At 47.0% G+C, this 136,997-nt stretch overlaps 14 protein-coding genes, 1 long non-coding RNA gene, 1 other non-coding gene and 1 pseudogene across 28 annotated transcripts; 5 read left to right on the plus strand and 12 right to left on the minus strand.

Moving 5' to 3' along the window:
* Positions 1–718: 718 nt before the first annotated feature.
* LOC120676580 lies at positions 719–3,014 on the minus strand. Of its 2 annotated transcripts, none has more exons than XR_005675897.1 (2): positions 2,496–3,014; positions 719–1,021 (listed from the first exon to the last, which is right to left on the minus strand). It is a non-coding gene; the product is annotated as an uncharacterized LOC120676580 (long non-coding RNA). The 2 variants fall into 2 exon arrangements; XR_005675896.1 differs by having other exon boundaries at positions 1,458–3,014.
* A 363-nt stretch (positions 3,015–3,377) lies between these two features.
* Positions 3,378–5,631, minus strand: LOC120676514 (peroxidase 4-like). Its single transcript, XM_039957840.1, has 3 exons — positions 4,937–5,631; positions 4,680–4,845; positions 3,378–3,930 (listed from the first exon to the last, which is right to left on the minus strand). The coding sequence occupies exons 1-3, from the start codon at positions 5,363–5,365 to the stop codon at positions 3,539–3,541; spliced, it is 987 nt and encodes a 328-aa protein (XP_039813774.1). The 5' UTR covers positions 5,366–5,631; the 3' UTR covers positions 3,378–3,538.
* A 15,352-nt stretch (positions 5,632–20,983) lies between these two features.
* On the minus strand, positions 20,984–26,561 carry LOC120676507. Its single transcript, XM_039957833.1, has 14 exons — positions 26,378–26,561; positions 25,889–25,965; positions 25,703–25,780; positions 25,535–25,613; positions 25,218–25,285; positions 24,928–25,029; positions 23,697–23,786; positions 23,541–23,615; positions 23,429–23,461; positions 23,266–23,346; positions 23,011–23,064; positions 22,860–22,931; positions 22,716–22,787; positions 20,984–21,479 (listed from the first exon to the last, which is right to left on the minus strand). Exons 1-14 carry the CDS (start codon positions 26,412–26,414, stop codon positions 21,324–21,326), a joined length of 1,074 nt encoding a protein of 357 aa, XP_039813767.1. The 5' UTR covers positions 26,415–26,561; the 3' UTR covers positions 20,984–21,323.
* A 3,728-nt stretch (positions 26,562–30,289) lies between these two features.
* Positions 30,290–32,115, minus strand: LOC120676533 (40S ribosomal protein S5-like). The gene is made up of 4 exons (XM_039957861.1): positions 31,924–32,115; positions 31,553–31,824; positions 30,671–30,874; positions 30,290–30,567 (listed from the first exon to the last, which is right to left on the minus strand). Exons 1-4 carry the CDS (start codon positions 31,990–31,992, stop codon positions 30,513–30,515), a joined length of 600 nt encoding a protein of 199 aa, XP_039813795.1. The 5' UTR covers positions 31,993–32,115; the 3' UTR covers positions 30,290–30,512.
* A 582-nt stretch (positions 32,116–32,697) lies between these two features.
* LOC120676483 lies at positions 32,698–41,228 on the minus strand. Of its 4 annotated transcripts, XM_039957789.1 has the most exons (8): positions 40,306–41,225; positions 39,652–39,743; positions 38,857–39,557; positions 38,101–38,171; positions 33,769–33,858; positions 33,504–33,680; positions 33,219–33,302; positions 32,698–33,112 (listed from the first exon to the last, which is right to left on the minus strand). In XM_039957789.1, the coding sequence occupies exons 1-7, from the start codon at positions 40,720–40,722 to the stop codon at positions 33,249–33,251; spliced, it is 1,602 nt and encodes a 533-aa protein (XP_039813723.1). In that variant the 5' UTR covers positions 40,723–41,225; the 3' UTR covers positions 32,698–33,112; positions 33,219–33,248. The 4 variants fall into 4 exon arrangements, with proteins under 4 accessions (XP_039813723.1, XP_039813725.1, XP_039813724.1 ...); XM_039957791.1 differs by lacking the exon at positions 33,219–33,302 and having other exon boundaries at positions 40,306–41,224; XM_039957790.1 differs by lacking the exon at positions 33,219–33,302 and having other exon boundaries at positions 32,698–33,118; positions 40,306–41,222.
* A 10,214-nt stretch (positions 41,229–51,442) lies between these two features.
* LOC120676480 (cytochrome P450 72A14-like) lies at positions 51,443–53,936 on the plus strand. Its single transcript, XM_039957785.1, has 5 exons — positions 51,443–52,019; positions 52,229–52,449; positions 52,541–52,800; positions 52,893–53,289; positions 53,367–53,936. The coding sequence occupies exons 1-5, from the start codon at positions 51,710–51,712 to the stop codon at positions 53,793–53,795; spliced, it is 1,617 nt and encodes a 538-aa protein (XP_039813719.1). The 5' UTR covers positions 51,443–51,709; the 3' UTR covers positions 53,796–53,936.
* LOC120676515 (protein BFR2-like) lies at positions 53,906–58,111 on the minus strand. Its single transcript, XM_039957841.1, has 12 exons — positions 57,670–58,111; positions 57,450–57,539; positions 57,267–57,341; positions 57,035–57,145; positions 56,883–56,922; positions 56,730–56,793; positions 55,371–55,473; positions 55,173–55,268; positions 55,052–55,081; positions 54,719–54,818; positions 54,321–54,405; positions 53,906–54,212 (listed from the first exon to the last, which is right to left on the minus strand). The coding sequence occupies exons 2-12, from the start codon at positions 57,534–57,536 to the stop codon at positions 54,107–54,109; spliced, it is 897 nt and encodes a 298-aa protein (XP_039813775.1). The 5' UTR covers positions 57,537–57,539; positions 57,670–58,111; the 3' UTR covers positions 53,906–54,106.
* A 4,841-nt stretch (positions 58,112–62,952) lies between these two features.
* Positions 62,953–68,980, minus strand: LOC120676468 (small G protein signaling modulator 1-like). Of its 3 annotated transcripts, none has more exons than XM_039957764.1 (12): positions 68,714–68,980; positions 68,279–68,603; positions 67,129–67,227; positions 66,798–66,901; positions 65,290–66,101; positions 65,080–65,202; positions 64,905–64,993; positions 64,605–64,805; positions 63,883–64,290; positions 63,700–63,783; positions 63,410–63,576; positions 62,953–63,288 (listed from the first exon to the last, which is right to left on the minus strand). In XM_039957764.1, exons 2-11 carry the CDS (start codon positions 68,441–68,443, stop codon positions 63,538–63,540), a joined length of 2,124 nt encoding a protein of 707 aa, XP_039813698.1. In that variant the 5' UTR covers positions 68,444–68,603; positions 68,714–68,980; the 3' UTR covers positions 62,953–63,288; positions 63,410–63,537. The 3 variants fall into 3 exon arrangements, with proteins under 3 accessions (XP_039813698.1, XP_039813700.1, XP_039813697.1); XM_039957766.1 differs by having other exon boundaries at positions 68,285–68,603; positions 68,710–68,980; XM_039957763.1 differs by having other exon boundaries at positions 68,710–68,980.
* A 2,903-nt stretch (positions 68,981–71,883) lies between these two features.
* Positions 71,884–75,439, minus strand: LOC120676501 (cysteine synthase-like). The gene is made up of 10 exons (XM_039957820.1): positions 75,137–75,439; positions 74,776–74,885; positions 74,632–74,689; positions 74,133–74,396; positions 73,887–74,024; positions 73,757–73,808; positions 73,595–73,674; positions 73,256–73,315; positions 72,395–72,475; positions 71,884–72,302 (listed from the first exon to the last, which is right to left on the minus strand). The coding sequence occupies exons 1-10, from the start codon at positions 75,398–75,400 to the stop codon at positions 72,210–72,212; spliced, it is 1,200 nt and encodes a 399-aa protein (XP_039813754.1). The 5' UTR covers positions 75,401–75,439; the 3' UTR covers positions 71,884–72,209.
* Positions 75,440–77,198: 1,759 nt separating this feature from the next.
* LOC120676508 (2-alkenal reductase (NADP(+)-dependent)-like) lies at positions 77,199–78,762 on the plus strand. The gene has a single exon (XM_039957834.1). The coding sequence runs from the start codon at positions 77,285–77,287 to the stop codon at positions 78,356–78,358; it is 1,074 nt and encodes a 357-aa protein (XP_039813768.1). The 5' UTR covers positions 77,199–77,284; the 3' UTR covers positions 78,359–78,762.
* A 3,581-nt stretch (positions 78,763–82,343) lies between these two features.
* Positions 82,344–85,428, plus strand: LOC120676505 (probable uridine nucleosidase 2). 6 transcript variants are annotated; one of them, XM_039957828.1, is made up of 10 exons: positions 82,344–82,635; positions 82,697–82,774; positions 82,877–82,992; positions 83,123–83,182; positions 83,346–83,531; positions 83,658–83,762; positions 84,064–84,160; positions 84,675–84,782; positions 84,903–85,038; positions 85,111–85,428. In XM_039957828.1, exons 2-10 carry the CDS (start codon positions 82,717–82,719, stop codon positions 85,235–85,237), a joined length of 993 nt encoding a protein of 330 aa, XP_039813762.1. In that variant the 5' UTR covers positions 82,344–82,635; positions 82,697–82,716; the 3' UTR covers positions 85,238–85,428. The 6 variants fall into 6 exon arrangements, with proteins under 6 accessions (XP_039813762.1, XP_039813761.1, XP_039813759.1 ...); XM_039957827.1 differs by having other exon boundaries at positions 82,344–82,584; positions 82,656–82,774; positions 85,107–85,428; XM_039957825.1 differs by having other exon boundaries at positions 82,344–82,584; positions 82,656–82,774.
* Positions 85,429–90,322: 4,894 nt separating this feature from the next.
* LOC120674563 lies at positions 90,323–92,887 on the plus strand (annotated as a pseudogene).
* A 144-nt stretch (positions 92,888–93,031) lies between these two features.
* Positions 93,032–96,120, minus strand: LOC120676472 (RAP domain-containing protein, chloroplastic-like). Its single transcript, XM_039957774.1, has 3 exons — positions 94,197–96,120; positions 94,003–94,085; positions 93,032–93,506 (listed from the first exon to the last, which is right to left on the minus strand). Exons 1-3 carry the CDS (start codon positions 95,941–95,943, stop codon positions 93,435–93,437), a joined length of 1,902 nt encoding a protein of 633 aa, XP_039813708.1. The 5' UTR covers positions 95,944–96,120; the 3' UTR covers positions 93,032–93,434.
* A 29,493-nt stretch (positions 96,121–125,613) lies between these two features.
* Positions 125,614–127,480, minus strand: LOC120676496 (GDSL esterase/lipase At1g33811-like). The gene is made up of 2 exons (XM_039957814.1): positions 126,971–127,480; positions 125,614–126,852 (listed from the first exon to the last, which is right to left on the minus strand). Exons 1-2 carry the CDS (start codon positions 127,415–127,417, stop codon positions 125,956–125,958), a joined length of 1,344 nt encoding a protein of 447 aa, XP_039813748.1. The 5' UTR covers positions 127,418–127,480; the 3' UTR covers positions 125,614–125,955.
* Positions 127,481–127,856: 376 nt separating this feature from the next.
* On the plus strand, positions 127,857–127,930 carry TRNAI-UAU. Its single transcript has one exon. It is a non-coding gene; the product is annotated as a tRNA-Ile (tRNA).
* A 13-nt stretch (positions 127,931–127,943) lies between these two features.
* Positions 127,944–129,555, minus strand: LOC120676531. Its single transcript, XM_039957860.1, has 4 exons — positions 129,046–129,555; positions 128,868–128,955; positions 128,340–128,391; positions 127,944–128,246 (listed from the first exon to the last, which is right to left on the minus strand). Exons 1-4 carry the CDS (start codon positions 129,455–129,457, stop codon positions 128,184–128,186), a joined length of 615 nt encoding a protein of 204 aa, XP_039813794.1. The 5' UTR covers positions 129,458–129,555; the 3' UTR covers positions 127,944–128,183.
* Positions 129,556–129,778: 223 nt separating this feature from the next.
* Positions 129,779–132,935, minus strand: LOC120676497 (amidase 1-like). 2 transcript variants are annotated; one of them, XM_039957815.1, is made up of 9 exons: positions 132,761–132,933; positions 132,504–132,656; positions 132,251–132,375; positions 132,013–132,138; positions 131,600–131,785; positions 131,352–131,499; positions 130,721–130,889; positions 130,464–130,598; positions 129,779–130,362 (listed from the first exon to the last, which is right to left on the minus strand). In XM_039957815.1, exons 1-9 carry the CDS (start codon positions 132,877–132,879, stop codon positions 130,201–130,203), a joined length of 1,323 nt encoding a protein of 440 aa, XP_039813749.1. In that variant the 5' UTR covers positions 132,880–132,933; the 3' UTR covers positions 129,779–130,200. The 2 variants fall into 2 exon arrangements, with proteins under 2 accessions (XP_039813749.1, XP_039813750.1); XM_039957816.1 differs by having other exon boundaries at positions 130,269–130,407; positions 130,438–130,598; positions 132,761–132,935.
* Between the last annotated feature and the right edge of the window lie 4,062 nt (positions 132,936–136,997).

A 136,997-nucleotide genomic window follows, 5' to 3' on the forward strand; every position in this document is an offset into this window, starting at 1 on the left:
TGTTTCCTTTTACTTCCGTCTCTTTCTACTGATTTGGTGGGAAGAAAAAGTGGCGAGGCCTGAAATTAGTAAGAAAATTTCATGCCGATTTGGTCAGGTAGACACAATGTGCATATGTTTCCTCTTTCATTCTTTTGCATCATCTACTAGTTTATTCAATGGAAAAGTGCTGTATGTTCCTTCTCCTTCTGATGCTGCCCTGTTTCTACTCAATACCAAATGTAAAATTCATCTGTTTTTTTCAATCATAATATTGTTTTTTCTTTGACCAGTGCAGGGCTTGGGTACTTCTTTAAGTTGTCGTATTGAGAATCTATATCTTTAGAGTGAACAACTTTTCTAGGTGAGCTAAATGCTGATATGCAAGAAAGTTCAGCTGCCATTGCCCGCTCTCCTTGATCATCTTAATGATTGGCTTGCAGAGGGGATTTCAGTTTATGAAATACACGGAAAACAGCCCAAAGAATATCATTAATAAACTTTCCTGAAGTATAGCTCTTTCAAAAGTTGGAACCGGCACTTTCAATTTTTTGCTGTCCAGCTTGACCATGAAGGCATGGACCAGCATGTTCATACATTGGGAGCTCAAATCCTTTTTCGTTCTTTTTCAGCAGGTTCTCAACGTCGTGTGACGTACTGTCATCCGTTTTGAAGCTGGTTCATAGATTCATTCATTATTGGTGACATCGGGTATACGGGCGGTGACCATACAGTTATATATATAAACATTGCTTCTTTTTTTTTTTGGTTTGGCGTTGAGTACTCTTTTACAGAAGCAACCGTAACTAAGTGTTTGCTGCTGCATCTTTTTTTTTAAAAAAAAAATGCTGCTGCTGCTTGAGCTTTGAGATAGCTGAGGAGCGAGGCGGCAGCTCAGCTGAGGCTTCCATGGAGGCCGACCTTGATGAGGCTCTGCGATTGCCACCCAAGCCCAAGCCGACACTCCCAGTGAGGCCGCTTGCTTCTCCGACGGAAGTCACGGAACCCCTGATGGATTTGAATCTAAGATAAACCTTGTAACCTGGAGATCACCGTACAGTAATCACAAAAATATTATTTGAATCTAAAATATACCTCTGCTAGGAGTACGAACACTAGGTTTTCATCGGTTGGAAATACAAAATTCTATTTTCATCGAATGAGGACCAGGTTTTCATCAGTTGGAAATACGAAATCTATTTACATCGAATGAGGCGATGGAAATCTTTAACCTCATCAGTTGGAGCGACGAAAATGTGCCGGTAAACAGTACAAGGTAACAGTTTGGTTCACGAAATTCAATAACTTCATCGTTAGGTTTGACTTGGAGAAAACCTAAAAATAGCTATATTTCCCTAACTCGGAGAATACCTAAAAATAGCTCTATTCTAGAACGGATGTAGTACAATATACGAAAAAAATCAATCTAACTCCATTAGGCATGAAACAAACTTCTGGTAGGTTCGTAATAATATTACCTTCCTGTTAAAAATATGTGAAACATGTGAACATATCAAGAACCGAGCATGGTAGATATCCCAAGCACGAGGGCGGCCTCGGCGTGCGTCAGCTCAGCGTGCACAACGCATGTCTGCTCCTCAAGCTTCTGCATCGCCTGCACAACCCCGGCTTTTCCTCCTGGGCAAACGGCCGGGTGAACCTGCTCACCCTGCAGGGCCAGGTCGAGGGTTGCCATTGGGACGGCCTCCGCAAGCTTCTGCCGGCGTTCCGGCTCATCTCCAGCATTACCATCGGCGACGGGGCCTCTGCCGATCTCTGGGCTGACCGCTGGCAATGGAACGCTGTCATGGCCGACAAGTTCCCGGCCCTCTTCTCCCACTGCAAGTGTCAGGGCGTCTCTGTTCGCGCGGCTGTGGAGCACGGCATCAGGCGCCACCTCGTCCCTCGCCTCACTGCCGCCACTCAGGCTGAGCTTGCCCAACTTGAGCTCATCCTCCGTGACGTCGTGCTCACTGATCGCGGGGACGTCCGGGCTACCCTGCTCGATGGCTATCGACGTTCGACGGTCAAAAGTTTTAAAAGTTTGACCAAACTTTACTCAAAGCCTCCTTTATTTGTGACCGGAGCAAGTATGATAATAGAACCGCCCTTTTCTTCCTTGCTAATGGCAATAAATGGTAGGCGACTGGTCCCTGTAACCCAACCAAGTGATGTCTGGTCTGTAGCGTGCTAGTAAATAGTGACATTTTGACCGCTAATTATGATGTCAAATAAAGCCAGTTTACAAAATCAACTTCAGAACCCCCGCGCTAGTGACCTGAAGAATCTAATGAGGCCTCCGACCGCGCGCGATTAGAGGATTGTTACTGTAGCATCACTGTAGCCAATTATCGATTAATTACCATCATTAGATTCGTCGCGAAAAGTTACACCCATCACTGAAAAATTTTTGCAAATTGACTTCATTTACTTCTTTATGCATATAAGATTCTCTCGTAGAATGGAATAGAATAGCGTAAACCAAACGAGGCCAATGAATCTAGAGATAGGGAGACCTGCGGTTGCGGACGCCGGCGACGAGAGGCAGGGGTGGCGGCGTGGGTAGATGTGAAATACCGTGCGGACGGCAGCTGGATTGGAGAACTCTGCAATTGCGAACAGCCTCTGTTCCCCTCACCTCTCCTTCAACTGTGAGAAATAGAGGAATCAGTCAATCCAAATCCTAGTAGGAATCTCTGCTCCACTCAGTACAAATCCGAGGAGGATGTGGAATTGATTGGTCACAGCGCCGTCGACCCCGCGCCACCGGAGCCGCCACACGACGTCGACGGCAATCGCCGAACCCCACCGCCTGCGTCTTCCCCGTCGCGACGAGCCTCCTCGCGGCCGGACCAAGTCGCCGCCTCGGCCTCGGAGATCCCGCCGCCTCCGCAATGGCGGCGGCTGACCGCGTCCCCGCCCTTAGCCCGGACGCCGAGGCGTACGGGCCTGCGGCAGCTGCCGTAGCCGGCGGCCGTCCTCGTCGTGGACGGCGGCGTCGGCTGCGCACCGTCGGCTGCGGCGCACTACAACGCGGCGGCGGGGGCCCGCTTTAACCGGCGCGGGCTCGTCTGCTGGGCCGCCTGTAAGGCCGACCCGGCCTAGGCCCAGGTAGGCTGGCCCGGAGGTTCTATAGCGCCCCCCCCTCACGGGCCTACCAGCCCAGGTTTTCTTGGCCCATGCGGCCGGAAAAAAAAGAGACTTTCGGCTGTTTTTCTGAACGAAAAAGTCCGTCGGTGGTCCTTCAACTATCACTGAAGTCCACGTTTGGTCATGCCTAGTGTAAGCCATTTATGTGGCCTATGGTAGCTTTTTATGAAAGGACCTTTGATTTGGTGGATTGGGCCGGCCCATAGGATAGGCCATATATGTGCAAAATGAATCAGAGTCGTAGAGAATGCAAGATAGGCTAATAATTTATAAGCAAAGAAATATTTGAATAATTGCACGGTACAACAAGTTGATTTCACAATAACAAATTGCAAATAGAACAGAAAAGTTACAAACTTGCAAGATATAGTAACTCCAAGCCTCAAAAGATAGTTTGCTCAACCTGGTCTTAATTAATCCTTCTGCAGTTCTTCCTGATCTCGCCGTTGGAGCCTGTCAATGGTGTAATGTCACCCATATTGATCATTCCTGTCACGAAATCAGCGAAGAATGCGCTCTGGCTGCTAACGTATGATTGGACTAGTGCATCGGTGGCTCCACCATTGAAGAGCTCCTGGTCAGAGTGCAGCAGCCCCTTCTTGCAAACAAGGTTCTTGTAGTAGCTGTTCTCAAAGACGGTTGGGGCCTGAAGGTCCAGGGGCGCCAGATTGTTGTCCCCTGAACCTGAGGGCCTAGGACAAGCTGACTGCCTTGTTCTTGCAAAGGCACCATCAATGTTGGTGTCGTTGTACACGTGGGCTCTGAAGTTGGTGCAACGAGCTAGGCCTATGGTGTGAGCGCCTGGACAAAAGAGGCAAATTAAGCAACATATATAATTCAATAATTTATATTACTAGGATTTAGATTAATATTGTGAAACATGATCTAAAATAAGAAAGGTGGAAAAAATTAATATATGATTTGCCACTTTAATTTGAACAAATTAAATTGTTTATGAAAGAATAATCTTCTTCCCAAAAGTAAGAACGAAAGATTAAAATATATGATCGATCATTAATTCTAGATACGTAACTAATGTGTACTATGAAGTTTGGGTTTGCTTTAGTATTTTTTTTATGTTCAAGTTATATTGTGGAAGATTAATCTTTTATCCATTGACATGTCACGAAAAAAAGGGTTGTTTCAATTAGCGTTAGGTTTTAAAAATCTAAAGGTTAATTTGGAAAGAACAACCTTTTTCCTATGGTGGGTCGCTTTTATTCAACTTTGTGTCATTCCATGGATAACGGTTTTGTTCATGTGTCTAGTGTTAGGTGGAATTACTAATAACCGACAAAATTAGGTCTTCCATCAGTCAACTAAAGAGTAATTAATTAGATCCTTTCACGGCTGCTTGATGATGTGTGATGGTCCAAGAGAATGGTTAGTCTCCCAAGTCAAAACGTAGCTATCAGATCCGTTGGTCATGGTACCCTCCAGTAGTATATATATACATAATCATATTATAATGACTTGGTGTTGTTGACAAACAAGGATAGTTTGTTTGGAGAACATGGTGATTAGTCATTGATGATTGAGATAGTACGCACCAGAGAGGGCGACCATGTCCTTTTGGGAGAGTCCCTGCGCGGCGAAGAGGGAGGTGAGGTTGGCGAGACCCGACGTCGGCGGCGGGATGTTGTTGTTGGCGCCGCTGAGGCTCGCCGTCCGGGAGTCCCTCCGCCCGACCTTCACGTCCCAGTTGGGCCCACCCAGCTGCACAATTAAGTGTACATACATGCAGATATTATCAATCGTCGTTACAGTTTCATTTCCTATCATCATCAGTAAGTGTCTCGGGACTTACGATAACGACGCTGTCCCTTGCAGCGATGGCGAGGATGTCGGCACAGGAGACGACGCCGGGGCAGACCTTCTCGACGGCGGTCTTGATGGCGTCGATGACCTCGAACCCTCTCACGGATTGATTGTTGGGGTTGGCCATCTTCTCGCCCTGGAAGCTGGGCGTGTCGTCCAGCAGCAGCGAGGCGTCGCAGCCCTGGACGAAGCAGTCGTGGAAGAAGAGGCGCAGGATGGAGGCGCCCAGGCGCTTCTCCCGGGCGATGGCCGACTGCACCACCGACTTGACGGCGTCGTACAAGCCGGGGCAGGAGCTGGAGTAGAAGCCCGTGGACAGCTGCGCCGACGAGGTGCCGGCCATCAGCGCGAGGAGTAGGAGGGCAGCAATAATGCTGCCGCTCCACCTTGTTGCTGATGCACGAGCACGAGTAGGCATGATAGATGAATGGATGGGATTCCTATATATTCCTGTTAATTCTCTGATGTACTTGCTATTAGTGCTGCTGGCTTGCAGCAAGATTCAAAGGTGCTGTATGCATGCAGTGGAGGCTGCAGATAGAGCTATTAGTGCTACCTGCTGCCTGCCTAGCTCGAAGAGACACCGGTAGTATTTATAGCAGAAACCGATGATGGAATTGAAGCAGTCCATGCAAGCATCAAATAATAAAAAAACATATGATTGGATTACATCATCATGCATTGATGTATCATGCATGGCTAGCTTCACCTACTCCGTTGGACTTTGAGTTGAAAAGCAGGCAGGCAGGCAGGCAGCAATCGATCCGACAATCAAGGTTGCTTGGACTTGCCCTTGCCCAACACGCACATTTCACACCTGGAGGACTACTGTCTACTGTAGCGTGATTGTGCGTTGTGTACTGTATTCTGGACTTGGTAGCAACATGACTACACTGATCGAGTGAGGAGAGCCTGCCTGATTGCGCCGACCGGCCGGCGACTTTGTAAGAGCTCATTATTAAGCTAGCTAGGCAGAGCGCACGATCATCATTATTGCTAGGTGCGGGGCGGCCGGTTATGCTCAAATATAGTTTAGGGCAGCGCAATTTTGGTAAATGCATGGGAACGCTTGGACCTAAGTGTGTAAAGGAATCTTCTAATGATACAGATTCAATTTTTTATTTTGGGGAAAGGTATGGTACCCCTGCCCATGCCCGGCCGGCGGCCTTTTTCTTAGGGATGGCCTGCTAGCTAGATGCATGTCATCTTGAATTGTGCTCCTGTAAACATAACCAGGACTCAAAGCTTTCTTCTCATCTAACATTACAGACAGAAACAAGGAACATCAGACATGCCTGGCAGCCAGCCACTACATTTGTCTCTAAGGCTCCGTTTGGATGTTAGTATTGGAGAGCTTGGCATTGAATTGGATCCAATGCCAAATCAGTCTAGGCATTGAAATGGACACAAATGCCAAAACGATTGTTTGGATGTGGATGGAATTAATAGATAGAATTGAACTAGAGGCAAATGCCAATTCTTGTTTGGATGTGCATACCATAAATTTGGGACTTCACCCATCGTCCCATCCTCATCTCCTCTGCACTGCTCGTCCTCACACTGTCACTCTAGGCCTCCAAGGGAGCGGAGCAGCGGCGGTGCAGTGGAGCGGCAGCGGCGCGGGTGGAGCAGGGGAGCGGCGCGGTGGTTGAGCGGTGCAGAAGAGCAGTGGAGTGGCGCGGTGGCTGAGCGCGCAGAGGAGCATAGCGGTGGCGGAGGGAGTGGCGCGGTGGGCGAGGGACGAGGAGGCGCAGGAGGGGTGGGAGGGGAGAAGCGGCACAGGGGGTGGAGTAGAGCAGGGCGGAGGGCTTGAGGGAGCGGAACGGCGACGGTGGGCTCGGGGGAGCGGTGTAGCGGCCGATGGAGCAGGATGGACGTGGGGGAGCGGAGGGCCCAGCGGAGGGGCACGGCTGTCGGCGCAGCAGGAGGGCCGTGGGGAGTGGAGGCTCGGGGGAGCAGCGCGGCGGCCGGCGCAGCAGTAGGGCGTGGGGAGTGGAGGACTCGGGGGAGCAGGACGGCGGCTGGCGGAGCGGCACGGTAGCCGGCGGAGCCGAAGGGGCGTGGGGGAGTGGCGGCCGGTCGAGGGGCCGCCGGTGCCGAGGAAGATGAGGGACGGACCGGCACCGAGGAAGAAAAGGGGCCGTCGGCGCCGAGGAAGAAGAGAAGGCGGTGCTGAGTCGACGATGGGGAAGAAGGGGACGCCGAGCCGTCAAACATGGGGAAGGGGGCGCCGAGCTGCCGGACACGGGGAAGAGGGCGCTCGCGTCACGCGGTCGCCTGCCTCATCTCCAATTCCGCCCAATACGGAGGGTCACGGCTCTGTATTGAGCGCGAGGGGGCGCAGTGTTGCGAATACCGCTTCGGCATTGATGGTGAATTCCAATTCCAAAGTCTATGCCATCCAAACAGCAGCATTTGATGCTATCCAATGCCAATTCCAATTCTGGAGCCTCAATGCGAACATCCAAACACAGCCTAATAGAACACTATTCAAAACCGGCCACTACAATATTACATCTCACAAACCAGTCGCTGCAGTACCAGCCAGCCAGCCCAGCCGAACAAAATGAATATAACCAGTCGTATGTATGACAATTCAACTATACTATATGAGCAGGATCGAGTCAACAGGCAGTTCCAAGATGCATGAGGCTATATACACTGCCTTGCTTCAAAGCAAAGTTGTTGCGAACAGGCCAAGCAAGCCATGGGCAGGGGGTCAAAGCAGAGCAGTTGTACTTGTGCAGTCTCCGGTCTCCACTACCAACCTAGCTAGCATGTTACTGTAGGAGTATGGAGTAGCAAAAATAAAAATTTTCTACCACATAAACCAGGATTATTGTAGTTATAGATCACGGGATTACCACTAGACGCGCGGTTGCGGAACTTCTGTAGCGCGTCGGTGTAGTGCAGATGGAAGCCGGCAGTGCAGTTGCGTGAACCTCCTCACTAACGGCTCGTCCTTGTGCAACAAGCGCAGCACCTCCACGAAGTCCACACGTACGGGAAGAAGCTTCGCTCTCCGGATTGCTAGATCCGCAAGAATAAACTATGGCTTGATGCGCGGAAGGAGGAGCAGTAGAGAGAGGGAGGAGGGCGCCAATTGAGGGGCGGCTAGGGCTGCACCAGATGGGGCGCCCCCTCCCCTCCTCCCCTCCTTTTATAGCCCTGGTGGGCGCCTCTAGATGGGCCTTAGTAGGCCCCACCTTGGCGCCCCCTTCAGGTGGGCTGCTCTAAGCCCCCACCGCAAGTCCAACTCTATGGGCCTCTCTAGGCCCATTAGTGCATCAAAGTCCAGTCTAATTTGGCTCTAGGGTATATTTCCAACAGTCTCCCACTTGCACTAGAGTCAATCTAGAATGTATTTAATATCCATTGCTCTTGTGTGCCTATCATGCTTGACTGTGGAAGGGGTTTTGTCAACGGATCTTAAATGTTCAGATTCGTGTGTATTTTGCATATCTTGATCTCACCACGATCGATGAACTATCGAATGAGATGAAATCGCCGCATAACGTGTTTGCTCTTCTGGTGATTCCTTGGCTCCTTGGCTTGCGCAATAGCTCCACTGTTGTCACGGTAGAGATCCAGCGGGCTAGAGGCATTAGGGAACACACCAAGCTCAATAAGGAACTTACTTATCCAAACACCTTCCTTCGCAGCTTCCGAAACTGCGATGTACTCGACTTCTGTTGTAGAATCGGCCACCGTTTCCTGCTTGGAACTCTTCCAGCTAACTGCACCACCATTTACTTTGAACACGAAACCGGACTGAAACTTTGAATCGTCTTTGTCGGTTTGGAAGCTAGCATCAGTGTAACCAGTTACAACGAGCTCCTCCTCACCTCCATAGACTAGAAACACATCCTTAGTTCTTCTCAAATATTTGAGGATGTTTTTCACAGCTGTCCAGTGACTCTCACATGGATCTGACTGGTACTTGCTCATAACACTTGGAGCATAAGAAATATATGGGCGTGTACTTATCATTGCATACATGATAGATCCAATTGCTGAGGCATATAGAACTTTGCTCATGCGCTCTCGCTCATCAGTCGTCGTATGACACTGAGTCTTGCTAAGATGTATGCCATGTGACATAGGCAAGAACTCTTTCTTTGCCTCTTCCATGTTGAACCGCTTCAACACTTTGTCATTGTAAATATCTTGGCTTAATCCTATAAGCCTCTTTGATCTATCTCTATAGATCTTGATGCTCAGTATGTATGCTGCTTCTCCTAAATTCTTCATCGAAAAACTATGTTTCAGTGAAGTCTTCATGGACTCAAACATAGGAATATTATTTCCAATCAGCAGTATGTCATTTATATACAGGATTAGAAATGCAACAGAGTTTCCACTTTCCTTCTTGTAAACACAAGCTTCTTCTTCATTTTTAATGAAGCCAAATCCTTTGACTACTTCATCAAAACGAATATTCCAACTCCGAGATGCTTGCTTTAATTCATAAATAGATTTTTGAAGCTTGCATATCTTTCCAGCATTGGTCGGCTGCATCATATACACGTCCTCGGTCAGGTTTCCATTAAGAAAAGCTATTTTGACATCCATCTGCCATATTTCATAATCGAAATATGCAGCAATAGCTAGAATAATCCGAACAGATTTAAGCATCGCTACGGACGAGAAAGTCTCGTCGTAGTCAACTCCTTGAACTTGTCGAAAACCTTTTGCGACAAGTCGAGCTTTATAGATGTGAACATTTCCATCCATATCTTTCTTCTTCTTATAGATACATTTGCACTCTATGGTTCTCACACCATCAGGCGGGTCTATCAAGTTCCAAACTTGATTTTTCTTCATGGATTCTATTTCGGATTTCATGGCATCTTGTCATCTCTCAGAGTCAGGGTCTGCCATCGCCTCTGCATATGTCGCAGGCTCATTATTGTCTAACAATAATAATTCCCGCGCTGCGCGGAGCCTTGCTGACCTTCGTGGTTGCGGAGGTGCTTCTATTGCCATAGGCATCTCAACTTGTTCAGCTACATTAGCGTCACTTGTAGAGTCTTATTCTATTGGCTCATCTCGAACTTCTTCGAGTTGCACCGTTCTTCCACTTTTCTCTCTTTTGAGAAACTCTTTCACTAGGAAAACTCTGTTCCAAGTGACAAATACTTTGCCCTCAGATCGATTGTAGAAGTAATACCCTAAGGTCTTCTTTGCGTATCCCACGAATATGCACTTATCCGATTTGGGTGCAAGCTTGTCAGACTGGAGTCGTTTGACAAATACTTCACAACCCCAAATCTTTAGAAAAGACAAACTGGGAGTATTGCCAGTCCATATCTCATATGGTGTCTTGTCTACGGATTTTGACGGCACCCTGTTCAGTGTGAAAGCTGTTGTTTCTAGAGCGTAACCCCAAAATGACAATGGTAAGTCCGATTGGCTCATCATTGATCGAACCTTGTCCAACAGAGTTCGATTACGTCGCTCGGAAACCCCGTTCCTTTGAGGTGTTCCAGGCGGCGTAAGTTGTGGAATAATTCCGCAACTCTTCAAATGATCGCTAAATTCGTGACTCAGATATTCGTCCCCACGATCAGATCGCAAGGCTTTAATTTTCTTGGCACGCTGATTTTCAACTTCATTCTGAAATTCCTTGAACTTTTCAAAGGTTTCAGACTTATGCCTCATCAAGTAGACATAGCCATATCTACTTAAGTCATTAGTAAAAGTAACGAAGTATTGGAATCCTCCTCTAGCAGTCGAGCTCATTGGTCCACACACATCAGTATGTATGAGTTCCAGTAAATCCAATGCTCTCTTTGGAAAACCTATGAACGGCATCGTTGTCATCTTGCCCAGCAAATAAGCTTTGCATGTCTCGTATGATTCGAAATCAAACGAACTTAGAAGTCCATCCTCATGGAGCTTCTTCATGCGTTTCTCGTTTATATGACCGAGACGACAATGCCACATGTAGATAGGATTCAAATCATTTAGCCGAGGCCTTTTAGCACTTATATTACAAATAGGAGAATCATCAAGATTTAAAATAAATAGCCCATTCTTAATAGACGCCAAAGCCACAAGCATATTATTCTTAGAGATCACACAACAATGGTCTTCACTCGCAAAAGAATAACCATCCTTCATCAAACATGAAGGAGATACAATGTTTTGACTCAAACTAGGAACAAAATAACAATTATTAAGCTCCAAGACAAATCCTAACAGTAGGTGTAGTTGCATCGTTCCGACAGCCAAAGCAGCAACTCTTGCATTATTGCCGACGCGGAAGTCAACTTCTCCTCTTTTAACGCTTCTACTCTTTGTCATTCCCTGCATCAAATTGCATATATAAGCAACCGATCCGGTATCAAATACCCAAGAATTAACATAAGAGTCAGCGAGAAATATTTCTGTAATGTGAACAACAAGCGTACCTAAAGTAGAAGAACGATTCTTCAACGAGGCTAGGTACAGCTTGCAGTTCCTCTTCCAGTGTTCTGGCTGGTGACAATGAAAACACTCCTTGTCTGCAGCTGGTCCAGATTTAGTCTTGGGTGTAGGGTTTGGCTTGAGGTTCACAACCTTAGTCGTGCCCTTCTTCTTCTTCTTCTTCTTCTTCTTCTTCTTCTTCTTCTTCTTCTTCTTCTTCTTCCAAGAAGAACCTTTCTTCTTGAAAGTAGGCTTATTCTGGACAGTCATCACATGGCCGCCACCTGTGCTTTTCTTGATGTCACTCTCTGCCATTTTGAGCATGCCGCACAGCTCATTCAAGTCCTTCTTAGCCCCATGCATGTGGTAGTTCGAGATGAAGTTTCCATAGCTCGGAGGCAAAGAGGCAAAAATAAAGTTAGTGGCCAACTCTTGGCCAAGTGGGAAGCCCAGCTTCTCCAACCTCTGTGTGTAACCAACCATCTTGATTACATGCGGCCCTAATAGTGCTCCTTCTGCTAGCTTAGTTTCAGCAAAGACCTTAGACACATTGAACCTTTCAGTCCTGGCCTGAGTCTGGAACATGTCCTATAACATCACGATCATATCGTGTGCCGCATGGTTATTCTCAAACTGCATTTGCAGTTCGGGTTCCATGCAAGCTAGCATGAGATAGCTCACTTCACGGTCTTTATGAACCGCTCTCCTGTAAGCATTCCTCTCAGCAACAGGGGCATCTGCAGCAGTTCCTCTGGCAGTGGGTTATCTAGAACATCTTCCTTGTTAGCGGCCCTGAGAACAATTCTCAAGTTGCAGATCCAATCCGCGTAGTTTGTCTCATTCAATTTGTTGCTCTCAAGTACGGAACGTAAAGCAAATGATTGGCTTTGAGCTATTGATCTGCAACATAATAAATGCAAAATACTAAAACAAAAGTATTCATGATGGAGTAAATGACATTAAAGAATTTAATAGAATTTACTCCCACTAAAATCAATATCCCTCTGTTGATTCTTAGTGATTCAAGGCCCACAACTAACACATCCACTAGTGAGCTTTTGCATCACTGCTAAAAGACGAGGTAGATCGGTAAGCAACTCTTGCTAATCATATCTCATATGACTCTAGTTGTTGGGTGACATCTCCATGTCTCACTCCCAACCTTTATGCCCCAAGGTCCTTAACCGTTAAGATGATATTGTCAAGCTAACCAACCCTTTATGCGTGCATGTATTCGATACAGCTTGTCTAGTCAAGGAAAACTAGTGGCACCCTAATTTCATAGACCCACCACTAATCGTACAAGACATGGGATAGTGCAAGGTTTAGTTGGTAGGGCATTTTGCTCCAAATTAATGAGGGATCGTTCTACTTCTACTATGACGCTCGTAGTTGTAAAATGTTAAGAACAGCAAGCACATAATTGTGAATCAGTATGACCCTTGTTCTTATGGTGATCTCCATCTCCATAGAACTTGTTCGCCATGTAGATCTTCATCTCTATGTACATGTGCACCATCCTTTATGTGATGAAAACTTTAATAACTAGAACTTGCTATTACACCTAATAGCTAGTAAATAAAATTACATTCACAACTTGGATCATCACAGATTGGCACCCAGGCCATTACATCAAATGCAATAATTTATATGGCTCCGGCCGAATTGTCATAATCACGACACGCCGGTCATGAAACAATTACACACATGCATTACATACACATAGGGGCCATACCGATCACAAAATCTGCAAAACAGAGTTATGCGATTCCGATGTCCGAACTTAAATCGCCAAAAACTCTATCTTCTGGGCCAAATTTCGCAAATCTAAATTTCGCAAAAATAACAAAGCTGTTCTGAACCAATTCTAACTTTTTTTAGATACAAATCGATATAAAATTCGCCTCAATCCGAGTTTGCATACAAAAATTATGACTGTTTTACTGTAAAACACACTTTTGCAACAAATCGGAATTCGCAGTAGATCCAATCTACTACCCTATGCATCTCATGCATCTAACTTATGCCCTAAGTTTCGATTCGACCAATCACAATGATCTCCAACTGCAGCGATCGGGTTTATGTGCATCACTTAATTCCGATGACGGAAAACCGACCGGTAGGAGTATGTTGTTGCACAACCTTCGCAGCATGTTTACGAAATTAGGTCACAGATTGATCTGAAACTACACATATCTCCATATGCACATATCCGAATCTATAATGAGACAGCACTGGCTCTAATACCGCTGTAGGAATATGGGGTAGCAAAAACAAAAATTTTCTACCGCATAAACCAGGATTACTGCAGTTATAGATCACGGGACTACCACTAGACGCGCGGTTGCGGAACTTCTGTAGCGCGTCGGTGTAGTGCAGATGGAAGCCGGCAGTGCAGTTGCGTGAACCTCCTCACTAACGGCTCGTCCTTGTGCAACAAGCGCAGCACCTCCACGAAGTCCACACGTACGGGAAGAAGCTTCGCTCTCCGGATTGCTAGATCCGCAAGAACGAACTATGGCTTGATGCGCGGGAGGAGGAGCAGTAGAGAGAGGGAGAAGGGCGCCAATTGAGGGGCGGCTAGGGCTGCACCAGATGGGGCGCCCCCTCCCCTCCTCCCCTCCTTTTATAGCCCTGGTGGGCGCCCCTAGATGGGCCCTAGTGGGCCCCACCTTGGCGCCCTCTTCAGGTGGGCGGCTCTAAGCCCCCACCGCAAGTCCAACTCTATGGGCCTCTCTAGACCCATTAGTGCATCAAAATCCAGTCTAATTTGGATCTCATCCTCATTAGGCTTCTGGCCCTTAAGTGTGTGACCCTATGGGCTCACGCGTGAGTAGACATGGCCCAGTATTCCTATTGGCCAATAGTTGATAGCGGTCTCTAGCAAGACGTGTCAACTCCTAAGCACGCGCGATTCATATCTGTCGAGCCGTCACAATCTTATACATATTGTTCGCTTTGCCGCACGATATTTGGTGTATCTTGAAGCCGACCACTCTTTCTCGATCCTGTGATTTGGAATTCTTGGTTAACTCTTAATCCTAGCATGGCCATGCATTTCCTGATCCGAATTAATCGAGGGGCTCAGAGATATCTCTCTCTTGTAGAGAGCGGCAAATCCCATCTTGACCGACTATGTTTCACAGCATGCTTCTTGACAGACCCGAAAGCCACATTTATGACTACCCTATTACGGTGCAGCGTTTGATGGCTCCTAAGTAAGTCGGTTCACATCTTGAGTACATACGACGATATCAGGTCTTAGAACACAGCGTACATATTGTGTAATGAGAAGTCATCATCTCGTGTTGGGTCAGTTATGTCTCATGTCTCACATGAACCCACATTATTAGTTTGACATTCTCATGTCCATGACTTGTGAAATATAGCAAATCAACTAATATATGAGCTAGTCTAATATTCGTGTGTGTCCTCACATGAACTCCGACTAGGAACATTTTAGAATATCCATACAAGTAAAGAGTTTCACAAACACTTCACATAAACATCAATCAATACAAGTTGTCATCCATGGATATTTAAGAAACACTTTATTAATTATGAATATAAGGAAATATAATTGTCTCTAGGGTATATTTCCAACAGTTACCTGGACAACGATTTTGTTTTCTTATTTGAAAAGAACAGTGAAGCTTTTCTGAGTGTGTTTTATTTGGATAATTGATGCCAAACTACTAAACCATAAAGTGAGTCGTCAGTGCAAAGTGAAAACTCGTGCATATGCGCATTTGCTTTTTTATTTTTCTCATGGCGAAATTAATAAGCAGATGAGATGTCGGTGATCTGCAGTATAGTATCATTAGCAGGTGACCACCAGCTTAATTACTCATAGCACTTCTTTTGCAAAGCACATTCGAGCACAGCAAAAAATTAAAAGAGGACTAAATGTTACCAAAAATTTTCACCCAAAAATTTGGATGTACACGGCGAGACGAATCTTTTAAGCCTAATTAGTGCATGATTAGCCATAAGTGCTACAGTAACCCACATGTGCTAATTAGTGGTAAGGCTTGGGGCTTAAAGACAATCCTTCCCCAGACCCCCGCACAGTGCGGGAAGTCTACGGCACTAGGTACGTCTTTTTTTTTAGTGTTCGAAAAACCCTCCCAACATCTCGTCAAACTATTTACGTAACATGAAAAAAAATTTGTTTGCAACTAAACGGCTCCTAGCTAGCTTGCCGGTGAACATGCATAACAGTAGTGTTGCCTCGATCAGATCAATCAGGTACTCTTGCAATGTCATTGTCATTCACGACTTTGGTTCTTCATACAAGTACAGCTAACATATTTAAGAGGAGTGGTTGGGCAGCCACCAAACAACGCCTTGTAATTAGTGAAGAATATATATATAGTACATTATTTGTTGACAAGAGACGACTATTCAAAGCCCTAATAAGATGCATGAAAGGACGACACAAGGAAGCAAGTGCGAGCTCTCTTCTTGAGAGGTAGACTTGCTAGCTCTTGCTTGTTCCATTACAGAAATTAGTTCGACAACATTATATAAATGTACAGGCCGGGAAGACGAAACTTGACAACGAACGGTGATCCTATTACAAGGCCGGCGAAAAGTACTCTTTTTTTTGTTGAGTTACAGTAATTACTCCATCTAGTTATTAATGTGCCTGAACCTTGAACTTATTTCTTTTGGGTTTTATCTCTAACCTATTCCAGCTTGCTTAGAAAAAAAACTATGTTGTTGTTGTACAGTAACTACTCCATATTTATTTTATGGAACCGTACCTCTAGCTAGTGAAGAATTGCAACGAAGACAGAAGGTGCCTCTTGGGTACGCAAGTTCTAGCTCTCATCCGAATTAAAGAGCCCAGCCATTTGAAGGGAACCACACGAGGGGAGAGGATGCGTGGACATGGACTTCATGTAGTAGAGGTGCAGGACTGCCACTCCTGCTATGTTTCATGTTTCAGGCGACATATTTATTGTTGTAGTAGTTATTCATTGATATTGCATATGTTATTATCCGATGTGCAAACATTGCAACATAATAAATATTAATAATGTTGTGGTATGATTTTCTTTCCTCTAAGAACTAGACATGTTGCAGATATTGTTCTCTATAATACTGCAGATTGATTTCTAAAGTTGCAGCCGTTGACTGGAAATCATTAAAATTCAAGGCACCTAAAATATAGCATCAAATGCGAATACTGCAGAATACCAGTTCACGTCGGCCCAATCCGACATCCATCAACGGGACCAAAGTCTAAAAAATCCGACATGCATCTCGATCTATTAGTCCATGATTAATTCATAATTAGTGAATGATTACTGTAGCATCACTTTTACAAATCATGAACTAAATAGGCTCATTAGATTCGTCTCGCGATTGACAACCCATCCATGCAAAAAGTTTTGTAAATAAATTTTATTTAATACTCTATGCATTATCCAAATATTCGATGTGACATTTTTTTGTGTAAAATTTTGAAATCTAAACACATTGCAAGCAAGGCAGATACCCGAACCACGTGGACATGAATATCATCTGGAACGAGAAGTGCCCGGATCCAATCCTGCGCGTTTGAATGTGGGCAAGCTTGCAGCTATACTTCTGCCACCTCAATCCTCATACATGCCTTGCTTATACAGATACATATATAGTCAATTGACATAAGGACATCATCCATAACTCGGTGTCAACAAAGTAACAAACACAACATATAAATATCTGAATCATTTATTTTATTGGCTAATGCGCTAAAGCATATATATCATATATGCATGATGCTCTTGCATCCAGATATGGCTGAAGCTGCAAAGAGCAATGAGTACATTACGCGCGCCTTCGCACGCGCTCATATTTACTTTGTATCAATTTGGTTATTTAGAGTTTTGTAAACTATGAAATTTAGTTAAAAATATTAGTGCTTTGAATGGTAACAAATATTAGTGTTTCGTTGAAAAGTATATCTCTTCTGCGGGGAGTTTTACATGGGTCTGTTAAACCAATTGTCTGAAAGATCTTTCACATACGAATATGTCCACCATGAGTGAATTCTTGTAATCATTAACTCTAGATGCAGTTAGTTTTTTTTTGGAACAATGAGGATATAGGAACTCTTAATAATTTAATATGATAGGAGCTCTCGATGGAGCTCTCAGTAGTATGCAAACATATAGTTATATAAGCTCTCCCTATAAATATTTTATAGAGCTAAAGAACACTAAGCCTAGACCATCTTACATCAATATCACAAGCTATGTTGATGTGAATTGATATAAATGAACACAGCAATATTTTTTCAAAGGAAAAGGAAATAAGTAGTAGCAGTTAATGGTCTTAGCATAGATCATGCATGGAGTAAGCGAAACTTACCGAACTAAAGGTGCTGCGGATATACTCTAGTTAGCAGGGTTGAGCCAATATAAATGTTGTTTCTGCATATTCGGTAGAAGGCATTAATAATATTTCTTTTGAGTAATCTATGCAAGTCTTGACTATCCGTGTGCATTTAGTTAAGTATATAGACACTCAAGTTTAATACTAATAAGGACCTATGAATGTCAGTGGCTATACTTACATGGCAAATGCATACATTAAATTCAATTCAAAGCATAGAAGTAATTGTAAAAAAAATATAACCAAGAAAAGATATAGTTCTTAACTATCTCACATCTATAATTTCGTCTGCCTGTGCACCACCTCTGTTGTCAGCCTGCTGCCGGTGCCCCGATGCTGGTGAGGTAGGGCCTCACCAGAGCTCTGCATTGGCGTACTACAACCGAGACAGGATGTGTGCATTTATATCCAAAGAAGGAGCCGAATTGCTTAAAGAAACTTTCAATATGAAGTGTTTCACCTCAGGCCATATATGCCACATTCCACTTATTCTGGAAGAAATCTCTGCCATTTAACCTATAATCTGCAAATGTGATTGTGGCAGCTCAGAATTAGATTTCCGTATATTCATCTGGAAAAATACATGATGTGGTGTGGGAACAAATTAGTCAAAGTTCAAATATAAACAGGCCACGGGTAAAAAAACTACAGGTATCTCTAACCCATCTGTCAAGCTGGTGGAAGGGTCGTTCATATTAAATTGTGCTTAAATAAGCGGGTCACACTTAAGAGCACCATATGTGAAAGAAGCAATGACAAAAGGTAACAACAAACATAAGGCATAATTATTTTGTAAATATATTGTTGCACACTTCTTTTTTCTGTTTCGAAAATTTCATTGCACTTGCAACCTATGATGGGCAAGAAAATGATTTAGCACGCAAATGTAGTTTTTCCTTAGTACCTGCTTGGATAAGTGAAGCTGCATTCTCTGAAATCCCTGCATGGTGTAGGAAAATAAAATGAGGCCAAAGATTCAGGCAAATTTATCCACTAAACTAAGAAAGAGACTAAATTTGCCTTTTGAAGTTTGCCTTACCATTTGGATCATATTTTATCTCTAGTTCAAATTTTCTAACCATTTATCCACCTACAACTTTATTCGCCCATTTTCAGGTCATGGAGGAGCCAGGTGTTCTCCATCTTTTGTTGCCACTGTGTGTCTTTTTGGACTTCACTTCCAATAATATGTTGCCAAGGTTCAGGAGATCCTATTGCAGCAGTGGAAGTAGCGAGCATGAGTTGCAGGCACATTAAACGAAACATCTAATTGATGAAAAATAAAATGTCTTCCTCCAAAAGCCACGTAGCAAACACCAAGCAAAGAGAATGCTAGATGCAAATAAGAAACTGGATATGTGCGCAATGCCAATTTTGTAAACATATATTAGGGTGAGGGAATCTGACCTGGTAGAGAAGTAGGCATGCTCTCGATGTGGTTATTAGAGCACAACAGGGAGATCAGACAACCACTATCCTCATGTTGCTGTCCCTATTCTCCTCATGAGCATTCTGTCGAACACTTTGCAAGCTGTTTCCATGGTGTATGGCTGTATGCACTTGAATCGTGATGACTGCAGGAGGCACCACAGAACGACACAAATGTAGGATCACGGCAAAGCTGGCCTAGCATTCACTACTTAATGAAGGAGGCAGACGTGAGAGGTATCAAGATGGGCATAAGCAGGGAAGGAGAGAGCTCACCTTGGAATTCCCATGGCCAGGCATTGCTGCGGCTGCCCGCTGCTCCTTCCACGGTCTAGCTCTAGCACAGACCGATGCATGGCCTCATGACCATGGAGCTGCAACTGATCCTTCTCTGGGAGCTTGGGGTTGGGGGAGGGACGGACGGCAGCCGCGGCCGGCCGGCCGGCGAGGCTTGCTGCCCTTGGGAACGCAGGAGCAGAGGGGAGGGAGGTCAAGGAGGGGAGGGGCTGAATGAGGCGCGCCCGGCCGCCTTGCCCTGCGCGTTGCAACGTCGGTGGCGTCAAGGGACAGCAGCGTCGGCGGCGTCAGGGACAGCAGCGTCGGCGGCAGGCGGCCGGCGCGACTGCCGTGGGGATGCAGGCCGCGAGCCGCGGACGGAGGCGACGCGAGCGGTGGCAGGCGGGAGCGCGGAGGTGACGCGAGCCGCGAGCCTCGGACGGAGGCGAGGCTAGGCGACGCCGGCCGGGGAACTGCGGGTTGAGGTGGCGCGATTGGCGTGTGGCGGCTGGCGCAGGCGCGGTGGCGACGCGGGCTGCGAGCCGCGTACAGAGCTCCGGAGCCGCCGCGCGGGGAGCGCCGCTGTGCGCACGTGCGGAGCTACGCCGCCGCCGCATGAGGAGCGCCGCCGACCGTGCACGGCCGTGTGCCTTCGAGGGCGGCCACAGGCAGGGCGGCGAGGGAGGCAAGCAGGAGCAGGGAGGTGGAGGCGAGGCAGCGATTGCCGAGCGGGCGAGCTGCTCCGCGCCGCCACCGGCCGCTGGTCCTGCACGCAGCCGCTGACGCGCAGCCTCACTGGCCACGCCCGCGCCTACCGGCCTCCTGCTCGTGCGCCGCCCGCGCCTGCTGGTGCACGCCCGAGCCGCCGCCGCCGCCGCGACCATGGCCCCCCGCGTCGCGCGCAGCCGCGCTGCCCTACCTCCAGCCGCGTCGTGTCCCGGGCCTCGGCCTCGTGCCGTGCTCCGCGCTGCTCGCCTCCCGCGTGCTCGCACGCCCACCCAGCTCCAGCCGCGCCCGCGCTCACGCCTCCGCCCGCCGCCGCTCGATCCGCGCCTCCATCGGCCGATCTGCGGGCGCCGCCGCCGGATCCGGCAGCGGGGAGGGGTGGAGGAGCGGCGGCCGGCTAGATCTGGCCGGGGAGGGTTCACCGCCGGCGGAGTGGAGGCGAGCTCGAGCTAAAGCCATTGATTTACCATCCGGCGCCGAGCTTGGTTGCAGCGTCGGCGGCGGGGAGGGGGGAGGAGCAGCAGCAGCAGCCGGGGACGGGGATGGCGGGGAGGAGGAGAGGTGGGTCGGCGGCGGGGAGGAGAGCAGGGGAGGACAGGACGGCGGTGGGAAGGAGGAGGAGGCGGGGTTCGGCCGGCGGCGGAAGGGAGGAGAGTCGTGGGATGTGCATCGGACGGTGCAAAAATTTTCGGCCGACGTGGACGAATGGGAGACCGAGGAAGCGTGCATTTTAACATATAGAAATGCAGCTGGCGAGCATGCTACCCAAGTCCATGCAACAGCCACCAGGTAGCAAAGCCCCCAAAAAAAAACGTTTAGTTGCAAATGCTTCTAACCCAAAATGTATTCAGGTACTACTGTCACAGGTAATTACATCAAAATCCACTGCAATATACACAGCCCCTCCCATCCACAGGGCACGATGTTTCTCTTCCAACATCTAGATCAACAGTATAATTTAAAACTGCGTTGTAGTCCCTGGCATCGAGGCGTTGCTCTGCGAGGTACTAGTTCCTACAAAATTCGCAATTCCCAATAGGAAAATGGAGCTGTCCCTTTTGGCAACTGCCCTGTTTTCTACTACCTACATACATATACAGCATAAGCTGATGTCCTTTTTGGATAAGAAAGCTACCTAACTGAGCACATATGTCTCAGCTGGTGTAGCTCCTTAGAAAGCCAAACCCTCCAAACAGGGTTGAACTACCAGATCTCCTGGGGCTCGGTTCTGCCGTGCTTGGCGCGCCACTTGGTAACTCAGAGGACCCTTCCTTCATAGAACTTGCTCTACTAAAAACACCCTGGTGATCCTGCACATATAAAGAGTACATAACTTATGCTACAACTTTGGAGTATAGGCAAACATATTGTAACTAGTCTTTCTATCGATGCATGAATGCAAATTAGTACCATCAGATTGCACACAATATCTCTACAAGTAAACACTATGACCAGACGATACTTTGCCAACTACATGAAATGTGCACAGGGTCAAAGTTTGACAGAAGAAAACACAGTTACACAGTCAGAAAGTACATTCTTATAGCTATTATTGTGTCTAACAATTCCTTAAACCTAGTAGTTTCAGCATGTTATTTATTACGAAATTTGTCCATTGTGTGATTGAAATGTAACACCAAAGTGCAAATACACTACTACAGTATGTGGCAACACAGCAGAATCAGAGTAGGCTTATAGTTACTTCCTCTATTCTTAAAGCGTTAAGGCGAGGCACGGCGAGCGACCCCGTCTGCAAGGCGAGGCAACGCCTAGGCGAGCAAGGCGACGCCTTACCCATATGCCACAGGGAGGAAATGAAAAGAAATAGGAAATAAAAAGAGTAAAAAAGGCAAAGAAGAGGGCAGCCCAACAGTTAGGCCCAGCCCAACAATAGCATCTCCACCCTCCCTCTCCCACTCGATGCTCCCACCCTCCAGAACCCTCATCCGCGCCGCCGTTGCCCTCTGCCCTCTCAGCTCTCCCTCTCCCTTCGCGCCGCCGGCCCGCCGTCGCTCCTCCGCGCGACGCCGCCGCCGGCCCGCCCTTGCTGCTCCGCCAGACGCCGCCGCTGGCCCCGCGCGACACCACTACCGGACCTGCGCGCCGTCGACAGGCCCTCGCGCCGCCGAAGCTCGTCGGCGCTCCCTCTCCCACCTTCCTCACCATGCTCAGGTAGGCCGCCACCCCCTCCCTCTTGTTCACCTTCCCCCGCAGATCGTCGAAATCCTTCCCCTCATCCTCTCCCTCCTCCCTAGGCGACGCCTAGGCGACGCCTTAAGAACCATGGTTACTTCGCTAAAGAGTTAGGAAGATGACGACAAATACAGTGCACTTAGTTGAGCAGTGCTACAACCAAAACATATTATCACAATACATAACACGCAATTGTCTTTAATGTGCTCTCGAGTATACGCAACTGCGCTAAGCACCATTTGCATATAGACAACTAGTAATGCCTATCAATGTGCACAGTGATCATAAGACAGAACAGACCGTGAGCAGAATTAAATAGAATCACAAAGCGCCTTAGTTGATCATGGTCTTACTCTTTTAGGTGGCACTGTGGTTCCAACTAGCATATTAAGTCCTGATGCAGACATGGTTGTAGAGCGCACAACCTACAAAAGCAAATTATATCAGATGGAACAAGCCAGGTCAATTGTATTCTCAAACAAAAAACCAAAACTGACCTTAGGTGCCTGTGGTCTAGGTGACTGGGCTGGAGGAGACTCTGGTTCCAAAGTTGGGGGCAAAGAAACAGTCTATGGTAACAAAACAAAGGATCAATCAACGAGGATCCAAATTATAAAAAACTGAAAGAAGGTGCATCAGTAATTTTACCTTAGCAACTCTCTCTGAAGATTCAATAGCAGGACGAGGAGTTGATGATGTAACCTGAAAATCATATGAATATCAATCAATAAAGATGAAACAAGATAGTTGCCAAATTGATTAAACTGCATGGTATCACCCTGAATATGTGCGAAAATGGACACCTCCATACATGTTTATTTAAATGAAGTTGTATTTGTGCAGTATGGGATCGCAAGAGATATGAGGTCAGTAAGCAGTAAACCAGGTACACTGTTGACTTGCCTGACGAGTATCAGCTTTCGGGCTCTGCTCTAATCTTTTAGTGAATTCGCATAAGTCATATATCCCACGAGTTGTGCGATCCTAAGACATTTCAGTAAGAGATTAGAAATATATACGAGTCGCTGGGAGAAAAATAGGTCTGGTAGTGTAAAAATCTACTTACCTGAGTATAAGCTAGGCGTCCAAGTTTTGTCTCCTGCAACACAACAGGTAATCAGTTTGTAGATAGCAGGAGTGAATCAGTCATCTCGAACAAAAAGGTATAATGTACCTACCAGGCTTCGAACTACAAGATGAACTGTTTCCATTTCCTTCTGGAAGGCACTTAGATCCCCATGGATGATTGTAACCTATGAAATAATTTCATATCAGTCTCCATTGAATTACACCAAATCGTGATAAAAAGCATAATATAAAGGTAAGTTTCAAACCTCTTCCCTTGTGGCTTCTGTAATTTCTTGGCATTCATCTAAACTACAATCTACACGATCAATTCTTCCGGCAAGATGTCTCTTTGCAGCCTGATCAGAATATTTCACATAAGTTAGTTCTGGTTGCAACTTGCAACAGTAAGTCATAATATCTAGATGATGATTGTTAGAGGAGTCAAGGGCCTATTGGGCCTTAGCCCATTAGGGTTAATTAGTCGCTTGCTTAGGGGTCAAGTAAACCTCTCTATATAAGGAGAGGAGATGTATCAATCTAATCAAGCAAGAGATTAGAAGGAAATCCCTTCTCTCTTGCCGGCCGTGGGCGAAGCCCCGCGGCCGGCGTTCCCAGCGCCCCCCAACCCTAGCCGCCGCTCTCTCGCCCTCGCAGCCCTCCTCCTGTGAACAGTTCCCACGGTACTGTAGCGCGGCACCGCCGCTCCCTCACGATCTCAATCCCAACAACAGCCATAACAATGATGATACCACAAAAACAAAATTAATTTAATGACTGGAGGCATATCCTGTGAAACCCAGAAATCTTTCTTTTTCTTATTGGTTTTGTTTCCTTCTTTCCGTTAGACATAGAGCATAGGCACTTAGTGGAAGAATATAGAATTTGTATATATCAAAACTATGATGGAGATATGCACACATAGACAATTTAAAAAAACTGGACATAAGCATACTCCCGTACTCCGCACTTCTGAGTTCTGACCAAAACTTTTGTTTCTAAAAACTTGACTCTCATAGGCACACTTCCCGATTTTCTCATGTTAACCCAACCAATCATATTTTACTACCTTGTTTAATGCAGAGGGTGTGGTTGTCAACTTCCATTTGAAAAATGACTGCCTAGATAGTAGATGATGTGTGCTTTAGTGCACTGATCAAATGTGCCACGTATATGGACACATTGGGAATAGAAATATAAGGTATGGAATCATAAGAAAGCATTACAATATAGGAAACAATCATTGTACGAACGGTTTATAAGGACCTTGAAGGTGTACCGGCGTATTTGTTATCTGTATTTTGATTGAACAGACTTTAATGTAATGAGGTGTCTGTTTTTTACTCTAGGCGACCAAATAAATACAGATAACAAATTTCATAAATTTGTATGGGTATTTAGCTCAAGGGATATGAATAAGATATGCAGATCAGTACAATGCATTTCAGAACTTAAGGTCTAATAGTAACATTACTGTGAAATATGGAAGAAGAAACCTACATGAACACTTTCTGAAACCTGATCCACTTGTTTCCCCACTACATTGCAAACATCAGAAAAGCCACGCTTTGTCACAAACATCATATCAGAAAGTTTCCACCCCTGTAATCATAGAGTTAGCTCTGATGGAATTGACAATGGCCAAAATATCAAATGGCACAGTGGGAGTTGCATTGGCTTGAAATGATAAGAACGAAAATTGCAGCCTGCAGGACAATCTAATTCAGACTTATGTAAAAATCTTTGTTAGCAATAGTATCCTTTAGCCAAATAAAAAACAAAATGTGCACCTTCCATCTAATGAATAAATAGCCAATAGCTCCGACAACAACAGCTGTTATACCATATGCGCCAGGGCCTGCAAAAGAAAATTTTTGTTATAACTGGTACAAAAGTCAATGAAGTTACTTGAAAACTAAATGATGAATATTCAACTGTTCCTAAAATAAACTACCAAGCATTCTGTGTCAAAAAGAAAAATTCTAGGATGCTGCAATGGTTCCTGCTAAACTAAAAGGCCAGCAGGTAAAAGACCATAGCATGAAGAAGATAAATGCACAGTATGAATTAATTTGTCAGAGGATGGAAAATCACTGAAAGCACTAACCAGGTCTACCATCAACAGTGACTATAGCAACATGATTTGATTTTGACAGCATCTGCAGCTCTTCTCTGAGATAATTGACCTGAAGCATTTGTATTGATGAGTAGTTGCAGTGGATGCATGCAACTGGTGTTCAATCATAGAAAGAGCAGAAACTGTAATGCAAAAAACCTGAGTTAACAACTGGGCAGTATGCGGACTGCTGGTCGACGGCCCATCCTTGCCCTTCTTTGCGCCCTTGGTCATGAACTAAAGATGAGAGGAGAAAATAGGTGAGGTAAGCTGGCCGTAAGGAGGGGAGGAAGAAGCTCAATCATAATGAGGAACACGGAGGGATAGGGAGGAGGGTGACGAGACCTTGAAAGCACCGGAGATTACATCCCTGAAGTCCGGAAGGCTGGACTCACCGCCCGTCAGTACTGTTCCGACGATTCCTGCAAAAGGGAAGCGTCACAGTGTGTCAGTGTGTCACTGAAGCACTCAATCTAGCTGCAACAGTAACACAGCTAGCAACAATGTCCGACTGCATCCATCCACTGCGATGCAATCAGGAACTAAGCTCGCCTAGCACACAGGTACACCCACACACAAACTAATTGAAGAGCGCATGCCGACGGTACACCAGAGTGCTGCTCCATCCTAGCTTAACCTGAAGCGGGGAGCAACCCAATCGTTTCGATTGCAACGCGAGTCCCCCAAAAGGCACTCCCCGAGCCGCCGCGGGGCCGAAGCAAGAGCGAGCCGGAAGAACCCTAGGGCGCCCCCGAATCGAAAGATCAAGGGCAGGGCGGAAGGCGAAGGAAGCGGGGAACAGGAGATCCCCCACGCGGAGGGCAGGGCGCGTACCGGAGCCGATGACGATGGCGAGCTTGCCGAGCACCATGGCCCCTCACTGGCGGAGCGCTCGCTCGCCCAGCGCTGCCTCTGTGGCCGCCGCCGCCGCCGCCGCCGCCGTGCCGTGCGCCGGGACCCGCGAGGGAGGCGGAGAGAGGGTGGGGTGGGGTGGGGATCCAGCAGCTCCGGGGAATGGGTCGCAGGCGGGGACGGCTAGCTGGGGCTAGTGCCTTGTTCGGCTGGCTGATTTCGCGTGAGAGGAAAATACTGTTGGCTGGCTGGTTGGCTGGTGGCTAGGCTGATTTTGTGTGAGAGAAAAATACTGTTGTGGCTGGCTGAATCCGGCTGAATCCGCCAGCCGAACAAGGCGTAGGGTTCGTTCCCAGGGTAACTTTTCGGTCGAATTTCGCCGAAATTCGGTGTTTTTTTTCGTTTTCACTAGTTAAAAATTTCGATATTTTTCGCCATTTTTCGTTTTCAAATTTAAAAATTTAAAAATATTTATAAAAAAATCAAAAATATTTATAAAAAATTCAAAAAAATATGATAAAAAATTAGGTGTTCTTCTGAGCAAATAGGACTAGAACACACTCAAATCTAAAATCATTTGCTAGGCTAAAATTGCATTTTAGTTGAAAAACAAAGTTATTTGTAGTCTAATGAGGTAGAATTTATAGTTTTTTTAGTATCCGACACAGCTTGGCATTTCTCCAGACCCCTCCTCGCTCTATACAAATTACATTTTAGGAATTCTCTATACAAATTGAATCAAAAAAAAATTCAAACACTGTCACATGAATTGATAACCAATTCAAATCATGTTTGTCCTGGATTTAAAACAACTTTCAATTGGATCAACCAATGTCCCTGAAATTTAATAGACATATCCGCAATAACAAGAATAATAAAAGTCTAGTTGAGACCTAAGAGAGAAAATGGAAGTTGTCACATGAAATGACAAGACTTTTAATTGGTAGTTTTTGAAATAATTAAATAACTTTCAAACCATTGCTCAAATGAAAAAGTTCTTGAAACAAAAGTTGTAGATCTCGAAAAACTGAACAAAATTGGCATTCAAAAGTTTTTCATTTGACCTCCGAAACAGTACGAAAATCACAACGGACATCATTTTCCGATCGAAATCACCGAAATTTCGTTTTTTGATTTTGAATTCTCTTTCCGTTCGGAATTAGCGAAATTCGGCGAAATTTCGGCCGAAATTTCGTTTTCGGGAGTTGGCGGGATTCGGTAGAAAAACGAAAAGGTGAACCCTGTTCGTTCCTGCGCGGTCGGGTCAGCTTGCTGGCGGCTCCGGCTCGAGTCGGGCCGCTGGCGCCCTTGGTGCGCGGATGGACGGACACGATGCGACGCGGCTGCGGGGGCTGATCGAGACGGGGCGAGAGGCAGTCGTGGGCCCTTTGCGCACTAGAGGGAAGGGGAATGCTTCCACTGTTGCTGCTGGTGGCCACGGAGGCACAGACACATGAGCCGAAGAACACGACCGGCTGTCTTGGAAAAGAAAGAAAAGGCTTGGACTTCCCATTGTTAAAAAAAAACTAGTAGAGGTGCACGTGCCCGTGGCACGTGTTTAAAGAATAATTATATTAAAAGTAGCACAAGTTTAAAGAGTAATTATATTTAAAAATAACATGAGACTCAAAATTGATGATACAACAAAGTAAAGTTGTATTACATCGATCGATTACTAAAACAACTAAATTCTACTAAAAAAACTAATTACGGAATGCAAAGTGCATCAAGAAGCACGTACGCTATGTGGGTACACGTAGAAGGCTAGGTGAAAAAAAACATGAGTTTTGGAGAAAAGATTGGTATATATTTTTTTGATGCATCCGTTGGGGTGTATCTGATATGCATATATTTATATTTATGGATATAAAAGTTCCAACTTACATAAGTATCACTTATTCACTTATATAAAATGAAGTACTATCACACCATGCATGATTCCTTGCGTGCAAATAAATCTCAAAGCAAAGCATGCAGCATAGTAAATTATGCCTACCTTGAATCGAAGCAAAGCTCCCTTGTACTATACGAATCAAAATCATTCAAGTCTAAGGATCCAACGGAAGCCACAGCTGCACGTCCAAGGATCATTCAAGTTTATTTATAAAATTGTGACATCTTGTACATGAATTCGTGTATCTTCAATCAAAATGAATGGAAAGAGGTTCCTGCGGTGATTGCCAAGAAAAAGGAATAATCAATCCAAATGAATGGAAAGATGTGTCATTGCCAATCCAAAACAAATGGAAGAGAGGTGTCAGCCGTGATTGTCAATCAAAACTAATGGAAGGAGTCATCGTTGATTGCTAAAAGGGAGGAATTGCCAATCCAAACAATTGGAAAGCGTTATCGGATAGGGTGGGTGGGTATGGTAGAATTTTTAGTGTAAAAAGTATTAGCTTTTTGGTAGAACCATTTTCCCTCTATCAAAAAATGGGTCTCCACCCCCTTTCGTCAAACTTTTTGGCCTGACAAGTAGGACCTCCGTGAGGGGTACGGTGGGACTAATCTTGGTGAGAAAAGGTTTCAATTGTTTCAACTATTATAGTATAGACTAATACACTTTGATAATAAGCCACGGTATCAGCACAGTGGGTGTCCATGGAATGGTTTTTGTTTTATTTTATCAATTAAGAGGGGCTCTAATTTTCTAGTTCCATTGTGCTTGACCGCTTTCAGTTTTTGCCATTGCTTTTGCGATCTTTATTCTTCTTGCCACCGCCATGAGCCCATGAACTTCTATATAGCTATGAGGTATGCAATGCATCTGGTACTCAAAGTAGTATTTGTATCGAGCACCAATTCGAGTGTCATTGGATCATCGTGGCTATTCTTAGTTTTTGTTTAGTGATGAATCAATAGGTACTCTTAAGAGTGCCATGAGCACATAGTGAAGGCAAATACATGCTAGGAGGTAGGCTTCATGTCATTTTTGTGTCAAATTAGGGGGAAAATGATATTACCATCATGCAGTATCACTGTCACCTGATGAGCAGAGCAATTTTCCATTGAAATTCGGCTATTTCTTTTCTGGTCACCCATAGATCCGTCTTTTTTCCTCCCGTAAGCTATAGCACAACATATCCAAGTCATTTTCACCTAGGGGCCGTTTTCATCTCCCCGTGATCCGATTGCACCCTATTGATCCGTTTGCATTGAAATTGGACACCTACCGGCTCGTAGTTGGTCTCACGTGAGCTTTGACACATGATTTCTTCGAACAAGAAACAGGTTTCACGCTGCAACAGAACAATTTAGTTTCGGGATCTAGCGAGTTTAATGTTTGGAAGAATCCTGGGGCACTATTATTTCTTCAGAAGTCCTTTCTTGAAACCATCATGGACAATTTAGTTTCGGGATCTAGCAAGTTTAATGTTTGGAAGAATCCTGGGGCACTATTATTTCTTCAGAAGTCCTTTCTTGAAACCATCATGGACACCAAGCTCACCATCTGCCCAACTCGCTTCAAACCAAGAAGCATGAGCATGGGCCAGCTTCAGAACTTGCAGAGAGGCTTCACTTGCTTCAAACCGAACTACATAGCGATATTTTTTAAAAAAAATTGCCAAAATATAGCTATTGAACCGAAGTCTTAAAAAGCGAAGTTTGGTGGGTTACAGTAGCTTCAAACTAGCATCAAACGAATAGACAGAATCATGCCTTTACCAGTACATTGTACAACTCGCATCAGTCACAAAACACACAAAATCAACCAATACAATCCACACAATTCAACAGCAGATATGATCGCCATAAGCCTAGAACATAACCAAAAACAGAGAACAGGCAATGGGCAAAACAAGAGTAAAACGTTATCTGTGTGCAGCTGCGGATGTCTAAACACTAGCAAGCCCAAATGTGCATCATGACAAAAAAAGTTCACCAGCACTCTCATGCATCAAAGAATTCAAGCTTATAAGAACAAGAGCTGGTATTCAATAAATCAGGCACATGGCATTTCTGCCCCCAAACAACTACATCTCTCAGTATTTTCCATTGTTCATTCAAAGCAAAACCTTAGCTAGGTCTCAAAATGTCTAAACATCAGGTAAAACAACCAAAACAACTGCCAACGATATAACAAGGACTCCATTGCACCACGATACACAAGCTTCACTCAACGGTTGGCCTTGGCAACACGCTCAATCTCATCCTTCTTCTTTATGGCATAGCTGCAACAAGAATCATCACAAATGAGGACAGATTCAGATTGCATGGGTTGACTCAAAACATGAAGATAGGAAACAAAAAAAAACATAAATGAACTCGGTATACCTGTTGGATGAGCCCTTAGCAGCATTGATCAACTCATCTGCAAGGCATTCAGCAATGGTCTTGATGTTCCTGAAAGCACTCTCCCGGGCTCCAGTGGTTAGGAGGTAGATGGCCTGGTTCACCCTCCTCAGGGGCGAGATATCAACAGCCTGCCTCCTCACAACACCAGCAGAACCAATTCGGGTGGCATCCTCACGTGGCCCACTGCAAGACGACAGTGGCAAGCCATGTTAGTTTGAAATCTCTAAACTACCAACTCTCCAAACGTCTGATAGCTAAACAGTCTCAACAAAATTTAACAACGCCAGAGCAATTAACAAGCACCATAACAAAAGGGTGAAAATACTCTGAGATGACACCTATGTTTTTAAAGCGGTAAGGCGAGGCGATCCACCACCGCCTTATCGCCTAGGCGACGCCTAGGCGGGCTAAGGCGGGCTAAGGCGAGACCTTAAGCAAGGCGAGCCGCCACCGCCTTGTCGCCTAGGCGACGCCTTGAAAACAGAGGATGACACACCAGACTATTAGATTGGCAACAAGTGAATCATCAAATTAATCAACTATCAGTCTTGACTACTCTCAATGTCACACACTCGTAGCGCTATGCTCCTCATTTTGAATTTAAACAGCTCGGCATTTGTCCCATTTTGAATTTAAAATGCTCAGCAGTTGTCCTAGATTATGCTACCAGAGACAATCAACTAACCATCATGGAACTAAGTTATCAAATAACCGAGCCGAACCAGGAAACAAGTGATAATTTGATGACATCAGAGTCCAAAAGGAACAAACAGATAGTCACACTACACTGCAGCAGTTATTAGACGAAGAGGCCCGGAACAACGAATCAGAGGGAGTGAAGGCAAGAGAGTCAAACGGTACCTGTTGATAATAGCGTCGACGACGACCTGGATGGGGTTGGCGTCGGTGAGCAGGTGAATGATCTCCAGGGTGTGCTTGATGATGCGGACGGCCATGACCTTCTTGCCGTTGTTGCGGCCGTGCATCATGAGCGAGTTGGTGAGGCGCTCGACGATGGGGCACTGCGCCTTGCGGAAACGCTTCTTCGAGTAGCGCCCCGCGGTGTGCGGCAGGTACGTCGCGTGCTTCGTCGACGACACCGCCAGGTAGTCGTTCAGCGAGATATCGTTCACCTGGGGATGCCAATGCGACAGTTCAGTCCTCCTCTCGCAGCAGCAGGAGGCGGCGGCTAGAGAATCGTAGCGGGAGGGATGGGGGAGCCATTCGCGTACCTGGACATCTTCAAAGGTCCAGCGGTTGAAGAGCTTCACATCCTGCTGCTGCTGCTCCACCTCCGCCATGGCCGAGAACGAGGGAGGGACGCGCTGCTGCGGCGGCTGCGTGCGGCTAGGAGGCGGCGGCGGCAGGGAGCGAGGAAACCCTAGCGCGAACTCGGCTCGCGGCGGGTGAGAGAGGCGGGTTTTAATAGGGGAATGCCTCCCGGGCTAGGGTTTCGGATCCGACGGCTGTCCGCTCAGCTGCTGGACGGACATCTCATAGCCGCAGCCCGGGAGGGTGGGTTCTGGGCCTTTAAGCCCAGCCATTTTCTCCGGAAATAATGGGCCCATCTTATTTTTCTATTTTGATCAGGGGCCCATACTAATTGGGGTGGTTTCTCAACTCGTTTTTTTTTTGAAACGCTCAACTTGTTTTTTTTTTTAGATTAACGCTCACCTTGTTTTGTTCGTACTTGGTTGTTGGGTGGCTATAGAACCGGGCGCTATACCCATCTAAAAAAAAGAAAAGGTATGAAAGGCCTCTCAAAAGAAAACACAATGTTGTCCTTCTGCCTCTACTCGGTTTTGAAATAAAGAGAACTCTGTAAGTATGAAATACTTCCCTAAATGAGTCCAAGAAGATGTTTGCCCAAAGAAAATTAATTTTGAAAATACAAATACAAATAATATGATTTTTTTCTCACATTCAAATTGAGACATTAAGCAGCAAAATGTGGAGCTAAAAGAACAATGAACCCAACAACATTCACAAAACGCCTGGATAAATTATTGAAGAAACAAAACAATTAATTATCCATTGCATAAATAAAAAAGAATAAGAGCTGTGTTTCCTCTTCTCTTCCTAATTTCCAAATTGCAATTGACATCAAGGGAGATTAAAGGAAGTGCTTCAATCAAATACAGACATCGATGATCACCGATCAACATCTACAACTCAAGAAAAGAATAGCAATCCCGTCTAAGAAATCAAAGGGGGACACAGACCTCTGAAGCAGCCAGCTCCAACTTAAAACGGCAATGCAATTCCCCATCTCTCGCTTCCTAACCAGCAGCATCCCCAACCCTGATGCTACAGCCCTGCAACCTCACTCTGTACAATTGCCACTTGTCTCTAACTACATTCTTGATATAGACAACCCTCTCCGGAAGCATGGTCATGTCGGAAACGTCGTGATCACAGATGCTGCAGCCGCAGAAAAAAGGTTTCATTCAGAATTATGCAAAGGGATAGGGCATATCTATGCAAAACAGCTGTGTGTATGAGTTAAAGCATTATAATTAAAATGAACCATTGCAAACAGAACATCCATCCATCAAGTCTATCTAGAACTGCTTGGCTGTTGTATCTCTCCAACTCTTTCGATTTCAATTGCCTGTGTCAGTACCATTGCACAAATTTATTCCTCAGGAAGTTTAAACGAAACTCTAAAAGCATAGCATGAGCAGCATTAAGCAAATTGAATGGGAGAAGAAATAAACGCTCCTAAGCTGCGCAGAGTACATACTTGTGCAAACATATCCAACCGCACAACATGCCTGATATATGATCTACTGAAGAAGAATAAACACTATACCATATCAGCAGGCTTCTTAGGTTTACTCCCATTGGAGGTTCCCCTTTTGATAGGTTTTCTTCTCTTGTGGAAGGATCCGTGGAGGGAATCCATCACTGAACCTTCAGGCCACTTGCCGCTTCTATCAGTCGGATCCAAGTTGCTAGGACCCCAGGTGTACATGACAAACTTCCGCACCTGTTACCAGGGAGATCAATATGGCTTGTTGATCAAACAGGCAGCTGGATAGATATAGTGCTCATCCTTGGATCATGAAATGCTTTACCTTGTCCCAATTTTGCTGAGCACGTTGTTTGCTCAAAATTTTCAGCATTCTGGTATCCTCATCACGGAGCTTCTTTATCCTTCCTTCACACTGAAATGTCAACTTGTTAATTATGCACAGTTTGCATGCTAACTCATTGTTGACGCTGTTATTCCTTCTGTCGCGGGGTTTCTAGGGTACCCACAGCCGGGTGGCGGAACGCACCCGCCTATTCCCAGAGAGGGAGTACTCGGGAAGGTATTAGGCGATTGGGCTGATCTAGCTCTGAGACAATCACACAAGAACACACGATTTAGAGTGGTTCGGGCCGCCGAAGCGTAATACCCTACGTCCACTGTGTGTGGTATTGATCTTGGTTGTGTATGAATCTATCCTCTGTCGGGCCTTGACTTTCACCCAGCCTGAGTTTTTCTTCTAGCGGGCGCCCCCTTTTATAGACCAAGGGGTGCGGATACATAGGACGTTGGGGCCCGACAAGTGGGCCCAACGTGACTGCACAGCATACTGCGCAGAGTATTCAAATGGCTATAGTGGTTGCGAATCTTTCCTCCGATACGCTTCCATGCCCTGCTAGCCCTCTGACGAAGGGCGGTCTTCTCTTGTCCCGTCAGCAAGGTGCCCGTTGGGGGAACGTAGCTTGCGGCGTGACCTGTTGAGACTATTATGTAGGCGTCATAATGGGTGAAGCCGAGCCGTCGTATCCATCTGTTATGGCAGACTGACAGGCGCGGCGTGGGCGGCGCCAGCAGCTCCACTATGCACCTTGGTAATATGCGATCAATAGTGCCCCCTGGTCAAAGAATCGCCTCGGCTTCTGCTGCATCAACGCGGACGTTCCCCTACCACAATGAATGCAGCGGTGGGTGAGGCTTGGTATGGAGACCAAGCGACCTTGTATACGTGTCTGTGCTTGTAGACACGTGTCAGCTCCGGACCACCCCGAGGTGGGGTGTCGATTCCTTCCCTTGGCGAGGGGTCCGGCTACTATACAGGGGTCCGAGACCCCAAGGGGGGTCCGGGATCCCGTGGGGATCCGGACCTCTACAGGAGGTCCGGAGCCCTCCGGCTGTTCGGGCTGAGCGCCTGCTTTTTCCGGAACACGTGGTGCTTCCGGACCTTTCCCAACCAGAGGACGGGTCCGGGACCGTTGCCGGGTGAACGGGGTTTCCGGACCGCAGGGGTTCGGCTGCTGGATGTAGTTAAGGATAACTACAAAGCTCTTCTTGCCTAGACACAGCAAGAGGGGGTACCCCAGTCCTGGGGTACCGACAGTGGCCCCCGGGCCCACCTCGGGAGAGATACGAACCCGCGGGTGGGCCCTACTATCGTGATGTGTTTCCACGCAAACTTGATTGCGTCGGTGTGCTCATGTCAAGAGCGGGTGCCCCAGACCCCTGAGGCCGGTACACCGGTTGCCTGGTTCAGGTTCTGGAGCGCTCTCCGCAGGGCGACGAAGGTGTAGCCTTAGGGTGCGGAACCAAGCTAAGCAGCTACGCGGACCTTGGATCGCTCAGGGAGCAAGCGCCACTTCCCAGACCGGGCTCTTGGCGACCGTGGGGAGTCGTTGCTGACGATCCGATGAAATATATCACCGGATCTGAGAGTAAGGTGCGAGAAACCAAGCCTTATACTAGAGGGGAGCTCGGGACTTCTAAAGACAGCAGTTCTCGGATACTAGAGTACTTGTAACAGGGTAGTGAAGTACGTAAACTTAGGGTACATTACCAGGCTAAGCTACGCGGAGCTTCTCTACCCCAGGATACGGGTACTACTTCTCCGGACCAGGTCCTTAGGGGTCCGAACTTCCTTCCAGCATGAAGGGGTGTCCCCACCTGGCCACAAGCCAGCAACTTATCTTGGATTGTTAGCAATAATAAGAAGATTCCGTTTCAGAGGAAAGAAATAGCTAAACCAAGGCGAATAAATGTAATCAAGGTGGAGCCTAGATAAAACTGAGAAAGAAAATCTCCTTTATTATTGTGGTTGTCACGGTATACATCAGAGGTCGGGATTACGAGGTTGGACCTCTACCGCTCCGGACCGTAGCTTGCCTGTTTGTGCGATAGGGCCAGAGGTCGGGGTTACAAGGTCGGGCCTTGACCGCTCTGGACTCACACGTAGGCGCCACGTTATTACAAAGGAGGAATTTTCTCAGTCCTATTTTAGGAGTAACCTTTGGCTGCATTCTATACAGCATGTCCTTCTCTGATTGGAAGTGGTACCACTACTCCTGGGTTCTTCATGGTCGTCGGAGGTGAAGGCGCCATGGATGTGCCTGAACTGCATCATCCAGCATCACCTTGGGAGCTCGGGGGGGGGCTACTCCTTGCCTAAGAGCTGTCATATGCTTAGGTAGCATGAGACAAATTCTTTGGCTTTGAATGGGAGAGGCCCCCCCCCCCGCCTTCGTCGTCTGCCGATGGAAGCCAGACGCCCTTGCGCAGCAGAAGGATCGGTGCGAAGCGCGGAGAGGTGCGGTCGTTCGCCGGCTTGTCCTTGGTGCTAGCGCCAGGGGCCCCCGCGCCTGGCGGCGGGACCCTGTCTGCAGCAGCACCAAGCTCCTCGGGCGGTGCTGGCGACGGCAGGACGACACGGCCAACTTCCTCCGGGATGGCCGTCGGCTCCAGGCTCCATGTTGAGAGAAAACCTTGAGCCGACGTCATGCCGCCGGAGAGGAAGCATGGCCGTTGCTTGAGAGAAAACCTTGAGCCGACGTAGGGGCGGCAGCGCCCAGCGGCGCCTCCACTGTGCGTTGCCGCGCCGGCTCTGAGGTGTCGCAGTGGCGACGCACAACAAACGCCGCTGCCGTGCGCCCCCGCACCGTGGGCGTTGGCGCCCTAGTGCCATGGCATGTGGCGTAGGTGACGCCCCGCCTTCCTTCATCTTCTCGTTCGCCGTTGCAGAGGATGAACACAGCCCTAGAAGCCTGAAGATCCAGCCAGCGCCTGACCTTCCCCACGGACGGCGCCAAATGTCGCGGGGTTTCTAGGGTACCCACAGCCGGGTGGCGGAACGCACCCGCCTATTCCTAGAGAGGGAGTACTCGGGAAGGTATTAGGCGATTGGGCTGATCTAGCTCTGAGACAAGCACACAAGAACACACGATTTAGAGTGGTTCGGGCCGCCGAAGCGTAATACCCTACGTCCACTGTGTGTGGTATTGATCTTGGTTGTGTATGAATCTATCCTCTGCCGGGCCTTGGCTTTCACCCAGCCTGAGTTTTTCTTCTAGCGGGCGCCCCCTTTTATAGACCAAGGGGTGCGGATACATAGGACGTTGGGGCCCCGACAAGTGGGCCCAACGTGACTGCACAGCATACTGCGCAGAGTATTCAAATGGCTACAGTGGTTGCGAATCTTTCCTCCGATACGCTTCCATGCCCTGCTAGCCCTCTGACGAAGGGCGGTCTTCTCTTGTCCCGTCAGCAAGGTGCCCGTTGGGGGAACGTAGCTTGCGGCGTGACCTGTTGAGGCTATTATGTAGGCGTCATAATGGGTGAAGCCGAGCCGTCGTATCCATCTGTTATGGCAGACTGACAGGCGCGGCGTGGGCGGCGCCAGCAGCTCCACTATGCACCTTGGTAATATGCGATCAATAGTGCCCCCTGGTCAAAGAATCGCCTCGGCTTCTGCTGCATCAACGCGGACGTTCCCCTACCACAATGAATGCAGCGGTGGGTGAGGCTTGGTATGGAGACCAAGCGACCTTGTATACGTGTCTGTGCTTGTAGACACGTGTCAGCTCCGGACCACCCCGAGGCGGGGTGTCGATTCCTTCCCTTGGCGAGGGGTCCGGCTACTATACAGGGGTCCGAGACCCCAAGGGGGGTCCGGGATCCCGTGGGGATCCGGACCTCTACAGGAGGTCCGGAGCCCTCCGGCTGTTCGGGCTGAGCGCCTGCTTTTTCCGGAACACGTGGTGCTTCCGGACCTTTCCCAACCAGAGGACGGGTCCGGGACCGTTGCCGGGTGAACGGGGCTTCCGGACCGCAGGGGTTCGGCTGCTGGATGTAGTTAAGGATAACTACAAAACTCTTCTTGCCTAGACACAGCAAGAGGGGGTACCCCAGTCCTGGGGTACCGACACCTTCGTTTCAGTAAAATGAAGGGACAGAAGTTTTGCGTGGTTTGAGTGTGAGTATGTGAATAATAATAGCTGTATCGATGAATTTGAAACACACCAATAAATTGCAATGGGATTTAAAGAAATCAAAATTCCATATTAAAGTTTTAGACTAACATGTAACATGATATGTATAGATTCACTGACAAATAAAAATAATGGCAAATTATTGACATAATATAACCACAAATACAGGTAGGATGACTTACTTGAGCCATGAGGCACAGGAAAATTGCCACACTGAAGGCATACAGGCCACCAATACTTGCAATTATACTAACTGCAGATAACAGCTACTATTAAATGTGAGAAATGAAGTGGAAGTACACAGATTATTAGCTCAAGTTCTACTTGATAACTTCTATGACTGGTAGTGAATTCTGTTGAGCATTTGAGACAATATTTTCATATGGGCCAACAGTACTACCAAAGAAGTATATAACTGAGGTCTTCTCTATCGCTTCATTATGCTTTATGGTTATTTTAATTTTCAAGGACGTAGGAAATCAACCTACAGAATTGACCTAATGGCTAATGCATGCTTCTGGTTAAATCAACCTACAGAAACAATATAAAATGTGCTTCTGGATGAAGTATTTTCAGAGCTGGAGAAGCAGTGATGGATGAGTTACTATACCATGTACAGGATTGAGTTAATTTCAGAAAGCTATGCATTATTGCTCTACTAAACGAGACCAATAACAATTTGGAACAAAATTTCCTACATGGTAAACTATAAATACATGAACTAATACTTCAAACAGCTAAACAACATTACACGTCATGGTCTAAACCTAAACAATCCAGGCTCTAGGCATTAGTAATGTGAGCTGTAGTTACATTGATATCATGTTCCACAAGTCATCCATGAGAAAATAAAAAATCTGCTGCTACATAGACCAGAATCATAAATTATGTGATATACACACTCAAACAAGTCAGGCTTGGCTTCATGAAATGCTCACCTGGGCCTAACACACTTTCATTGTTGATCTCCACGATATAGTCAGAAAGATAACTTATGTAGAGCGTAGTATTTATCAATCCGTCACTAGGGTTCTGCAGGGAAGCATTTAAGCTATTCACATCTGAAAAGGTAGAACCTTGAGTGAAGTCCTGAAGGAGTGGCTGCAAGAGCCTCAAGCCATGATGGTTGTTATATATTTGAGGAAACAATTGAATCTTGAGCACATTGGAGTCTCGCCCTCTAAAAGTCTTCAGATTATCATCAGAGAAATTGTTGGATCTTATAGTACCACTCACAAAGCTGACGTCACTGTTATCTCCATGTTGCTTTGCAGTCAGGTTAAATTGGAAGCCAACAGCGGCAGCTGGTTGCCTGGGCATGTCAACAAACTGCCAGGATACATAGTGGTCTCTTGGAGGGATTCGGCAGCCATTGCACTTGAGTGTAATAGATGGCCCATCGCTCGTGTTCTGGCAACTGTAGGTCAAGAGCGTTGACAGAGGCTGCACCCTGAAGTCCATAAACCCAGGAGTTCCCATTGCTACTGTAGAAGGTGCGACTGCTTGAGCACAGGACATGCTTGAGACTGTGGTTATGTGAAACTCAAGATCGTTCACAAAGTTCAGCAGATCCGGCGCATTAGCTGGTTTAACTCGATGTACTTCAACATTGCGTCTTTTGATGGTTTGATACAGCAGCCTGTGACAATCAACCAGAAAGTAATCCATGAACTTTAGTACCAAACATCAAGGACCAGCTGATGCCAATATGAAAAATTATGAACATCACTTACACGGTGACTAGTCCGAGGAAGAGTATCAAGGTAGCCACCGAGAACGTACCACCCAGCTCTGTTTTTCTTTTCTTCAGTACTTGCTGATCATCCTGGTTTTCCAGAAGTTACAATAATACAACTTTCAGTTGATAAAACACAAGAAGGAATTTCACTAGAAATAAATAAGATAAATGTTCCATGTGATGAGTGCTAACGCAACGCAATTTTGTGTGTAATGTGCATATGGTTGGAAGGTAAAGCAGACTCATGCCCCACACAGGAGCGTCAAGGGCAAGAAGAAATGGAGAGGTCAAGTTGACCCAGAAAGGAAGAGGAATTTCCAAGAAATCCAACGACAGAAGTGGCATGAAAACCAAGCAACCCAAGGCGTCCAAAACGCGTGTACAAAGTGGCGAAGCAATCAAAGATGGATTAACCCGAAGCGCGACGGCGAAGCAAACCAAACAAGCGCGGGGAATTCCTAATTGATTGGCCCGACCGGAAAGAATAAGCAGCAGCAGAGAGGCAGGGAAGCGGATTAAAAATGCAAGCCGATTATTCATGAGAACCGAAAGAAATTGGTTGCAGATGAAATCTTGCACGTAAAAATGGGAAACAAAAACGGAAGGGAATCAATGAGATGTTGCAGCAGCGGGTTTAAGGAGCCCGGACCGCGTAGTGGTTGTTGTCGAAGATGCAGTCGAGGCGGCTGATCCAGAACCGGGTATCGAAGAGCTTCTTGTGGCGGGCGGGGTCCTGGCCGGCGAACCTGGCGCCGGCGCAGAAGGCGAACCAGGAGAGGAGCGCGGCGAGCGCGACCCAGAGGAGGACGGCCTGGGACTGGGTGAGGCGTCGGACGACGTCGAGGGAGAGGACGGGGGTGAGGAAGTAGAAGCTCTGGTTCCGCGTCGCGCCCACCGACCCCACCTGCCAGTCGCCGAACCCGCCGCCGCCCCCGCCGCCGCCCGGCAGCGACGCGCAGCTGCTGCTGCCGTTGCCGCCGCCGCTGCTGGCGCGGAGGTAGTACCCGGGGTCGCAGGCGCAGAGGGTGGCGTTGTAGGCGAACATGTGCGCCGCCGCGCATGCCATGGCCCAAGAAAAAAGCGCCTTTCCGCTGCTGGCGAGGCAAGACCGGCTGCTGCCGGCGCAATGGTGGAAGACGGCTCAACCAATCGCCGCGCTGGCTCAATTGCCGTGCGAAATTGCTTGCCTAACCCGATCGACCACAACGCCGGCCGGCCGGTAGGCGGGCAGCCAGCTCGGCCTCGGCTCCTCCGGCCACCGGCAAGAGCGAGAAGTCAGGAGAAGAGGAGAGGGAAGGAGCTCTGAGGCGGGCAATCAAGATCGATCAAGCAAGAGAGCCATGGAAGGATGGCTGGAAAAAAAAAAGCCGGGTGGCTAACCTAGGAATCGAATCGGGTGCTTTGCTTTGCTTTGCTGTGCTTTGTGCCGCCAGGTGCCAGCTCCAAGTTCCAAGCCTCCAATCCAATCACCCCCGACTGCTTTTTTTTTTTCTCGGCTGGCTGGCTGGAGGTGGTGGCCTGGTGGGGGCGAAGGAGACGAGAGAGATGCAGAGAGACAAGAGAAGAGTCCACCAGGTTCCTTCGTCAGAGTTTGAGACAGCTTGCTCAACTCAACAAACTGTACTCAACAAAGATACGAGCCGTTGTAGGCCAGCCCATCCTGTTCCTTTACTTACTTTTTTTTCTTTCCTACTATGGAATGTCGTTGACAGGTAGGATTCGATATGGCAGCAGCTATTTGAAAACGGAATCTTACTATTTAAAAAACTAAAAAAAACTATTTGTAATTTTTTGTACGAATAGATTGTAAATCACGAGACAAATCTAATAAACCTAATTAATACATAATTAATTCATAATTTACTGATGGTTATTGTCTGTTGCAAATCATGGATTAAGTAGTCTTCTTAAATTCATCTCGCGATTTACAATCCATTCGTGTAAAAATTTTGTAAATAGATTTTATTTGATACTCCATGCATGTATTTTTATTTGATACTCCATGCATGTGTTTAAATATTTAATGTGAATGTAAAATTTTGAGATCTAAACATAGCCTAAAACCAAAATAGCAATTTGAACTCCAGATGCCGTTAGACAGGTGGAGAAAAAGAACCAAATAGCAATTTCGTGAGGGATTTAGACGTAGACAGCGCAGCTTCAATTCCTTTTGATTTGCTATAGTTCTAACTGTTTCCCCCCATGTAAAATTCCTATAGAAAACGGATGAGGAAAGGTTTTGTAACCCCACACTAGAATGTTGTCGACGTTGGAAGCAATGCGCACCAAATTTGCATAGAGGTATACAAGTAGCTAAAAAGCGTCGCGATAGAGAAAATGACACCCCCTAGCCACCAAACAAATAACAAGGCCTTCTTTATAGAACAGCAAAGAGCCATATAAGATTTTTAATCCTAAGCCGAGTGGACTAATGCCATATTTCAATATATTGTTTTGGCGATTGATGATACACACAACACTTGGACTAATGTGTTTGTTAAGATGACCATTCTCAGACTTTTAGGTTCAAGTGATGACAAAGAGAAGATAGGCGTAGCTAGGCCCGAAGGGCCGCCCCTAATTCAAAGGAAAAGAATCAAAGAGACCGTGAAGAAATTTAATACACCGGTTGAACCGATGATAAGGAAAAGACACACGCCGGTGTAATTGTCCAGAAGCTAGAAACTGAAGATACACTCACCGGTTAAACCGACGTTGAAGAAAATGCATACGTCGGTGCATTGCCAGATGAAGATCAGGAAAAATACATACACCGGTTGATCCGGTCAAACACATCGGTGCAGTTGTCCAGAAGGATGGTTTTCCATGGAAGGTGAAGAAGTTACACTCACCGGTTGAACCGACGTTTATATTACATTCACCGGTTGATTACGTCGGTCGATTGAGGTAGCCGTTGAAGTATAACGGCTAGTTGGAAAATGCACTCACCGGTTAAACCGGTGATGACAAAAAGTTGAGCGTCGGATCAACTGACGTTAAGGGTTTTTGTCAGCCTTTTTCCCAACAGCTAGTTTGGCGGGTTGGGCTATATATATGTCACCCCACGGCTCATTTGAGGTTGCTGGAAACCAAGGAAGTATACAAGAGCCAAAGATCATCTCCAACCACCATAGAGCTTCATTGTACATCATATAGGCTTAAGCACACTTGTGAGAGTGCTTAGTGCTTGTTTAGGCTTAGTTCTTGAGAGAACTAGCTTGAGTGAAAGTCCTGCTGCGGCAAACATCTTGTGATCCGTCGTGTGACCCTCCGACTTGGTGTGGAGTGGCAACGACACTTTGTGCGGGGGAAGAGGAGACCCCCTCCTTGGTGGAGAAGCTCCGTAGTGGATTTCGGCCGGGTGACCGAGAGAGACGGTGGCGGTGCACAAGACTCGGTGTCTTGTGGGCACTTGCCTTTGCTTGCCGGCGTCGCCTTGGTGGCGTAGTGCAAGACGGTGATCGGAAGAGCCTCGGTGTCCCGTGGACGTAGGCGTTTATGCCGAACCACGTTACATGACCGTGTCTACTCGGGAGTTTGCATCTCTCTTGCACTTACCTCTTTACTTACCGCATTATGTTTCCGCATTTACTCTTTCTTGTGTGCCTTCACTTTCCTAGTTAGTTTGATTAGAATTGGCTATAGGTTGCAAGTTTTTAGGGGTAAGTAGAGAGTAGCATAGATAAACTTTAGTCATAACTAGCATGTATAGGACGTGTTAGGTTTATCTTATGCAAGTAGTTTGAGCCCTAGGTTAAAAAGCGATTAGCGACCCTATTCACCCCCTTCCACTCTAGAGTCGGACACCCCGATGATCCTTACAATTGGTATCAGAGTTTGGTCTCACACCTCTTACGAGAAAAATATCAGATCACCACAGCAATATGATGGCGAGCGCAATGGAACAGAGAACAACAACGATCGGTAAAGAAGGATCCACATGGGAAAAAAATCAGACAACACTGGTAGCAACAATGAAAATAAAGGCTGAGTAAGAAAAGGGAACAAATATAGAGACCAGAAGGTAAAGGAGGCAACAATGAACAGCACAGAGCTGAAGAGGAGATAGGGGAATGAAGCAAGGCGAATGACCGGAAGAAGGCCGGCAGATCTTAGATCTCACCAAAGATAAATGACGAGAAGGATAGGAACGGAAACTTACCTAGGAAGGAAAGAAGAAAAAGATGGTTGTAGTCGGTGGCGCAAGAGAGGAGCTGTAGTCGGTGATGCAGCCGAGAAAAATAACGCGGAGGCTATTCCTCGCGCGCGCTACTGCAGCGCGACCTATCACAGAAGGGGAGGACGCAGTCGCTGGTAGGTGGGTCCGTGCGACACTGTGCTTCTTCTACCTCTGGATCTCGCGATGGTGGTGGCGCCGGGGTTAGGGAAGGGGATTGCCGAGGTCTTGCGGGTGGTTGGTGGGGCGGAGCGGCCGCCGGCGAGGTCGCCGGCGGCCGGGGTGGTGGAGGGAGGCGGCGGCCTTTAGGGTTTGGATTGCCGGGGGTGGGATGGCTCCATGGCCTCCGGCTATAGAAGAGGAGGCCGCCGGCGGCGGCGGCGGCGGCCCGGCGGAGGGCGAGGTGGCGCGGGAGCGCCGCCAGCCGGGCAGGGCAGGATCTCCGGTGGGCGGAGGTCGCCGGTGGGGGCGAGGCAGTGGACGGTGGCGCGGCGGCGTGCTTGGTTAGGATCGGCGGCGGTGGAGGGCGGCGGCGGAGGCGGCAGTGGCGCCGCCGGAGCTTGGGGAGGCAGGAGAAGCGGGGGCGGCTTCTGCGATATGTCCTCGATTCCTCGCACATGCGAGGAATAGACGCCCCCAAAAATAACGCATAAGAGGGAGGTAAGGGACAGAACAACAGGGTACTGCAGCCTGATGTGGCATACAAGATACGCAGTCCCAAACCATGTGGCACTCTAGTAGCTGCAATAAAAACAGGCTTAAATAAAGAACGGGAACGAACGACCCGACGAGCGAGCTGCCCATGAAAGAGAAGAGGACAAGAGATTGGCCCTGTTTGGTTTGTTCCTAAAAGATCTAAGAAAGCTATTTGACCGCTAATTAGAGGTATTAAATAAAGACAAATTACAATACCAACTCTAGAGGTATTAAATAAAGACAAATTACAATACCAACTCCAGAACCCTTGCGCTGAAAAACTCCAAGAATGGCTTGACCTGGAGCTAAGATAACCAACTTCAATTTAGTTGAAGGGAGAGATCATCTCAGATGGAATCTACATAATGACGGGATCTTTACTGTTAGATCTATGTACATCCACGAGATGAACCAACATGCTCCCTTTCGCCATTAATTGATTTGGAAACTAAAAATTTCTCTCAAGATAAAGATTTTCTTTTGGTATCTACAAAGAGGAGTTATCCTAACAAAAGATTAGATGAGGAAGAATTGGAAGAGTAGTTTGAAGTGTTGCTTCTGTAACTGTAATGAATCGATTACACATCTCCTCTTTGACTGTCACCATGCAAAGGAGGTTTGGAGGATAGTCTATTTAGCTACAGGGTTAACCCCGCCAAAATCAGTTTCCCATATGCTAGGGAATTGGCTCTCAAATTTTAGTGACAAGGATAGGCGTGTCATGTTGGTGGGGGCAGCTGCATTGTGTTGGGCTATTTGGAAATGTCGTAATGATATTATTTTTAACAAAACTAAGTATTTTTCATTTATACATGCTATTTTCAGGGGGACCTACTGGCTGCGCCTATGGTGCACCTACAGCATGAAGATATGACGAAGATGCTATTCCGAAGAACGAGTCTTGCTTTGGAGACCGTCGCCTTGGAAATAGCCAATCGGGGGTGGAAGCATAACCGCAGGATTGGTTTAGATTATTTTTCCTTATTTTTTCCCCAATTCAACCATGGATGGCTTTGTTTTGTAATAATCTTTTGGGTATATACACTTTGTAGAGGCTAGAACTCGTTTCCATTATCTAAAAAAACCTGCGCTAGGAAACCTGAAGAATCTAATGAGGTCTTTGATCACATGATTAGAGGATAGTTATTATAGCATCACTGTAACAAATCATCAATTAATTACCATCATTAGATTCGTCGCAAAAAATTACACCCATTTGTAAAGAAGTTTTGCAAATAAATTTCATTTAGTAGTCCATACATATAAGATTCCCTTCTAGAAGAATCCTAGAAGAGGGAAACCAAACATGACCATTGAACCACAAAAACATTGGTCGGCAATGAGCATGAGTGCATGACAGCAGAAGCCATGAAGCAATAGTAGGCTTTGCTTAAAAAAATGAAGAAACACTGGGCAGACAGGAGACACGCGGGGACACGAAATTGGCTGGAACATGCTGAGGTATGTGGAGGCTCCATTTTGGTTCAACGATTTAAGTTTTCATATATATACCCCTATTTGGTATGACAGCAGAAGCCACGAAGTAATAGTTTCGGATCACAAGTTATTTAACAGTTTATTTGTACATGTGGTTTGAAATTACCGAACCAATAGTTCAATTGGTTTTATATGATTGGACCAGTGAACCAATAAACCGAAAGTCTCATCAGTTTGATCTCCGGTCCGATCCTAATAACTACGCGCGGGGGCACGTGCCCCTCCACCTCCTTGTTCTTGGCCCGAAGAAGTCTCTAAACAGGAAGATGGACAACACCTTGCCCATTGCCCGAATGATTATGTGTTCGCAGCAATGAGCAGCCCAAGGGTCTATTTATAGGCGTCGAATGAAAGCGACTGAATCATCACGAAACGTTGCCGTCATCCACTGACTTGTGGTCTCGATCGCAAACGTGTCCTGCAACCGAAGACATTTATCATTTTCGTGCTAAAAGATATTCAAGCCTAGCTCAGCCGCTATGGCAAATTCAGCAGGTCGGTACCGTAACATCGAAGAAGATCGGGCATTTGCGTGCTCGGCTGACACTACAAGAAAAATGGTCATTCATCCCTACACTAATCAATCATAATTTGGTCCGGTATTAATGTTGGCACGGAGCCATTTTAGTACCGAGTTCAAATTTGGAAGCCCCTGGAACTATTTTAGTACTGGGTCATAATACCACCCGGTTCTAAACGGTGACTTTTAGTACTGTAAGTGCATTTGGTCCCCCTAAGTGGGTTCTGATGATAATGATACGCACAATTAAGAATCTAATGCGCTTATTGAGCTATGAGCAGGATCAAAAATCATTGAAAGGAAAAATAGCAATTAACCATGCTATATTCGCTAAAGAGACGGTGTATGGGCTTCAATGAAGATCGTTTATAATTTTCTATTTTAAAATTGAGTATAGGAATTACCATACTATTAAGAGGGATACCAAGAGATAGTGTGGAGATGCCTAAGTGCCTTAGAAATGCTAACAAATCTATGAGTCACCTCGCACTACCTCAGCTTCTCACCCTGAAAATTCTGTAGGGGCCGAAAGTTCCGACCCCTCTCGGATCTTCCATGTTTCCTCCGAATAAATATCCTCGGCCGGCAGGTCTTCAGCATGTCGGATGTTCTGGCGTGGGATCGGAAGTTCCGACCCGCTTCGGAAGTTCTGTGTAATTTCCGGCAAAGGGCTCTCGAGCTATAATTCTCTAACTTGTCAGAAGTTCTGATAAACACATGATTCGTACAGTAACAACTAGTTTTTGGGACTCGGATATATATACCCTCTCAGCCTCCCTTTCTTTTGCTCCAACAACAATACCCTAAGTGAACTCAAGCTCCAAAACTTCTCCCCATCCCCTTCAAGAGCTAATCCTTGAGTGAATCCAAGCTAGGGCTTAGGTGTGAGCAAGATTTGAGTGTGAGTTTGAGCCATTGACTTGTGAGTGCAACCATGTTCATCTCAAGGTCACTAGAACCATCTCCATCCTTCGATTCGCGTTTGTTACTCTTGGAGCATGCTCCTAGATGGTTCGGCGTCGTCCGTGGAGCGCTCTCTCGTGTGTGAGCATCCCAAGAAGTTTGTATTACTCCGTCCTCCGTGGACAATTGCTAGTAAGTACTCAATCTTCCTAAATGGTTGATTGTGTGAGGAAAAGGGTTAGAGGGCAACCCTGCTCTTTTTGAGCTCCTCAACGGAGACATAGTTTCCTTTGTGGGAGTGAACTTCGGGAACAAATCTTGTGTCACTTGTTCTTCATGTTCATATCTTGTTCTAGTTGACCTATTGCTTGTTTTGTCCCGATCTACATTTGTACGTTGTTCCTTTGTGTGAGATCACTTGCACGTTGCTCTAGGACATACTTGTGAACTTTTGATTCAAACACATTTCCCAGGTTCTTCTAAAAAATTGTAATTCGTTCAAATTTGTATTATGTCGGAACTTCCTTCACAGGGTTGGAAGTTCCGACAGACTGATCCGCTGCGAAGAATATTTCAGGTTTTAGAGGTTCGCCATTTCATCTCCCTTCTAGGTATCACCAAGATCCTTTCAACTATTGGTCAATGTTTTGGTCCGGTGCTAAAATGGCGTGACCATTTAGTACCAACCAATGACACTGACTGGTATTAAAGGGTGACATTTAGTGCCGGTCGGCATCTTGGCCCGGTAACAAATAGGTCTCCATGGGTACTTCAAAAGGAAAACATCTTGCACACAGTCAAATGTGATACATAAATAGGATGATAAAGGAAGCTTCAATGTGAGATCTGAGGTTGTGGGTTCGAATCCTGAAAACTGCGTATGGGAACGTCGGCCGGCTCTCACTTAATTAATGAACTGCACCAAAAGATATTGGACGTCGGCCGGCTCTCAATTAATGAACTGCACTAAGGACTGCTTGTAACGTCATTGTCAACACATTAGAGCAAGTTTAGTAATGGACGAGAAGCTGGCGAAATTCTACATGTGTGAGAGAGAAATGAAGAGCGAAAAAGAAACGGGCGTCTGGCGACGCGCCCGCCGCAAGTCGGCAAGAATCTATCAAACGCGCTGCAGCGCCTGCTATTAGCCAAGATTCCAGCTTGGCATTAGATGCTAGCGGAGCCCGCCAACACCACACGCCACGTCACCGCGTGAGACGCCGGGGAGTAGGCGTGATTATTAAACTTGCTCTTAGGCGCACGATGGTTGTCTATCCAGTATTGTAGTGAATAGTGTTAGCAGTCAGGACGGTTGTAGCTTGCTTCCAACATTATGCACTGTTTTACTGGAATACAAGTTTTACATTCATCATGTTGAGTTGCATGAACAATCCATGGGTTCATGAATTAGTGCTGCGAAAGACGAATAAAAGTAATGCCAGAAGAATATGTACTCTGTTTTTAGATCCCTTCCTACTATTTGCTTCCCTAAATGCAATACGATAGCATAGTACAAGATAACTGTTGTTTTCATGGTTGTTTAGAGGCAAAGTTTTCTAGTGCTAGTTGCCCTTGTCATCCATATGGGATTGGAATGACGAACTGGGTAGCAGGTTCATGAGCATATCCGGCGTTCGTCGCTGCGCTTGAGCTCAAAGGCCGTGGAGATCGAGCTTGACCTAAAGCATGTTGCCGCGCCACCCTCTCGCCACCAGATGGGACCAAACCACCGCGACGCACCCCTGTGGCTTTGCCTACCCGCCGCTACTACTTCGTCTTCCTCATGGAGCAAAGATCAGTCGTCACTGACGGCATGGGATAAGGCTATCCGTACTCGTCGTACTCTAAATTCATCCTTTAAAAAGAATATTCCGTCTTGATCATCAAATTCTTTCATCTATCCTCATTTCTTTTGCACCAGTTATACTCTATATCATATCCTCTATGCCAACTACCAGCTAGTGATGTCCACACGTCATACTCTATATTCCCTTCCTCCCCCTCCTCTCTTCTTTCTTCTCTCTCCCATCTCCCCTGCGAGCGGCGGCTAATGCGCACGGTGGCAGGAGCAGGCGGCTTGCGCGCAGCGGTGGCGCATGCGCGGGAGAGAGGAGGGAGGAAGAGGAGCAGGAGCGGCCGCGTCGTCCGCGGAACCGTAGTGAAGAAGGACGCCGAGAAGTGAACATGGCCACCCGCCCACCGTGCGACTCCCTTGCCCCCTCTTGCGGTGCTACTCGAGCTCGGCCTACTCCTCCGCTCTCCCCACCTCGTGCATCCTCGAGCGGATCTAGCGGCAGCCGTCAATTCTCGAGATTGACGAAGCCTCTCTCCCATCTCCCCAGCGAGCGGCGGCCAACACGCACGGTGGCAGGAGCAGGCGGCCTGCGCGCGGTGGTGGGAGCGTCGGCCGACGCACGCACGGATCTGGTGGCGGCCGTCAATTCTCGAGATTGACGAAGCCTCTCTCCCATCACCCCTGCGAGCAGTGGTCGACACGCACGGGTGCAGGAGGCCTGCACGCGGTGGTAGGAGCGTCGGCCGGCGCACGGCGGTGGCACATGCGCGGGAGAGAGGAGGGAGGAAGAGGACCAGGAGCGACCGCATCGGCCGCAGACCCATAGCGGAGAAGGACGCCGAGAAGCGCACATGGCCACCCGCCCGCCGTGGCGACTCCCTTGCCCGCACGGGTGCAGGAGGCTTGCGCGCGGTGGTAGGAGCGTCGGCCGGCGCACGGCGGTGGCGCATGCGCTGGAGAGAGGAGGGAGGAAGAGGACCAGGAGCGACCGCGTCGACCGCAGACCCATAGCGGAGAAGGACGCCGAGAAGCGCACACGGCCACCCGCCCGCCGTGGCGACTCCCGTACCCCCTCCGGCGGGGTGCTGCTCGAGCTTGGCCTGCTCCTCCGCTCGCCCACCTCCGCGGGCGTCCTTGAGCGGCACGTGGCAGGAGCACCATAGCGGAGAAGGACGCCGAGAAGTGCACACGGCCACCCGCCCGCCGTGGCGACTCCCTTTGCCCCCTCCGGCGGTGCTGCTCGAGCTTGGCGGTCCTAAGATTGACGAAGTCACCATAGGCGCCTCGATGTCGTCGGGAACATCGCCTACCACTGAAAACACAATGCCGTTAAATCCTGAAAAATTCGCTCCCACAGAGAGTCGAACCCAGGATCTCAGATGCTACCGAGACTCTTGTAACCGCCAGACTACAGACTCTTCCACGTTGGATACTAAAATATTAGCATGTTAAAATATGTGTATGCTATTTTCTATTAAAATATTAGCCAGTTTAGAATAGCATTTGACTAGATGGCCCAGTTTTTTGGCCTTCAACTAAATAAGTGCCAAAATTTGTATGCTTGCTCATAGTTTAGCATGCTAATATTTTGGAAGCGAACCAATCAGGCTCTTCCTGCCAAATTCCAAGAGGTCCAGTTTCATGTTATTTTTCTTCCAAAATAAACTAATTTGCGGTGGGGATGGATCTCGTCCGAACTCTCTTTTGTATCTACTCCTCCTTTTTTTTTTTTTACTTTCCATAGTTTTGGATTCGCATAGGATTCGTGCCATAGTATGAGTGGAGACGTCAATGGTGCACGCCAATCGACATCAGAGAGACGCTGACAGCGACTCCATGACCATGAGTGGAGACTGGAGACCAAGCGACGAAAACATGCTTCGAGCGTCGCTGCTACATCTTTCATCCTCACGGACAACTCAACATCAGCTCGGATCAGCGTGTTACTAGCTTTTTTTTTTTGAAAAGGGAAATTTTATTGATTTCAAGCACAATACATCAAGGTGATACATTATCTTGAAATTTTTCCGACCTCTGCCTAAACGACACACAGCCTAAAAAAAGTTTGATAAAGATTCTTCCACACTAATGACTGTCAATCCGAAGACTAGACCGCCACCCATGTGCCCGGGCAAAAAAATCCTTGGCCACCTGTGCTAAGAAATGAGAGGCCGCTACAAATTTGTCCTGCAAAGCATACTTCTGAAGGATAGCTACATCCTGGTCCTGGATCCTGCAAGTGCACCAACCGGATCTTGCTGCCACGCCGCCTCTGCTTCATCTTCCTCACGGAGCAAAGATTAGTCGTCCCTGACAGCGTGGGATAAGGACGGGAAGGAATTGAAGAACACCACGCGCCCGCGATCCGGCCCGCCTCTCTATAAGATTCTAACCCTCCCGGTGCAGGGCCACCACGAGCCAGCCTAGCTAGCTTCTCGATCGATCAGCAGGTAGCCGATCGAGCCATGGCGACGAGCGTGCCAGCAGCTGGATCGTGGGAGGCAGCGCGGGCGCCGCTGCTGCTGTGTGCGGCCGTCCTCGCCGCCGCCGCCGCGCGCGCGCTGGCGGAGTGGGCGTGGCTGCGGCCGCGGCGCCTGGGCCGGGCGCTGCGGGCGCAGGGCCTCCGCGGCACGGCGTACCGCCCGCTGGCCGGCGACGCGCCGCTGGCCGACCGGCTCGCCCGGGAGGCCAGGTCCCGCCCGCCCCTCCCGCCGGGCTGCCACGCCGTCGTGCCCAGGGCCGCGCCGCTCTTCCACCACGCCATTCCGGAGCACGGTACGTGTGTGGCAGCTTTCGATCTCCTCTCTCGCCGTCGCCGTCGCCGCCGGTCTACCGTGTGCCGGTCTTTCCACGCCAAGAAAATTCGTTCTTTCTATATATCTACTTCACTTTCATCGACTACATTCGTGCACGTGTATGATTGCTGAGAAAGACACGGTAACCAAACTACTTTGAAAATGGATCGGCGACGACGACAAGGGCAGGCAAGACGTCGGTCACCTGGTCCGGGCCGGTGCCGAGGGTGACCATTGCCGAGCCGGAGCTGGCGCGGCAGGTCCTGTCCAACAAGTTCGGCCACTTCCAGAAGGTCGGCTTCGGGCAGCTCCAGCGGCTGCTGCACAGCGGCGTGAGCACCCACGAGGGCGACAAGTGGGCCAGGCACCGGAGGATCATCAAGCCCGCCTTCCACCTCGACAAGGTCAAGGTAATCGATGATGATGATCAACAGCTAGCTGAATCCGTTCGAGTGAAGAACTGCCGAACGCCTCGATCAGGCATCTTCAACGTTAATTCAGGGCATGCTGCCGGCCTTCGCCTCGTGCTGCGCTGACCTGGTGCGCAAGTGGGAGGGTCTGGCCGTGGGCGGCGGCGGCGGCGAGCCGCCGTCGTGCGAGGTGAACGTCTGGCCGGAGATGCAGAGGCTGACGGGGGACGTCATCTCCCGCGCCGCGTTCGGCAGCAGCTACCTCGAGGGCAGGAGGATCTTCGAGCTGCAGGAGGAGCAGGTCAGGCTCGCCATGCTCATCGCCAACAAGATACACATCCCGGGCTACATGTGAGTTCTTCGACCTGGTACCTTTCGCTTACTTGTCAATGAGCACCACGGCAAATCGATTTGGCAATCGGCGACGCGTCCCCTTCGTGCAGAATGCTGCCGACAAGGATCAACCGGCAGATGAAGCGGATCGCGCGGGAGATCGAGGGGATCCTGAGAGGCATCATCGCGAAGAGGGAGGGCGCGATGAGAGCCGGCGCGGCGGCCGGCGACGACCTCCTCGGCCTGCTGCTAGAGTCCAACATGGAGCACTCCAGGGGCAACGGCGAAGGCTCCGGTGGCGGCATGTCCATGGAGGACGTCATCGGGGAGTGCAAGCTGTTCTACTTCGCCGGCATGGAGACCACGTCGGCGCTGCTCACGTGGACCATGATCGTGCTCTCCATGCACCCCGAGTGGCAGGACCGCGCGAGGGAGGAGGTGCTCGGGGTCATCGGCGCCGCCGGGACGCTGCCGCCGGATTACGACGGCCTCAGCCGCCTCAAAATCGTAAGCTTCCATTTCGCTCGCCGGCGCAGCGCAGGCCCCGGGTATTGATCGATTCGGTAATAAATCGCAAATCGTAGGTGACGATGGTGCTGTACGAGGTGCTGAGGCTCTACTCGCCGCTGCCGGCGGTGCACCGCCGGACGTACAAGCCGGTGGAGCTCGGCGGCGTCAGGTACCCGGCGGGGGTGGTGCTGGCGCTGCCGCTGCTGTGCATCCACCACGACAGGGACGTGTGGGGGCCCGACGCCGACGAGTTCAAGCCGGAGAGGTTCGCAGAGGGGGTCGCCAGGGCGTCCGGCGACCGGCCGGCCTTTTTCCCGTTCGGCGGGGGGCCGAGGACCTGCATCGGCCAGAACTTCGCTCTGCTGGAGGCCAAGATGGGGCTCGCCATGATCCTGCGAAGCTTCGAGTTCGAGCTCTCACCGTCCTACTCGCACGCGCCGTTCTCCGCCCCACTGCTCAAGCCGGAGCACGGCGCGCAGGTCAACCTCAGGAAGCTCCCCTGAGCTGCCTCTGCAGGGACTTAGCTTGTGGAAGCAAGGAACAAATAATGATTGGGCTGTCGTCTAGACTATTTTTGTAAAGAAATGTAGTATTATACTAGCAAAAAAATTATGGAAAATTATACTAGCAAAAATTTGCGATAAGATTGCGCCTTACATTTGCTTGTCGATGCACAAAACTGATCAGATCATGAAAATGTTCGATTCACAGTTTCAAGTCTACAGCAACATCATACATGCTAGTATGCTACAATTTTAAATTACAAAAATCACTACATGTTATGTGAAATTTGAATTCATGCTTTGGTGGATTTCTAGTTGCTCGTGCCAAACAAATTCTCAAACAACTTCGGAGCCATTGGAGGAACAGCCATGGGTACCGGGGCCATGAAATTAGCGATCTTTTCGTGAACATGATACCTGGACAATCACATAAGAGCGAAAAAAGAACACGATAACCCAAAAGTAAGTTAAGCAAGTTGGAAAAATTCTCTGGCAGCCAACAAGCAGAGGAGAATAGAACCAAACCTTATCTTTCTGCTCTTTGAAGCGCGGCGATCAACAAGCTTTCTCTTTTTCACCTGCTGCTTTTGCAGAGCGTAAAATGCTGAGTCTGCATACATTAAATGGTAATTGACAAGTGTTTAAGGTGGAAATAGAAACAAATATACACTTCTTACAGCTATTGAAAGGTACGAGTTTAAGAACACTTCAAGAAATTTCTAAAAAAAGAAATGCATACTTTTCCAGATGAGCCAGATTTTGGTATGCACATTGAGGTATATGTAAAAAAGCCAGATAAATTTAATGTATTTTTCAAAAGGCTACACATTCAAAATTGCAACAGGATTTTAGACTGATATGCTGGATAACCGAGGCTGATATTGCCTGGTCATGCATATGAGTGTAAATATAGATGAACTAACCTGATGATCCTCTATCACATGACTCGAGAAACTCCTTGAGAAGTTGTTGATAAAACTCAGAATCATCAATAAGTTCAGGATCACCTTCCACAATGCGCCCCTAAGATACAGAACAAGGAGATGAAATGAGGCCAGGAAATGAATCCACATATATATCCTCTAATTGTATAAACAAAAACATTCTGATAACAAAGCTTATGTGTCTAAAAAAAAGAATATTCATCTCAATTGGAAGAAATGTGCTTCAGTGAACTAAAAACTGTAAAATTTCAGTAGTTTGAAGGTGACAAAGGGATTTGAAAGAATCACAAGAGAACAAGTAAATGCTCAAACCTCCTCAGCTGCTCCAGGTTCTCCCGCATCCTGAAATACAAATGGAAGATTTACATGCTAATTTTTAAGAAGGTGCACAAATACGATTGGTGGTCCTTTATGATAGATGCATCGAAAGTACCTCTCCAAATACACCAACAGCAGATTTGGTCAAGTACATCCTGTTAATCATTCGGCTTGGATCTCTCATGTAACCAGCAACTTGGTCACTTATGTTCTGTTCTCACACAAGGGGAAAGAGTATAGGATTTAGATTTATTCATTTAGACTTGCTAAGAGTAAAAGTTACCAAAGTAGCTAAATACAGTATTCAGGCAACCTGATTAAATGCATGTAGCTTTCCTTTCAGTGCAGCAGCACCCGTCGTCACCTGTATTTTCCTCTGCCATTTATCGATCTCTGTATTTCTAAATGTTGTTATCCTATATGCAAATAAATATCAGAATCAGGTTCATTTTGTATGAGCACATAAAACCAAGCACCGAAACACCAAGCAGCATATGTGCATATGCAAAAGGTGAAAGTTAGCAATCATATAACTGTTGGGACTTTTAATTTCCCACTCCGAGTCTTCATGAGTTCATGTTATGGCAGTGTATACTTGAGATCTGATTATAATTTTTATTAATGTCTTTTGCCTCATATGCTTCCACATCATTGAATTCAATGTTGTGGAACCACTATAACTTTCTTGATGGATGTTAGCGCAAAGCAAAACTTACATATAGGATGCCCATATTGATCTCAAAACCAATATACTTTCTGGAACAACAACAACAACAACATAGCCTTTTGGATGTTCCAGAAATATACTCTGGAACATCCAAATATATTGGTTAACACAACACAAAAGCAATATACTGAGTGCCGGTCAGTAGCAATCCCCGAAAGAAAAGAGAGGTTCTTGCAGAATGAAGAGAAACTGTGTGAAAGAAGCCAATCAAGCAATAATTCCAAGCACCTTAGTCACATTACTCTATTTGCATTACACAAGTGAATAGCTTAGCCTTTTTTCCATCTACTTCAAACAAAGGGGGTTAAAGCAAGAACAAATAGAACTTGGTCTTTGTTGCGTACTTTTCCTACTACCAATCTTGGGCAAAGAAATGTGCACCAACAAGTACACCTATGATGCAACCGATTTTCTCAACTGTAGAAACTCATGGGATGAAGAAAAATAACTAGCTTGCTGGGCAGCCAGAAATATCATATTAGATTGGATACCTGGCAATCGGCACTGCAATTTTATGGCCGGGACTCATACAACAGTCTCAGGCAACAAGCAAGAACAACTGAGACCCAGGACAGTAACTCAATCTAGCGTCCAATCTTACAAGTTATTTTACGCAATAAATATTGCATGGGTGGTAGTATGTTGGCTACTACTTTTTCCACACACTGGCTATATCAGAGTTTGGTGTCAAAAAATCTAAATAGAAGCTGTATTAGGAGGCTAGAGCAGATTTTAATTACACATAAAACTATAAAAGAAATTAACTACCAGGACCTGATATGCATTCGAAATGGACAGATTTAATGGTAAGTGGTAACGGTATTGTAAAAAGAAATGAAGAGAGGTTACTCAAAAAGGTGCAAGCAACTGTAACTAATTGCATAGCACATTGAAGTCCTTTTCAAGCACTGATGGTTAGCTAGTTACTTTTTAACACAAATTTACCTTGTCTGCAATCTCTGTACTTCTGACCACTCGTCATTCTCTCCATTGGAGGCAGAAGGAATTTCTGGCATCAAGTTAAGAATTATGAACAAATATAGATGGCATACAACAGTTTTGTCAGTACAACAAGAACTGGATGGAGAGTAGCAATACCATCAGCATCCTTTACAGCCTGGTTACTCTCCATCAAAGCCTATAGGTAGTTTCAGGTGATAAAATACTGTAAGAAATCCTTTAATCATATTGAGAAAATACCATAGCATTGAAAGGGAAAAAAAATATATATATATATGCAACTATCCAACCTCCTGCAGTTCTGTCATGCTTGCCAGAGTCTGCTTTGATGAATTCAGCAAGTCCTCATAGGCTTGCTCTATCTGCTTATCATGGTTGCAAAACCTTGTTTTGATGGGTTCCTGCAATACAGCAATCAGAATAAATTTGAGTTTAGAATTCAACCTAGTGATGATTCTGCAGAGAGGGAACAGGTACGAAAAGCCCAAGAAGATGCTTGCTGCAGCAAACTGAGAGCGAGACCTGGGGCAGCTTGTTAGAAGTGGAAAACGCCTTCTGCAGCAGGAATCTCATCTCCAGGGTCTTGTCCCATATTGCCTGCAGGGAACATAACGCAAAGACAGATAAGGATTTCGAAAGCAAATATATCTAGCACACGATGACGCAAAGCTGTTAACAAATGAAAGCAACAAAGTTTGGTGGCACCTTCTGGTTTTTGACCGCGCGACCTCTCAAGGCATCCTCCTCCTTGTGCTGGTTCACAGGAGCGGACCCAGTATAGGACATGGTCATATACTGTTGCAAAAAAGATCGAATTTAGTAGGTAAAATCATGGTCAGATCCGAATACAAATACCATACGTTAGGGGTTTGGGTGTTTGATTTCGCGCAGCAGGATGGAAAAGGAGGGGAATAGGCAGGCATACCCCTGTCGGATGCTCGTCGCCGGCGAAGCGCCTGTCGCTCGACGAACAACGGGCAGCGCAACTCGCCCTGTCGTCGCCGCGAGGAAAGGAAGACCGAGGCCGAGAGAAAGAACGGAGTAGTCGTGGGAAGGGAGGATGCTGCCGCACCAGCCGGAGTCGAGCTGCAGCTGGGCAGGGGAGGGTGGAAGGGGGCGCACGGGCCGACCACGTGGAGGGCGGCGGCGCTGGGCGAGCGAAGGGAGGAGATAGCTCGCGGTGCCGAAGGAGCGGCCTTGTTGCCCGTTGAAGGAGAAGGCACTGCTGCTCCGCCGCCGGCTACCGTCAGACGGGTGGAGGCGCTGGCACGCCGACACACCGGGTCTTGCGACTCTTGCGGGGAGAAGAGGTGAGGGGATACCACCGCCGCCGATGAGAGAGACGAGAAGACTGGCGGCTAGGGTATGAATGGGGTGGGTTTTTAGCCGGTGTTTTTAGGTTAGACTAGTAATGTGCATGTGGTAACGACACGGCTAAATTTCTGACGTACACCAAATAATATATTAAATCACAGTTACCACGTCACAAATAAATTAATGACGGCTTGTACAAGACATAAAACTGATTTGTTCTTCATACATATCAACAGAGCAGTCATCAAGTAAATATATTACACATTTTTTAATATTTAGCAAAACCAAAATCTAATTGTTCACACAGGCATTGAAAGCACTTCCTCCTCTTGAGGCCTTGATACAGCACAGGAAGTAGCTCTGAAACTTGTTCCCTCCCTGTGTCAACAAATTTTGGATAGTACAATGGTGCAGATTAGTGTTATGCGCAAAAATAACTGAGTAATATTTGAGGAATATAGCCAAAGCGTATAGTGATGCAGCAACACTATTCCAGTCTTTCAAAAAAAGAGGCAATTTCAGAGTTTAGAGCAACAATAAAACACATGATTTGCTGATATTTTTACAGCATGGTTAAACCTTTGAACAAAAGAACTCTTATAAAATGTTAATTATGATCAACCTTGTACGGAAACCTAATAATCTCATACAATCCCAAGGATCAGAATTGCATTTCCCCACAAACTTGCATTAGTTAACATTCTGAAAAGATCACACAGCGACCGCTAATTCATCATCTAACAATCAGAACTCTCTCAATGAGACTTAATGCTGTCGTCTTCACCACATTCGAAGTCTCAAACTTCTGCTTTGGACGCCCATTACAAGAACAACAAGATCTGCTACCGAAATCCAAACCAAAAATCTGAAAGATTATAGCAAGACTGAGTTAAAATGAACATAAAAGATCTGAGTAAAAACTGCGGACCCAATTATTAGATGACATGTTCTAGTTAAGTAGTTCATGTACTTTTACTTAATATGCAACCAATTTTACTGCACACCCAAGCATGACAAGTGTCACAGTTGAAGAGAAAAAGCATCCATAGTTTGCATTGGACATAGGCAGGACAGGGAAATATTGCACGTTAAGGTTCAGAATCAAGGGACATTCTGCACAATATACTGGATTGTCTCAAAGATAAAAAAACAGACAAACATAGTTGGATGAAACAAAAATGGCATGCTATTGAATATGCTATTCTTGGCCTTTACGATAGATAAGGTTCCATTTTAGAGATTCACTGACCATAAAAGATGGTACCAATCAACAAAGCAAAATTATAGCACTGCATTATTGCAGTAGGCCAATAGTAAGCAAGCAAAATGGAATTGGGCCTTTGTTTTTTTTTTCTAGCTGGCATTAGAAAGAACATGCAAAATGTTTTAGATAGACACGATGCCAATGGTTCAGACTAATGCCAATGATTCAGAGCTATATGATTCTTCATTCAGCCAACTCATTTATGTAGCGTGCTTCATCACCATTGAATATCTTTATGATCTTAATTTTGGTCACTTCTGGAAAAAAAAAACTCATTAAGTCATGCTTTTATATTGAACAAGTGATATGCAGGAGAGAATGACAGCTCTACCAGCTAGAGATGAATATGCGTTAGTAACAGATTTAATAGATTTCGAGCTAGCGTTTGAATATGGAACGAAAAAGAAAAGGCATCGTTATGAGATATAGTATGGAGAGGCAAAAATAGCTGCCAAATGTCAAAATAATGAACTCAAACGAGAAGTGGCTACTGTCCTTGTTTCGTTGACAAAGCTAATCTCCTGAATCAAGTAATTTAACCTAAATAAATTATTCAAATTTAATTGGCCGAGCTCAATGGGTGCCGCCCAAAGTAAATTTACCTAATTGACTGTAGGATTTAAGACAAAAAAAATCCCATCAATTCTCCCAACACGCATTGGCTTACCTACACTAGGAATTTCAGGTTATGCCACCGAGCGATTGCAGAAATGACAACAATTAGTTGCAAAACTGGTTACTTGTAATGGTACAAGCCATCCTAGTTTTGCAGCAAATTGAGCAAAACATTAAAGGCAACAGCAATTCAGGGATTCTAAAAAGCAATAGAATCATTGCGAGAAATTTTGAGATAACAGAAGGTAATTGAAAGTATTTTCATGCAGGGAAGCACTGATATTGAAGCAAGGTAGAAGGTAACTGCATGAAGTTAGACAGGTGTAAGAAAAGAAAAATAATTTAGCAAAAAGGTTAGACAAAAAAAAAACACGCTGCAAAAACATATTCAACTAAAGAAACAAATTACATAAGGTATTGTGTGGGTAGCAGTAAAATATTTGAGTGGGCTCAACTTCACATTTGCTCGATCATATAACTGTATAAGATGGTACATGAAAGTTGAGATTGAGACAAGGAACAGATAGAACATCATATTTCAGAAATTTTATGAGTCATCATATGATCGTAAACTTGGAGCGTCACGGCATGGTAGTAAGTCCAGTAAAGAGAAAAAAGGACCATGCCTAGTACCTCACAAGATATTTGATCATCAGAGCATATCCACCATGACTTGTTAACATAACAAGATAAAGAACAGGTCTTAGGGGTCTCGGAAAAATATTATCATCATTTGATCATGATGTTGAAGCCTAAGGGCACAAAAGAGCGAAGAAGTTAGAATAATTGGTACACATAGCTGACAACATCTTCACCATCAGTTGATATACCTCGTAAGTTAAGGATATGGAAAATTTTCATTAGAAGGAAAAGAATATGGCAAAACAAAAAGGCAACAACTGAATATAGAAGGAGCTCATATATGAAGCATTTGAAACCATGTTATTTCCTTCCTCTCCCTGTGTCCCAAAAGATTTTTTTAGTTTATTGAAATACATAGCTGTAACAAAAACAATATTAGAATAAGAAAGCTCACGTGGTTCTTGTTGCACATAAATTTCGGTTGAGACTTCAACATTGCACATGGTCTCACGGGCATCAAGGGAAGTAGCTGAAGGCATTCGAAACCATGAAGGAGAAAGCAGCACGCGGACCTTGTTGAGCGCGACAGGCACGACGCTGGAGCCGGAAGCAGAGCAGCCCGAGCGCCGGCAGCAGCCTCGCGCCATCGCTCCCTTGCCTGGATCCGGAGGGACAGCAGCAGGAAGGCCTCGCTTCTTACCTCGTGCAGAGTCAATTCAAGCCATTAGGAATCAAAATGGACAAATAAAATCAGTAAAATGAGTGCCGGACATGGATTCACATTACAGTAAAATCAGGTCTGACATTGCCAAATGGACAAATTAAATATGATAAAGAAATCAAGGAGAGAGAGATGAGAAGACAGACAGCAACGTTAAGGGCAACCTGAGGAGAGACAGCAAGAGCTGCGACCTTGGTGCACTCGCACCGGCCCGACCTCCTGGACGTTGCAGCCGTCGTGGCCGTGGGACAAATCAGGGAGGGGTCGGCGCCGAGGAGCAGTGCCGGCGCCGAAGTCGGGGATGAGAAGCGCCGGCCCGAGGTCAGCGAGGTGGATGGCGGTGTCGGAGTAGATCCACTATGTACCGAGGTCGGAGAAGGCCGAGCCGGCGTGGATCCAGCCGGCAAGCACGGCGCCGGTACAGAGACGGCGCCTAGGGTCAGGGTCGGGAGGAGCTCAAGGGAGGTGTCGCGAGCGTGGACGGGGTGGCCCCCACCCCTTTCCCTCGCTGGATCTGGAGGGGAGGAGGGAAGGAGGCGGCCGGAGAGGAGGAGGGCGAGGGGCGCGGCAGCAGAGAGGAGCAAGAGCCGAGCCCCCGAGGCAGAGCCCTCCTAGTCCTCGGTGCCGGCGGCCGCGGGAGAGGAGCGAGAGCCGAACCCTCGAGGCAGAGCCCTCCTCGTGTCGACCTCCTTGTCCTCGGTGCTGGCGGCCGCGGCGGCTGCGGAAGCCAAGCCGCCGTAGAAGGACACCGCGCGGAAGGCGGCGAGGAAGAAGAAGGGTCGCGCGGGAGGCGTGTGATTCCAGGGAGAAAAAGAGAGGAGTATATGGGAATCGAACTCACGACGGATGGACAAGTAGCGCGGAGGAGGCGGTGGAGTGGGGGCTGGGCGAGCGGGCTTCAACGCGGGGCCAGGCTTCAATGCCGTCGGATCGGGTAGAAATCGCTATGAGCCGTAGATCTTCGTAAACATGAATTGCTGGGTACAAATTTCGGAGTGCACAAGGCCATGGCTCCTCAGCGGGGGCAGATTTCTTGGGTGGCCATAGCGATGTTTAATCCTTCCTTTTAGGGAGGGAAAAAACTTTTGTAGTTATTTTTTTAATATAATTGGAATTTAAACATGTATGAGGACTTCGATTTTATTGTTTTATCTATAGCCGTATAGCATATTGTGAGAGCATCGGTAGAGAAAACTTTTGCAATATCAACTAAATATATGTATATGCTGAAATTCCGTTGTAACCGTTCAAATTTCAAGACATATATACGTGGTACATACATCATAATTTAAATATCTTAAGGATTCACTTGAACCTACCAGGAATGGAAGTCGAAACAGCATCATACTATTCATAGTAACTCTTATCTTAATTATAATGAATCGAGCAGCATGTTTGTTATCTACAACAAAATTAAAATTGATCCTTCATTAGACAGGTTGACCAAAGGTATAAGTATGTGAACAAACCGTAATCCACTAAAAGGAATATTTAGTGTCAAATTAGCATGAAGTGGCGAGGAAATATAACTATCTAGAGGAAGAAAGGGAGTTGCTTTTGCTGCCTTAGATGTTTGTTGCAAACCCTTGCTCTTTTGTGTGACATCTCATCTATAAAATGTTGAAGCAAATGTGTTGGCAGTTATTTCGTCTGAGATGCCTTGTGCTGCTAAGGTTTTTTTTACCTGTCACTATCATCTATATTAATCTTCATTTTGTGAAATGCAGTGCCTAATTCACAGTTGCTCTTAAGTATTCAAATGTGTAACATCTCGTAAGTTGTAAACAAACAGAACACTTTGTACACTTCAACCCTTTCTTTTTTCTGTTCCGTGTGGTTTGCATGCCCTGCACAGGGCACACCCCACTCAGACCTCCAGATCGATAAATACAATCATCACGGGCATTACCCCTGCCAAATGGACACAACAAAAACAATGACAACACCAGCAATACAGCGGCACGGTGGAATCAATTCTTTTTTTTTCATCTTCTTTACTTCAACAGCTTCATCTGTTGTGTTCAAGTATACTAGTATTTACAGGTTTCCTGAAACAAGGCAACCACAACTATGTCAACCATTTGTCATCTGCCAACACTTATTGGATGTTCACAACTCTTGTCTAGCCAGCAAACAGATGCAAAAAAAGAGAGCCGGTGCACTGCATACCTTGCAATGCTGAGTAACGGATCTTGGAGATGTGCCGGACTTCTGGCCAATACCGCTCCACCAACCCTAGTCAGTAATGCATGGTGGAGAAATACCTAGTATTTTTCTACAACGGAAATGCAGGCCCTTCAACTTTCTTTATCATCACTCGAGCCTCCTTTCAATGCCTGCTTCAAACGCCAAAGGCAGAACAATAAGAAACCAACCTCAGAGTGGATGGTTCTGGTGCTGATGTTTATAAGACCCAAGTTAATGGAAAACAAGTTCAACAGTGCTGCATCAGAATTTACCTTGTACAAGTACTTCTTCCTCAGCTTGATGGCCAAGCGTACGCATCTTTTTACATTGATTTTTAGCACATTGTCGTTGAACATCTGAAGAATGTCCATTGCAATTGAATAAAGAGCTACAAGCAATGATTTCAAAAGCACAAGGATTGAATTGACAAGAAAGAAGGTAGTTTCTGAACTTGCCTTGATTGCATCATCTATTGAGCGAGTCCCTCTAATTATCCTGTGGCGATTGATTATCAAGATTGCCGCTACACAAAAAATAGGCAGTTCATCATCTCCACTCCTTGCCAGCACATTTGCATTCAGTTGTGGCATATGCTGAGGCCTTGCCCATATAGTAGCACTTGACAAGCCACAAAGATGATTTCTTGTACTGGATCTCGTTCCAGGGTGACAAGCTCCACAGATTTCACCATTCCTACGATGGGATTTCCTGGTTTTGGATTTTCTTCTCGTGGAACTGTTCATCCGAGGCACTTCTTTAACTTCACATGATAAATCAGTCCTCAGATCAACCAGCAATGGTCCTAGACAGTTATCTTCTAAACGCCTGATTGCTTCTTCATCAAAATCAGCAGCCCACATCATCTGCAGACAAGAATATTTGCTTAGCAAAAGAAGATTATAATGTTATAAGTATTTAGAGTAAAATAACAGCATCAAAGGGCCACTTCGCCATTGTTATGTGCAGTACCAAATGCCACCTAGAATCTCTTCGCATTATTTAATGGAGTAAATTAATATCAATAGGTTGTTACAAACATAAACTGTTTTTGTTATGAACTATTTAGGCCTAGATTTCACCTATATCTCTGTTTCAAAAAATTCATATGTTAACTTCACGCAATAACTAGTCAACAACGAACTGTCTAAAGTAAGACAGATATCACGAAGAGCCAGACCTCCCACATGATCAGTGATTCCTCAAAAGATAGCTCACGGCGAAAAAGCACTAGCAGCATCCGGAAAGCAAAATGAAGGCTTTCAGCACCAATTGCCGACAAATGTTCAAATAATTCAACATCTGTCAGTTCCATGATCTTCCACAATGCTTGCAACTGCTTCATAACTCCCGTTGGTCCCTCCATCTGGAAATTTTCGCGCTGAGGACAGCAAGATGCAGAAGAAATGTACATCATCATCAAGTAATGTAAAGACCGAACTAATGGACATCAATTGAAGTTATGATAGATGCAAGTTACCATCCTTCTCAGTAGCATCTCAAAGCACCAAAAGGCATCTGCATCATCCTCATATATAACAACAAAAGGTGACAGCAGATCGCTCATACCTATAATTAACTTGTGTTATTCAGAATTAGATATGTCAAGAATAATCAGACAACATAGAAAATGGAGCTCCATGAAATATGCAAACCTTGACAGTATCCAGTGGAGGGATCAACCCACGCATAAACTGCAAGTATATCAGACATTCTAGCCATATTCCTTGATTCTCCAAAGAAATCAAGGTGACTATCTGTTCTCACCACATCGACCACTGCATCAGGAAAAAAAAAATAATCCCTAATTAGAACACAATTAGAGGAGACCACAAGAATTGTGCAAATTGAGAATATAAACATACCAATTCGATGCAGTGTCCAAAGCCATTCGGAGACTCTATCTTTTTCGGCAATTGAACCATTTGATTTGGTTCCATCAACTAAATCTGCTTCTGGTGCATCAGATATCCTCAAGGAGTCTATAATTTCCTTACTATAGCCATCATCTAACCATCTATCCTGCTTGTATGCATCCGAGTGAAAAACGGCTGAGTCACTATTGCTAGGTCGAAACAGATCATTGGAGAATGAATTTGACTCTATAATCAGATCTATGTTGTTATTGATTTGGAAGCTGTGCATGCGTTCATCACGGGGCCTTAACCTATCTTCAGGAACCGAGAAACTACAATGACTTTCCTCAACTCCATTGCTATTCTCACCACCATTTGCGAACAAGTTTGTACCAGACAGGGAAGGAAAATTGGTGAAGGTCTCACTGTCATACCTTGGTTCACCAATGTCATCATAATCTCCGAAATCTCTCAAGCAACTATTCACCGCTGTGGAAGGTACCATAAAACTGGAAGAATCATATACAGAGCTATCATTATGTATGTTAAAACCAATTGGTTCGGCTGATTTACTACAGCCTTTTCGTTTCTGAGACTGAGGTGTGCCATCAGACCCGCAATTCAAATTAGAATTTTCCACTACATCGCAAGGTGCTTGATGTGAAGTTTGCTGACTCGTGCTGACTTCTTCTCCAGTACCAGTTTCTTTGGGCAAAGTCCTGACATCCATCTGCTTCGATCCGACAGCGTAGGCAAGCTCACCTGTACCAATGCTTGCATGCATGCTCTGGCATTGTCTAACTAAATAATGATACCTCTCCCTACATAGAAAAAAAAAAAGATAAAAGCATCAAGTTAGAACCTTCTAGATTTCCAATGATACACGTGGTGTAAAAGCAGAAAGGAAAATATTAGAGTCTCAAAGGTTTAAAATTGTTTTTGTTCAAATACTGATCACGCTGTCGACAGATGGAACAAATCAAAAGGGCCAAAACAAATAAAAAAGCAAAATTCTACAAAACAATAGAAAAATAGCAAAAAAAAATGAAAATGAGATAGACAGGAGAAAATAAATCCAATTGTAGAGGAAGTTACATGAAATGGAATAGAAAAGGTCAGAACAAGCACAATATCTAATCTACATTTATCCACTAGGGAGTGTGTGTAAGGAGGTTGTATGAGGAAATAGAAGGGAAATGTATGTAAAAAAGGCAGTATCTTAAAAACCACTTCAAAGGGTCAAGACTGTCACTCCAGAGTCCAAACGAGAATGGAGACACATTATTGTCAATGCCATTTTCTATGGTATGCACATAATTATAAATATAACAGAACATTAATTTGGAAATCGGGACAACAAAGGGTAGGGAATTTTGCTAGAGCAGTTTGTTTACGAATACAAAGGTGGCCCACACTAATGCTGCCAACAGCATTCTCTTATAGAGCATAAAAATGTAAATCTCCTAAGCTTGTAAACAAAAAGGACACTTGTATCAAGAAACATGAAAAATTATCACCTTCGAGCAGCTCTTAACTTTCCCCTATACTCTGATGTGCTGCTTAAGGCATAGCAGCCAAGAAGAAATTCCCAAACTTCCGCTCGAATAGAAGGATCCACGCCCTGCATATTGTTAAAGGGTGTAGAACTTGTTATGCAACCCCTTTGATGAAGTTAAATTATTCGTAGTTGTGCAAATGGTTCTCTAGGTGATGAAAAAAATCAGCTATATCAGATCTGATACCAGTATGTGAGTGTGAAGACTGAAACAAAATTATTCACGGTGCTTCTACAACTAAAAGAACATGAAATGGGAATATCCTCAAACATCAATTGCATAGTTAACTCACCCCTAAGACAATGAATTTAAGGGCTTTGCGGAAACATATAACCCTTCCGTCACTGTCAAAACATGTCTGCCATTTTTCTGGTTTGAGCATTCTGTTCCCCTGTATAGTTGCCGATAGAAAAAGCAAAGCTGTCAGTAGTGCAGGGAAAAGAAAATATCAAGAGAATGACATGTATAGGTCATAGTTTCATATACTCTTGTGACAAATGGATATAATAATATAACAAGCATGCATAATTCATTGTTCCATTTACTCTTGTGGCAAATGGATACGGTCATATTTGTATTAGGATTTGTTAGTTCATAGGTTATGATTACTTGAATGGTAGATAATTAGTGTGTCGACATATCTTTATGGCACCATACTGGTATTTGCATTCAGGATGTGCTCCTTGAAAATTGTGATCATATTAAAAAAAATAGGAGTTAATCAAGGAATGAAGGGAGCATATTATTTCCGTAACAGCCTCTATTTGAGGCTACTGCATGACATATGAAAGGGAGAACATCCACAGCATCCTAAAATAACATTAAGGAAATGGTTTTACCCTGCCACGGATCTTATGTGACAGTAAACTTTATTCGTGGCCAGTGACCTACAAGCGGTGCAAATGCTATAGTAAACAAAACATTTATTCTTAGTAATTTGGATAAATACTAAATATAGGCAATATACGCATAAACGCAAAAAATAAGAAGGCTGCAAATTCCAAGTGCCATCTATACCATGTATAACCGGTACCAAATTGTATGAGTGAGCTATCACTACGACAACAACAACAACAACAACATAGCCTTTTTTCCCAAGCAAGTTGGGGTAGGCTAGAGATGAAACCCGAAAGAAATAAGTTCAAGGTTCAGGCACATTGATAGCTAGTCTCCAAGCGCTCCTATCCAAAGCTATCTCCAAGAGCTATCACTACGCATACTGCTAATATTGCCGGTAGGGAAAATGCAAGCGACACATTCCTTCATTCCTTGCCAGTATCGATCAACAAAAAATCAATGAAGTGGCAATGGTCACCATTGTCACAGACAAGGGAGAGCAAAACATCATTTGCATTGACATTGGAATCGGCATCAATACCCATCATGCAATCCATATTAAACAGCAGAAGCGGATAAATAAAGAAGCAAAGCAAGTAAGCGACCTTAACTGGGGAGGGGTTGAGGCAGGGGTCGCCGATGTCCCGGACGAGGGAGCCGACGCCGCGCTGGAGGTTGGCCATGGCGCCTCCCGCGCGGCCGCCGGCGCCGCACATCCACTTGATGTATTCCCCACCGGCGCCATCGGAGCCGGACCTCGCCTGGGGCATGGGGGTTCACTTGAGCTCCAAAATGTTTTCCGACAACCAAACCGCGCCGGCGCGTCGGCTAGACTGATCCTGAGCGCTGAAGAAGACGAACCAAACCGAACCCAACCATGGATTCGATTCCGGGGCGCCACCACAGCACAGCACGCAAATCCGCAGCCAACTGCACGGAGAGAAGAAAATAGAGGGAGCGAGACAGATTTGGATTAGACTGCGAGCAAAGCCAACCCCCAAAGAGCAATCCGTCCAAGCAATCGCGGGGCGGTTACCGACACGAGAAAGAAGAGATCGTGGCAAGTGCGGGGTGGATGGATCTCCACTCCACGACAGTCCAGCTGCAGCAGGGGGCCGGCAGGAGGAGGACGACGAGGGAGACGCCTCTCCACCACCACCGCCGCCAGAGAGGACTTCAGTTCAAGGACCCCGGGTCCGCTGTACAACCGCGTCGCCGGCGGCGAGGTCGCCGGCGATGCGGCACGTCTGATTCTGGCGGCTAGAATAGAATCTCGTGGGAAACGGAAGAAGAGAGAGAGAGAGAGAGAGAGAGAGAAGAGACGAGGGAAAACCCTCTCCTCGCGTCGGGTCCAGTCGAGTCCCCTCGGACTTGCGGAATCCCGGTTCTGCCCCTCGGTCCACGGCCGAGCAGCGGCGCGGTGGCCAGAAGGAACAGGGGCTTTTCCGTCACGGACAGAGCGGCAGGCAGCACGTACGGTACGATTCGGGCAGTTTAGGCCCTGTTCGTTTGTCTTGTCCCGGCTTGATTCGGCTTGTTTCAACTTGTTTTCTCTCACAGAATACTATTAAATCAGTTGAAATCAGCCGGCTTTTAAATCAGCTGAACACCCCCTTACTTCCCGGCTGGTCCGAGCGCGTGGTTTCTAATCATGGGTTTGGTTCCGGGCAGCGCTCTCAATCTTTGATTTCTTTCCTGCTGCAATTGTTTGGCTGCTAATCATGATTATGACAAGCTGCACGTTCGTAGCGCACTAATGCGGTTGTTATGCTCTTTTTTTTTTGGAGTTTGGCATGGTTATGCAACTAATCTTTGATCGTGGCACGATGGAGTGGAAGGGGTCGTCGTGGAGGCCGTTCAGCGGGTACTCTACTGCCGCCGCCATGGCTCCTCGATTGCTCGTGTGGCGCGACTCCATTGAAGGTTCTTGCCTTCTTGGTGGGTGATGGATTCAGTTGATGCTGCCCGCAGGCGCCGAGCCCGCAGCAGCGGCTAGGAGAGCGACAGGGACGGGGCCATGCGGTGGCGCGGGACGGAGGGGCACAGGCCGGGGGGGGGGGGGGGGGGGGGGGCTCTCGGTCATGGAGCGAGAGAGGGGTAGGAAGGAAGGGATGAGAGGAGGAAGAAGACGAGGGTATTTTGGTCCACAGATTTTAAGACACACATCGAAGGGGTAAGTAGTGGTATGTTTTGAAGAGTTGTAAAATTGTGATGGTACAGTTCGGAATAGATGAATTGTAATGGCAGATCAGTGAACTCGAATAATTGTAATGGTATAGATCCAATTAATCTTTTTTTTGGAGTTTGGCATGGTTATGCAACTAATTTGGGAACCACCAAATTGTGGTGACAAGTGTCAGCTAACCAACTGAAACCTTTCACCATGTTGTTATCTCACTTTCATTCGATGGAGTAAAGTCAATACCATCAATTTGACAATCCACCTTGCAGTCTCTAAACTTGTCGCATATATCGAACGGGCGATAATGTAGGCCTACTGCTAAGTTTAAAGTTAAGCTACAACATAACTAATATAGTTTAAAGAAGAGAGCTCGTGTACTTTATGCTTTTTAAATAGATAATTGTAAGCGATAACATGCTTCAACATCGACTCAAAAGATGCAACCACACTGCGTGATAGGGCATTCCCGATGAAAATTTTATAGGTAAAGTAAAAATGATAACATGGCAGAAAATTATGGAGGGAGAAAAGCGTTCCATCTGAATGAGTGGGGTGTATATTGTTTTTAACGCTGTGAAACCTGTTGAAAGCAGGATTTTTTTACCGACCGTTCGGACCGAACCGCCGCCCGCCGATTTTGGTAAACCGGACCGGTTTGACCGGTTACCGGAAAAAACCGGCCAAATTCAAATTTCAAACCAAAACGGCAGTTCAACCGGTTTCCACCGGTTAGATCAGTAAACCGGTCCGGTTTGAGTGGTAACCGGTCGGTTTGAGTGGTAACCGGCCAAATTCAAAGTTTTTTTCTTTTTTGGTTTAAATTCAAATGCTCGCAAAGTATACTAAATGAATGTTTGTATAACATGTTTTAGCCTAAATGAACCCTCCAACCCTCTTTTGTATAAATTTTACATTAATACAATGTATAACATATTTTACATTGTATTTGTATACTTTTGTATGCACACTTTTTTTTATTTAACTTCAAATGCTCGCAAAGTATACTAAATGAACGAATATTTGAAAAAATTTGACACCATTAGATTCGTCGCAACTTGAAGTATTTTTAGGAAATTTTTGAGAATTTTTCATTTTTTTTAAATTCAAATTTGAATTTTAAATTTGGGCCGGTTTGGAACCGGCCGGAACCGGTCCGCACCGATTCCGGTCGGGATTTAAAACCCTGGTTGAAAGTACCATTGAGGGTCAGATGTTTTCATTGAAGGACTTGTCTTATTCATCAAACATCCTTTTAGATGATAAATCGGCGACATGAAATTCTCCACCGGAAATAGTGTTGCGGCTTGGCTTGGCTGGTGGAGTCGGCATCCCTCTCCCAGATAAATATCTAGAGTCAGTACCCACGGCGCAACATCGAACGTATCGTTTGACTTAGGAAACGGAGTTGCTGAAACCAAAAAATGCAACCCCCAAAAGAGTACGCCCCAGTAGCCAGATATTCATATTTTGTGTTTTTTTTTCCTTCCATTGGCCATGTCATGCCCATGCATGTAAGTGCGCAACAAAATTTCATGCGCCATTTACATTTATATGGAGTATATAAGAAAAAAAATAACAGAAATCCAAGCACCATGAGTGTCCGTACCCAACAGACTTCCAGGCTCACATAAAAGGACCGCGCATGTGCTGCATCTCAATTGCCTATATACAATGCGTCAGTGCCCAGGAAATGGCCATTATCCATCTAGATGCAATTAATCCCTTTCCAGCCAACGGCCATAATCAAATATGCACCCGTTACATCATCCAACGGAAGACACCAGCACTTCGGCGTCCATGTCATCATCGCATGAAAGAAAAACAAAACACAAATGAATACGCACATGATTGCATACTAGTTACTAGCTGTTCCCTTCTTGACTTGCCATCTGGAACACGCTTTATCGTGCTTGCCATATGCCAAAAAACCAGATATGGAATGCTGTGATGCATCCTGTTTCAACCCAATTGGCACTTGTTTGGGATGCATGATGCTCTGATAGTGATACACACAAGAAAAATAAGAGAGAGTATATAACATATCCACCTGCTTCAGCCAATTGACATTTGTTTAACTTTGAAAATTCATGGACAAGATGTTGTCTACAGTTACCAACCAAATCAGACCGAATCGTATAGACATGTAAGAAGTGTTTCTGTTTTGTTAGAGGAAACAATATTGGAGAGTTGTGGATATTTCTCCACATGCCTCATCAAGTCCGGTACTAGTGGCAAAAGGATGACAGTGCCAAATGATGCCATGTGGAGTGGTGTAACACTTCTCAGAGGCACAAATGCTGACCAAGCATCTTATTTCAGAAACATTTATTATGCTGTTAAGACCAAGGGCTCACTCATGGCTCAGGCTGCAAGTTCTCGCATTCTTCTCTTATCGACTGATAGAGGACAGATGAAAGGTACCTCTCACCAAAGCTTGGAAATATAACCTGAAGAAAATGAGCCAAAAGAATGTGATTTGTCATAATCACAAAGGATATTTGCCAAAGGGTGATAGCAGAAATGACAATTCTGTACTTACCACTATCAGCTTTCCAGCATTTTCTGGTCTCTTGGCAACTTTTATGGCAGCGGCGGCTGCTGCTCCAGAAGAGATTCCAACCTACACAAGATTCACATGTCTTAAAATGGCACAAGATTCTCAGTTTCGTTTCAAAAACTATGATGAGCTTGCCTGCATATCCAACATTACCAAGTGTGACATCATGGAAAATGGCTTTGTTAATTTCTAACTTCACATGCATTCAATCACACATCATGCTGAGTGTTTCCAGCTGTGCTAATTTGTGGTTCCTTTTTTGATATAAAGGAGAAAGACTGAGAGGAGAAGCCTATGATCTGGTGCACAAAAAGTCCAGGTTTCTACTATAGACTGAGAGGAGAAGCCTATGATCTGGTGCACAAAAGTCCAGGTTTCTACTACTTACCCCCTAATCCACTATTGTTAAATGAAAAGAAACAGTAAATTGGCTCAAGGATACTGCCTATAAACTGATTCTATCGAGATCTCAAAACATTGGCATGGGAAAAAACAGGACAGTAGCTGTCACGTCCCTCATGATTTGTCTGCTTTCATCAGAAGATTTGGAAGCTCTTTTTGTAGTTGAAAAGGACTGGTAGGTGGATTTGTGCTATATGTCGAGTTTGAGATTTTATGTTGCTTAGAGCCTACCGAGTTTCATTCTTTTTCTTCTTCTTCTTTCGTAATGGCTGCAAGTATAGGTTTGTAGCACAGGCCTAAACTTATTATCAATAAAGATTCCTTCCTCTAAAAAAAGGAGATGAATGCTTGCAGCTAAGGGATAATGTCTCAAAAAGAATGACACGCCAAAATAATGTCCTAGACTAAAATAAAAGGCATCAAAGTGTCAAGTTATGATACCAGTAACCCTTCCTGAACAGCCAACTGTTTTGCTGTCTCAACAGCTTCATCACTTGATATCTGCAGCATAACAGTAAGGTATAAACAATGAGATAAAGAGGAACAAACAGAACCCTGTGGCAATGACACATCTCTTCTGTACAAGGCAGAGCAAAAGATTGGGTTATCAGCCAAAGCAAAGAATTATGTAGCTTATGCAATAATGCAAATAAACTTCTGTAAATACTGTTCTATGCATGCCATACGCAGATATAAGTTGACTTATGAACCTTCTTTCATGCTTTTGTATTAAATTTCAGATTAAATTGAAGAAAATATAAGACTAGTTTATGCTCATACCTCAATTACTTCATCAAGAACATCACTATCCAAGTTCCTTGGAACAAATCCTGCCCCAATTCCCTGAATCTTATGAGGACCTACAATAGGATAACAGTTGTAAGGAAAGAGCAAAAGTTTGACAGGGACATAAGGAAGTACGATCACAACTCACAAGCATACCAGGTTTTCCACCAGAGAGTATGTTACTTTCAGAAGGCTCAACACCAATAACCTAAATACAGGTAATTGTATAAGGACAATAAAGCACATGCAACAAAGCAGATTTTGTTTGAGCGAAATGTAAAGAAACCTTAATTTCAGGATTTTTCTCCTTCAGGAAACGGCCAGCACCAGATATTGTTCCACCTGTTCCAATTCCACCAATGAATATATCCACCTTTCCCTTTGAATCTTCCCAGATTTCTGGCCCAGTAGTCTCATAATGTACCTGTTGTAAACAAACAAAGACAAACATTGGGCAGGTAGTTTAGATTTTAGAAACAGAGTGGACATATAGAATTATAGATAGAACCAATTGGCCAGTTCTCCCTGTTACCTTTGGGTTGGCAGGGTTATCAAATTGCTGGAGCATGTATGAATTGGGGGTCTTATTTAAAATCTCCGTGGCCTTGTCTAAGGCCCCTTTCATCCCTTTTGCAGCATCAGTAAGGACAAGTTCAGCACCAAAAGCTCTCAGTAGGACTCTTCTCTCCATACTCATTGATGAAGGCATTGTCAATATCAACTTATATCCCTTGGAAGCAGCGATAAAGGCAAGACCAATGCCTGTATTTCCACTTGTTGCTTCCACCAACACACTCTGAGCAGATCAGCAGAAATAGGGGACAAGAAAACAAGTCATTTCAGGGTAAGCTGAAAGGAAAAACTAGACATGATTTCAATTATGTACCTCATACATATGTAGTCGCATTTGGTTAGGATTAGTTTCAATTATGATTTATGAGTATAATTTTTTTCGGGAATTCCATTTATATCAATATGACTATGCAGGGTGACATATTAAAGAAAAGAAAATGTCTATGCAGAAAATTTACCTTTCCAGGAGTAATCAGGCCCTTCTCTTCGGCATCATTTATCATACTGTATCCTATCCTGGAACCAAACTGGGTTGGAACTGTTTAGCTCTACCAAAAAGGCCAATCTTCCCACAAAGACAAGAAAAGGAAATGGGAGCGTACCTGTCCTTGACACTGCAACAGGGCTCCATAATCTCAAGCTTAGCAGCAACATTGGAGACAGCGCCCTTGACGATGTTGTTGAGATACACCATTGGCGTCTTGCCGATGAGCTGCGGATGGGCAATTGACAATCAAAACAAAAGTTGCTGCATCCTTATTACCCCCCGTTTGCAATTCCTTTGACTGAATCATCTTAAGATCATAACTAGTAGCGTAATATCTATTATGGATTGATAAAAAAAAGTTGCATGCAACTCTACCGCCTAGTCTATCATATTCAGTCCTAGCACTGGAGCATATCTATGTTAGGGAAACGAATGAACAGGCCATGAACCAACGATAGGCGGGCGTCGAAGAGTACCTGGGTGACGTCGTTGGCGATGTTGAGGCCCTCGACCTCGGCGGCGACGGCGCGGCATCTCGAGGAGGAGGACGGGGAAGCGGACCCAGTGGGCGTGAGGAAGCCAGGGCCGCGGCTGAGGACGAGCCGGGGGTTGGGGGCTCCCCGGGGCAGCGACGGGGAGGGGACGGGCTGCCGCTGCGCCCGGCCGGGGAGAAGGCCGAATCGGGCGCCCGAGGAGGCCGAGGCCGCGGCGGCGGCGGAGGGCGACGACCACGACGCCATCACTCGCGCGCGGCTTCGAGGGCGGCTGCCACTACCACTAGCAGGAGAGATTCGGCGGTATGGGTGGTTGGAGAGTGGAGTGGCGATGCGCACTGGCAGCTGGCACCCCCCGCCGGCTGGCTTTTCGTTTCGTGTTGGGTCAATTGGGTTTGCGCCGGTAAATTATGAGACGACCCGCTCCATCACCTGGGACCAAAGCTAAAAGGCAAAAGGAGGAGGAGGACGACAACTCGGCGGCCAAGGGAGGAAGGACGACGACAACTCCTCGCTGCACTTTGGTCCGTCCTCCTCCTTAAATAAAATAAAAAATTGTATTCGGTGATTTGATTCGAAAAAAAATATTCAGCTGTTTGCAAACTTGGTCCATGCATTTTTTTTCTTCTTAGGATACACGTATGCCGCTCCAGGTTGAGATTTCCATCTTCTTGTTTTTTTTTTGGTACGAGATAAATGCATTACAGGTTCATTGTATTTGGACGGGATAATCGTCGTCGTCCTCTGCAGAGAAGATCCATCCCACTCGCATGTGAAGTGGAAATCTTGAATCAAAACAAACCTATAGGCAGACAGGCAGTTTCTGGTCTAGATCGGTCAGAAATTTAGAGCAGATCAGGCCATAACATCATTGTCAGGTTTTTCATACATAGGACAAGCAACGCAGTAGGATAACGTATTTCTCGCCTTGGTGTATTGGGCTGACCAGTAGCAAATTAAGGATGTAAAATTAAGGGATCTTTATTTTCTTTTCTTCTTCCTTCATTCTCTTTTTTTCTTCTTTCTCCTTTATTCATGGTTTTCTTCTTTCTTCTTTCTCTCCAGCCCGTCGATCCACCCCTGCCGACTGACCATCATGCGAAAGAAATGGTTCAGAAGCAGTTATTAAGCATTGTTCATAAATAAAACCTTGCATGTCAAAGACTCTATCATCATGCGAAAGAAATGGTTCAGAAGCATTGTTTGGTTGCTATGTAATATTTCTTTCCCTATGAAGTCTGTCTCACATTGACACTCAACCAAAATTCCTTTGCCCAAACGTTCTATAGGAATTGTTTCAAATGACTCCATATTGCATCTTTATAGGATTCGTCTTTTTTTGTTCGACCTATTTTGGCGACAATTGAGCAGAAATCTTCATAAAGGGCCTTTTACTTGGATTCAGCATTAAATTTTGATTCTTTTTTATTTTCCATAAGTAAAAAAGAATAATAATTGATTTATTGTAGTCCACATCACATAAGAGAGAATTTTTCGCTGAGAATTAGGAACCCTGCCTGACATGAATGAAAAAGTAAGACTTAAAGAACATTTTTTCGGTCGATAGACTTAAAGAACATGAATACAGGAGGTTAAGGCTATGTTTAGATTCCAAAAATTTTATCAGTATGCAGTCATCACGACATCACTCCCCAATCCCCCATCAAACAAGAGCCTTGAAAGCCCCGCCGCCAAAATTCCACCGTTCCCTGCAATTATCCCCCCCCCCCCCTAAAAAAACCCAAAAAAATTGTCGGCCGTTGATTTGAATAAAATGAGAAACTGAGGATGAACCCTTGCCTTGTTTAACAGAAATATCACTCAAAAAGGAAGCTGAGTTGAGACAATAAATTTCCAGATCATATTACATGTTATTGTAACAGAAGTGTCAAATTCTGATAGGCTCGTGAATTTAGACTCAAATTCAGAAATCGTGATGAGTCGGAGTCGTTGGAGATGCCCCAATAATTCACATCAGTACATCACCAATCGCAATCGCAATCGCAATCGCAATCGCAATCCCCACCACGCGTCATCAATTTTTTTTTTGTGCAACCACGCGTCATCAATTTGCTCAGACACCACTGCCAAAACTGAACCGAACGCGGCATCGAGCTCGAGCAGGCGACGATGGCGGCGACGGCGACGAACCGGCGCGTGATCCTGAAGGACTACGTGGAGGGGTACCCGCGCGAGGAGCACATGGAGCTGCTCCCGGGCGCCGAGGTGCCCCTCCGCCTGGCCGGCGACAAGCCCCCCGGGTCCGTCCTCGTCCGGAACCTCTACCTCTCCTGCGACCCTTACATGCGGCCCAAGATGTCGCGCCCGCTGCGGGAGTCCTACACGGCTGCCTTCGTCCCGGGCTCCGTCATCACCGGCTACGGCGTCGCCCGCGTGCTCGACTCCTCCGACCCGCGCCTCGCCCCCGGGGACCTCGTCTGGGGCATCACGGGCTGGGAGGACTACAGCGTCGTCCGGCCCCCCACCACCGCGTTCCTCGCCAAGATCTCCCACCACGGCGGCGTGCCGCTCTCCTACTACACGGGCATCCTCGGCATGCCGGGGCTCACCGCGTACGTGGGGTTCCACGAGATCTGCGCGCCCAAGGCCGGCGAGGCCGTGTTCGTCTCCGCGGCGTCCGGCGCCGTGGGCCAGCTGGTGGGCCAGTTCGCGCGGCTCGCCGGGTGCCGCGTCGTCGGCAGCGCCGGGTCCGCGGAGAAGGTGGAGCTCCTGCGCACCAGGTTCGGGTTCCACGACGCGTTCAACTACAAGGAGGAGCCCGACCTCGCCGCCGCGCTCCGGCGGTGCTTCCCGGAAGGGATCGACATCTACTTCGAGAACGTGGGCGGCGCGATGCTGGACGCCGTGCTGCTCAACATGCGCGCACACGGCCGGATCGCCGTGTGCGGGCTCATCTCGCAGTACAACCTCAAGGACGGGGAGAAGGACGCCGTGCGCAACCTCTCCGCCGTCGTCGCCAAGCGGCTCCGGCTGCAGGGGTTCATCGAGCCCGACCACAAGCACCTGTACCCCAAGTACGAGGCGTGGGTGCTCCCCTACATCCGCGACGGCACGCTCGCCTACGTCGAGGACGTCGCCGAGGGGCTCGAGAGCGCGCCCAGGGCGCTCATCGGGCTCTTCCACGGGCGCAACGTCGGCAAGCAGCTCGTCCGCGTCGCCGACGACGCGGAAGCCGGCGCCTGATTGGATCGGATCCGTCGATGTACCACTACTCCGTTTCCGATTTGCTTTCCATGACATGATGAATAAATTGTGCCATCGATGCTGGCTTCAGAAATGTGGCCGCCTTTGAGCAAATTAGACGGCCGATTTTGGGGGAAGCAAGGAACGATGGAATTTGGCGGTGGGCCTCTGAACTCTGAATGCTCTGCTTCGTCTTCGGTGGGGACTCTGGGAGTATGGTGGTTCGGTACTGCAGCTAAACTGTCTGTCATCGAAATGCCCATTTGATTTGAGCATGGAGAAGGGAGGGGAAGGGTGCTTGCAATTTTGAACAAATGGCGTTCTCATGTCATATGGACTACACAATCAACAATTCTCTACAAATTTCTTCACTCTTTGATCTGAAGTATCAAATTACAATCCTATATTTTTGTTTCCCTAGCACCGCGCAGGAATCCGGCTTACCTGATGACATGAGAAAAATGAGAAACATTGCTCATGTGACTTGCTGCACACACCAACGGTTATCTTGATTGTAATAATGCTCCATGATTCGACATCTTTGAAAAGGAACGGCGGAAAATGGCACAATCTGTTTATCTCAGCCAGAACAGAATGTTTATATATATTACCTAAAAAAAAGAATGTTTATATATATGATGTGAATTTTTGGGACACATCAGTGATAAATCGGATAAAAAAGGCAGCGGTTCATCCTCAGTTTCTCAATTGTATAAAAAAGAATTCAGTTTCTCACTGCGTTAGTAGCATACTGTAACTTTATCAGTTTGGACAACTATTGCATGTTTTTTTTAGTGAAAATAGAACTTTATCAGTAAATTTATTTACAGCTCTAACAAACAGTATGCTCGACGCAGAGGGCGGTGAACAAACATGCCGTATTACATCACTGAAACATTTTTTTTAGGAATTCCTACACAAGTACACAACTCTAAGCAACCGTACGTGAATTTTCTTTTCGTCTCTGTACAGTTTTTTTTCGAGGGGTTCGTCTCTGTACAGCTAGCTTGGGCCCACTCTGCGCCGGGCTTCCTTTTTGTCACGGCCGAGGAAGAGGCGAAGAGGCCCAATCTGTATTTGGGCGCAACAGAAGCAGCCCAAAATTGGGCCCACCCTGATAATTATTTTATTTTGACGTCCGGGTGGTCCTTGCTGCGCTAGTGAATAGTAACAACTTTGACCACTAATTATGGTGTCAAATAAAGTCAGTTTACAAAACCAACTTCAGAACCCCCGCGTTAGTGACCCTAAAGAATCTAATGAGGCCTTTGGCCGCGCGATTAGAGGATGGTACTGTAGCATCACTGTAGCTAATTATCGATTAATTACCATCATTAGATTCGTCGTGAAAAGTTACACCCATCCCTAAAATTTTTTTTACAAATTGACTTCATTTAGTACAACATACATGCGAGGTTCTCTTCTCGGGAAATGTGCGCGCTAGTATTCTTGCAAAACCAAACCAGGCCAATCTGCTACTGTAGCATTGCAGCCGCAGCAAGCACTACCGAAATACTCCTATGTCGATTAGGGAGTTCGGTTTTTCTGGGCTTTGTTAAGAACATATACCATCCTTATAAATCAATCAGTTTCTTTATCCAATCAGAATGCAACACGTGGCAAATAACTTTTTAATAAGTTTCTGTTTCACTTCTTTAATTTTTTTTTAAAGAAAAGTATCCGAAAGCTTGACTGTTGTAAGTCACCTGTTCATGCCGTGGAGACAAAAAAGACGGCCGGTGTCAAAATAAACGAGAAAGAGAACATTCCAAAAGCTGTGAATTATACACGGGAGCCAATTATAAATTTCATTCGTCCACTGCATGGGAGCCTTGTCATCGACACATGGCCAGCTCGACTCGCTCGTGCTTTGTTAGTTGTTAGCAAGCGAAACGATGCATGTGACCAACGAAGAGAATTGATAATTGAAAGAATCGCCTGGCCAGGAAACCATACTACGAACAAATGTGTGATGATTTCTCGGGAGGAAACAAATGAACGAAATGTTTGGAAACTAGGTAGACGTTTCAGAATTTTATCCAATCATAATAGAGTTTATGAAGAGTTTTATAGCATTAAATTTATGCCATATGTTTGTTCAAAAAAAATTTAGGGTAAAGTCTATTTTTGACCATCTAACTCTTGTCCGAGTTTGATTTTGGCCATCCAACTCCAAAACCGGGTAGCCTTGACCATCCAACTCTCAAAACCGGTCACATTTGGCCATCCTGGTGGTTTTGAGTGTGGTTTTGCTGACATGGACGCCACATGGCTATGAGGCCCACCTGTCAGCCCTCATCTCCCCCTTCTCTCTCTTTCTTCTCTCCTCTCCCTCACCCTCCCCTGTTCTGTGCCGCGGCAGAGGCCGCCGGCACAGGTGGCCGGCGATGCCTGACGGCCAAGCCAAGCCAAGGACGACGCCCCGACCAGCCTGCGCCCGCCACCGCCCCGTCCCATCGCCTCGGCCACGTCTCGGCCATGCGCGAGCCCTCCCAGCGCGCCGCACGCGGCCTTGCCGGCCACCACGACGAGCGTTGCGCCCTTCACCCGCGCCCTCTCCTACCCAGCTCTCCCCTCCCTCACTTGCTTCGTGTCGACGCCTCCCGCTTCCCTCTCCACTCCTCTTCCCTCCCAGAGCCAAGCCGAGCTCCTCTCGGAGCCCAGCGAGCGAGCGCGTCCTGTGGCGCACGCAGCGCCCACACTCGCGGCGCACGCGCGGCGCGACGCCGCAACGGCTTGGCGCGGCGGCCGGTGGGGGTAGGCGGCCAGGAGGCTAGTGGAGCTGGCAAAGGGCACGGTGAAGCTCACCGGCCAAGCTCAGCGTGGGGAGCGGCGGCGAGGAGGCGGGTCGACGACGTCCGGCGGCGGTGGCGATGGAGCTCCGCTGAGGACGACCTGCAGTAGGGGAATCGACCGGGTGAGGACTGGAATCGGGTGAGGAGAGGACGGGGAAGCTCCCTGCGCAAGAAATTGAAGAGAACCTCACCGGAGACAACGAATTGAGGGCGGCCGGCGGTGGGGGAGAAGGTTGCGCCGCCACCGCCCCCTACTCTCCCGGGATCGACGGCGACATAGAGGAGCAGGGTGGCCCGCGGGGCGAGCAGGGGCAGGGACGCATGGATGGCACCCTGAGGTCCTCGAGGAACGCGCGGGAAGGCGAGCGGGCGGCCCCTCCGAGCGGCGGCGGCCAGTGCGGGCGGCGGCGACGGGGCAGCCTCGAGCTCAGGCCATGGCCGGGGCTCGGCGCGTGGCGGCGGCCTGCCCTGCCTGCCTTGCCAGCACCGCTCGAGCTCCGCCGCGGGCCCGCATCGCCGGCCTGGCGAGCTGGAGAGGCGCGGGGGCAGGGCGGCGGCTGATGCAGGGTGAGAGGAGGGGGAGAGGAGAGAAGAAAGAGAGAGAAGGGGGAGAGAAGGGCTGACAGGTGGCCTCATAGCCATGTGGCGTCCACGTCAGCAAAACCACACTCAAAACCACCAGGATGGCCAAATGTGACCGGTTTTGACAGTTGGATGGTCAAGGCTACCCGGTTTTGGAGTTGGATGGCCAAAATCAAACTCGGGCAAGAGTTGGATGGCCAAAAATGGACTTTACCCAAAAAATTATGCCGTATCATCAATTTTGCTTGGCGAGGCAAGAGAGGGAGTGTGTTTCATGGAAAGAGAGAGACGAAAGAGGGAGTGAGTTTCATGGAATGAGAGAGTTTGATCGACATAAAACTTAGCTGGCACATTTATATAACAAAACTTTTCATGGGAGTGGTCTAAGAATTCATTTTCTTTGATTTCGAACAATTGTAAACTAACGAGCATCTCTATCGAAAAATAGTTTCATGATTGCACAATTTGCTAGTACATGTTACAGATATACTGTTTAAAAAAAACATCATTCGTGTTTTTTGACCGGACAAAGTACACTCGTTTTTTTCCCCAGTGCACACTCAACTTGAAATTTCCGAGATTTCTATGGCCCCAGGAGGATGTGGACGAAAAGGTGGCCGTCTTTCCGGATAGACCAGAGCACGGCCTGAATTGTTTGTTTATCACCGGCGTGATCCGGAAAGCCAGCCGTACCGTCGCCGGAGGAGAAGATCACTCCCGCCCGATATCACTCCGCCCGCCGGTCGATGTTTGCGGTGCAGTAGAGAGATATCTTTGGAAGCACATGGCCGTAGGCCGTTGCGTCAGCTCTGCTTCGGCACCGCTTTTTGTTCAGGGTGTCACCGTCGGGTAGGTTCTTCTTCCACCCGTCTCCCTATTTTTACTCGAGGTGCCGTGCTCCACTAGGGATCCTGATCCAGATTCGTCGTGGGGGATACCGGACACCCCCCTTACTCCCGCAAAGCATCGAAACTGGGATCCATGGCGGCGGCGGAGGGGGCGAGGAAGAAGGTCATCATCGACACCGACCCCGGAATCGGTCCGTAATACAACACCCCGCCTTATCTTCTTCCAACCTCAACCTCTCGTGTGCCGCGGTCGGCTGACGGACCAGTGCGAGTGTCCTTGGGCGGCGGAGCAGATGACGCGATGGCCATCTTCGTGGCGCTGCGCTCGCCGGAGCTCGAGGTGCTCGGCCTCACCACCACCTTCGGCAACGTCCACACCGCCCTCGCGACGCGCAACGCGCTCCACCTGGTTCGTCGGTTCGCTTCCCTCCCCAGTCCCCACCCGCCGACGGCTCCCCCCCGTCCCGTCTGTTCATCTGCCTGCGAAACCTGTTATCGCTTGATGGGATCACATCGCGCTGGCTCATGCTGCGTTTCAGCTGGAGGCTGTTGGCCGGACCGACATCCCCGTCGCGGAGGGATCCCATGTAACGGTCAAGGTAGTTACTGAAAATTCTCTTTCGGATCAATACTCAGCACTGCAATTTCAAGCAACGACAAATAACTGCTGATCAGCAGTTAACTGTTCATGGAATGTCTGTTCATTTACTGCATCATCTTGATCAGCAATTAACTGTTTCTTTCCCTGTACACGGAGCACAGAAAGCCAGCAAGCTCAGGATCGCGAGCTTTGTCCACGGTTCAGACGGTCTAGGAAACCAGGACTTCCCTGCACCGACTACGAAACCGATAGATCAGACAGCTGCTGCCTTCCTTGTTGAGCAGTCAAATCTGTACCCCGGACAAGTTACCGTCGTCGCTCTTGGTCCGCTGACCAACCTTGCTCTGGTCCGCTCTGCTTTCCTTTCCTTTGATCGCCCACTACGCTAGATCCATCTAGTATTGCACTATCACTGTGTTCTGATCTAAATTGTCTGGCTTCCTCCGATGAAAATGCCAATGTCTCATTCCCAGGCCATCGAGCTTGACCCTTCCTTCCCCAAGAAGATAGGGCAGATTATCATTCTCGGTGGTGCATATTCGGTCAATGGAAATGTCAACCCTGCAGCTGAGGCAAATGTGAGGGCTTCCCCTTAAATTTTCTCTGATAGCATGTTTTAGTTAGCACATGGTTACATACATGGTTTTCAGTTGAGCCCTGCAAATGGAGCTGGCACCTACCAGGCTACCACAATTTGAGATTGTAGGATTGAGATAATATGCAAGTAATACTTTGTTAATTGGAGTCGTAGAATCATGCTATTTCCCTAGCGAATCCAGAGAAAAATAAACCTCCCTATGATTTGTTTGATGTTTAAGTAATGCAACACTTTGCCTCTTGGTTCAGGGCCGTCACTGATAGATTTATGTTTATTAACAGATATTTGGGGATCCTGACGCGGCAGATATTGTGTTCACTTGCGGTGCTGATATTTTGGCCATAGGACTAAACGTAACGCACCAAGTAGTTCTTACAGGTAACTCGCGGGTTAATGAGTATCGGAGCATACAAGTGCAAACACAATGGACCTAACATGTATACCTTCTAATTTCATCTTACTCTGCTACAACCATCCGCAATAAGAGCTGATAACAACTGCAGTTAGTTGCATGGCGGCATCTTTAGCTTCTGATTTTTCATGCAAGTGTTATATTTTTTCCATATCTACATCCCGTTGGCCTTTCTTCTTTTAATAATGTTGCATTGATAAAGGCACTGTCCTTTACAACATTATCACATCAGAAGATGTCCCTTTTTCAGATATAGTGCACTGGCCACTGACCTTCAGTTCTTCTGTAGTATGAAGTGCCAACATTGTAATTGTTCCTTGGCTAGTAAAGTATGTCAAACCTAGCCCAGCATGATTGGAGCATAGGTTAATTACTAATTTGGCAGTGCCAACTTGCCATGCACCCATGCCATGTATTAGAACACAAGTGCTTTAGCGGTTTGAAAACTGCATGAAACATTGACACATCCTTGTACTGCAGACGCTGACCGGGAGAAGCTTGAACAATGTGATAGCAAATATGCTCACTACTTATGCAAGATAATGGGCGTCTATTATGATTACCACAAAGATGCTTACTTCATAAAAGGTTTGTATGTATCAGTATCATGCAGGGAGGGCTGAAATGCTTCAGTCAAATTACTTGTAGAAGGGACAGATCGTAACCTGGAAAACCTTGTGGCTTTACTTCACACTGAAATTCTTGCAGGAGTGTATCTTCATGATCCGACAACGCTTATAGCTGCAGTAAATCCGTCGTTGATGACTTACACAGAAGGTGTCGTGAGGGTACAGACGGTTGGAATAACAAAGGGTCTTACAGTTTTCGACAATACCAAGAAAAGGTATGTATCAATGGCATATAGATATAGCGCATTCAAGCTATGTAGTGTGTTTATAATGGAGAATTCAGTCAGATACTGGTTTTGCAGGTACGGGGAGATCACAGCCTGGACGGGCATGCCGACCGTGAAGGTTGCGGACACCGTTGATGCCCCCGCCGTGGTGGAGCTGATGATGCAGACGCTTATGACAGATGATTAACCATCGACCGCTGATTAGCACGACCCAGGAAGAGTCCTGATTGAAGCTGATGCTGCACTATGCACCCATGCTTCTCGAAAGAAAGCTCTTTGTACTTGTAACTTGGATGATGCGCCTCTATTTTGTTGAGACTTCTATACAGTCTATAAGAAAGAAAGAAAAGCGTTGGAATGTGTAACATCAGACATTCATGGTGTTTGTCGTTGATTGCATATATGTTCCTGCCTAACTCACCGTTCAGCACTAACCCTTCTGATCCCAACAACAGGTGTAATGGGTTGGCAGTGGATGCAGGGAAGAATTCCTGCTTAGGTAGACATAGAGCGGTTTGTGGTATTCAGGACCTGCAAAGAAACGTCCATACCAGGATGAACTTGGCTCTGCAGATTGTGTGCCAGCATATGATGGCGCAAAACATTTCTAAGTTTGGACACCGTTAAATCGATTGCAATGAATAAAAAGAAAGGAAATGCATTTGCTACATATGCTTCAGCCAGTCAGCCGACTGTAAATCGCTTCACGTTGCGGGACCTCCGGGTGTGGAGGCCGCCGATCACGGTTGGAGCGCGCTCGAACTCATGATTTTCCCACCGGGAACAGTATCCCCTGCTGTGTAGTCTCCGTTTGGATGGTTTCTAAGCGTTTGCCTCTCACGTGTGGAGTCACGATGGGAATGTGACGTGCCCGTTGCTTACGGAGTCTGAAGATTCCGGTGAACCCAAGAGGGTCACGGTCTTTGTATCTGAGTGTAGTTGTACCCAGATGGGAGGCTTCAAAAAAAAAATTGTTTCACCTTGCCAGATGAGAAGCTTAAAAAAAATCGGTTCACGTGGCCATGTGCGACTAACAGTGCTGCATTTACCTCATACGCCGCGACAATGCTTGCAAATAAAATAAAAGTTGTGCTTGGTGTGACAGAACCGCCAAGTTAGACGGCTTAATTAAGCGTAATGGCCATCATTTGAATGCATCAGGCGCATTAGCTTAATTAAGTGTAACCTGACAGCCTGTTTCCAACCCACAAGCCGATCGAAACACACCAGAAGTCTCGCGCGACGGCGAGCGCAGACGGTACCAGCATAATATAATTTCACAAAAATAGATAATAACATAAATATTTACAAAACAGCTTTAAATTTAGAATTTACATAAAATAAATGATAGCAGCGGAAGAGAATATGACCTGAGAGAAGGAAATTTAATTGAGAACCAATAAAACAAAACGATAACTATGAACACATGAAGACGTCACATCGAGCCCACTGATGCGAATCTTGGTTAGCTTCTATACCTGAAACAGGGTAAACAACAAACCCTGAGTATACTAATACTCAGCAAGACTTACCCGACTAAGGGTATACTTAGCCCATTATCTAGACATGCAAGGCTTTTGTCTGGAGGGTTTGTTTTGCCAAAAAGCATCTAAAATAGATCCTTAACTTCAAAATTTTAGCTCCAAATTATAACAGTAAATTGGCTAAACATCTATGATTTGCATATCTATAGCAACCAAGGTGGAAACACAATTAATTAGATAACATCAGCATTTATCAACTCGTTTTGTTTCATTTCCTTACTACGATGTGACTCGGAGATCAAGGTGCTCATGTCCGAGAGCGACTGACGGTGAATCGGTCCGATTTAACCTTGCAAGGTGGACCTAACCAACACGGCATGTATTAGCCCCGTCGGACCATACGGACCAACCATTCCCCTCCCCGCCTCGAATTACAGAACCGCCCCACCTACATATAGTCAGCCGGGCTCAACGAGAGACCACCAAAAGTAAACATATGCATCCCAATTCTCCGCGACTACCCGACTCGCCCTAAGGGGTGGTGATGAAGTTCTGTACTTTCGAAACGAGGCAGTACTAGGCTTACCGGTTTCGACTACCTCCTACTCCCGACATGCAGTTAGTACAATTCAAACATGATTAGCAGGGCCAACAACGGTACGGTCCTCAATCGACACAGACGAGGCTAAGACACCAGGAACCCTATCCTGTTGCCATACCTATATCTCGTCATCATTCACCCGTCCGGTTTCAAATTTCCAATCATTCCATATTATATTACATATCTCATATACTAGAATATAAAGATAACTATAAATCTCGCGAGTAACCGGAAATTACTCGACTTCTAAGCATCATATATCTCGCGAGTGCAAAAAGTCACTCGACTTCTATCGAGAAGTATTAATCATAGCATTTCTATCGTCCTATATATGTTAGTATAATTCAGAGAAATCTAGGGATCATGCAACTAGGGTTCCAATCAACTCCTGAAACGTAATGCACAAGTAATAAATACATATATAGGTGTCATAATTTCAAATAATAGGATGTGCACCGGGGCTTGTCTGGGATTAACACTAAGTCAGTGTTAGTTAGATGATACTCGCTTGGCGAGCATCTTCCTCTGGTCATGCACATCGGGTTCCATCCATCCGTCTTCGGGATATGTCCACCAACATCGTCTTCGGTTTCGGCTCCAGTAGCACGTCTTTCATATGGTTCATCTATCGTACCTAAATGAGATACGGCAATGCATATGTATGAATGTATGGAAGTGCAACATACAAGGCATTCATAAAATTACAAGATACTAGCATAAGCACCTAGAGCTATTTAACTTAACCATCACTCAAGCATCTCATAGAAGATAACAAGCCCATCAATCATGCCACACAAATTAACTTAAATTAAACCACTGCAAGCATCCACCATTCAGGAAATTAGCCAAACCTTCTAGCCAACAAAATTTAACATGATTCAACAAAAAATGACATACTTGATGTATCAAACCATGCAGAAAAGAATGGCTTAACAATACTTTTGAAAATTGAAAGATATAACTAGAAACTAAACAAATGCAAAAACTTAACTTGAGGACATGATCTAGCAACCAAAATTTACCAACATGATGAGATATTGATAAAGCATGCAACAATATTTTTCCAACATTTATTGATAACATAAAATATTTAATTTAGCCCTAGCAAAACAAACAGAACAAAAATAGATTTACAAACATGCACATAGCTTCTGGTTCTGAAATTTTTATAGTGAACTAAACATGCAAAGAGTAAGCTACTGCATAAATTTCATAATTTTTGAATATCCAAAACTGCAGATATTAAATAGACAAGCGTAAACAAGCATTAACCATGATTAAATCAATACATCATGAAAACATTAAACAAACAGTAGGTTAAATATTTTTCCTAAGTTCTACATGCCAAATCAAAGCTAATCCAACTAGTTTTACATTTTAACCATTTTTCTACTATTTACTATGCATTTTCAAAACTTGCAACCACTTAAACTAACATTTAAACTAGAGCAAAAATTATTTAGAAACTGAAGATTAACCTGTAAGAAAAGTTGTAGATCTTAGAACAAGGAATCCAACAATTTTAGTTTGCATTTTTCTGTTTTTTCTATGATTTACTATGATTTTTTAAAGTTTCAGCCAATTATTACAAAACAACCCTTCGCAGCACTATTCATTTGAGTCTATGGCTGTGCAGAAAAACCCCTGAACTTGTTTCAATTGCTGCACGAAGTCCCTAGTCGCGAGTTGAAGCAGAGCAGCAAGGGGAAACGACGATTCCGGCGATGGGGATGCTTCCCAGCGACGAGGGAGGGGTGGGGGAGTACGAGGGACACGAGAGATACCTCTGGGTGGTCTCGGTTGATGTCGAGGTGGCCGGAGGAGGGCCGGCGACGGGAGCAGCAGCACGGGCGACAGGTTGGTGATGGGCGGCCATGGGAGGGTTCAACAAAGCCGGGCGGACTGGGGGTGCTCGGCGGTGCGGCGCAGGGGCGCGTGCGCGCGGCTCGCGACGAGCAGCAGCATGCCATCGATGGCATGGCTGTAGAACGAGCGCGGAAACAACGGGAACGCGCAAGAACGAGGAGAGCATGAGCTTTAGGGAGTCGAGGGGAGTCGATTTTAGCCGTGGGTTGGTGGAAACGGTGACCGGGAGGTGGAGTTCGATGGCGGCCTGAGTTTCGACGAAATTTTAATGGAGTCTGGTGGCGTGGGGTGTCGATTCCGGCCAGGATAGGACGCGGCCGGGCTCGGGAAGGGACGGAGGAGCTCCGAGGCGAGGCGATGAGGGTTGGGGCGCGAGGAATCGAGGCGCGGGACGGCGAGAGCTGGCCGGCGCAGCGCCGGCGACGGGGCTCTGCTCGAGGTAGAGACGGAAAGAAAGGAGAGGAAAAGAGCTGGCGGTGCTGGAGACTTCGGGAGAGGGAGGGAGAGACGTGCCGGACTCGATCTGCTCGTCGATTGGGCGCACGGCAATGGCCACACGCCTGCAACCGTGTGGCAAGCTGCTGCTGCTGCCACGGTCGAACTGAACCAAAGTTCAGTGTCCATGGCCGGCAAAGACAGCAAGTTGAGCCTTCGTTCCTTCCAAAATCACATTGCAACGATTCAATCGATCAATACAAAAGTTAAGAGGGATTGTAGGGCTACACTTCTTGTATAGAAGTTTCGGTGAAATGATTCACGGAATAGGAGATAAATGGGACCAAAGTTTGGGAAAAACACGAGTTAACTGAATTTTCAAAGGTGCATACTCATTTCAACTACCCGACTTTGAACCAATGATCAAGTTAAGCTCCCAATTAATCCTAATTAAAGTAATTAACACACGGGGTGTTACACTTGGCCTCAAACTAATTTTTTTGCGAACGCGTAGAAAAAATGCACATCATTATATTAAGAAGAAGGAAGAAAGGTCCAAGAGACCTGATACAAACCGCCACTATGGTGGCGACCAAGACAAACTAATCACCAGCCTCAAACTAATCTAAACTTGCCTTTCCCTGCCTCCAGTATCCAGTTTGATACCGACCAAGCTTTGGCAGCATGGTCATTGGTCCAATTGCAAGCTTAATTGAACCTAGTATTAAACTACTGGGCCCAAGGTCTTAATTTTTTGTTCATCGCCATCGCATCCCCTGGCCTCGAACAGAACAACTTTGGACGCATATTAGTACCCGTCCCGTGGTTTACTAGTCACCGCCCTTCCCTCTCACTCTCGGTGTTCAACATTTTCGGGTCGGAATCAATGGCCGCGGCAGCCATGAAGGTTGGCGAGAGGAAGAAGAAGAAGGTGATCATCGACACCGACCCGGGAATCGGTCCGTATCTTCTTTCCATTCTCCTAGTTGGCTTCCTGGATCGCGTTAGCACTGCGCCCAGTTGACTCTCAGTGGATCGTCCGTCCCCATGGAGCAGACGACGCGATGGCCATCCTGGTGGCGCTGCGGTCGCCGGAGCTGGAGGTGCTGGGCCTCACCACCACCTTCGGCAACGTCCACACCTGGTGTAGTATCGCTGTCGCCTTCCCATGCCCTCCGGCTACCGCTGTCATCAGCTGCTGATGCATTTCACTGTTTCAGCTGGAGACTGTTGGAAGAACCGACATCCCCGTGGCGGAGGGGTCCCATGTAGCACTCAAGGTCACTAGCACCATTCCTTCATGTGTTTTTTTTCCAATCTTTTTTTGACAATGGAGACAGCAAGCTCGCTCAGTATGGTACGGAGTACCATTCACGCATGGAATTCGCAGGAGGACACCAAGCTGAGGATCGCGAGCGCTTGCCACGGTTCAGACGGCATGGGAAACCAGGGCCTCCCGCCGGAGACCGCGACGAAGCCAGTGGACCAGCCGGCGGCCGCTTTCCTCGTCGAGCAGGCGAACCTGTACCCTGGGCAGGTCACCGTCGTCGCCCTCGGCCCTCTCACCAACCTCGCTCTGGTCCGCCTCTCTTTGCTCCCTCCCCATCACACCAGATGACGCACCTGCAGATCGCATGGTCTCTTGCTTCCAATGGAAGTGTCAAATCGATCTCCCTATCTGACAATCTGAGTTTCTGTTCATTTCCCAGGCTCTGGAGCTCGACCCTTCGTTCCCGAAGAAGATCGGGCAGGTCGTCGTTCTTGGCGGCGCGTACTCTGTGAGTTCCTGCAGCCCTGCAACCCTGCAGCCGAGACGAATGTGAGTTCCTGACGGCGCGTACTCTGTGAGTTCCTGTATCCCCGTCAACCCTGCAGCCGAGACGAATGTGAGTTCCTGACGGCGCGTTGCGTGCTCAGTGAATTTTTTTGGTTTCTTTCTGATTCAGCTTCAGGAGTTCGTCAGCTCTGCAGCCGTTGACGGGGCCATTGTTCCTGACAGATATTTGGGGATCCTGATGCGGCGGATAAAATTTTCACCTGCGGAGCCGATGTTCTGGCCGTGGGGATCAATGTAACGAATCAAGTGATCCTTTCCGGTAAATCTTTGATGCACTTGAACTAACTTCTGTTCATGATGTCTGCTGCAATTAGGTATGTTTGGATGTGCTGAAGTTGAGTGCTAAACTTTAGCATCCTTTAGCCCTCATAGTTTTGCTAGAGTTTTTGAGTCTCGGCTAAAGTTTATTAGGACTCCGGTTAGCCGGATGTACTCTTCTTCTTTATCAATGAAATAGACACAATCTCGTGCCCGTTCGTTAAAAAAAAAAGTTTATTAGGACTCCTATATGGATAGGCTAGTTCTAAAGTTTAGCACTTTTAGACTTGAGCACTTCGATCCAATAGATTAAGGGATCTTATCAGATCATACAGCATCCTTTAATTGTTGCAGTTGCCATGTATCACGTGTGGACAACTCAATGACATGCTCGCCACATACATTAACTGTTGCAGATGCTGACAGGGAGAAGCTTCAGCAGTCTGATAGCAAATACGCTCGCTACCTGTGCAAGCCTCTGGCCCATTATTTCGATTACCACAGGGAAGTTTACTTCACAAAAGGAAAAGGTGCGTCGCAGTATGTATGGTATTGGCACAATGGCACTAGGTCAGATTGGTTCAGTCGATTGGGTAAACTTGAAGAGGAGACAGATCAAAAAGATTTGCAGTCTTGTGGCTCACACAGAAATGGTTGCAGGGGTGTACCTTCATGATCCAACGGCGCTTCTTGTTGCCGTGAATCCTTCTCTCATGACTTTCACTGAAGGTGCCGTGAGGGTGCAGACGGCTGGAATCACAAAGGGTCTTACGCTTTTCAGGAGTAACGAGAAAAGGTCAAGTCTCTCCCTCTATCTCTGATACAAAGTGCTAATAATTCAACCTGCAAAGGGAGCAGTTTGAGTTTGCATTGAAGAAGAAGAAGAGCAAGCAGCTTAAAAATATGTAGTGATTTGCACCTAGTCTTCTTTGGCTAAACGAAAATTTGTGAATGGATTCATGCTTACCGACTTTTGAGTTTGCATGTACTGCAAATTCAGCCTCTACCTGTGCTTCAGACAGTACTGAGTCTTCCCAACGGATTTGCAGGTATGTGGAGATGACTGCATGGACTGGCATGCCACCGTGAAGGTTGCTGTGGCCATTGATGCCCCTGCCGTAGTAGAGCTGATGATGCAGAGGCTGACGGCGGACGATTATTAGCATCAACAGCAAGCCAGACAGAATAAACCTTGCAATTCCGCACCGAGTCACCCAAATAGACTCCTGAATGAAATTGATGTTGCATTATGCATTTCTCGAAACATAACACCTTGTTCTTGCTACCTTGGGCGATGAAGCACCTTTTGTTCTGTCGAAGATTTACAGTTCAAAGAGAGAAAAGCTGGAAGTGTGTATCCTCTTTGTGGAATTTTCTTGGCATCAAATGCGGGCCTGAAAACACCAGGCATGAATTGCATGTTTACTTTGATGTAATGAAAACATTCGTACCTGGAACCAGCATGACTCATCATCATGCCGCATCAATCAAACACTCGCATAGCACCAACCAGAAAGTCTGTTGCAATGTGCAGGATAACGATTCTTCTATAGGGTGCTTATTGCTCACTGCATTGTTCATAGTACAATATATGCTACAATGTTCAAGAATTGACTATAAGCAATGCTTCCAATCTTCTTCAGTAGACAGTGGCTGTCTCAAAATTAGCATGGTACAGCTTACTTCAAACAATTACTTCTTATCACTAATGCTCAGCTAACTTAAAACTACCCAGAGCACAGTGGCACATCTTAATTTTGAGCTAAATTGAAGTTGCCGAAGCTCACTGACAAGTCCCAAAAAATGTGCAGGAAAATGGCCTGGACTTGTGGGGAGGTCCGTGTAGTTGTCCTTTTTAGAAGTCTTTTTGCTCAATCTCTATTGCAATGCAAAACTGTTGTACTTATTCAGCCTCTATGTCTAATATTCTCCTCAAATATTCCAATTGCTCAAACTCACCTTGGAGCTCGTCCCACTGTAATTGACAAGGGAAACAAAACAATTAGGACATATCCTGGTAAGTTTCAAACCAGAAAGAAAATCTACTTGAAGCTAGAATCTAGACGGCAGAGGTTCTTGAAGACCCTGATGACAGCATATTAGGTTACTCCTTGCTAACCATTTTTGTCTTAACAGTTGGTACTTCAATTATAACACAAAGCAGAACAGGTGTGTGGACCTCTGAATTTCAGAAGGAAGCATGAAGAAAGAAAAAAAATAGAATTAAGTGCATATAGAAATAAACACATGGTGCTTTTTCAGCAAATGATGACTTGTCGTACCTATATTTAGAAAACAAAAACAACAGCACCATTTCTAACAGGCATAGGTCAAGTTCAGACATTGGAATATGAAACTCCGGTCTGAAATATCCTAACGCTACAGTAGAATATCCAAAATAAGCAGGTGATAGTATAAATTTAGAATGACTGCCAATTAATAGCACAAATGGCTGTGAGCATATGACTAACCTCTTGAAGAGACAAGGAAACTAATTTCCACCCAGAAGCAGTAATGTAGCGACGTTTCAGTGCTGTGCGGCCTAAAGGTGTACCTGCAAAATTAGCACACTAGAATTAATTTCTTTGATATTTCTGTAAGATGACAAGAAAGATGTCAGCTTGTAGCTCCATCAGGATGTCACACAAAAGCAACAGAAACATACCCAAATTCCTGGAGAAGTGTGTCGGCCCATCTATCTCAAATGCAAGCTTCTCATCAACTAACACCGCATCAACAGTGTAACCATCGATCGCATATTCTCTAACCCACTCATGCCCTGTACTGTTGAGAAGACGTCCAACCTCCTTTTGAAATGAAGACGTTGTCTTCTGATTGAACCTTTTGCTCTTTCCAGCTCTTGTTATTTTCTCCTCAAGATCACTCCTTAAGCACAATCCAAGATTTGGGTATTCAAGCTTCAAGGACTGGTTTGCAAGATAAACTTGTGAAGCAAACATCATGTCTTCTCTATACTGATCGGAGACCCGTTGCTCTTCGAATTGACTCAGAGTTCTCCAGATATGTAAAAAGAATGGACGGTCCATTTGGCCAATTACAGCATAGGACCAAGCAATATTCCCAATCTGATCTCGGCTGAAGTTCAGAGGACGGTCCATTTCTTGATGCACGCTTGACGTTACATTAGATACATGGCATTGGAACCTGGCATCATTCTGAAAAGCAGCATCTAATGCGTCAAGTAAAGGATGGGGACACTCATTCAGAGAAGCACATCCCCACAAGAACTGAGCAAGCTCTTGCTCCTTGAATGTTTGCGGTATTTGCGCTGCTCTCTGGGCTAGAGCTGAGAAAAGGCCTGGTGCTGATTGGCGCATGGAAGCAAATGCTCCGGCGACATTGGCAACATTCTGTGCATTGAACTCTTGAACCTTGGTGATGGCCACATCAGCAATCCTACCCATCTCAGATAGGTAGAGCAGGTCGCCGCCAATCTTGGACAATGCCCAGGCGATGTTGGACACACCCTGTGGAGAGCATTCTGGCAGGGCGACCATGGCCAGACCAACGAGCATTGACATGTCCCTCTGGCGCGCAAAGGCGAGCCGGTGCGTCTGCATCATGGACACCGCCTCCATATTCTTGGCAATGCGGTGGAGCGCGGTGGCGATGTTGAGCGGCGTGAGCGGTGAGGGGCTGAGACCCTTGGCGACGTCGGCAATCACCTCTGCCGCAAGGGCCAGCACCTCATAGGCGGTCTGCGCCTGGACGATTGAGCGGTTCAAAGACACCTCCTTGCTCCGGTTGGACGGCGCGGCCGAGAACCTGGACAGCGTCTGGACGAACGCCTCCCTGTTCCTCTGGCGCTTTTCGTCGAACATGCCGTCCGCGAACTGCGCGACCCGGAGCTCCAGGTCGTCCATGTCCCGCAAATCGTCAACGACGTCATCGTCTTCGTCTTCGTCTTCGTCTCCATCTTCATCTTCCAAGTCAGCATCCAGCTGCTTCTTGCGGCGCTTGAGCTCGGCGGCCGCTTTCTTGAGATCTTTCTTCTTGGCGGTCTTCTTCTTCTTCTTTTTCTTGGGCGTGGACACCATCCGCTCCAGCGAGGGCGCGAGGCCCCGCGCCTCGATGGAGCGCAGCGCGGAGCGGCGCGCGCGGACGCACCAGTCGGTGGCCTCGGCGGGGAGAAGCTCCTCCTCTCCCTCCTCTTCCCCCTCGAGCGGGTCGGGGCTCCCCGCGCCCGCCCCCAGAAAGTCGAGCTGCCACTGCGGCGTGGCGTCGGCGCGGTCCTCGGAGACGGCGCGGGGAATGAAAAGCGCGGGCTTTCCGGAGACCCTGCCGAAGCAGCTGAGGCGGAGCTTGGGGGAGGACTTGAGCAGCACGGAGAAGCTGCAGATGCCGGTGCTGCTCCGGGCAAGGGCCAGACCGAGGGGGATTGCAGCTTCCATCCCTCCTCTGGCGGCCGCGAGCTCACCTCAGGGATGGAACGTGGATGCAAATATTGCGGATAAGAATAGGATTTTATTAGTTGGAAAATGGCGTCGAAGAGGCAAAGCCGCAAGCGTCGAAAATGGCGGTTGCTCTTTTGTGTTTTGTCATGCTACATATTCTTGAAATGTGATTATGTGATACATATTCTTGAGAAAATGGCCGCGAGCCGATGCATCCGAGTAAAAGGCAGCAACACCAGACAAAATATCAAACCGAAACTCTGCTGCAAATGAATAAAAAACTGCACCGTTCCGTCTATATAATTAAAGATTTCACTATTCGGTAGTGGTGTTTTGTGAAGAGTGAATAGCTACGAAGTCACCTGCTTGATCTGGGGGCCACTAGTTGAAAACATCTAAACCTCTAATTCGAGTTTTGATAATTAATAATAACGGTTTGTGGATTAACAATTTCATTTGAGATAATAAATATAGATTGATCCACGGTTGAAAAGGATTTGATTATGATCGTATGGAGTTTTGGAGATGATGTGTAAAACTCGGGCTCAAGGCAAAAGTATCAAATATGGCTTTTGCATTTTACCGGTCATAAGGCGATTAGTGGATGAGAAATAACCGGATTTGTTGGATAGATAGTCGTACTATCAAGAGGGGTCGTGTACTCGTGCTTGACGGGTCTTTAGTGACATTTTGCTCAAAATATCTAGATGCATGCATAAGGGCTAACGATGTTTTTGAAAAGTTTGAAAAAAGGTTCAAAAGATTGAGTGCTGACCGTCTAGCGCGGACAGTCCACCCCTAGGGCGCGGACTGTCCGCCACTCACTTTGAAATGTACCAGAGAGGCTGTTTTGGCTCTGGTGGGTGTTAGAAAAGGATGGCGGACAGTCCGGTCCAGGCGGATGGACGGTCCGCCGCACTAATTAAAATTGTACCAGAGACATGTTTCGTCTCTGGCGGAAAAGAGGGTTGAACGGCGGATGGTTCGCCCCTAGGGCGCGGACGGTCCGCCCTTGGGGCGCGGCGGACGTCCGCCGGTCATTTAAAGTTTTGTACCAGAGACGTTGCATCTCTGGGTGCGCTGATGACTGGAACGGCGGACTGTCCGCCCCTGGGGCGCGGACGGTCCGCCCGTCACTTAACTTTTGTACCAGAGACGTTTTTCGTCTCTGGTGGTGTGGAACATTGAATCGCGGACGGTATGCTCCTAGGGTGTGGACAGTCCGCCAGGGCTATAACGGCTAGTTCTGACACACAATCATTGCACTCTGACTCATTGGTTTATAAGGGCGGACAGTTCGGTTTTTGAACTGCGGACGGTCCGCGATTTCACAGAAAAGAGTGTAACGGCTAGTTTTTTAGGGGATGTCTATATATATCCAATGCTCGGCCATTGGGAGACTCTCTTGGCCATTTGAACTACATTCTTGACACATTAGAGCTGAGCCATCCCTCTCTCACACATTTTTGCTTAGTGATTGCATCTTTGAGAGTGTGAGAGCATCCTAGTACATTGCATCAAGTGTTTGAGTTTTGTGGTACTTAGGAAACTTCAAGCAAGCGTCATCGACTTGTTACTCTTGGGAGTTACCTGTAACACCCCTGTGTTAATCGTCTCGCTAATCACGAGTTAACTCGCTAATCGTGGACTCAAAATTTGTCATTAGCGTTAACCGAGTACGCGATTTAATCTTTGTCTTAGCCGTGTTCGATCTCGTTTTTGTCCTTGATCCGAGCCTCAAATCGATTTTCGCCCAAAACGAAAATTGTAGATCTTTTAATCCTCTACAACTTCTATTTTGGCCAAATTTCAAGTTCCTATATGAAAATTGGAGTTTCAACTGGTCAAACTCGGGCTAAAATCTTTTAAACGAGCAAACAGTGCCCCTCCTGTGCTCGATACTGTGCCCCGACGCCCATACAGCCGCTGGTCGCCGGCGAGCGTGTCCACGCGTCGGCAATCGCGCTCGACCTCGGTGTCTGAGCGCCGCTCTTAGCCATGCGTACGCCCTCGAACCTTCCCGTCCTGTCCCGTCCTCCCTTCCATCCCCATCCTCGGGCTCGCGCGGAGCTAGGTCGAGCAGAGTCGCCGCCGTCCGCCGCGCCGGCCACTGCTCGCCACCCCGCTTCGATTCATCGCGCTCCAAGCCACTGCACCCCGCCCCGAAGCTCGTCCATCCCTCCACGAGCGCGGCCGTGCCCTACCCCGGCCGAAGTCGAGCTCCAGACCGCGGCCGCCATTGCCGTCGCCCCGAGCTTCGCCCCCCCCCACGTCGAGCTCCATCTTCCGGCCATCCTCCGCCTCAAATTGAACCGCGGTGAGCTCCCCTACGACCCACTCTCGCTCCCCGGCCTCTTTTCCCTTTGATTCCGGCGCTATCGTCGCCGCAGCGCCGCCGCGCCGCCGCCACCGCGCGCACACCGCCGGGGCTCCCTGCGCCAACTCGCGGGCCACCGCCGCGCGCCCCGCAGCCGCCAGCCCGCCGCGGACGCTACCCCGCCGCCTGGACGCCGCCTCCGCCGCCGGCCGGGCTGGAACGGTCGCGCGCCGCCATGCCCTGCCTTTGCGCCACCGCGAGCCGCGCTGAGCGCGCGCCCTGCCGCGCCGCCGCGGGCGCCGGCCCCGCCGGGCTGCCTGGGCCGCGGGCGGGCCAGGCCGCGCCGCTGGCGAGCCGCGGGCGGGCTAGGCCGCCGCCGCCGCGGTGTCTGGCCGCCTCGCCGGCCACGGCCTGGAGCGCGGGGAGCAGAGGAGGGGGGCGGGCCGGGCTCACTGACGGGTGGGCCCCGGCTGTCAGCCCCCTTTTATCTTTATGTTTTTGAGATTTATTCCTTTAACTCGGCTGAAACTTTGTAATTGCATAGAAATTCGTAGAAAAATGATAAAAATGCAAAATAAATTTTGTTAGGTTTCTAAAATCATGATCTTCAGAGGAAAAATACTTAAACATGCATTTTATCACTTTTCTCTGCTGAAATTTCAGTTTGCATTAAACCTAGTTTATTTATTACCGGTAGTTCTAGGGCTCTAAAAATTATGGAAAATTCGCAGTGGCTTACTCATTTCATGTGTAGTCCACTGTAAAATGTTCATGGCCTATTTCTTTGTACTTTTGTGTAGATCTTTTTGTGTTTGGTTTAGCTTGCTAGGGCAAAAATAAATGCTTTCTATCATCAGCAATTGTTGGAAAAATTTGGATGGCATGCTTACTGCTTTCACATTGATCTGGTTAAATTTTGTTGCTAGGTCATGTTTGTAGGTTAGGGTTTTGCTTATATTTTGCCCTAGCTTGCTCTTTTCTTTATTTCAATGTTGTTAGTAGTATATTTTTCATGCATGTGTAGCATTAGCAAAGCTAGTTCTGTCTCACTTCTTGCTGCTCTAAGCAAGTTAGTAGTAGTTATTTTGGAAGGAACCACTTCAGGCTAAATGTTTGAACTTTGGATCGCATCTTCAGCACTCATGCGTTGCTCTGTGTTCTAATTGTTGCATGGCATACTCTTATTCGTGTAGACGCCGCGAACGAAGTCGCCTACGAGCTGATCGCTGAGCCGGTCCAGGAGCCACGAGCAGAAGAGCCGTAGAAGGACGCCGTTGAGCCCACTCCAGAGGTTTTCGTTAACCCCGCTGACCTGCAAGGCAAGCCCCGGAGCATAACCGTAATTTAAATTATTTCAATGTTTATTTAAGTATTGTGCATTTATGTTCTAGGAATTGAATGGAACCATAGTATGCATGTTTTTCCTAGGTACCGTGGGCCTATACTAGTATGCAGGTGTCGATAGAAATGCTCTGCTAAATATGATTTCGGTAGAAGTCGAGTGATTACTGTCACTCGCGAGTTTAGGATCTTGATCCCTTAGCCTTGGCTTTGAAATGTTTTGTTGAGTAAAGAGAATTGGAGACCGGGCGGAAATGAGTTGGATTAATGATATGGAATGGATGAAAAGAAATCTCCGCCTGTGTCGATTGAGGACCGTTCCGTTGTTGACAGTGTTGACTGAGTTTGAACAGTACTAACCACATGCCGGAAGTAGGAGGTAGTCGAAACCGGTAAGCTAATTACCTGATTAGCAACGATACTTTGAATCGCGACCTGCTACTTTGGGAGTGGGATGATGGCGGGTGTTGGAGTGTATGTCGCCTCCTAGTTCTCTGGGAGTTCGCTGTGAGGGACCCTTCACCCGGGTTTTGGCAGGCGTGATTCAGACGTCGGGGTGATGATGGGAACAGTTGACGTGTGTGGCCCGACGGGGTTTACGCGTGTCATGTGAGTTAGGTCCACCTTGCAAGGTTAAATCGGATCGATTCGCCGTCTCTCTCGGTTAAGAGAACCTTGGTCACTTTGTCACATCGTAGTAAGAAAGTGGAATGAATATGGAATGGAAAAGGCTGGTTTGGGAGTTGCTAAAAGATAATCTGTTCCACCATGTGTGCTCTAGATGATTAGGCGAATTTAGTTACTACTTGGTACACTAAATGGAGCTAAAATATTGAAAGTAAGGATTCACTTCTAGTAGCTTTTCAGCAAAAGAACTCCAGAGCCAAAAAGCCTTGCATGTCTAGGTAATGGGCTAAGTATACCCAAAGTGGGGTAAGCCTTGCTGAGTATTAGTATACTCAGGGTTGTTGTTGTAACCCTTTTTAGCAGGTTGTGTCCCCGCTGACTTCGAGGAGATCTGTGCGTCCTGGATTGGACAGCCGCTTCCTCCTGGGTGGACCGTCGAGTGGGCCCCGTCTTCCCCGTGAAGATTGGGCAGGTTGGCGTCACATCGGTGGGCAGGATGTGGAGCTCACCTTTTATCATCGTCGTGGTTATCGTATTGTATTTCGAACTCAGTTTTAAACTTCCTCTGTGCGTTTGAACTCTGTTGTTTGTATTTAAACCTTTTATGTAAAACCGGTGTTGTAAATTAATTTTGAAGACTTCTGTGTGCTGGTATCACCTGTGCTCGTCTTCGTACGGGTCTAAATGCAATTGTGATCCTGGAGTATAGTAGTTTAATCGGGATTTTACCCGACAGCCTGTCAGGTTACACCGTTTTAAATGCACAGTAACTTGATTAAGTATTAAGATGATGGTTAGTGCATTTAAGTCGGTTTAATTTGGACGGTGCTGCTACAGCTGGCATCAGAGCTCTAAATTGCACTGGGGTGATTACCTTGCAACGATTTCGGGTTTTTCGAAAAGTTGACGCTAGATGCGCTAAGGAATAGGATAGATAGTTCGTATGCCCTAATTATGTTATATAAGTTAGGTGGCAACTAAGTATCTATTTTATTCCAGCACTTCCAGCTTTTACTTTTTGTTAAACCTTACTTCTGTAACGACGCACCTACGCTAAGGTAAGCAAGGTAAGCATTCTTGGTAGTCCTTTAGAATAGCCCACGTATTTCATACGTGCGCGGGTCCCGTATGTTGAGCATACGAGGTGATAAGGCTCAATTCAAACGAGCCTGTCGCTATCTGCCGCCTGATATGGAGTGCGGATTTTCATGCCGTGTGATTGTGATCACGGCCATTTCGTAAGGCAATGTTACGAGATGTAAACCTGTCATGCGGTTGGCCATGACCGTGACCCTTGGGACACGTCTACCCTTGGATGTCCCGTAAGGCGAGTGTACGGGAAGTGAATACGTTGTTATGACGTATGCAGCGCTGCCCATTCAGCGTCGAACGTTTGGGTGCCATCTCTATAGTGGATGGTAATGTATGTGTGAATATGTGGGAAACTGCATATGCGTTACCCGTGTGGCGTAGGACGCATGGGGGCCGTTCGTGTGTGCTGGCACGAAGGGTCCAGAAATGGATAATTATATCTCTCTTGTTGTCTTGGTTTGTTTGCAGGAAACTAACTTCGTAAGCGCGTTATAAAATCCTTGATCGTAGGAACGACTAGTCTATATATAGGGAGAGTACGTAAATGTGCCACCGATTGTCCGCGTATACCATATTTTGGTACTTGTTGGGTGAGAAACGCTAGAACGTGGCTTGCAACTTGTATCTTGCATTCCTGAGTTGTTGTTGTTTTGTTGCTTATGGTAGCGCTCATAAAAATTTATTGGATCGCTATGTTTTTACTATGCGTTCTTCAAAATTTTATATATGTTGCGTTGCCAGTTTAAACCTGTTTCTTTTGAAAACTGTCACTTACGTTAGCGCTATGTGTTCTTACAGATGGCTAGCTTCACGCACGTGATCGTGGACGCTGAGGGTTGGGCGCACTCCAATGCCCTCCACACCGGTCACTTTCCTCGTCTGCTGTGGCAGATGCTCAGGGCGTTTGACTACACTGAGCCCCCACAGTACTCAGGACACGAGTCTAGCTTGCTGGGCACCGAGCGCTGTCAGATGATCGTGAAGATCCCTGCGTGCCCCGCTCGCTTGGAATGGGACTCGTGGCAGCTCACTGTCTATGGTAGGAAGCTGGCAGACTCCTGGGAGATTGCAGCTAGGAAGGCTATTGAGGAGTTCTCAGAGAAGCATAATGCAGAGGTGATAGATACTCCTTACAGTGTGTTTCCTCTGAAGGATGAGACCACTCAGGCCTATGCAGATCGGGTTAACCGCAACCTGAACTACATGATGCCAGACTACAACGTCAGGACAACACTCTCGTTCAGCTACTCCTCAGCTTTGAGCAACATGTATGAGCAGCTTCGCGAGGAAAATGCGATATGCAGGAGCAAGGCTCGAGAGGCTCACCTCCATGAGCAGCACATGATTGGTACCCAGGACAAGATCAAGACCCTGAAGGCCAAGTCCAGAGCAAGAAAGATCAGGATTCAGGAGTTGCAGGAGGAGTTGGAGAACAGGACTCAGATGGTGCAGCACCTGGAGGGGCAGCTTCAGCAGGCCCAGGAGTGGATTGAGGACGCTCAGGCTCAAGTGCAGGCAGCAGCAGAGATGGAGGCTGAGGCAACCGAGGAGGATCCAGAAGAAGAGGAAGAAGAAGAAGAGGACCCTGAGGAGATCGAGGGAGTGTCTGGAGTCGAGTCGGGACCTGGGACTCCGTGAGGACGTAGCTGGATCGCGCCGATTCTCCCCTTGCAGTGTAGCCTAACTGTAGGATAGTTGGGTAGGATGACCAACATAGTGCCCTAGGCTAACCTTGGGTTGAGAATTCTTTTGTGGCTCGGTAGTTCGAGTCATGTTGGATAACCCTTTCTAGTGTGGTGTGTAGCCGGGTTGTGCGAGACCCTTCTTTTAGTAGTGGTGTGTTCTCGGGTCGTTTGTGAACCCTTCTCTAATGTTAGTTTGTTGCCGTAGCACGGCTTGGTATTGTACTGAACCTTGTTTCAAATCAAGCAGCGTGGCTGCATAGTGTAAATTGCTTATGTTAATGATCTTTCTCGTTGCTGCTTTAGTTCGTCAAATCCGGTGGTATGAAATTTCACCGATGAGCTGTGTTTTGGTTGTCTTCGAAGTTGAAATCTTGTTGAGGTGGTTTCAAATGAGGCAAGTTAGTTTATCTTCCCTTGGTGAACCATATCGCGAGGGGAAGGATTCATGCCGTGTGTTCATATTATATATGCACATTCTTTATTTGCATGAATTAGTCCTGATAGAGAAATGGCTAACCAGGGGAATGATTATTTTGCAGATGGGTGATAATCATGACAATGAGAATCACGAAGCACTGCCCCAACAACCTCCCTCGTTGGCTCAAGCTGTTGCGGCTCTTATCGCGGACCGCAACGAGCAGACTGAGTTAATAAGGCAACTGGTGCAATCCCAAGTCAATGCCGGCAGAGGTCGACATGCTCCCCCGCTAGCACCAGCAGAAACTGACTATGTCGGTTTTCTGGCCACCCAGCCACCTCTGTTCCATAAGGCCGATGATCATCTTGAGGCTGATGCTTGGATTCGCACCATTGAGGATAAGTTCAGCAACCTCAATTGCGCAGAAATGGACAAAGCCGCCTTTGCAGCACAACAGCTGAGAGGACCTACAAAAATATGGTGGGTCAATCACAAGGCTCTACTTCCCGCTGGTACACGTCTCACCTGGGATGAGTTTGTGGCAACTTTTAAAGCCCACCACATCCCTACAAGTTTAATGAGGAGAAAGATGGCAGAGTTCCTAGCTCTGAAGCAAGGGACCAACACCGTGCTCCTATATGCTCAGACTTTTAATCAGTTATCCCAGTATGGTGGTTTTCATGTGGACACTGATGAGAAGAAACATGATTGCTTCAGAAGGGGACTTAGCACAAAGCTTCAAGACAAGCTAGCTCTCACTATGTGCAACAACTTTACCGATCTGGTTAATAAAGCTATCACTCAGGAAGATGCCACGCTGGCGCACAAAGCTGACAAGAAGAGAAAGGCACCTGCTGGATCCTCCAGCAATGCACCCCAGAGGTACAAGCTGGTTCAGACAGGGAATCAACAGGCTTCAAACCGTCCTCCACAGCAGGGCCGTTGGGTCGCTAGACCACCTAAGCAACAGCAGCAGTGGGCACCCCGTTTTCCGACATAGCAGCAGAGGCCTTTAATGCTACCAGCTCCACGCCCCAACAACTACCCATGTTACAATTGTGGTAACCTAGGGCACTTTGCACGTGACTGTCGTCTGCCACCTCGGCAGAATATCTACAAGACTCCAGCGCTGAGTCAAGGTTCCAGCCAGAAGGATCAGAAAAAGAAGGTTGTACCTGCCAAGACTGGTCGTGTGAACTACACCACTCTGGAGGAAGTCCCGGTGGGCACCCAAGTGATGGCGGGTACGTTCTCCGTTAATCACTGCCCTGTTACTGTGCTATTTGATTCGGGAGCACCTCATACCTTCATCAGTCAAGCATGTGTAGCACGGCTTAATTTGCAAGTAACCCACATGATAAGACCTTATATCATTCATACACCGGGCGCACACTTAAATACCAGCCAATTCGTTCGAGGTGTGCCCCTTGACTTGAATGGGACGATTTTTCCGATTACACCCATTGTCCTTCCAAGCCAGGGGATAGATATCATACTTGGAATGAATTGGATGAAGGAACATGGTGCTACCATCAATACCTCCTCTCGTGTTATTCAGTTAAACTCTCCCACATATGATTCTATGGATATTCATCTTTCCCAGCATGCAATTCCAGCCACTATCATATACCATCTTGAGGGAAAAATTCTAGAAGTAATTCCGGTGGTTTGTGAATACCCCGATGTATTTCCGGAGGACTTGCCAGGCATGCCTCCCGATCGGGATATTGAGTTTGTCATTGAGTTACAGCCTGGCACAGCGCCCATATCTCGAAGGCCATATAGAATGACTCCGAGTGAGTTGGCTGAATTAAAAATCCAGTTACAAGAATTGCTGGATAAAGGCTTTATTCGTCCGAGCACCTCACCTTGGGGTTGCCCGGCTTTGTTCGTAAAGAAGAAAGATCACGGACTGAGGCTATGTGTGGATTATCGATCGCTGAATGCAGTCACCATCAAAAACAAATATCCACTTCCCCGTATTGATATTCTTTTTGATCAACTAGCTGGAGCTAAAGTATTCTCAAAAATAGATCTACGATCTGGTTATCATCAAATCAAAATCAGACCGGTGGATATACCAAAACTAGCTTTCTCTACTCGTTATGGTCTTTACGAGTATTTGGTAATGTCTTTCGGATTAACCAATGCTCCCGTTTATTTCATGTACCTCATGAATTCGGTATTCATGCCGGAGTTAGACAAGTTCGTCATGGTCTTCATTGATGACATCCTGATCTACTCCAAGAATGAGGAAGAACATGCTCATCACCTTCACATAGTACTTCAGCGTCTGAGAGAGCACCAGCTTTATGCCAAATTCAGCAAATGTGACTTCTGGCTGAAGGAAGTGCCATTCCTCGGTCATGTCATATCTGCTGAGGGCATCTCTGTGGATCCCAGTAAAGTACAGGATGTACTCGATTGGGAAGCTCCAACTTCAGTTCCTGAAATCCGCAGTTTCTTGGGTTTAGCTGGTTATTATCGTCGGTTTATCCCAGAATTCTCCAGAATTGCGAAGCCGATGACTGAACTTCTTAAGAAGGGTGTCAAATTCTATTGGAGTGCCCAATGTGAGGAAGCTTTCCAGAAATTGAAAACACTTCTCACTTCAGCTCCAATCTTGGCCCAGCCTAATACTACAAAACCTTTTGATGTCTACTGTGATGCCTCGGGCACAGGACTCGGTTGTGTCTTGATGCAGGAAAATCGAGTGATTGCTTATGCTTCTCGATCACTCAAGCGTCATGAAGAAAACTATCCCACTCATGATCTTGATTTAGCAGCTGTGGTCCATGCTCTGAAGATCTGGCGACACTATCTTTTAGGTTCATTGTGCAACATCTATACTGATCACAAGAGTCTCAAATACCTTTTCACTCAAGCTGATTTGAACATGCGTCAAAGGAGATGGCTTGAGTTAATTAAATATTATGAGCTCGAAGTGCATTATCATCCTGGCAAGGCGAATATGGTTGCCGATGCGCTAAGTCGCAAAGCTCACTGTCATTGCATTTCAGCTATACCATTAAGCGAATCCCTTTGCTTTGAAATGGAAAAGCTGAACTTAAGCATTGTACCACATGGCACATTGGCTCATCTAGAGCTTACTCCTACTCTTCGTGACCTTATCATCACGGTACAAAAGCAAGATAAAGGGGTGAAGGAAATTCAGAGAAGACTATCAGAAGGAGATCCTAAAGTGAGTTGCTTCCATCAAGATACTGAGAATGTGTTATGGTTCAAGAACCGATTAGTGGTGCCTAACAATTTTGAGCTCAGAAAACAAATTCTTGACGAAGCCCATACTTCACGGTTATCAATCCATCCAGGTAGCAACAAGATGTATCAAGATCTTAAACAACGTTTTTGGTGGACTCGGATGAAAAGAGAAATTGCCAAGTATGTGTCAGAGTGTGATATCTGTAGAAGAGTTAAGGCTAGTCATCTCAGACCAGCTGGAACTCTCCAGCCCTTGAACATTCCTGAATGGAAATGGGAGGATATCAGCATGGATTTCATCGTCGGCTTACCTCGGACTCAAAAGGGTTACGATTCTATTTGGGTTGTGGTCGACAGGCTAACTAAGTCAGCACATTTCCTCCCAGTTAAGACGACATATTTGACCAAGCAGTATGCGGAATTGTATATTAATCGCATACTTTGTTTGCATGGTGTGCCAAAGACTATCATTTCTGATCGGGGAACTCAATTCATTGCTCGTTTTTGGGAGCAATTACATGCTTGCTTGGGAACGCATCTTATTCGTAGCTCTGCATATCACCCTCAAACAGACGGCCAAACCGAGAGGATAAATCAAATTTTGGAGGATATGCTCCGTGCCTGCGTCTTAACCTATCCACAGAAATGGGATCAATGTTTGCCATTAGCTGAATTTTCTTATAACAATAGTTATCAAGAGAGCATCAAAATGGCACCATTCGAAGCTCTATACGGTCGTCGATGCCGTACACCTCTCAATTGGTCTGAAACCGGGGAAAGAACTATTTTTGGACCCGACATGGTTCAAGAGGCCGAAGAACAAGTTCGTCTTATCCAAGCCAACTTAAAGATTGCACAGTCTCGACAGAAGAGCTATGCGGATAAAAGAAGAGATCCACTCGTCTTTAAAGTCGGTGACCATGTCTATTTAAAAGTATCACCTTGGAAAGGCGTGCAAAGATTCGGAATAAAAGGGAAGTTAGCTCCCCGCTACATCGGTCCATATCCAATTGTGGAACGATGCGGTCCTGTGGCTTATCGGTTGGATCTTCCAGCGAATCTTTCTGTAGTTCATAACATCTTCCATGTGTCACAACTCAGATTGTGCCTTAGAGTTCCGACGGAAGCTGTAGAAAGCGACTCGATTCAATTAGAGTCTGATCTCACATATCCTGAGCATCCTATCAAGATTATTGATCGCAAGGATCGAGTTACTCGTCGCACAACCAACCGATTCTACAAAGTACAATGGAGTAATCACTCCGAAGAAGAAGCTACTTGGGAGAAAGAGGAATTTCTGAGATCCAAGTATCCGGACCTTTTAAACGCTCATCCAGGTACTACATCTTCGAACCTTCTCGCCTTGTACTTTCTATCGTGTGTGAATCTCGGGACGAGATTCCTTTAAGGGGGGAAGGCTGTAACACCCCTGTGTTAATCGTCTCGCTAATCACGAGTTAACTCGCTAATCGTGGACTCAAAATTTGTCATTAGCGTTAACCGAGTCCGCGATTTAATCTTTGTCTTAGCCGTGTTCGATCTCGTTTTTGTCCTTGATCCGAGCCTCAAATCGATTTTCACCCAAAACGAAAGTTGTAGATCTTTTAATCCTCTACAACTTCTATTTTGGCCAAATTTCAAGTTCCTATATGAAAAATGGAGTTTCAACTGGTCAAACTCGGGCTAAAATCTTTTAAACGAGCAAACAGTGCCCCTCCTGTGCTCGATACTGTGCCCCGACGCCCATACCGCCGCTGGTCGCCGGCGAGCACGTCCACGCATTGGCAATCGCGCTCGACCTCGGTGTCTGAGCGCCGCTCTTAGCCACGCGGACGCCCTCGAACCTTCCCGTCCTGTCCCGTCCTCCCTTCCATCCCCATCCTCGGGCTCGCGCGGAGCTAGGTCGAGCAGAGTCGCCGCCGTCCGCCGCGCCGGCCACTGCTCGCCACCCCGCTTCGATTCATCGCGCTCCAAGCCACTGCACCCCGCCCCGAAGCTCTCCATCCCTCCACGAGCGCGGCCGTGCCCTACCCCGGCCGAAGTCGAGCTCCAGACCGCGGCCGCCATTGCCGTCGCCCCGAGCTTCGCCCCCACCCCCCCACATTGAGCTCCATCTTCCGGCCATCCTCCGCCTCAAATTGAACCGCGGTGAGCTCCCCTACGACCCACTCTCACTCCCCGGCCTCTTTTCCCCTTGATTCCGGCGCTATCGTCGCCGCAGCGCCGCCAAGCCGCCGTGTCCGCGCCGCCGCCACCGCGCGCACGCCGCCGGGGCTCCTTGCGCTAGCTCGCGGGCCACCGCCGCGCGCCCCGCAGTCGCCAGCCCGCCTGGATGCCGCCTCCGCCGCCGGCCGGGCCGCCATGCCCTGCCTCTGCGCCGCCGCGAGCCGCGCTGAGCGCGCGCCCTGCCGCGCCGCCGCGGGCGCCGGGCTGCCTGGGCCGCGGGCGGGCCAGGCCGCCGCCGCCGCCGCGGTGTCTGGCCGCCTCGCCGGCCACGGCCTGGAGTGCGGGGAGCAGAGGAGGGGGGCGGGCCGGGCTCACTGACGGGTGGGCCCCGGCTGTCAGCCCCCTTTTATCTTTATGTTTTTGAGATTTATTCCTTTAACTCGGCTGAAACTTTGTAATTGCATAGAAATTCATAGAAAAATGCTAAAAATGCAAAATAAATTTTGTTAGGTTTCTAAAATCATGATCTTCAGAGGAAAAAATACTTAAACATGCATTTTATCATTTTTTCTCTGCTGAAATTTCAGTTTGCGTTAAACCTAGTTTATTTATTACCGGTAGTTCTAGGGCTCTACAAATTATGGAAAATTCGCAGTGGCTTACTCATTTCATGTGTAGTCCACTGTAAAATGTTCATGGCCTATTGCTGTGTACTTTTGTGTAGATCTTTTTGTGTTTGGTTTAGCTTGCTAGGGCAAAAATAAATGCTTTCTATCATCAGCAATTGTTGGAAAAATTTGGATGGCATGCTTACTGCTTTCACGTTGATCTGGTTAAATTTTGTTGCTAGGTCATGTTTGTAGGTTAGGGTTTTGCTTATATTTTGCCCTAGCTTGCTCTTTTCTTTATTTCAATGTTGTTAGTAGTATATTTTTCATGCATGTGTAGCATTAGCAAAGCTAGTTTTGTCTCACTCCTTGCTGCTCTAAGCAAGTTAGTAGTAGTTATTTTGGAAGCAACCACTTCAGGCTAAATGTTTGAACTTTGGATCGCATCTTCAGCACTCATGCGCTGCTCTGTGTTCTAATTGTTGCATGGCATACTCTTATTCGTGTAGACGCCGCGAACGAAGTCGCCTGCGAGCTGATCGCTGAGCCGGTCCAGGAGCCACGAGCAGAAGAGCCACAGAAGGACGCCGTTGAGCCCACTCCAGAGGTTTTCGTTAACCCCGCTGACCTACAAGGCAAGCCCCGGAGCATAACCGTAATTTAAATTATTTCAATGTTTATTTAAGTATTGTGCATTTATGTTCTAGGAATTGAATGGAACCATAGTATGCATGTTTTCCCTAGGTACCGTGGGCCTATACTAGTATGCAGGTGTCGATAGAAATGCTCTGCTAAATAGGATTTCGGTAGAAGTCGAGTGATTACTGTCACTCGCGAGTTTAGGATCTTGATCCCTTAGCCTTGGCTTTGAAATGTTTTGTTGAGTAACGAGAATTGGAGACCGGGCGGAAATGAGTTGGATTAATGGTATGGAATGGATGAAAAGAAATCTCCGCCTGTGTCGATTGAGGACCGTTCCATTGTTGGCAGTGTTGACTGAGTTTGAACAGTACTAACCTCATGCCGGAAGTAGGAGGTAGTCGAAACTGGTAAGCTAATTACCTGATTTGCAATGATACTTTGAATCGCGACCTGCTACTCTGGGAGTGGGATGATGGCGGGTGTTGGAGTGTATGTCGCCTCCTAGTTCTCTGGGAGTTCGCTGTGAGGGACCCTTCACCCGGGTTTTGGCAGGCGTGATTCAGACGTCGGGGTGATGATGGGAACAGTTGACGTGTGTGGCCCGAAGGGGTTTACGCGTGTCGTGTGAGTTAGGTCCACCTTGCAAGGTTAAATCGGATCGATTCGCCGTCTCTCTCGGTTAAGAGAACCTTGGTCACTTTGTCACATCGTAGTAAGAAAGTGGAATGAATATGGAATGGAAAAGGCTGGTTTGGGAGTTGCTAAAAGATAATATGTTCCACCATGTGTGCTCTAGATGATTAGGCGAATTTAGTTACTACTTGGTACACTAAATGGAGCTAAAATATTGAAAGTAAGGATTCACTTCTAGCAGCTTTTCAGCAAAAGAACTCCAGAGCCAAAAAGCCTTGCATGTCTAGGTAATGGGCTAAGTATACCCAAAGTGGGGTAAGCCTTGCTGAGTATTAGTATACTCAGGGTTGTTGTTGTAACCCTTTTTAGCAGGTTGTGTCCCCGCTGACTTCGAGGAGATCTGTGCGTCCTGGATTGGACAGCCGCTTCCTCCTGGGTGGACCGTCGAGTGGGCCCCGTCTTCCCCGTGAAGATTGGGCAGGTTGGCGTCACATCGGTGGGCAGGATGTGGAGCTCACCTTTTATCATCGTCGTGGTTATCGTATTGTATTTCGAACTCAGTTTTAAACTTCCTCTGTGCGTTTGAACTCTGTTGTTTATATTTAAACCTTTTATGTAAAACCGGTGTTGTAAATTAATTTTGAAGACTTCTGTGTGCTGGTATCACCTGTGCTCGTCTTCGTACGGGTCTAAGTGCAATTGTGATCCTGGAGTACAGTAGTTTAATCGGGATTTTACCCGACAGCCTGTCAGGTTACACCGTTTTAAATGCACAGTAACTTGATTAAGTATTAAGATGATGGTTAGTGCATTTAAGTCGGTTTAATTTGGACGGTGCTGCTACAGCTGGCATCAGAGCTCTAAATTGCACTGGGGTGATTACCTTGCAACGATTTCGGGTTTTTCGAAAAGTTGACGCTAGATGCGCTAAGGAATAGGATAGATAGTTCGTATGCCCTAATTATGTTATATAAGTTAGGTGGCAACTAAGTATCTATTTTATTCCAGCACTTCCAGCTTTTACTTTTTGTTAAATCTTACTTCTGTAACGACGCACCTACGCTAAGGTAAGCAAGGTAAGCATTCTTGGTAGTCCTTTAGAATAGCCCACGTGTTTCATACGTGCGCGGGTCCCGTATGTTGAGCATACGAGGTGATAAGGCTCAATTCAAACGAGCCTGTCGCTATCTGCCGCCTGATATGGAGTGCGGATTTTCATGCCGTGTGATTGTGATCACGGCCATTTCGTAAGGCAATGTTACGAGATGTAAACCTGTCATGCGGTTGGCCATGACCGTGACCCTTGGGACACGTCTACCCTTGGATGTCCCGTAAGGCGAGTGTACGGGAAGTGAATACGTTGTTATGACGTATGCAGCGCTGCCCATTCAGCGTCGAACGTTTGGGTGCCATCTCTATAGTGGATGGTAATGTATGTGTGAATATGTGGGAAACTGCATATGCGTTACCCGTGTGGCGTAGGACGCATGGGGGCCGTTCGTGTGTGCTGGCACGAAGGGTCCAGAAATGGATAATTATATCTCTCTTGTTGTCTTGGTTTGTTTGCAGGAAACTAACTTCGTAAGCGCGTTATAAAATCCTTGATCGTAGGAACGACTAGTCTATATATAGGGAGAGTACGTAAATGTGCCACCGATTGTCCGCGTATACCATATTTTGGTACTTGTTGGGTGAGAAACGCTAGAACGTGGCTTGCAACTTGTATCTTGCATTCCTGAGTTGTTGTTGTTTTGTTGCTTATGGTAGCGCTCATAAAAATTTATTGGATCGCTATGTTTTTACTATGCGTTCTTCAAAATTTTATATATGTTGCGTTGCCAGTTTAAACCTGTTTCTTTTGAAAACTATCACTTACGTTAGCGCTATGTGTTCTTACAGATGGCTAGCTTCACGCACGTGACCGTGGACGCTGAGGGTTGGGCGCACTCCAATGCCCTCCACACCGGTCACTTTCCTCGTCTGCTGTGGCAGATGCTCAGGGCGTTTGACTACACTGAGCCCCCACAGTACTCAGGACACGAGTCTAGCTTGCTGGGCACCGAGCGCTGTCAGATGATCGTGAAGATCCCTGCGTGCCCCGCTCGCTTGGAATGGGACTCGTGGCAGCTCACTGTCTATGGTAGGAAGCTGGCAGACTCCTGGGAGATTGCAGCTAGGAAGGCTATTGAGGAGTTCTCAGAGAAGCATAATGCAGAGGTGATAGATACTCCTTACAGTGTGTTTCCTCTGAAGGATGAGACCACTCAGGCCTATGCAGATCGAGTTAACCGCAACCTGAACTACATGATGCCAGACTACAACGTCAGGACAACACTCTCGTTCAGCTACTCCTCAACTTTGAGCAACATGTATGAGCAGCTTCGCGAGGAAAATGCGATATGCAGGAGCAAGGCTCGAGAGGCTCACCTCCATGAGCAGCACATGATTGGTACCCAGGACAAGATCAAGACCCTGAAGGCCAAGTCCAGAGCAAGAAAGATCAGGATTCAGGAGTTGCAGGAGGAGTTGGAGAACAGGACTCAGATGGTGCAGCACCTGGAGGGGCAGCTTCAGCAGGCCCAGGAGTGGATTGAGGACGCTCAGGCTCAAGTGCAGGCAGCAGCAAAGATGGAGGCTGAGGCAGCCGAAGAGGATCCAGAAGAAGAGGAAGAAGATGAAGAGGACCCTGAGGAGATCGAGGGAGTGTCTGGAGTCGAGTCGGGACCTGGGACTCCGTGAGGACGTAACTGGATCGCGCTGATTCTCCCCTTGCAGTGTAGCCTAACTGTAGGATAGTTGGGTAGGATGACCAACATAGTGCTCTAGGCTAACCTTGGGTTGAGAATTCTTTTGTGGCTCGGTAGTTCGAGTCATGTAGGATAACCCTTGCTAGTGTGGTGTGTAGCCGGGTTGTGCGAGACCCTTCTTTTAGTAGTGGTGTGTTCTCTGGTCGTTTGTGAACCCTTCTCTAATGTTAGTTTGTTGCCGTAGCACGGCTTGGTATTGTATTGAACCTTGTTTCAAATCAAGCAGCGTGGCTGCATAGTGTAAATTGCTTATGTTAATGATCTTTCTCGTTGCTGCTTTAGTTCATTAAATCCGGTGGTATGAAATTTCACCGATGAGCTGTGTTTTGGTTGTCTTCGATGTTGAAATCTTGTTGAGGTGGTTTCAAATGAGGCAAGTTAGTTTATCTTCCCTTGGTGAACCATATCGCGAGGGGAAGGATTCATGCCATGTGTTCATATTATATATGCACATTCTTTATTTGCATGAATTAGTCCTGATAGCGAAATGGCTAACTAGGGGAATGATCATTGACACCACAGAATAAATTTTTGTGTCAAGCTCAGTTACTTCTTTTGCTCACTTCAATTCTTGCATCTACTTTGACCAATTTACTTCATTAGAGCTTGTATTGTATTTTGTCACCCAAATTGCAAACCCAAACTAGAGATAGTTGTAGTATGACATAGGGATTTTTTTGGTTACTAATTAAATTTCTCTAGTGTTGGTGTTTTTAGTTTTAAACTTCCTGCTCACCCCCCTCTAGTCGGTGTTCTTGATCCTACAAGTGGTACCAGAGCTAAGTACTCCTTAAATTGCGGATTTAACCATCTTGGAGTAGAACAATGACTAGTGATAATGGTATTTATGTTGGGAAGCCACCTTTCTTTGATGGAAATAACTATGATTATTGGAAGACTAGGATGTCGGCTCATCTCAAGGCTATGAGTAGAAAGTTATAGAGAGTTGTGAATGATGGATATGTCATCCTAGACACAAAGAATTTGACTCCTCTAAATGAGGAAAATGAGGTGATAAATGATTAAGGGATAAATGTACTCTTTAATGCTCTTGATGTGAGTGAATTCAATAGAGTTAAGAGTCTCACAAATACAAATGATATATGAAAGAAGCTCATGGAAATTCATGAGAACACATCAAATGTGAAGGAGGCTAAGTTATATGGAAACATATCTGGTGCAAACCACATCTTCGTGAAAACTCATGCAAACTACAACAAAAAAGTCGTCTAAATTCACCAAACAAAATCACACATGTAGAAGATATGATGATATATAATCTTGTAAAATATCTTGTCCAAACTCAATTTCGTTTGTGAGATATAAAAATAACAAAATTCAAGCCAGAAAGCTATCCAAATGATTTGTAAAAAAATTGTTATTTTTATATCTCACAAACAAAGTTTAATTTGGACAAGATATTCTACAAAGTTGTGTATCATCATATCATCTACATGTGTGATTTTTTTGGTGAATTTATACATCTTTTTTTTTCTGTGGTTTGCATGGATTTTCACGAAGTCTGTGGTTTGCACTAGATACGTTCCCAAGTTATTTGTGCTCAAGGGCAAGTTTAGTGAATTTGCCATAAATAAGCATGAGAGTGTAGCCAAGATGTTCAACCGGCTAAATGATATTGTGAATGAGCTCAAGGGGCTTGAATTTGAGGTGCCGGATGCGGATTTCAATCACAAGTTTCTTAGAAGTCTTTCGGAAAGATATGACACCATTGTGACCTTGCTTGTGAGGTCAAATGTGAAGACCACTACTCCCACACAAATATTAGGAGAAGTGTTTACTCATGACATGTTCAAGAAATCTCAAGATGAAGCTCATGGTGGAGAAATTGATGAGAAAAAGAAAAGTGTGGCTTTCAAGGCTCAAAATAGCAAAAATGAAAAAGAAAGTGGTTGTCAAGAAGAGGAATCGGATGAGGACATGGCTCGCTTTGTTAAGAGGTTCAATAGAATGATAAGTAAGAAGAACTTTGGCAAGAGAGGACAATCATCAAGAAAAAAATTCTTTTGTTGACAAGACATGCTTTCAATGTGGTGAAGAATGACAAAAACAAGAAAGACAAGAAAAATGATGAGAAGAAGAAGAAGAAATTCATCAAGAAGAAGAAAAATGGTCAATCCTATTTTGTTGAGTGGGATTCCGATGCAAGCTCCGATGATGATGATGATGATGATGATGATGATGATGATGATGATGATGACAAGCCATCCAAAGAAGTTGCCGGGATCGCCATCAAGGAGACTCTATCACTCTTCTATAGACCACATTGCCTTATGACAATGGGTGGTGTAAAGGTATTACAAGACGATGAATTTGATGAATTTTCATATGATGATCTTGTAGACATGCTCACCGATGCCGGTAAACTTGTAATCAAGAAAAAAGAAAAGTTGAAGGACTTGAAGTTGAAGTATGGTTCACTCCAAACTTCCTATGAGGAGCTAAAGATCTCTCATGAGAATCTTAAGAAAACTCATGAGAAGTTTAAGGAAGCTCACAATACCTTACTTGATCACAAGGACAAGGCTAAGTTGAGCATGGGGGCTATTAGTGAAGCTTTCAAATCATGTTGTGTATCTAGCTCTACTAACCCCCCATGTAGCACAAGTGACAAGTCTTCTTGTGATGAGAAATTGAAGAAGAAGGTGATTTATTTGACCAATGATTTGAGCAAATGCTTTGATAATAGAGCCAAATTCAACCATTGTTGGTCAAGCCAAAAGTTCATCTTGAATAGGCAAGGTCTTGGATATATTCCAAAGAAAGGCAAGAGGGCCTTTTGTGAAACCAAAACTGTCTTTGTGAAGAAAGATGGATGGCCATATTTTGAAAAGTGCAAGAAGATGGGCCATAATGAGAAGAATTGCACCAACAACAAAGCCGTATTCTTTGATCGAAGCTATGTTCTTATGAAAGATTCTAAGGGTTGTGTTAGTACTAAATATGTTGGGTTACCGATATATGGTGCTAAAAAGAATGCCATTTGGGTGTCTAAAATCTTGGTCACTAACATCCAAGGACCCAAGAAAATTTAGGTACCTAAAAGAGTTACTTCTCTTTTGTAGGTGAATTACAAGGCCGGAGGAAGACATTGGGTGCTTGATAGTGGTTGCACTCAACACATGACTGGAGATCCAAAGATATTTTCCTCCCTTGATAATAATATGGTTGGCTATAGTGATATTATCTTTGGTGACAATAGCCGAGGCAAGGTTAAAGGAATTGGTACAATTGCTATATCAAGCGATCATTCTCTCTCAAAAGTTTTGCTAGTTGATTCTCTCAAGTTTAATCTTTTGTCGGCCACTCAACTTTGTGATTTTGGTTATAAGTGAAGTTTTACTACAGATGATGTTGTAGTGATTAGTTTGGATGGAAATGATCATATATTCACGGGATTTAGACATGAGGATGTTTATTTTGTGGATTTTGCTACTAGAGAAGCAAATTTGTCTACTTACTTGTTCTCTCAACCATCTTTGGGTTGGTTATGGCATAGAAGACTTGGTCACGTCAACCGACTCTTGAAGCATGATTTAGTAGTTGGCATGAAGAATGTGAAATTTGAAAAAAAAAAGTTATGTAGTGCATGTCAAGCTGGAAAGCAAGTTGTAAATACTGATCCCACTAAGAGTGTTATGTCAACCGAAAGACCATTGGAATTGTTGCATATGGATTTATTTGGTCCTACAACATATATAAATATTGGAGGAAATTGCTATAGTCTTGTGGTAGTGGATGATTATTCAAGATATACATGGGTTTTCTTTCTTCATGACAAGGCCGATACATATGAAATATTCAAGAAATTCATAACAAGGGCCGAGAATGAATTTGAGCTTAAGATGAAGAAAGTGAGGAGTGACAATAGAAGTGAATTTAGAAACACAAGAGTTGAGGAATGGTGTGATTAGAAAAAAATCAAGTATAAATTCTCAACCAAGTACAATCCAGATCAAAATGGTCTTGTTGAAAGAAAGAATAGAACTTTGATTGATATGGCAAGATCAATACTCTCCGAGTACAATGTCTCGGATAGTTTTTGGGTCGAAGCAATCTACATGGCTTGTCATGCTTCTAATAGATTATATTGCCATAGATTTCATAACAAGACCACATATGAATTGCTTATTGGAAGAAAGCCAAATATATCATATTTTGGAGTATTTGGTTGCAAATGCTATATTTTCAAGAAGGGAACTCGGTTATCAAAGTTCCAAAGTAAATGTGATGAAGGTTTTCTTCTTGGGTATTGTTATCGCCATAAATTAACAAGGTTAATTAATGGGCTGAGAGTAAGTTGGGCTTAGTGCGGAAATTAAAGAAGTCTTGTGAATCGGCTGTGTTACCATAAGAATTTTGTCGAGAAGGATATGGGCCGAAGCTACTGATGGGCCTATACAGATTGTCCAGGGAAGAGGCGATTGTGGTCCATGCCAAGAGCCAATGGGCTCTTCTTATTTGTGTGCGTCGGGAGCCGATGGGCTCTCTTTATCTGTAATCATTAGAGATAGATTAGTTTTCGTATTGGACAATGTTTTGTTTAACTTAGTCGTCAAGTCTACAAGACTATAAATATGTATCCTATGACATTCGTATGAAAAAAAGAACGACATCACGTCTCGCAACAACAATTCTCGGCGCACCATCACCCCTAATCCTAGGGTTTCATCCAAGTAAGCGCCATGCTGCCCTGATCACTTCTTGTGATCAGGGCAGCATTGTTCTTGCTTTTACCTTGGTATTACTCGTACTGAAGCATTTTTGATGGCGAGTAGTGCTAGTTATCCTGATGTTCGTAGCATGACCTTTAGTAGATCTATCATGCTCTTGTTGTTTATCATCTACGAATATCATGTTATCTCTGCGTGATCATGTATTAATCTTATACTAATTCTCATTGCATAGAGTTAGTCGCGTAGAGATAACACCCTGCTTCTTTTCTATCTAGTAGATCTAATCTGTTATGGTTTGTTCTTATACGTAAGAATCGGCTTAATATCTGCTAGGTTAGGCCTTGCAAATGGGTTGGATGATCCGGCGACGTATTAGATGCTTTGCTATGATCTTAATAGGGATTGATCTAGGAATTGGCTTTCGCTTTTTCTTAGGCCTCTATTCTGGTTAAAGTTTGGTTATCTATTACGCTCGTTAGGCCTAACTACGTGTAGGATGTTCCGATCTAGCAGTGAAGCTTTTACCGTCGTGGATTAAATTAACTAAATCTAATTGAAGTAGTTTTTGCAGTTATTTGCTTTATCTATTAATATCCAGATATGCAGATCTGATCTGACACCGGGACTCGATCAGCTCTTTAAAGCTGATGCAAGAGTCGTCCTGGGGAGCCGACCACGGCTCGGACTAATGTTTACATGTGTTTGTGCATGTAGGCAAATCGTCGAAAGCACGTTTGCACCTTCCTGATTGGGTATAGGTCAGGAGGCACGCCTTGCATCTCCGGAAGCATCGGCGTTTGCCAGGATCTGGGACGTTGACAGAGGGACCGGTGCCAGCTAGCGCCCCGGCAGCCTCCCGGCTCTTCGTGTTGCCTGTCGCTACTCGCCGGTGGGTTTTGACCGACAACACATTCTGGCAACACATTCTGGCACGCCCGGTAGGACCTTCATCAGCAACAACGTCCACCGCCGGGATGACTGGACCTCAGAACCAAGCGTCGGTTCCACCGGTCACCAACCCTGTCACGTATGAAGAGCTGACCCCCGAACACCAGCAGAAATATGATGAGGTCAAAGCTCAGTTCGAAGCCGATCTCATCGGCTCTTTCGAGAGGACCCGCAACCACGGCATCAGGTGGAAGGGGTTCTCACCCGGAGGCACTCTTGACAATGTCGACCTGTCCGTACCATCAGAGGAGCGCACCAGAGCCCTGCGCCAGGAGATGAACTACATGGTGGCTCACTCGCTTCATCGGCATTCACAAAGCCTGGTGAACGAGCTCGAGCGTGTGGCACATCGCGTCGTCCAGGAGGTGATCAAGAACCAGTACTCCCCATCGGGACCAATCCTGGGGAGTCACAGGGGAGAGGCCCCACTTCAGTCTAGGCCACCATTGCCATACTCGCTCGCAATTCCAGGGCCGTAGAGTTCACCGATCTACGTCGTCTACAAGATCGGCGGAGATCACGGGGAGGGCCAGTTCCTGAGCGAGCTGCCTAAGGAGATCCCACACCGCTACACATGCGTGTACATACCTGACAACATCAACCCAACATGCGCGGGACAGATGGTGAGTACAGGAGCTTCAGGGACATATGCGGAGAAACAAGCATGGCTAGCAAAGTACGCTACCAGGCCGAGTTTTGAGCCCTCGGCCCTAGGAGTTCTTAGTGTGGAGTAGATCAGCGCAATACTAAGGGACCAGTTCGGCATTCTGCCCAAGAGAAAGGCGATCGGCTATTCCAAGGCGTACACAAGCGACTACGACTTGATCCTGTTGCCACCCAAGTATCGGCTCCCGGAGTTCACCAAGTTCAGCGGGTCAAAAGGGGCCAGCTCCATCGAGCATGTGAGCCGATACCTAATGCAGCTCGGGATGATTTCAATATCGGATCCTCTGAGGGTTCGGTTCTTCTGCCAGTCTCTCACGGGCTCAGCCTTTGGATGGTACACATCATTGGCCCCAGATTCGATCCGCACTTGGAGGCAGCTGGAAGATCAGTTCCACACCCAGTATCACTCAGAGGCTGCTGAAGCCGGGATTGCTGACCACGTCCAAGTCAAGCAGAAGCGAGGGAAAAGTGTGTCGGAGTACACACAACACTTCAGAGTGGTTAAGAATCGATGCTACTCATCGCGCATCACAGAAAAGGAGGCAGTCGATTTGGCAGTTCTGGGGCTCGCTAAGCCAATCAAGGATCTGGCTTTTCAGTTGGAATTCACCTCTCTGGCGCACATGGTACAGAAGCCCACGACGTATGAACACTATCACCCTGAGCTGTACCAGGAAAAATTCAAGCGCCATGTGAATATGGCCCAAGCAGATAATTCTAATGATTCTAGCGGGGAACAAGAAGTGGCTGTAGCAGAGTGGACCTGGGGGGCAAACCCCGTCCCGTGCAAGTGGGTCAAACAGAAGGGGCTGGTGAAGGGATTTGATTTTGATGTGGCCAAGGTAGAGCAGATATTCGACTTACTGCTCAAGGAAAAGCAGTTGAAGCTCCCAGAGAATCACAAGCTGCCAACAACGCAAGAGCTGCAGGGGAGGTCGTACTACAAGTGGCACCACTCATTCATCCATGCCACGAATGACTGCAAGGAGCTGCGTCGGCAGATCCAATCGGCTATTGAGCAAGGCCGATTAATTCTGGCCCAACACACGATGAAGGTTGACAGTCAACCGTTCCCACAGGCTAACGTGGAGCTGTTGGATCTTAGACCTGAGGGCTAGAATTTTGCGTTCCAAATTAACATGGCGGGACCCATAAGCCACCGTGACGAGCAGAGGTTTAGGGAGGCCGATTCTGGCAAACGGCCCCAGGATGAAGACGAGTCAGAGCAGCAACATATTACTGAAGAACAATTGCGTCACATCCGCAATCAACTTCCAGCTTCCAATCGGCTTCTTGAAAAATATGAGTATTAGTACAAGCTGCGCCGTCGGTATGAATCGGAAGAGGAGGAGTACGAGCACTACGCGGGGAGAACGCTGGGGAGGCGCCAGGCTGTGCGCGACCATTGGCATTGCCCGTTCTTGAGATACTGTTGGAATTCCGGCATGAGCCGATTGCCTACTATCGATGATTGCCTGGAGTGCAGGCCTCGGGGACGCCAGTCAGGCGAGACGTCGGTGTTCCGGCTCTTGGGTCCCAAAGCGCGTCACGATGACCATGTTGAGCGGCCATCCAGGGATGATCTTGAGCTCGAAGGAGAGGATAAGTATCATCATCCATGATGGTGTCCTGACGGACTCAGTCGCTCACAGAAGTGTAGAGTGCAGCGCTTACGCAATCTTGAAGAGGCGGAAGCAAGGTACCTCGACGTGCTGAGGAAGGCGCGTCCGGATCTCGCGGAGCAAGTCAGGCACTCGCGTAGGGTGGAAAGGCGCCCTCCAAGGAGGGAGTGGCGCCCCAAGCAGCCAAAAGCCGATGAGAAGCCATCGGCTGATGTGAATATGGTGTTCGTGCTCCCATCAGAGTTTCGGGCGCCCAAACCGGAGGAGTTGGCCGTCGCACAGCTCGATCTTGGCCCCCAGCCGATCATCTTAGAGAAGCCCAAGGAGAAAAGCTACAAACACCTGAAGGGGTTATATTTCAAGGGCTTCATCGACGGCAAGCCTGTGAACAGTATGTTGGTCGATACTGGCGCCACAGTTAATTTAATGTCGTATTCAGTGCTGTGCCGATTGGGTCGTTCTGCTGCTGACCTTATCAAGACCAACGTAATGCTCAATTATTTCAACGGGCAGCCATCGGAGGCAAAGGGCGTCCTCAATGTGGAGTTGACAGTTGGCCGCAAGACTGTCCCAACTTCGTTCTTCATCATCAACAGTCAATTGGTGATGTTAGACTAAGTGAAGAAGATGAAGATGAAGATGGTCCTTCTATCTCTATTAGAGTAACTCCTTCAACTTCTATCTCAAATGATCAAGCACAACCAATTGTACAAGATTCAAGTAACGATGATTCTCAAGTACAAGATCAAGTGGGTTCTACTATTTCATCTTCTATATCAACTAAAGAGCCTATTGTTCCTCAAAGAATTCATCATGTTCTTGCAAAGGATCACCCCGTGGATCAAATCATGGGTGATATTAGTAAGGGTGTCCAAACTCGATCTCGCATTGCTTCAATTTGTGAACATTATTCTTTTTTATCTTTTCTTGAACCTAACCGTGTAGATGAAGTTTTGAGAGATTCGGATTGGGTGAATGCTATGCATGAAGAATTGAATAATTTCCCCCGGAATCAAGTTTGGGATCTAGTGGAGAGGCCCAAGAATTACAATGTCATTGGTACTAAATGGGTTTTTAGAAACAAGCAAAATGAAGATGGAATTGTTGTGAGAAACAAGCAAAATTTAGTGTTGTCATCAATTACCAAAAAGGGGGAGATTGAAAGCATCTAGGCCCCTAATTCAAGTTTTGGTAATTAATGACAACGGTTTGTGGATTAACAATTTCATTTAAGATAATAAGCATAGGTTGATCCACGGTTGAAAAGGATTTGATTGTGATCATATGGAGTTTTGGAGATGATGTGCAAAGCTCGGGCTCAAGGTAAAGGTATCAAATAGGGCTTTTTCATTTTACCGGTCATAAGGCGATTAGTGGATGAGAAATGACCGGATTTGTTGGATAGATAGCCGTACTATCAAGAGGGGGTGTGTACTCGTGCTTGACGGGTCTTTAGTGCCATTTTGCTCAAAATGTCTAGATGCATGCATGAGGGCTAACGACGTTTTTGAAAAGTTTGAAAAAAATTCAAAAGGTTGAGTGCTGACTGTCTAGCGCGGACAGTCCACTCCTAGGGTGCGGACGGTCCGCCACTCACTTTGAAAATATACCAGAGAGGTTGTTTTGGCTCCGGTGGGTGTTAGAACTGGATGGCGGACAGTCCGGCCTAGGCGGACGGATGGTCTGCCGCACTAATTAAAATTATACCAGAGACATGTTTCGTCTCCGGTGGAAAAGAGGGTTCAACGGCGGACGGTCTGCCCCTGGGGCGCGGACAGTCTGCCGGTCATTTAAAATTTTGTACCAGAGACGTTGCATCTCTGGGTGCACTGACGGCTTGAACGGCGGATTGTCCGCGCCTGGGGTGCGGACGGTCCGCCCGTCACTTAACTTTTGTACCAGAGATGTTTTTCGTCTCTGGTGGTGTGGAACATTGAACCGCGGACGGTCCGCTCCTAGGGCGCGGACAGTCCGCCAGGGCCGTAACAACTAGTTCTGACACACAATCATTGCACTCTGACTCATTGGTTTATAAGGGCGGATAGTCCGGTTTTTGAACTGCGGACGGTCCGCGATTTCTCAGAAAAGAGTGTAACGGCTAGTTTTTTTAGGGGATGTCTATATATACCCAATGCCCGGCCATTGGGAGGCTCTCTTGGCCATTTGGACTACATTCTTGACACATTAGAGCTGAGCCATCCCTCTCTCACAAATTCTTGCTTAGTGATTGCATCTTTGAGAGTGTGAGAGCATCCTAGTGCATTGCATCAAGTGTTTGAGCTTTGTGGCACTTAGGAAACTTCAAGCAAGCGTCATCGACTTGTTACTCTTGGGAGTTGCCGCTCCCTAGACGGCTTGGAAAAGTGGATTTCGTGGAGCTCCTCCAAAGAGATTGTTGAGGAGCCCCGATTTCAGTTGTGAGAGGTCTTGTGCTCACCTCACCGGAGTGGTGAAGAGCAACTCTAGTGGAATCGAGGTGTGGAACGGTTCCTTGGTTCAAGCCGGCTCAAGATCAAGTGGTTCTTGATAGAGGAGCGGTTGATTCTTGGAATCCACCTCAACGTGGATTAGGGGTGACCGGCAAGTCATCGACACTACGGAATAAATTCTTGTGTCAAGCTCAGTTACTTCTCTTGCTCACTTCAATTCTTGCATTTACTTTGAGCAATTTACTTTATTAGAGCTTGTATTGTATCTTGTCACCCTAGGTTGCAAACCCAAACTAGAGATAGTTGTAGTATGACATAGGGATTTCTTTTGTTACTAATTAAATTTCTCTAGTGTTGGTGTTTTTAGTTTTAAACCGCCTATTCACCCCTCTAGTCGGTGTTCTTGATCCTACACTAGTTGCGACCGCGCGCCGCAACAGCATTGCAATGAACAGGTACTCCTTCTTCCTCCTTCTACTGTTCTATTTCCTCTTCACTCCTCCTTTCTTCTTTCTTCTTCGTCTCTGTTCTTCCTGTCGCCCCCGCCGCCGACCACCTCCTCCGGCTCCGGCGGCCTCCGCCGCCTCCCTCCCTAACCGAGCACGCCACCGTCGCGCCGTCTTCTCCCGCCGCCCCCGCCGCCGCCATTCCTAACCGAGCACGCCACCGTCTTCTCCCGCCGCCCCTGCCGCCGCCATCCCTAACCGAGCACGCCACTGTCGCGCCGTCTTCTCCCGCCGCCCCCGCCGCCGGCCCCTGGCCCACCGGCTGTCCTGCCCCGGCCCGGCCGGCGGCGCTCCCGCGCCGCCGCGCCCTGCATCGGCCGAACCACCGCCACCGCCACCGCCACCGCCACCGCCGGGCCGCCGCCGCCCCCAGCCCCCTCCTCTATGGCCGGCGGCCATGGAGCCGCCCCCAACCCCGGCAACCCGAAAACCTAAAGGCCGCCGCCTCCCGCCACCACCCCGGCCGCCGGCGCCCTTGCCGGCGGCCGCTCCGCCCACCTCCCACCCTCCCTGGCCGCCCCCTCCCCCTCCTCCAACCCCCAGCTCGCCCGGTGGCGGCGGTGCCGCGGTGGAGACGAGCCGTGCGCTGCTACAGGTAGCAGCGCATGTGCGCCGTCTAAGGAATTCAGCTTGATCTTAGGTGGTTGTTGGGCATGTCGATGAAATGCTCAAATGTGATCTTTACTTTTGTTGCATAAGGTAAATATTGTATTTTCTACTGATTTCTAGAAAATTTCTAGATCTGCCACTGCTTCTAGACACTCTGCTAGGCTAGCCTGCTACCTCAACCTCCCTCTTAAGCGCTCCAGCTGGCTGCCATTGAATTCTAGTCGAAAGTCTTATGTTAAATTTGATCAGAAGCCTTCTGAAGTTCGTGAATCTTAGTTATCAAAGTATAGGAGACACGGTTTATACACTATACCTTCTGCCTAACCATTCTTGTTTTACATTTTTTTTATTTGGCGTGGCTGAGATTGGACCTAGAGCTATGTTTGTTGCTTTTTTAATGAGAAATAATTTTCAGAAAAAAATATTTTCGGTATTAGAGGTCACACTTTTTCTAGTGGATTGGTTATCATATTATTTTGGGTTCAAAATATAATGCCAAGTCCTCTTAGAATTAATTTGTTTTTGTCAATAGTGTTCGGACTACAATATCACAAAATTAGCCACCTGAAGCCTATAAGGCTTGATTTTGTATGCATGGTACTTATTTCTAGCAATGCTGTTGCTACAAGTTTGAGTTGACTGATAAATCTTTGGACCAAGATCATTTGTTTTATTTCGATAAAGTTGGTGTACATAAAAAAATATTTTTGGCATTACAATACTTCTTCGAGAGAAAATGGATACAAGATTAGACCGGATTAAATAGGTTTGTCCAGAGACCTCCCAATTATAAACCACTACTCACCTTGGGAATTCAACTTGACATAAAAACAGTTCTAGATTATTTGTCAATATATTCAGTGGACCAGCAAACTAGTTCACTGAACCAAGCACGTACACATGGATGAAAATCGGAATTATTGGATGAATCGATTTGGGGTCGTCGGAGCCGATGAGACATGTTCATAGTTGATTCTTCATAGGGCGGCGAGCTGGCTGACGTTGATGGGGTAAACCTCGGCGGTGTTGTTGGAGCCGAAGGCCTTGGCGGCGTAGATCCTGTTGACCGCCTCCGTGGGGTGGAAGGCGTCCCAGAACAGGTAGGCGCTCCGGTCGTCGCAGGGCCGCTGCAGCGGCAGGCACGTGATCTGGCCGTTGTTCCGGCCCACGCCGCAGCACCCGCGGTCCAGCACCGTGAACCCGTGCGCGGCGGCGTTGGCGGCGAGGTCCGTGCCGCTCTGCACGGTGTCGAGGAAGACGAGCCGCGCCCCGCGCAGCTGACCGCCGCGGCCGTTGAAGCGCTTCACCATCGCCAGCAGGCCCCGGTTGTAGATGGCGATCGCGCTGTTGATCGTCTCGTTGCACGCGCCGGCGCCGTCGGGCGGCGTCGGCTTCGCGTTGCCGCTGACGCCGCCGCCGCCGCTGCCGCTCGTGTTTGACGACGTTGGCGATGACCACACGCCACCGCCGCCGCCGCCGATGCCAATGGATATAGAGATGTCTTCACTACCGACGGACGGCTGGTTGTCGCTGTTCATCCTGGCGAGCTCGTAGGGGATGCAGCCGATCTGGCCGACGCCGGCGACGACGAACTTGCGGGCGCCGAGGCCGTAGAGCGCGGCGAGCTGGGCGGCGTAGCCCTGGAGGAGGAGCGCGGCGTAGTCCCGCGGGCCGTACCGCTGCGCGGTGTCGTAGTAACCGGGCATGAAGTAGTTGTTGAGGTAGTCGTTGCTGCCCATGCCGACGAAGAAGATGCACCGCCCCAGGTGCTCCGCCAGCCTCGTGGCGTTGCCGCGGAACGCCGACGCGTTCCCCATGGCGCCCACTGCCGCGCGGAAGTGCTCCACCTGCTCCGACAACGGGTAGTGCCCGCCCTGCATATACGCCGATCGATGGCACGACCAAAACGAAAGCTTATTAATTTCTGCTGGTTCGCTAGCTCGCCGGCGCCGGCCGGTACGCATGGGGGGACTGTGGTTTCTGAATGCTGACCAGGTTGTTCCCTGTCTCGGCGAGGATGCCGGAGGCGCCCGAGGCGAAGTTGGCGCCGCGGGGGAGGTCGGCGGGGCGCGCGGTGGCGTAGGGCGGGACGAGCGGCGGGCGGAGGCCGAGCATGTCGGAGAGGAAGTCGACCATGGTGCGGCCGTTGGTGAAGCGCCCCGGCGGGCCCTCGCGGAAGTCGATGCCGTAGGGGCGGTAGTTGGCGCGCGCCAGGCTCAGGATGCCGTTGTTGTTGCCGTTGTCCACCAGCGAGTCCCCGAAGACGTACATGCACGGCGCCGCCGGCCGCGGCGCGCCCCACGCGATCGACTCCGCCGCCCAGCACGCCGCCACCGCCAACGCGAGCGCGAGCCTCCTCCCGTCGTAGCCCATCGTCTCCGGCGATCGTCGGCCACCGCGCGCGACCTCGATCGATCTCGAGACTGCTACAGCATGCATGCTCTCCGATCATCGGTCGATCGAATATATGTACTCGCAGCCGGGGATCGGAGCAATAGTTACTCCAACAGCTAGGCAGGGTAGGTTGGGAGTTCAACCGATGAATCAATCCAGCGGGTGCGTGCATGGATGGATGGATCTGATCGGTCGGGGACGACGACGCAGCGATCGAGCTCGTGAGACATTGATGGATGGACGGCGCGCGCTTTGCATTGTCACAGGGAAATGGCTCACAAAAGCAGCCACAAGCAGGTGTCGCATTGCTCGTTGGCAGGGAAACTGGTGGTGGTTAACTCACGGATTCACGCATACGAGCAATAAGTCATTGGTAACTGGCCACTAACCAGGTGAACCGTATGTATACCGCGCATGGTATTGCTATACGTACTTTCCATAAGATCTCTGTTTTATAGAAAAACATTAAATTTAAGAAACAACTGGTCCCGTAGCTCAGTCGGTTAGAGCGTTGGTCTTATGAGCCGAAGGTCGCGGGTTCAAGCCCCGCCGGGACCATTTCTTCTATCTATTTTTTTTCCTAACATGACCATATTTTCGCTATATTCCATTCCATTTCAACATTGCATCCCTCCATCCATACATTTTTACAGCATGCCTTTTTGCGATCTTTCCCAATGCAACATGCACGTCTAATTCTTTTCCCCCTCCATTTAAACATTTCAGCCATTTATCGACCATTCAGGATGCACACACTTCGTCTTCCTAGCCCAGGGCGTGCAGGCATGCATGCCGCGCCCGTGCTCATTGATCAGAACCTGTCGGCAAGGCTTGGAAAGCGTTCAAGGATCCAGGTCACTCCCCTGACGATGACCTGCGAATTTTCACGCCCAAAACACCAACATGGTGCGGCTGATTAAGTCACGCAATGCGTAGTTGCAGAAACAAGAGATGAGCATGTACGTACCAGCGCCAAATCCCCGGGCTTGACGGCAGGCTCCACGCAGTCTCGACCGTACCTGATCGGATCATCGAAACATGGTGGAGATGATCAGATCGAAGGCTGCCGTCACCCTGCCCTTCACATTTCTATGGATGCAGAGTAGCCCATTGCACAACCCATTGTTCAACATCAGGCGGCCATAATTGGCAGCTTACCAAATTTAATAACTAGAACAAACAAGCCATGTTCATCAGGCGTATCACAAACTGTTTGTTTCTCGCATATAAATTTCAGTTCTAGTGAAATTTTTGTTTGTTGCCAAGGATGAAAAATATACAGGTTTTTGTTCCACGTATTTCTGTAATGTGTTTTAATGTGTGCAAAGCTCTTTATCCTTTCCTGTATGAACTTTGGCCTCAACCTTGTCCAAAAGGTCATGAATTATGGAAGTGCAGTAGATGGAGTATCAGTATACTATCTACGGCTAATCAGTCGGTTGGGGTAAGCTAACCGAGTATTCAGTACTGCAAAAAGAAGAGGAGTTGTGCCTACACGATCTGCGGCTGCTGCTCATGCTCCGACTCCAGCAAGCGGTAGAAGCTGCATCCCCTGCTGAACGGGAACGGCCGCCCCCTCCACTCTGCATTGCATGGAAGATGACAAGAGTAAGCAACTACGCCGACGACGGGGTCGCCAGTCGCGGGGGGCGGCGTGGGGGCGGCGCGCGTACCGAGGTGCCAGGTGACCCCGACGGCGGCGGAGTCCTCGGCGGAGATGTCGTCGATCACGAACTGGAGGTCGGCGCTGATGGTCCCCATGAACTCGCCGAAGAAGCCGATGATCCGCTCCCGCCCCACGAACGGCCGCGGGAACACCAGGTCCTCGTACACGCAGCCCTCGGCGATGAGCGGCTCCACCGCCGCCAGGTCGCGCCGGTTCACGCCGTCGTAGAACGCCCTCACAACGTCCGCCGCCGCCGCCGCAGCAGCCTTCCCTCCTCCACTTGTCGTTGCTGCTACGGCTACCGGCCCCTTCCCCCTCTCGCTGCCGCGACACGGCCGGAGACTCAGCCGGCTGGGGAGGCCGCCGGGCCGAGCAGGACCGGCGGCGGCCACTCGGGGGCGAAGATGGAGCGGCCGCATCGCGAGTGTCCGTCCAGGCTTGTACGCGGCACGCCGGCCTCTGTTCTTGCCAGGAGCCTTATCTCTTCCCGTACTTTGCTACTTGTCAATATTTGTTAGGTTCATGTGCTTTCACTACTGTTTCTCCCTTTTTCCTTCTTCTCTGATTTGTCATCTCGCCAAAAATGGTAGCGTTAACTTATATGAATTATTTGTACATTCAGAAATTATTTGAGCGTGTATGAAGGACAACAGACATTCAGAAATTCGAATGGCTCATAGGATAACAGAGCTATCAGAGTTACAGTAATTGTACTATTTTTTTTCTTTTAAGTCCCTCCATTTCTCTCAAAGCATTTTGACATTTACAGTTTTATCCTTTATGTGCTTTTTTGGGTACAAATACTCAACAAACACAAATTCCTGTGTCTTGCCTTCTACGCTAGTGCATTCCTAGTCATTCACTGTGCCTTGCCCATTCCTGACCCTTTTCACTCCAGAGTTTCAATTTCCAAAGATGCCCTGAACTCGTAGTAATACTCTTATCTCTATACACATACAGAAGCAGCAAACTGGTATGGGGGTAAAACACTTTTCTTTTCAGTATACATGGATACAATGCTATATGCCTGTACGACATGAACACCAAGATCGATAATACTCATGGTCATGGAGGATACACAGATAGAATGAGAACTGATGGAACAAGAACTCTGCAGCTCCATGCTTTCTTGGTTTCCTCTTTGATGAGGAGTCTGATGAGCTCAGGGAGAGGAGTCTGATGAGCTCCATGCTTTCTTGGTTTCCTCTTTGAGCGTCTCATACAGCTCCTGAGCCACACTGATGAGGAACCGGTCTGCGCCATGGCGTGCCACGAGCGAGACCGACACTGGAACACCATCGTGCATGCCAAGTGGAATGCTCAACTGTATCCAATGTGAAGCACAAATACCAATCAATCGGCAACAGTTAACCATTGTACCTCAATGGCATGATCAGTTGCAATCGAGTTTCAGCAGACATATACCTGGCAAAACCCAGACAGTCCAGCGATTGACAGAAGTGAAAATGCTCTTGCCCGGAAGTTTTCCAGAGCAGCAGCTTCCATGCGCAGCTTTGGTGGAGAACCAGGAACTGTTGGGATCACAAGGATTACATCATCCTACAGACAGAAAACATGTCGGTAAGAGATCACCCAAACACAGACATGTTAATGGTTATCTGCCCTTCTGTTTGTTTTGAAAATGCAGCAGGTGCAGAAAAATTATCTGATCTCTAAAGTACCTTGACAAGAGCAGAAAGTGCAGACTTGAATTCAGTCCTCAGAGCATGAAAATCCTCCATGGGTCCATCTTCTGATGTAATGGCCTCGTACACTCGCTCTCGGATTCCTGGGCCTAGGTTAGGCTTTACAGTGTTGACCCACTCTGCATGATTGGCTTTGAATTCGGACCTGAAACAGATATTCACATTGTTACCTCCTCACACAAGATGGGTAACTCTAGGAGATGAGTGGAAAAATATCACATTGATCAACACTTTTTAATCTGTTGTCATGACGAAAAACTATGGGCTTGTTTGCCTGAGACCCTGGCACAGGCAGCAGGCATCCAAAATCGACACATGGGAGCGCTGCCTGGAGCAGGCAGCTTTTTCAGGGCTCAAAGCAAGCAGCTCCTAATCCCTGTCAGGCCCATCTCTCTGAATTACTCCCTCCACTCATAGAGGAATATTCCTAAATGTTGCCTTTTGATATCTTATTCAGTATGTGTTATTGGTAGGAGTGTGATTTATGAAGAATGTGGGCTAGAGCAAGGCTTCGTATCTTACTAATTCGGGCAAAACAGTATTTACTACTAGTTGCATCCTTAAAAAAAAGTAATATTACTTAGTCTGAATAAGTTGTAAGTGAAACCTTTGGAGGCATCGCATGACATATGAAATAACAGATAGAGCAGGTATGGAAGGTGCTTCGCTTTTGGAGAAGTTGCTAATAAATTTCCCAATTGTTGGGACATTGTCGGAGACGAATTCACCAAGGTTCCTATTATCTACTGCATCACCTGTGACAATAAAGGCATCCTAAGCACATAAGATTTACATTTTTAATGGAAGCAGCGTAATTTAAATGTTTAAGCTATATGAGTTCATAGTATTACTTACTACCAAATCTCTTAGCTACTGAAGCATTGAGAATCTGATATGTCTTATCCTTCAGAGAACCTAAGATTTCAAAACAGTCCTTAGGAATCGAAAATTGAGTTGGTTGCTTGATAATGTTGTCAGCAGGCAGCGGCAACAACACGTTGCTTACACGAGAAAATGTAGAGAGGTCTCTAGCAAACCACCCTGTACAATGTAAATCAAATAGATGTAAATATAAGCCTCATTCTGAACACTAACAGTACTGCATTCTTGTTTTGCAATAAAGGGAAAAAAAAAGTGAGTACAGTTCATAAAGGAGCATACAGCAATAGAACATTTTCTTAGGCAAAGTTAAAACCTACAGCAATAGGGCATGGAATTTGAAGGTTATGAACTTAGGGGGAAAAAAAGAGTGAGGAATATTTACCCACCAACAGTATCGAACATCTGCGACATCGGAATGACATTTTCAGTCGAAACCAATCCATGGGAAGGCCTGAGTCCAAATATGCCACAATAGGCAGCAGGTACCCTCACACTGCCGCCGGTGTCAGTTCCTATATTACACAAGGGGAAATGATAGGAAAATGAATTTGCTGCTAGTGACTGAGAATAACCAGGAGTTGAGCAACCAGGAACGCAGAAGGACCGGGGCAGGGGGTTGCTGACCCAGAGCGAAGTCCACGAGTTTCGCGCCAACTGCAACAGCTGATCCACTGGAGGATCCTCCGGGGACTCTATCGGGAGCGCACGGATTCGTCGGCGTGCCGTAGTGCGCGTTCTCCCCATTTATGCTGCGAAAAATCGAACTGAATTTCAGTGGCCTCAGCTTGATGCGATTCAAGTCAAGATTCCAGGTTTCAGTTCCGCTGATGCAACAAACAAACTCCAGGCATCAGGCGGAGGCAAGGCATGGCGTCACCTGTAGGCCATCTCATCCATGACGGTCTTGCCGACGCTGGTGGCGCCGGCGGCCAGCGTGGCCAGGACGACGGGGGAGGTGGCGGCGGCGGGGGCGTGCGTCCTCGCCCAGTCCGGGTTGCCGAACCCGGTGACGCGGCCGCTGATGTCGAAGCTGGAACAAGGGAACGCGCGTGCCATCAAGAACTTGGCGAACCAAATGAATCGGGAGGAGATTGGCCTGCCCTGGCCGGGGAGGAGAAGGGGATACTTGCTCACATGTCCTTGATGGCGAAGGTGAGGCCGTGCAGCGGGAGCTGCTGCTGAGATTGCGGAGGGAGCAGCTCGAATTTCTCCATGAAGGCGCCGTAGTCCCCGGCCTCCAGCCCCATCGCCATGCCTTCCACTCGCTCTCCCAACACAAGCAGCAAAGCAGAACGATAAAATATTTTTTATCCCATGTATTTATCGCACCTGCGAGGCTGCAACGGACACGTAAAGGAGGCTAGATGGGTTGGGCCGGGCTCGTGGGATGTAGGCCCACTCATTGTCATGGGCTGAGCTGGGCCGTGAAATAAAAGGAGAAGAACTAAAAACAGAAGAACTAGGAAAAATCCACTAAAAAAAGGAGAAATGAAAGAAGGGAGAAATTTTATTAAATGAGAAAATGTGATATACAAAATTTTTAAGTGTACAGACAATAGCATCCAAGACATAGGGATTTGACTATCTGAACATGGCAAGCAAATATAGTTGCACATGGCCTTGTAATTTTTTTCCCTTAAAAATGACCTTTTAAAAAAAATGGTTTACTTCATGCTTTGCTTTCCGAATGAGCTGTTGCCTATAGAAATACGGATAAATAAGGCCCGGTTTAAACCTACGAATTGAAATTCGTTTCAATAATCACAATTTAGGCAATTGTAGACATGGTTGTTGAGTACATGAAAGGTACTCATGTGCTACATTTATTAGGTGAGCGAGAGAGCAGAAGAGCGTGGTACACGTTGCAGGTCGAGCAGAAAACAGAGTGATGATTGACATAATCCATTTCTATTTCTCACCACGTGAATCTAAGACAAGCTTATACTAAACTTTAAAAAGTTCTAGAATATGAAATTCCAACCTAAATAGCCTATTCTATAAAGTATGTTCTAATTTATTTAAAATAGAAGGATCTGAACAAGCCATTAGCGAAAAATTAATGCATCCTTCCTTTTCTACTAGGCCATTCAAAATTGCAAATACACACGGCTTCAACTTTTCAGCCGCTGCAGCAGCCCACTGTCTATCATCGAACACTGAACAGATCCTTTGCAACACAATTTGTTAGGTACGATGTGCTTGCACTTAGAGGGGTTTCGATGCACTCACTTGAAGCATGCAATTTACAAAACTGTGTGGGTTAAATTTGTTTCTTTCATATATGTTCCAGTAAAACTCATGCGAAATATCTATTTCCTCCTCCTTATAAAATAAATGCACTTCTTAAGTTTTAGTGAAGAGATCGAGAAATTACATATATACTCCTGTACATATATAATTATTGCACTTAAAAAGGTAGAAAAAGATAACTAGAGTAAGATTACTTGCTTGAACTAAGGAGTACGTAACTTCTTTGTGGGCATTATTTAGAGAATATCCTCTTCATGCTCCTGTTTTAGACACTGCAGAAGTTTATTCTTTCTCACATACTATAAAAATAGCTGTAGCCCTCTCTTAATGAAATATGTGTCATGAAAAAAACAGCTGTAGCCAGTTGCAAATATATAATTTTGTGTACTGCAAAGTTGATGTGGATGGTGAGCTCCATAAAATTGTTTTTTTTAAAAGATAAAATTGTATTTCTTCTTTTTTTACAGGACCCTCTTATCCTTACAGTTCAGAGTAGTAATGTTTATCCTGCTCAAAATGCAACAGAAACTACATTTAGAATGATCGGCATGTGACCTGATCTCCTACCAAAGATGGATGAGGCATGTTACTAGGTGAATTACATTGCATCTGTTTTACTCTCTGGCTAACAGGTCTCTACTGCATTGAACCCAGTGGTGAGAACAGCAGCGCAGCAGCAAGCCACTAGAAAGGATCTGCTCAGCAGCGCGAGAAGCAGAGCAGCAGGGAGCCATGGACAGTTTAGAGATCTCTACCATGGTCGTCCTTTGCCTTTCTGTCGTCCTTCTGGTTTGTGGTGGTAGTCTGCTGGTCCGCGAGTTCATCCTCCTTTGTGCCGGCGTGGCTCCACCAGTGTGGGCAGCCACTTTAATAAAGAGGCTGCCCACTCTGCTTGGCAGCGCCGTCGGCTCGGGTTTACGACTCGCCGGACTGATATCGGGTGACAAGCTCTACAGGACCCTCTCAGCAGTGGGAGATGCAAGATTGAGCTCAAGGGGGAGCTCTCCTCTTCTTCTTCCACCTCCCCTTCTCTCTTTCTTCCTTCTCAAATTTGTAGGGGGGAGGGGCTCGTGGGGGCTGCAATGGAGCTCTTGGGTGTAGGAGGCTGGAGCACCCCCCCCCCCCCCCCCCCCCGCCCGCTAGCTCCGCCCCTGCCTCTCAGTCCTCATCCCATTCGTCATGAGCATGCTCATCCCCCCTCTTCGAGTACCTCGAGAGGAAGAAGAAGACCCTTGCCGCGTCCAGCCAGTAAGTACGACGTTAATTGTTTTTTACTTTGTTCAACGGTGTCAAACTGGTAACTGACAGTGCGTGAATTGCAGTGGTAAAGGTTCAGAATAGTAATGCTTATCCTTACAGTTCAGAGTAGTAATGCTTATCCTGCTCAAAATGCAACAGAAACTACATTTAGAACGATCGGCATGTGACCTGATCTCCTACCAAAGATGGATGAGGCATGTTACTAGGTGAATTACATTGCATCTGTTTTACTCTCTGGCTGAACGGGTCTCTGCTGCATTGAACCCAGTGGTGAGAACAGCAGCGCAGCAGTGAGCCACTAGGAAGGATCTGCTCAGCAGCGCGAGAAGCAGAGCAGCAGCGAGCCATGGACAGTTTAGAGATCTCTACCATGGTCGTCCTTTGCCTTTCTGTCGTCCTTCTGGTTTGTGGTGGTAGTCTACTGGTCCGCGAGTTTGTTCTCCTCCGCGCCGGCGTGGCTCCACTGGTGTGGGCAGTGAAAGGATCTTAAGATGCCTAGAGGGGGGGGGTGAATAGGCAATCTACAATTTAAAACACTTAACAAAAATGTCAGACACAGACCAGCCCGGATACTCCGGGTAAGAGCCCGGATACTCTGGGTTTTGTGATCCGGAGTATCCGGAGATATATCCGGAGTCTCCGGGTATGAACGACCTGGAAGAAAACTGCAAGAATCTATGTATGAAAAGTAGATCAAGCTAAAGTAAGAGTACCAGGGGTTCCTTAAGATTGATATCCAACAAACAGAACTCACTAGAAATTCAAGAGTGAGTAGATCGAGCTCAAACCCTAGAAAAGAAGTCTCACAAGCAACTAGCAATGAAATCAAGTAAACTAGCACAAAATAGACAATGATTTGTTTCCCGAAGTTCACACCCAAAGGTGCTACGTCTCCGTTGAGGAAGGATTCAAGAGACGGTGCTCAAGAATCCCTATGCTCCTCTTCCAAGGGCGAGATCACCTCTCAACCCCAAGGTTACTATGGATTTCTCGGCGAGGAATGGAGCTTACAAACTTCTTGTGCAGCTCACAATATTGATTGAGCAATCACAAGCACGCCTAGCCGTCTAGGAGCACAAGGCTCCAAGAGTAACAAACTTGAATCCGCGGGCTTAACCAAAACCAAGTGCTCAAGAGATGGGAATGAGGCTCACTTGCTCGAATCCTTGCTCTTGCTTGCTTCTCACTCAAATCCCTCAATGGAATCACTCAAGAATGGAGAAAAAGGGAGTGAGAGAGCTCTTTCTTGGCTTAGGTTTGAGTTCAGCTCGTCAAAGTGGCAAGAGAGAGGGCTGAAGGGATATGGTGGGGGTATTTATAGTCTTCAGCCCAGAAATAGCCGTTGGGCGAAAGGGTACCCGGAGACTCCGGGCAACACAAGTTTTTCAGCCCGGAAACAGCACCCGGACACTCCGGGCAAAGAGGTCCGGAGTATCCGGCCCTATACCCGTAGTATCCGGGTTAGGAAGGGAAATTTCGATTTTTGCTCTCTTGAATTGTTTTGTGGCTCACAAGTATTTGTCTAGGTTCTCTTGAGCACTAGTTTTAAGTCAACACCTTTGAATTAAGTCCCTCTTGATAGTACTGCGTCCCTATACTCAAATTTCAAAAATAAAATCTAATTCCATGATTATGCTTGAACACCGCCTTTTTCATTTCCTTTTTGAGGGGCCATACGCCATCACTTGATTCACCTATACATATTCATCACCTGCACACATGCTTAATCACACAATTAAATATACATGTGTTTTGTCGTTATTCACCAAAACCCACTTAGGGGCCTAGATCACTTTCAATCTCCCCCTTTTTGGTGATTGATGACAACCCACATGTAGCTCATTTGATTAACATAAAATGA

This window comes from Panicum virgatum, chromosome 5N (genome assembly GCF_016808335.1).
Source record: "Panicum virgatum strain AP13 chromosome 5N, P.virgatum_v5, whole genome shotgun sequence".
Classification (NCBI taxonomy): Eukaryota; Viridiplantae; Streptophyta; class Magnoliopsida; order Poales; family Poaceae; genus Panicum; species Panicum virgatum.

Bases quoted from the DNA above. Each gene is read 5' to 3' on its own strand.
- LOC120676533 (XM_039957861.1), bottom strand. From the start codon at position 31,992: ATGGCGGAGGTGGAGCAGCAGCAGCAGGATGTGAAGCTCTTCAACCGC. The intron at 31,825-31,923 runs GTACGCGAATGG...TGGCATCCCCAG, and splicing joins GGACCTTTGAAGATGTCCAG to GTGAACGATATCTCGCTGAA. The intron at 30,875-31,552 runs GTACCGTTTGAC...GTCGTCTTGCAG, and splicing joins GTCGACGCTATTATCAACAG to TGGGCCACGTGAGGATGCCA.
- LOC120676483 (XM_039957789.1), bottom strand. From the start codon at position 40,722: ATGGCATGCGCGGCGGCGCACATGTTCGCCTACAACGCCACCCTCTGC. The intron at 33,681-33,768 runs GTAAAGCATTTC...CCCTGGTAACAG, and splicing joins CTCAGCAAAATTGGGACAAG to GTGCGGAAGTTTGTCATGTA. The intron at 33,303-33,503 runs GTATAGTGTTTA...GTACTGACACAG, and splicing joins CTAAGAAGCCTGCTGATATG to GCAATTGAAATCGAAAGAGT.
- LOC120676531 (XM_039957860.1), bottom strand. From the start codon at position 129,457: ATGCGGCCGCTCCATCTTCGCCCCCGAGTGGCCGCCGCCGGTCCTGCT. The intron at 128,956-129,045 runs GTACGCGCGCCG...CATGCAATGCAG, and splicing joins CGGGGTCACCTGGCACCTCG to AGTGGAGGGGGCGGCCGTTC. The intron at 128,247-128,339 runs GTACGTACATGC...GAAAATTCGCAG, and splicing joins AGCCCGGGGATTTGGCGCTG to GTCATCGTCAGGGGAGTGAC.
- LOC120676497 (XM_039957815.1), bottom strand. From the start codon at position 132,879: ATGGCGATGGGGCTGGAGGCCGGGGACTACGGCGCCTTCATGGAGAAA. The intron at 132,376-132,503 runs GTGACGCCATGC...GATTTTTCGCAG, and splicing joins ATGGATGAGATGGCCTACAG to CATAAATGGGGAGAACGCGC. The intron at 130,363-130,463 runs GTATATGTCTGC...CATTGGATACAG, and splicing joins GACTGTCTGGGTTTTGCCAG to TTGAGCATTCCACTTGGCAT.
- LOC120676480 (XM_039957785.1), top strand. From the start codon at position 51,710: ATGGCGACGAGCGTGCCAGCAGCTGGATCGTGGGAGGCAGCGCGGGCG. The intron at 52,450-52,540 runs GTAATCGATGAT...ACGTTAATTCAG, and splicing joins TCCACCTCGACAAGGTCAAG to GGCATGCTGCCGGCCTTCGC. The intron at 52,801-52,892 runs GTGAGTTCTTCG...CCCTTCGTGCAG, and splicing joins ATACACATCCCGGGCTACAT to AATGCTGCCGACAAGGATCA.
- LOC120676507 (XM_039957833.1), bottom strand. From the start codon at position 26,414: ATGGTGCTCGGCAAGCTCGCCATCGTCATCGGCTCCG. The intron at 23,462-23,540 runs GTAGGTACATTA...GTTGTGTTGCAG, and splicing joins ATCTTGTAGTTCGAAGCCTG to GAGACAAAACTTGGACGCCT. The intron at 21,480-22,715 runs GTAAGACCATGA...TTATATGTGCAG, and splicing joins CCACAGTGCCACCTAAAAGA to GATCACCAGGGTGTTTTTAG.
- LOC120676496 (XM_039957814.1), bottom strand. From the start codon at position 127,417: ATGCATGCTGTAGCAGTCTCGAGATCGATCGAGGTCGCGCGCGGTGGC. The intron at 126,853-126,970 runs GTCAGCATTCAG...GCGTATATGCAG, and splicing joins CCGAGACAGGGAACAACCTG to GGCGGGCACTACCCGTTGTC.
- LOC120676514 (XM_039957840.1), bottom strand. From the start codon at position 5,365: ATGCCTACTCGTGCTCGTGCATCAGCAACAAGGTGGAGCGGCAGCATT. The intron at 4,846-4,936 runs GTAAGTCCCGAG...TTAATTGTGCAG, and splicing joins CAAGGGACAGCGTCGTTATC to CTGGGTGGGCCCAACTGGGA. The intron at 3,931-4,679 runs GTGCGTACTATC...TCTTTTGTCCAG, and splicing joins GGACATGGTCGCCCTCTCTG to GCGCTCACACCATAGGCCTA.
- LOC120676472 (XM_039957774.1), bottom strand. From the start codon at position 95,943: ATGGAAGCTGCAATCCCCCTCGGTCTGGCCCTTGCCCGGAGCAGCACC. The intron at 94,086-94,196 runs GTATGTTTCTGT...CTAATTTTGCAG, and splicing joins ACACTTCTCCAGGAATTTGG to GTACACCTTTAGGCCGCACA. The intron at 93,507-94,002 runs GTTAGTCATATG...TGTCAATTACAG, and splicing joins TTTCCTTGTCTCTTCAAGAG to TGGGACGAGCTCCAAGGTGA.
- LOC120676468 (XM_039957764.1), bottom strand. From the start codon at position 68,443: ATGCCCCAGGCGAGGTCCGGCTCCGATGGCGCCGGTGGGGAATACATC. The intron at 65,203-65,289 runs GTATGTTTATAT...TTCCTGATGCAG, and splicing joins TTGGACACTGCATCGAATTG to TGGTCGATGTGGTGAGAACA. The intron at 63,577-63,699 runs GTAAATTCTGAT...CGTTTGAAGCAG, and splicing joins GGAAGAAGTACTTGTACAAG to GCATTGAAAGGAGGCTCGAG.
- LOC120676501 (XM_039957820.1), bottom strand. From the start codon at position 75,400: ATGGCGTCGTGGTCGTCGCCCTCCGCCGCCGCCGCGGCCTCGGCCTCC. The intron at 73,809-73,886 runs GTTTCTTTACAT...ACCTGTATTTAG, and splicing joins AGAAAAATCCTGAAATTAAG to GTTATTGGTGTTGAGCCTTC. The intron at 72,476-73,255 runs GTATCATAACTT...AATCTTGTGTAG, and splicing joins CTGTTCAGGAAGGGTTACTG to GTTGGAATCTCTTCTGGAGC.
- LOC120676515 (XM_039957841.1), bottom strand. From the start codon at position 57,536: ATGACCATGTCCTATACTGGGTCCGCTCCTGTGAACCAGCACAAGGAG. The intron at 56,923-57,034 runs GTTGGATAGTTG...AACTACCTATAG, and splicing joins GCATGACAGAACTGCAGGAG to GCTTTGATGGAGAGTAACCA. The intron at 54,213-54,320 runs GTTTGGTTCTAT...GTGATTGTCCAG, and splicing joins TCAAAGAGCAGAAAGATAAG to GTATCATGTTCACGAAAAGA.
- LOC120676505 (XM_039957825.1), top strand. From the start codon at position 82,520: ATGGCCGTAGGCCGTTGCGTCAGCTCTGCTTCGGCACCGCTTTTTGTT. The intron at 84,161-84,674 runs GTAACTCGCGGG...CTTGTACTGCAG, and splicing joins GCACCAAGTAGTTCTTACAG to ACGCTGACCGGGAGAAGCTT. The intron at 84,783-84,902 runs GTTTGTATGTAT...AAATTCTTGCAG, and splicing joins AGATGCTTACTTCATAAAAG to GAGTGTATCTTCATGATCCG.
- LOC120676508 (XM_039957834.1), top strand. From the start codon at position 77,285: ATGGCGGCGACGGCGACGAACCGGCGCGTGATCCTGAAGGACTACGTG.